At 39.8% G+C, this 144,179-nt stretch overlaps 1 protein-coding gene across 3 annotated transcripts; it reads left to right on the plus strand.

Moving 5' to 3' along the window:
• The first annotated feature begins 40,808 nt into the window (after positions 1-40,808).
• PPARGC1A (PPARG coactivator 1 alpha) lies at positions 40,809-105,005 on the plus strand. Of its 3 annotated transcripts, none has more exons than XM_026079896.1 (13): positions 40,809-40,856; positions 45,894-46,073; positions 75,883-76,077; positions 77,047-77,169; positions 78,054-78,258; positions 82,289-82,334; positions 82,443-82,516; positions 90,372-91,284; positions 91,851-91,955; positions 92,093-92,213; positions 101,415-101,536; positions 101,888-102,039; positions 104,902-105,005. In XM_026079896.1, the coding sequence occupies exons 1-13, from the start codon at positions 40,809-40,811 to the stop codon at positions 105,003-105,005; spliced, it is 2,388 nt and encodes a 795-aa protein (XP_025935681.1). The 3 variants fall into 3 exon arrangements, with proteins under 3 accessions (XP_025935681.1, XP_025935682.1, XP_025935683.1); XM_026079897.1 differs by lacking the exon at positions 40,809-40,856 and adding an exon at positions 45,655-45,665 and having other exon boundaries at positions 45,890-46,073; XM_026079898.1 differs by lacking the exon at positions 40,809-40,856 and adding an exon at positions 45,655-45,665 and having other exon boundaries at positions 45,890-46,073; positions 101,894-102,039.
• Positions 105,006-144,179: the final 39,174 nt, after the last annotated feature.

Genomic DNA, 144,179 nt, shown 5'->3' on the forward strand with positions numbered 1-144,179 from the left:
AAAGAATCCTGTTTTTCTTCCAGTAAGTCTGCCGAACAGATACTGCCAATATTGTACCATGTGGTACAGCAATTTTGTGTTTTGGACAAATCTCTGCAACAGACTGGTTAGGTATATTCTCATTAGAATTGCTGAGGTCTCTGCACAACTCCCTGTGCATCGAGATAAAAATACCTTTAGGTTTGCATTTCAATGGAAATATCAGCTATTTTTTAAGACATATTTTAAATATCCATGCAGGAATGAAAGTGTTGCAATAAAACATCGGAGAGAAAAGCATATTCTGTCTCTCCTTCTCTTTCTCTCTTTATTATAAATTAGTTTATTTGCTTCAGAGGGGAAAACCCAGCATGCTGGACTGTCTGTTAATTACAGGGATTGTGCTTAGACTGCTGCATTCAAGATTTAACTTTGAACCAGAAATATATGTATATTTTCACACGTTAGAAATATGTCACCACTCTTAGAATTATCATTATGGAATTCAAACTGAATCACCTTGATATTTTGATCCATTTTTAACAGTATATATGCAATTTCTGTTAAAACTCTTGAACTTTAGTAGGAATTGGCTAAATCCCTACATGAAGCAACTTAAAGGATTTCTGTTTTACTTGCACCAGTTTTTATATTATTATTAGAATAAAAACTGTTAACCTAGGACATGCTTTAAAATATCTCCCCTGAATATTAAAAACTGCTGAGTATAATTTAGTTTGATATTTTTATGCCATCATAAGTAATTTTTTATTCATTGTAAAAACATTTCTAGTTGTGTAAATCAGTTTTGTTTAGTATTCATTGCAGATAAGACATGTATCTCCAAAGGTTTTCAGATGTAAAAAATATAGCAATTCTTAATAGAAACATAAATGTTATCTAGTAGTTAAATACAATTAAAAAGTATCAGGAAAAAATCCTAACTTGGTTTTGTTTCCCATTTCCAATAATATATGACAAGCACAGCCTAATAAATTTAACAGTTTGAAGTTGATTTATGCTGAACCTTTGTGGTATTAACATTCTTGTTTTATAATTACAATCAAAAGGAGCATAACCTTTCCCTAATGTATGGAAAAGAGAGATGTGATATTTCAGGAAAAATCATGTCACCATTTTTACTTTTTTTCCCCCTCTCTTGTTAGCCATGCTCTCATTTCTTCAGTTAACACTGATACACAGTGACACATAGTGAAAGTAGCAAGACTGCAGCAAAACTATATGCTTCTGTCTCATTGTTGGGAACACAGGGTGTGTTCTTTTGGCGCATTACCTGAATATTGAAGTAGCATAAGGATGCGTGCAGACTTCTGGGGTCTCTATTAGTACAAAAATAACAAAACTTTCATAGCCCCTGCTTTAAAATACTGACACAGACAAATAAGGCTTGATCTTAAAATACCTTGTGCAGCATTGGTATCGTATCTTTTTTCGTTCTCCCAGACCATTTTCAACATGATAATTCTCATGATGAAAAATGAAGAATATTAACAAAAGGGTTTTTTACATTGCATTTTATTTGTGAAAACTACAAAATAAATCCTGTTGTTTTAAATTGGTTTTGATGTTAAATAAACATCAGATCTAAAAGTTTTTTTCTCTGGATCAGTGGTTTGCAGTTCCTTTAAATTCACATTAATATAGTTAGAAAGGTTGACACTTAAATCTCCAAGCAAGCTACCTACAGCTGTGCTATTTAAAGGGCAGATCCTCTTCTCTTCCTGCCTGGCTGCGAGCTGGGGAGACCTGCCCAAGTGGAGCTGCACAATGGAGCTGCTGTGTGGGATGAGGAAACAAAAGCTGGTCAGGAAGTAGTTTAGGGTTGTTATTCTGTCTCCTGCTTAAGCAAAAAAAAAAAAAAAAAAAAAAAAAAAAAAAAAAAAAAATCCTTTTTTAATAATCCCAGGTCCTGAAAATCAGAACGTGGGCAAGATATTCCTCTCAACAGCTAATGGGCTTTTTGCTTTTCCTTGGCAATACACTTACTTCCCATCCTAAAGTTATTGAAAAACTTCAGGTACCAAACAATGAAGGGAGGGGCTTTTAGAGGACAATGTTTTTCTCAAGGAAAATGTGAAAATTAGAGCTAAAAAGAGAGCTTTCTCGTCTGGTCAATAAGCCTATTTGTACAAAACAATCATTTTCCATCAGTGTGTATTTTTTGACTGACTTTAATGAAAACCATTGCTTCTCTAAGAGATGCCCATCTCAGTATTGGAGAGCACCTGCAGTTTCCAGTTGATGTTAAAAGAGATCTTTTCTTTATCTCACCTGGGTGCTAGATAAGGTCCTGGAAATGCATATTGATGCCTCACCCTCCTCTCCCACATCCGCTCTGGTTCAGGAGCCCCTGTGGCGATAGACTTTGTGCTGTACATGAGGGCTCAAATCCAGAAGAGCATTTAATTCAAGTGTGTGAATAATCCTATTGAAGTAATTTAAAGTAATCATATGCTTAAAGTTAAGTGTGTGCTTAAAAGCTTACTGGGGCATAGCCTACCCCTGCTCTGCCACAACAGAGTAAGATCTATGGCCAAGAGATCTGCTGCATCAAGGAAGGATTGCCTCCAATGTCTTTTGAACTTGAATTTGATCAGCATAATTATATACAGTAGCTACTGGTATTTCCTACTGCATTAGATACCCAAAATATTGAAAACAAGATTCTGAAGAAGTTAAAACATATAAAACGGGAAGGGCATATTAACTGAAAATTTCCAATATGACACAATTATTAAAAAAGTAATTATAGAAATTATTAATGGTAAAAACAGATATATTTTGTGTTTATACAAGCATATGCCTGGGACTAGCCTATTAGCAAAACTGCAGTACACAGGAACAGTGAAAATCCCTGTGCATTACTACACTGCTAGAGTGGAAAAATTAAACATGCTTTTTTCTCTGTCCACGTACAGTATGGTTTTTTGTTATAAACACCATCCTTTCTTTATTATAGTGTTGGTATGTTCCTTGGTTTTGATCTTGATTTTTGAGAAAACAAATGTCTTGGCTACATTCTAATAGATGATATTATCAAATACATAATGTATTTCACACTTAGCTGATAAATTGGCACAGATTTCCCTTGCTTTGCTACAGTGTTGATGATGCTTCAGAAGATGTAATATAAAGGGACTTTCTATCTTTTTATAATTTTTGATATGTAAGACCATTATCAAAACCTGTTTTTAAATGAATGTATGAGTGTTAGGAGCATACATGATAATACATCTCCATCCATCCATCTATCCATCTATCTATCTGTCTGTCCATCTATCTATCTCTCAATGCATCTGTTCCTTGTACTGCAAGAGAAATATACTGTCTTATACCACAGTTTATGAACTATAGTTTATATTTTTGAAATACTATTATTTGACTGTTTAATTCAGTTTTAACTGTCCATTCAATTTCAAAGTATAAATGAGTATCGGACATTCTGTCTACTGAATTTCTTATTGGGTGGATGTTGTGGTATATACTGAATATATTTATGGTTTAAAAGAATGATGATTCAGCAAACTTACTGCATAATAATCCTTACTTCATTGTTATACTGTAAGTGGTTAAAGCCAAGTGTACATGAATATATAATGTGTTCCTCCTGTTTTGTAGCTTAGTAATACATTATATTGGTGAGCTACAGAGACATTTATTCCAAAGGAAATGCAGAGAGATTTAGAAATGCCAATAACAATAATGCAATTACAGCTGCAAAACATCTTAGTTGACCAAACAAATCTTTTCTAAATGCACCTTCTTTAGCACATTTAATTAAGTATATATTCAGCATATTTAGTTTAGGACCCAATTAAGCACCAAAAGCATAGAGGTATAAAATACAGTCCTTGCCTTCCAGGCACTCCTGCTTAAATTCAGCAACAGTTGTGTTTGGAACTGTAATAGCGTCACAAAGACGAGAAAGACAATACAAGCGCAAGAGGCCATACTGCAAGCTGGCACTGGTATCTACAATAATTATAGCAATCATTCAGACATTCTAGCAGTCGATACAGCTGAACTTTATACAGGTTGCAGCTCTTAATTTATTAATGCAATATTTTTTCTTTACGAATTTCTCAAGTCAATCTCTTACATGTATGCAATTGGTCGTATTAGAGTCTTTTCAGCTTTATAGGAATAGATCTTAGTACAGTATTTACAGCCATCTTTTAGTCTCTGGTTTGTATATCAAGGTGTCAAGATGTCTCAGAGCCAAGCAGCAGAACACATGCAGTGAAAGTGACAGTGACATGAAGTTACATTGCTCCAAACAGTAAATCTTGATGCTGAGAAAGCATAAGAAATTGTCAATAAGGTCTAAACAGAAGGGCATTTTGACCTACAGCATAATACTAGATTAATGACTGGCTCATGCTAACTGTCCCTGTTTCCAGCAGCTGATAAAAAGCTCCTGCTGCTGTTTGTCGAGATCCTACCCTGTGCTACATGGCACTCTGTAGGAGAGAGCGAGGAGTAAAGCTGAGATGCCTACGAGGCAGCGGCGCAGGCCTGCTGCTTCTTGTTGCGATGGATCAGGGACACCATCCAGCTTCCCTTGCAGCTGGGAGCCGTGGGCCTGTGGTGATGTGGTTTGCCAGCTCCTAGGCAATGTTCATATGTTCCTACCAGTGCTCTCCCGGGCACATGCACACGTGCCAGGAAATCACTTGTCTCCTGCTATAAAGTGAAGTAGCGTTGCGTGCTCCTCACTTGGTGTCTCTCTGGCTGCTCCCACTCACGGGTCTGTGCTCCAGCAGAACGGCTCCGTGAACGTGGAGCTTTGCACAGCTTCGTCTGCCCCTGACGTAGCTGGGGCTATTAAAGCTATCGGCTTTCTCCTGCGGCCCTTGATCTGGTGTAAAATTTATATTGGGGTTATAGAAACTACGTGCCTTTGTGGTAGCACCTTCTGAAGTACCTTCTAGTGCTGGTGCTTGAGTTTGTGAGGGCGCATGAGGACTGCGCGTGGTGTAATGAACAGCAATGCAGCTCTGCCAGTCAGTTCTAGGACCATATCCTGCAATGATGTCCTAGATAAGTATCATAATTTATGTGTGTTTTCAGGATGGGCATATGGTACATTTCTCTGAGAGATTTTTTCATTGGTGACTGATGGTTCCTGTTATAGCAGCGTGTCCTTAAACTCCAGTGTAGGCTTGAGGTTTAGATTAGGCAAACAATGGAAAAAATGCTAAAAGGAGAAATCTCTGAATGTCTCATAAAGGATTTCTTGCCCTTGAAAAAATTGATAGGCTGTCATTTAACCCTGTGGCACCTCTTCAAGCTGTCCATCATACCCTGAACATTTGAAACTTGTGAAGTATGATATGGAGTAACAAAATGGTATCTGCTTATTTAAAATGGTGAGTACTAGATTAGTCTCTTGAAGCATGTTGATAACAGATGGAATAAAAGATCACATGGCACAGTTTAAATAGACTAAGGTTAACCCCAATGTCCTGGTCAGTGTCCCTTTGCTTGTTTAATGCCATTGCTAATTAACTGGCATGAGCGTTTGTAGCCTTATGCGGGCTCTTACTGAAAGCATGCTGGCTGTTGGCACACCTCGATGCAATCTCTATCTGTATGGCAGCGCTGTGCTCGGTTTAGTTTTGTTCTGTGCTGTGCACCCTTAGCAATGGGGGAGGTGGCGGAGACTGCTGCAAAAGCTGTCGTATTTACTTCATTTCCTATGGGTTTCTCTGTCTGCTTGTAAACGGGAGGTTCCCCTGGCTCACCAGAAAGTTAGTGAGCTGCCTTGCTTTCGGGCTGCATGCCCGCTTGCGTCTGCCAGCAGCAGAACTGGTCAGATCAAGCTGACTTGGGCACGCTGACAGGTAACAGCAGCTACCATGGAGGTGCTAGTTTTTCCCCAGTATGCCTGCACACTTTGTTCTTCATGCAGGTGTTTATTGTGGCTTGAAGGAAGAATCATGGTACAGGACCCTTCCTCTATTATGAAAGGGAGGATGGCATTTCTTGGGAAATGGTCTGGTGGTACTGAGAGTCTTAAAAATTTATTACAGTAATGCAGCAGTGGTTTAATTTCATTAAGTTACATAGGAAACTTTTCCCCCTGAAGTTACATTTAGGTTCGGGGTAAACAGATTTTTTTCCTTGAATCTTCTTACTATAGGAAAAATATACTGCGCAATATGGTATTCTAGCTTCCTGTCTTCTTTTGGCTCTATACTTGTATTTTTATATATTTCTATCTTTATTTTATGCCAGTAAGTGCCAAGTACATTTATGCTTCTATGCATCTAATGATAACAGCAACATCCTGTAATATGTCCTGTGTCTCTTCTGCTTATGCTATTTCCATGGCATGTTTGGTGATGAGACCCCATCAAGAATACTATGTACAATTCTGGTCATCCATATGCACAAAAGATAAATTCAATTTGGAACAGGTGCAGAGAGTGGCTAGCAAGAAGATCAGAGGAATGGAGAGCCTATCTTATGATGGGAGACTTACTTGGCTTGGGCAGCCTAGCAAAACAAAGGCAGAGAGGGGATATGATTGCCGGCTATAAATACATCAGAGGGATAAACACCACAGAGGGAAAGTACTATTTAAGCTGCAAGACAGGGTTGACACAAGAACAAATGGGTATAAACTAGCCACGAGTAAATGTAAGCTGAAAATTAGAAGAAATTCTGACCGTGGAAAGAGTGAGGTTCTGGAACAGCCTTCAGCTGAGAGGAGCAGAAGAAAAAAGTCTTACGGAGGAGAGTGATCAGTTTTCACAAGGGACTGCACCACATTGTAGCCTGTGACACCAGGGGCTGGGATTTGATGGCTGAGAAGATCATTTCCATTCCTGAGTCCCTGTAGTCTTATTTAGTGCAAGGTTTGTCTTGTATGATATGCTGGCAGGGCTCCTTTCCCCCTCTTCCATCTAAAAGGGGTAGATAGCAGGCTGTGACTTGCTTTTCTCTCTGAGCATCTTGCTGCTGAGATTAGAATCAGGACTTAAAAGAAGATCCAGGAATAAATAACACTGTGATCTTTCAGAGGACGTTTTATTTTCAGCTATATTTCCTTCCTCACATGTGCATGGTGCAATGAGATTTTGCTCCTTTGTACACCAATGTTAATTTTTCTGTCAGCTTTTTGGCATGCAAAATTAGGAAAGAAATTGTCCTAGCATTAAACTAGAGACCCAGGGACTGGGAAATACTCCTGCTCTCTACGTGTAACAGTACAAGGCTATTCTTCAACCTGAAGGGACTATAGAAGGCAACACATTATTTTGGCAATTGTTGCACTGAACGCTGCATCATCTGGCAAGAGGCTCAGCTTGATGTGGACAAAAAGTGAATTTCTCCTTTGTGCCTACATCCTTAGCTCCCTCATGATGAAAATAGAACCTGCTTTAATCTTCCTGAGGCTGACGGAAAGATATCTTGCAGACTGCAAGTCAGCAGTTGCCCACACAATTGTTTGGCAAAATCTATTTTTAAAAGTCCATAAATTCCACAACTAGACAAACTGGGATCTAACAAAAAAATATAGTCACTAATGTACTGTCCTTTTAAAGAAAAACGATACGTTCCCCTCTCCTCCTCCTCTCTAGGGGAAAACCTGCATATTTAAAACTGTAAATGCAAGGTGCCTCTGAAGAAAACCTAGCCACAGCAGGCCCGACTGGGCCGCTCGCCCGCTCGCTCGCTCGCTCGCTCGGCTGGAACGGTGCTGTGGTGCCGTGGGAGGCGCGAGGCGGCGTGCCGGGCGCGCGGCCCTGCCAGCACCAGCGCCGGCACCAGCGCCAGCGCCGGCGGGATCCCTGCGGCCACCCCTCTGCGCAGCACGCGCGCGAGCCGCTCAGCAAATGCGTCAGTAACGCTGCAAATGCAAACAGGAAATCAGGTTAAGTCTCTTTTTGGTTTTCTTCCCCCAGCGCCTACCCTTCTTTCCCCTGTTCACTGAAGTGAGCTCTATGGGAAGCCTTTGCTGACAGCAGAGTCAGCCCTGTAATTTTTTCCATTTATTAAAGTTACGGACTCAGAATGAGTTAAAATTGCCTGTCCCTACCCCTGTTCAAAAAATCTTAAAGATGTAAGAACACATTGTACACGAGTCACCTACACTAAGTACCCTTTAAAAATATAGCCCTGGGCTTTGATGTACAGGCTTGTATTATTTTTTCTATATTTTAAATCATTCATAAGTGGTGTTCAGGCTGACCTGCTGGTCTTTTATGCAGAAAATTGTACAGATTACCTGAAGTGAATCTGTAGTGCAGAAGTTTATTTAACTGTGTAGCTTTACATTTAAGCATTTCATATGTGAAAGGGTTATTTGTGCATGAATGAAACTGCACTCCAAACATAAATTGTTTATGTAAATACTCAAATCTTACTGTAAATCTTCAGTGAAGAAACCTCCTTTTTTGAATTAAACAACCCCCCCAAATTAAAACCAACAACCCCAAATGAGAAGTGATTATGACAGAATTATGGTTTTCAACTTGTATTATTGTATGTGCCTACATTTAGATTCCCAAAGGGACCAATTTACTAATATTAAGTATTCCTGCACTAAATGGGATATGGTAAAGAGAGAACTGCACATCTTAAAAAAAAAAAAAAACTTTAGAGTTGAATTTCAAATGACTAATAGTAGCGCTGGAGTTCCAAACGAGCGGGACTTTTTCCTAAACCTCTTATTAATTAGGAATTATCATAAGGCAAAATATCTGCATTAATTTGCCAAAGGCAGAATAAAGATTGGTGTATTGCAGTTCTCACAAACTTATTCTGGTGGTGCTGCAATGCACAAAACTTCTAATAAATTGGGAATAACTGATGAATTTGACAACAGGCAATTAACGCTAATCTGTCCCTTTGCAGGGGCACATTTTGTGCTGGAGTTCTAATAGTGAAATTACTAGCTCCTACTTTGCCTTCAGTCATACCGCATGCAGCATGCTGTAGTATATTGTAGAAATCTGTAAAATGCCTCCTCAAAAAAATGCCTGGGGATCACAAATGGCAAGAAGCTCCATTTGGGGATAATCCTGTAAATACCAGAGTAAGGCTGCTTGGCTACCTCTGCAGTTCCTGTTGTAACTCATTGTCTTCAGCAAGGAGAGGATGTTTTTGGAGTAGATTTTATTGTATCCTTGAGCAGCTTGTTCTTGTGAGCCTGAAATTTGGATGCATGTGATTCATTCACTAACGAAAAGAGCTAAACACTTACTGAAGCAAAGGGCAGTTTTTTATAAAGCTATTTTTTCCTGATTTTTCTTTATATGTAATTAAAATCATGTTAAACTGTACTAATAGAAAAAATATTTATAATTTCTTGTTGTTAAAATGGTGTCCGGTTAGCAGTCTCTCACTCTACTGCACACCCAGTGCATGTAATATAACATGGGACACATTCAGAGTGTTTGTAAAAGTCTCTGGGTGCAGAGCTGACACGTATCATGACAATAAATAGCTTAATGTGTCCATATGCATTGTGAGTGAGGATTTAATTTTTAAAAGTCCCTATTGTTCCTATTTTTAATTTCTGAGCTCTTTTATACTGGAAGAGGCCCAGGCACATGGAACACTATAACAATATCTAGGCTTTGAGTATTTGTAACTTGGATTTAATTTCTATTGCCAGTTTGTTCAGTTGGCAGAAGAAAAGGTATCCATACATAAGAATATCAGTTTCTTTCTCCCTCCCTCCCTCTCTCCCTTCCTTATTTCTTTTTCTCTTTCTTTCCTTCTCTCTTTCTTTCTTTTTCTTTATTTTTTCTTCTTTCTTTCTCTCTTTCTTTTTCTCTCTTTATCTCTTTCCCTTCCTTCCTTTTTCCTTTTCTCTCCTTTTCTCTCCTTTTCTACTTTCTTTCTTTCTCTCTATTCCAGCAGGGACATTGCGAATGGGGTAGAATTGTTTGAGGTATTGTTGAAGTATTTAGAAAATACTATTTAGTATTTAGAATTTACTATTGTCGAAGTATTTAGAAAAAAATTCATTACCAGGTCACATTTTTCTTTGTATACATGTAGATACAACTGCATAAAGATGTACAGCTCCGTGTGTATTAACCCATATGTGCTGAATGACAGAGCACGGTTGCTTCCTGACCAGTGAGACAGAGGATTACCATAAGAGAATGGCCTAATTGTTAGGAGAGGAGGTTAAGGAGCTGGTTTAGCATTATTTTCATCCTCTATTTTGAAGCTAGTTTTGCAACTAATCATAGTGCTTGCTTTTACTATTCCTTTCCTTACTCATTGATCTAGCTACATATATTTATGTTTATAAATATATATAAATTTTTATATCCATTTATTATTTTCCTATCATGGAACACCTCCACCAAAATGCCAAGCAACAGTAGTCCCCCCACATTTTACGGGAATGTCAGTATGGCCTGGTGAAATTTGTGTTTTGCTTTCATCTCATATTTGTTTCTGTAACTTTAGGTTCCACTGTAAAGCAGTTGCTTGTGTTGTTTTGTCTTGTATGTCTGATGTGAACATGATTCAAATCTTGCTCTGCTGCTATCAGCCAGTGGGCACTGGACTCCAAACCATTCTCCTGTGCTGGCCTAAATAGCTGAGCTGGGCCTGGAGGATCTTGGTATGCACAGTGGTAAGAGGAAATTGCCTGTAACAGGCACATGTAACAGGCTGAAAAAAGTGAAAAGTCTAGATGAGATTTCAGATGAAGTTGCTTGTTTTCTGGAATGCTTCCATGTTTATGAATATATACAAGTAAAGGTACAAGTTCTCATGTGCCTACATACGCACATGTCCTGTGGCATATATAGGTAATTTCCAGTGTGTTCAACACACAGTGGTATATCCACAGGTCTCAGCCGACGTCCTGTTGGATTCTGATGTGCAAAGTCCAGTGGTGAGCTCTGCACAGGGCCATACCAGTTTCTGTTGGGAAGCCAGAATTGGTCCATAGGAAGGAACCTACTTTAACCCCAAGTAGTCCTTAGAGCACAAGCTGCTTGGAGGAATATTCTAGGCAGGAGTTTTTCACTGAGGAAATACAAAGATTTTAAAGGTGTAGCGGCAGACATAGTCCATTAGATCTCCCCAGATGAGTAGTTCTCCTCACAGTGCACTGAAGTGACTGAGGGAGGAGAATGGAGATTTCTCGAGCAAATCAGAGTTTCTTTGCCAGCAATGAAGTCTCATATGGGAGCATCAGCTGCACTCCCAAACAAGACTGGAATCCTGTGGCTGCTGGAGAGAGAGCGCTAGTTCCAGCCTTAATATTGCTGAAACTCCCCACAGGGCTTTCCAACCAAGAATAAATCTGTTATTCCCTGACACAAACTGCTGAAGCTGGGTCTTCCCCATCTGCACAGTGCCCCTTTTTCCCCTGAACAGAAATAAGGCATCTCTTGCCTTTCAGAACAGCTATGGTTCAAAAAACAGCTGGTATTTTCCATTGGATTAGGTTCTGGATGTTTTGTATAGTCTTTTTACCATACTTTGTCCTACAGAATTGCTTAGGAGTTGGGGGACATTTCTTCCACCTGGACTTTGTATACATATAGTAGGGTCCAGGATTGTTTGTTGAGTTTTCCCCCGCAATGTTACTTCACATTTGTTAGCACTCTATCACTTGTACTGCATCTTAAAAATCACTGCAGTGCTCGCTGTGAAGGTGCCCCATAGAAGTTGATACTGCAATTTTTAAGGAGCAAAGATCATTACATTTTTAAATGTTCATTTAGGATTCTGATTTAAAGCCAGAAAAAACCAAGAGAATCCAAGTTAAAGGAGGAATAGTTCCATGCTAGAATAGCTGCAAACAGTAAATCATACATTTAGTTACATTTGATTGAGAGCATTTATTGCTCATGTGAGCAAAATGTCTAGCCCGAGCCACTGTACGGGTGGTACACAAGCATACCACCCGCAGCCATGCCAGGACACCCAAACCCCCTGATACCGCAGCACTCGCTGTCTTGAATAGGAATTGGAGGTCATGCCAGATTGTGTTGCAGTGCAGTGAAGTGGACTAGAAAGAGGCCACCCACCTCATTTGCACTTGTGACTTACAGTAATCGGTGTTTGAATGTCAGTCTGCGGTGATAAAAGGCTAATTTACTAACCCCCAGTGCTGTGTGCACCCCCTTTCTGCACATGTAGTGGAGATCATAAAGTCTGTAAAATTACCCACTGTACCGAAGCCTCCAATAGCCTGAGCCTTAATGTTATTTTTACATCATTTTTTTGTATTTAATCTTGTATGCTCCAGTTGAGCTACATTAATGGATTAGAATACAGTATGATCTTAAGAGAATTCCACTACAATAGATAGATAGTTGGATGGACGGACAGACAGATGCAAGTTTAAAGCACAAGAGGATTTGCATATTTAGTTCTGCTTTACAGCCTCCTTTAGAGAGTGGGATTAATGATCTGCTAAATTATCACAGTTGAGTCTTCAGCATTAGTGTGAATTCCTATCCTGCTAGAGCTAGTTTTACAACTTTTCCAGAGACATGTACAAATCTTACTGGGAGGAGGGGGATCTGGTTGCTGATAAAGCAGCTGGTGACTAAAGGAGAAAGGAGGAAGATCAGAAAACAGTCTCTTTCCTGGCAGGTCTAAGAGCCTTTCCATCATCCAGTGCATGCATTTACAACGTGAGAAGGAAGAGTGTTCTCCAAGGACTGTTTGCTTTTTGAGTACCCAAGATGCTATGTTAAGCAATTACTGAAAGCTGGCTTAGAGAAATGTCTTCCGAAAACATTTATTTGGAAAGGGAAAACAAGCTCTTTTAAGTATGTGAACTCAAGATGCCTAACACACCTTTTGGTCCCTGTTTATAAAATAGTGTGCTTGAGCAAGGTGTTCTGCAGTGGGCTCAGCTCTGGACCAGAGGATCTGGCACAAATGCCATTACTGACTAAGCCCACACCAGCCTCATAAACTTCCCTTTGATCTAGCCATTAAAGGAAAGAACATTACTTGGCGTATTTCTTGGTTACGCATATTGCATTCTTTGGTCCCATTAAATAATAATGAATAATAAATGGCATAGTTTGCAATGAAATTCTGCACAGCTCAGTAAGAGAAGAGGACTAACATACCTTCAGCCTCTCAAAGAGCGAGATGTGAGTGGATCCCAGAGCCCTGTCTAGGGTCAGAGGTCTTAAGAAATCAGGGAGCGGTTTCCAGCCATTCAAATATTATGTAATGCCAGTGTTGAAACATGTCAGTAGAATAGGAAAACCACTCAGACAGCAGTTAGGCAGGAAAAAAGGTGCTGGCTCCTAAGATGACACTAAATAGTCTCCTCACAGTATCCAGAGTATATACCAGAGCTAATTCTTCATAAGAACAATGCAGGAACTGAGACTGCCCAATTTTAGGAACCAAATATATGTTCCTAGATGTATCCCACCTAATTTAAGGACTTAAATTAGAAGCACAGTTGCTTTAGTTTCCCTCTGCAGTCAAAAGAAAGGCACAGACACTTCAATAAAGACATTCAAGTTTTAACTGAGCCCAGAAATGCCTATTTCTGTTCACTGACTCTAGGCAACCCAGCTTCTTAAAGTAAGTCCTAGTGTGTGCACCTCTTTCCTATTTTAATTTAGTATAATATCCAAAACAGGTATTAATATAGTGTCCAAGAGACCTACAGTTGCCAAGGAAGGAGTATCCTTCTGTTGTGCAATTTTTCTGTCTTTGCTGTGGATGCCTTGCTGAGTGATTGAGAGCCCGATGATCATTCTTGGCAAGCCAGGGCCTCATCCAGCTGCTCCTGAACGCAGAAGGCATATCCATGGTCTTCAGCAGGAGCTGGACTAGGTCTGGATGAGCAGCCTGTGCAGTCTGTCTGACCTGACTGCTGGCAAACAAGTCCCAAACACTTCCCCCCTTTTCCCCCTTTATTTGCATACCCTAATTTTACCAAACTTGATTGATGCCATGCTTTTTTGCTTAACTGGGTGCTAATATGGAGGAAACATTAGGTGCAGAATGCCAGTTTAAAATTAGATGGATTAACATTAGCCAGACACTAAGCAGTAAGATTCAAAATCCAAATTTCTTCCTCAGGGTGCAAAACTTACTGGTTTAAGAGGTACAGATGGGGTTCACTGCAGTTTATAAGGACAGAAGTAATTCAGGAAAAAGAACAAAATAAATTTCTTCATTATTTTTCCATTTTCTTTTAACTTCTCCATAATGCCATCTTTCTCTTTCAAATTGTTTGCCTTCGTTTCATTCCTTTTCACTTGTTTTCTTTGAATTCCCTTCTGTCACAATATTCCCTTTCTACATTTCCTTTTCTTGCTCTCTGTCCAAGATAATACTCTGCATTAGCCTTGCACCTTGCACAGTTCTTCTCATTTCTTATCCTGTCCAAATGTCCCCTTTCCTTCTCTGGAGAGTTGCTCCGCACAGCACTGCCAAGCTTGCAGCTGTCTGAAGTTTCCAGTATTGTCAAGTCGCACCTTGGTGGAGCCTGAATGAAGAGCCATAGGACACGAGCAACCTCAGACCCCTGGAACGCTGTCAGGACGACAAGATACCTGTCAAGAAGGATGTCTTCACATTTATTGTAGCTCTGCAATAGATCTTCCTTCAACTCTTGTTTCCTTCAACCTTTCCTTTCCTTTGTTTAAAAAGGGTATTTTTTACCATTTCCCTGATTTGCTCAACACCTTGTGCTTGGTATTATTAATTACTCATATTTATTTAGCATCCTGGAACCCCAGAACACCATCGTGCTGGAAACTTTACACCCGCAAACTGAAAAGACAGCTCCCCCTCCTAAAAAATGGAGTAGGAGACAACGGTGAGCTGCACAGGAGATTGCGTTAACTCCCCCTTAGCTGGCCTGGCCTGCAAGTACTGCCTGTGGGTTGTGGTTCATCAGATACAAAGGAGATTGCTCACTGATGCCTGGGACTGGCCATGGTGCATCTTATAGGCGGGTTCAGAATAGCCTATAGACATATAATTGGAAGTCTTGATTTTTCATCTGTTTTCCTGGGTTTTGGTGTTTCTCAGTTGCTCTACAACCAGTTCGGTCCTGTTTTCAGCTGGATTTCTTACACTAGTTTCTATGTTGCTCTTCTAATATTTTCTTTTCTTTCTTGACCACTGCAGTTTCTCTTTCCAGACCCCTTTTTGCTCTACTTAAGAACTTCACCATCTGTCTTGCAGCCCTTCTTTTTGGTATCTGTTTTCTCTTTCGTTCCTTGCTGCTCCCCCTGCCCTACCCATCGCACCCCAGCCCTGGTTCATGGCGTCTATCTGGTCCGTACCTCTCCCAGCGAGGGGACGAGGCACCGTCTGGGGTCTTTGCGCCTCCCCCTCTGGCTCCTTCGCTCTTCTGTTTTGCACAGCGGAGATCACACCCTCCCGCAGAGCTGGAGACGTGGGAGAGTCAGGAAACAGTGCCTGAAAAGGAGAAGTCACCCTGGGTGCCCCCTACCAGCCCAAGGGTTTCCCTCGCCATGGAGGCTGGCCGTGGAGCGAGGAGGGGGGCGGCCGGCGTGCCGTCCCGCCGGGGCCCCAGCGGCTCGCGCAGCCTTCCCTCCGCGGACGGGGGCGGGCGGCGTTGCGCACGGTAGGGGACAGCACCCGGTAACAGCAGCACACGCTGTGCTCGCGTGAAACTATCTAAGCCAAAGTTCAGGTGAAGGGCAGCAATATAGCCAGAAAGTCATGTGGCTCTCATGTTGGTTAGTATGTCACTTTGAACAGCTCTTATCTGATATTATTATGACTAACCCGGTGCTGACAGCATGGAACAGATTACAGGAGCCATGTGACGATTATTTAAGGCATCACTGAGTATAACATGCAGCTAATATTAACCCATTCTTTCCAGCCTACCTCTGTTTCTAAGTTACACCCACAGAAAGAACCCTAGTGAGGTGACATTTGGTAACAGCTTATGTTTATTTCCATATTTTAGATGAGCATATTTTTTAATCATTCAGCTGTTTTAATGTGGCCTTACAGTTTAAAGCAGATTTGCAGGCTACAATTGTTGCTTTTTGGCTTGCTTTTTGTTTTTCTTTTTTAAAAAAATTAAGGTACCAGTTGTGACAGGTGCACATATTTTGTATTTCTTGTAGCAGCACGTGCCAATAAAATTCAGAGGCCTTTTTGTTTGGTTATGGTTGATCTTTAAAGTTATTGAGAACTGCACTGAAGTCATAGCTGGCAAAATAGACTCCAGTGTTCTGCATAAATGTCAGCAGTGAGAAGGCGATACTTTCCAAGGGGCAGTGATCTGCACACTGAATGCGAATGCAAGGCAAACACGCATATTGTACCCTTTAAACAGACTGACACCTGCACAGGGCATTTCAAAAACAATGCCAAAAATGCAGTGTTATATAAAGCGCAATAGTGGCAGGGACTGCTAAACTATTTTGACAGATGTGTTAAATGTAGTGCACAATGGTATCGGAGAAAGTTTGAGCACCCAATGAATTGCGATGTTAATCATAAATAAATGTGATGTGCCAGATCCTGCTTTTGGACTTTTGCAGATTTTTGGGGGGAGTTGGAGCCATTACTTCTCTCATCCATTTGGGAACTTCAAAGGTGCGAAGGATTTAAATTGCACTCCTGGAAACGCCAGTCACATGAGTGACTGCTCATGTGAGGAACCTTCCCTGGCACTCCGCTGCCTGCCCCCCCGGGAAGGCGCTCCTCAGGGTAGCATTACATGAGCAAGCGCTGGAGTTAAAGGTGAAATGCTTGTAGGATAAGGGCCGCAGCTTGTTTCCCTAAAGCGTGCACGACTGTGCGGGGAGAAAGGAGGTGAGTGTCTGTATCTGGCAGGAATGGGCCCAGCACAGAGAATAAGCCGTGGATACCTTTAATCTTGCCCGTGTTGTGAGGCTTGAGAGTTGCTGCAGAATCAGTGTGAGGCTTTCCCTTCCCTCGGGCTGAGTGTGCTGCCTGCAAAGCATTTTTATCTCCTGCCAGCACAGTGAATGGCTGAGTTTGAGGCTAAATGCTGGGTATTTTATTGTGGGGATGGGAGGGAGGGAGAGCTTGCAAGAAGAAACAAGGGCCTTGAGAAAGTTTAGGCATCAGGATCAACTTTCTTGTACACACCTGGGAGACACTAGGGTGCAAAATCAACATTATCAGGTGTCTTAAAGCTTTTCCCTGGATGTTGAGGCCAGTGGAGGTTTTGCCACTGACCTTGCTGGGAAGCAGAAGAAATCCCAGAAGAAAGGTGTTATACGAAAGCGAGTTCTGTGCCCTTTCCCTGACCCTCTGTGCGCTACCACATTTCTCCTCTTCTTATATCTGCAAACCCTCAACCTCACAGACGAATGAAGAAGAAAGGTTGAGAAAGGAAGTCTGGAGCAGGAAACATGCAGTTAATATAAACCCTTCCCTCCATTTTGAACTTCTAGCCAAGCCTGTCTGAGATCGGAAGGATTAAGAACTACAAAATATGGTTGAGACTAATTACAAGTGAGACTCCAAGGGCTTAGAAGGTTTTGGAAAGGGGCTCAAAATTCCCTCAAAAGGGGCCCTGAGCCCTCTTTGTTTAAATTAAAAAAAAAAAAGAAAAAGGGAAACAAAAGAGAAACAAAAGAGAAATAAGAAAACCTTGACTCTAGAATGCCAACAACACATGCATAAGTGAGTATCCTGGAAAAACGCTTTCTTGCGAGATATGTATCACCTCCTGTTTGGGGGCCAGACTGTGTGACCACAAGAATGCCTGTGTTGTTGTGGGATTTTACTTCCTCTTTCAGCAAAATTGCAAAAGGTAGAGCCATAAGGATAGGAAACAAGATTTACTAGTGATAGTAATAATTGAGTGTGTGAGCTTTGGTCAGTACTTTAGCTCAGGTCCCGTGACTCGCTCAGTAACTCTAGTCAATTCACTCTGCATTTGTGTATCTTAGTGGCTCCATCTGTACAATATGAATGATAAATTGCTAACTCACAGATTTGTGATGAGCTCAGATCATTAATATTTTGCATTGCTGGGAGATCCTTGATTAGAAAGTGCACAGAAGGCTAAAACATTGCTTTCTTTTTTTCTTGAGCTGAATTACTCATGTTCTGAAAAAAATATTTTCTGCAGAGGCTTTATGAAATGTTTGTCCTAATGCTCATTTATTGTGAGTGGCACCAATGGAATGTGTTCTCGTGTGAAGCAGATGTATCTATTTAATAGTTTACTTTGATGGCTCCTTTAAGAGGTTTTATAATGTTTATATTTTACCATTGGGTTTGGAATTTTATGCTCCTTTAACAGGTGCATTACCTTGATCAGATGTTTTCATTTTAAACTATTGACTTATGAGCACATGGCCTGCAGGGATTGATGTGCAGCAAATTGATTCTTTTTAAAAGATTTATTCTCATATTCTCTTTTTATTTAGTGTAGGAGCTCACTGGTAAACACAAATGATTGATAATGACAGTTCACTAGTAAAAATGAAACTGTCCCGCAATTGGGGAAACTGTCCCTTTGCTTCCCCTAGTTTAAAAACATACCTGTAAAAAATCAGTAAGGATGAGGGAACACTTAGAAAAATCCAATCTAAAATAAGACGGACTTTAGTTTTCTGGGTTAACATTTAACAAAATAGCCTTTTAAACATTTCTTCTCTACTCACAGGCACTATTGTTTTTGTGCCCTTTTATCATTCAAAGAGTTCAAGCTATTTGAAAAGGATGTGTACAAAGATTACCTTAAAATGACTCATTGTAAAAGCTCCCTACCTGATGAATTTGTACTATCGGAACCAACATCCATTTTAACAGAACCCACTAAAAAAGCTCAATCTGTTCAGCATGTAAGATGGAATGCAGCAGCAGAGTCCTGAAATGAAAATAGCTTGTGTAATCAGTGGAATATAAATGGCAACAGCATCTTGTACTCCCTTTTATGATGGTGGAAAGAGCAGGAATTCAGTGGGCAGCCATATGACCAGGTCCTGCATGACTGAGAAGCTTACATTTTTGCACTGTGCTATAGCACAGAACCTCGTGTATCTAGGAGGAGGTAAATTGTTCCCGTGCCTTGTGACCAAAATCTGTGTCTGAAGGAAGAAGCAAAATAAAGGACCATTATTTTAGCAAAGGCATTAGAAATCTGTGCAACTGCTGGAAGCATTAATTAACAAAATATTTTCTCATAATGGCTAGTGTCCTTCTGAAAATAGAGTGGGGAAGCTGCTTGAAATAAAAACTGTAAATAGGTCTGGGTAGCTCACAGTTTTAAAGCACTGCCTATGCAAACAGAAGAGGCAAGGACATGGCATGAAGTTACTAAAGGTTTAATACAAGGATAGATTTAAAGTAAGTTTCTTCCACATGTGAGCCTCTCACATGAATACGTGATTCCTAAGTTGTTGCCAATATGGGTGGCATTCTTTGGAGTCTGGTTGGTGTCCAGTCTGTCTTGCTGCATGAAATGAGTTTGATGGGGTCAGGTCAATCCTCTCTGAATGATAATCCACACCATAAAGCTACTGTAAATGATTCAGCATGGGTTAGTATTATTTTCAGCCAGTGCCCAGGAGAGGCCAGGACTGAGCTAGCATTAAGAATGAATTGTACGTGCTTCCTACTCTTATATAACCAAGGGTTGAGGTCACAGAGAAGTACAACAGGAAAATGAGTATAGCCTCCTCCTGCGATGTAGAATACTTGTCTTCCATAAGCAAAGGTTATGAACCAGGTTGGAGGGAATGGACAAATGTATTTGGTTTTCAGAAGGCACCATAGAGCTTCCTAGAGTGACTGAGCCCTCATTCTGCAAATTGCCAGGACTTTTCAGACAGTTGCTGCATACCCTCTGCTTCCACAGTAACTAGGGACATTTCCCACATTTTAAGAAAGTAATTGGTATGTTGTGTTTGGGGCCTTTTGTTTCTAACTGGATAGAATTTGTTAACTTAAAGCCAACAATTCAGTTGCCAACAAGTTATTGCTGCAATTGGTGGCCAGTGTAATTTTTGCCAGGCTTACTGCTTAGTTCTTCTTTGAACTGCTCTTAAGGGATCTTTGCAACATTAATTTTAATAGACTTAAATATTTGTTTGGAGTGTGACCAAATTGCCATTTTCTTCTGTTGTCATCCTCAAAAGGATCTGAATGTTACTGACGTAGATACCCAGGTAATTTTTATGTGACCATGAAAGGCTACAATGAGACTGGGATGCAGGACCTCAGAAAGGGACAGACCAGAAGGAACAAGAGAAAATGGAGAAAGAACAGAAACTGTAATTCCTGCCTATCCAAAATTTTTTTTTAGCAGCTACATTTTGGCTTGACTGATGACTGTATGATTAAGGCATAAATGCATTTTCCCTTTATTGAGTAAGGAACCTGTGAATATTGTGGAGTTTTACTTAAATACAAAGAAAAATATAAAGCAGAGCCCTATGTGCTTCAGAGTTGGCTAGTGAGTCCAGCCGGGAATAGATGGAAACTGCCTAAAACTTTTTAATTGAAGAGTTTTCTTTCCTTTTAAGAGGAGAAAATCAGAGCGTTACAGACAATATTGCTGCCTCTGCTGAGGGCGCTAGTCCTCTGCCGGTACTGAGAACCCTCCTGCAAATGTGAGCTGGGTTCCTGGCAAATCGAGGCCAAATTCAACAGCTGGATTTGTGAGTGGTGCCCCCACACAAGGACTATTTGACTAGGAACTGCGATGAAGCAAAATCTGCTGAATTTTGTTGGTGTATTTTTAGAAGTTTTGAAACTTTGATCTTCTGTGTTCTTTTGAATGGACGATTTTCGTCTATATCTCTTGGTGGTAGTTGATTCCATGTGGAAGATACTTTTAACTGTCTCACATGCTGGAGCTTATACTATCAGCTATAATGTCATAATAGTGCAGGTCCCACACATGGCTCTCTGCCTCGTAGAAATGTCAGTATCTTTTTTTTTCCCCCTAATTCCTCACCAGTTACATTATTCTTCGAAGTATGAATGTGCTCCCTTACTTATACACTTTTCTCTCCTGTAGGCCTGTACAATCCTGTTATTTCAGAGGGGACTGTAATCTAAAAGAGTAGAAAAAGAAAGTGTTTTATTTCTGGTTTGGTGTCTATTCACTATTATATATAAAGAAATGCCATGAAGAATCCCTAGAAATGGAGTTCATTATGTTAATCCCATCTCTAAAAATGCTCCCGTGCTTAGGACCTTAGTTGTTAATAAAATGTCAAATAAAGGCAGGTATAGTGTGTTGTTCACACTTAGAAATGCCGCAGCTGTAGGATTGTGCTGTGTTTTCTACACAAGAGTTGAGAAGGAATTAATATCAGGTACAAACCCAAGTGTTAATACTGGAAACCAAAGCAAAAAAACTTACAAAAAGTTTTCTTCAGCATATTTTTAAATACTGATTGTCATTCTTCATAATTTGAAAGACTTCTGTTCACACCTCATAGTCAGTGTCCTCTAGTTTACCGAGGAAAGCTTTTACACTAGTTTGCTTTCTCAAGGGACAGTATCTTTCAAAGTGTTATTGCCAATGCATGGCCTAATAGTTTCAAAGGAGGAAACTAGGAGCTACAAGGAAAGAAAATTGGGACCTTTTGGCGCTATAACACAGTAACTGCCATTAACTTACTGTGATTGTGATAATATGGGGTCAGGTAAAATACCATAAAGCAAATTGCCTTTTTAATAGCTTGCTCCAAGAAAAGGAATTTTTCTTCAGCACTATTATGTGTTATGAAATTGTGGATTTTGTACTATAAAAGACTGGACGCTTCTTTAGCACAGCTTGGACCAATCTGGAGGGCTCCGTTCCTGTTGTGGCTCCAGGAAAGGAAGCCAAATGCATTTGTGTTACGACCCTCCCCAGCAGCAAGCTACAGGGAAAATGTTGCTGTCCTAGAGATGTGTTTTATAGGTGCAGTACAGAGATGGAATGACGGCAACATTTTTCACTCTCCTAAGTACTAAAGCAAGATTTAGCCAGAGTCCAGACATTGGGTAAGGATGGTAATGAGTGTGAGCAGGTAAACTACTCTTATGGCTCTCTGAAAAAACTATCAGGCTTTGTTTCTCAGCAGAAGTGGTTGTCCAAGCATTCTCCTGTTTTATTAGAGGATATCACAGTCTCTTCCGCTTTTCACACAGCTCTTACAGACTGCTAACCGCTGGTGTGCATGAATCCCCAGTCTGTGCTATGGACACAGGTCCTAGTGATTTTCAAGAAATACTAAAAACTTCAAAAGAAGGGCTGGCCATATGATGCTAGTAAAACTTCTAAGAACCGTGATTTAGTTTAGGACAGAATTAAGAGGGATGAGGAGAAGGGCAGGGTTGTCATGTCATGTAGGGAGCTCTAGCCTGATCCATGACCATAGCATTTTCATCTCCATGAAGTTTTCACACTGATTTCAATGACTGTGTAGCAGGGGGAAGAGACACACTACTATTATTATTCATTGCACGTGAGCTCCGGTGGCCTGCCCACTGTACCTGGCTGGCTCGAGGGCAGGCTGCTTTGGGGAGAAGCCTTTGGTGGGTGCCTTGTAAGGAAGTGGTGCACTCTGCTGTGCAGCTCCATCCATTGGAGTATTTTTGTTAGGTTTCATATAATTACAGTTGATGTCTCTCAGAAAAATGTTGCATATTATGTTTTCTGTTATGTTTTGACACCTTGTGATAGGGTTTCTTTCAGCAAATCACCATGTGCAAAATGTGGAAAGACTGCAGGTATAAAATTAATTTCACTTGTATTTAGCCAGGTGTGGATATTAGAAGACAACCAAAATCTGGCATGATAAATCCTCTTCCAGGAAAAGCTTGTTAGTATCTGCATTCTGGGTTTCTCTTGTCTTCCAGGCTCTTTTTTGTTGTTGTTTCACTGAACATGCTGGCTGCTGCCAGGTTCCTTATAGTGGTTCTCATTTTGTCTGCTGCTGGTTTGTGTGTGCTGACTCAGTACCTACAGTAATGTACACTCCTTCCTTCTTGCTTAACTTCTTTCCTGCCTTCCTCCCTCCTTCTCTCCTCCCCTCCCTCCTTCCCTCCCTCCTTCTCTTTCTGCAAAATGGGGGCAGACAACCTGAAAAGCAGTTTTAGCAGCTTGTGAAAAGGTTGCACCAGTTCTGCATCTAGTGATTTGCTGACAAATTAGTGCATCAAACCTCTTTTCTTCTATGAGAGAACATCTTTTTTTATGCGTAATAGCAACAGAGATGCTCTCTTTATTTACAGGTTTTGGATGTTACAGGTAGCTCCAACATAACCTTTAGAAAAGTCAGTTTTCACCTGGAAGATCTGGTTTTAGGCTAGGCAACCAGGGCTGTTGTTCAGGGCTCTGGTGCGGTCTGCTGGGTGAAGCTGGGCAGCAGTGCGAGACTTTTTTTAAGAGTAGGTATGAGGATGAAGAGGTGCTACTTCTGCACAGAGCCCTTGTGACTCTAATGACATCTCTACTTGGAAGAATCCCTTTTTTAAGGGTGAGAAATAGTTTAGTTTGTCTGTTTGGCCCTCTGTGATATGTTCCTACCTCATACTAATGCCAGTCATATGAAATTGTTCTAATTGTAAATGTGACAGCTCTGTAAATTTGTATTTTAAAATCCTGCTTTTTTCAGGTGGTATGTTGCGACTCCAAAACAGAAAAGTTAATAGTAGACTTAAAGAAGTTATAGGGCAGTGCTTTATGCACAAAACCACCTAGTCCATACCTGGATTTGAGCCAGAGAGTACATCTGCTATATATCTCAATGAGAAAAACGAAAGTACCCTATGCTGTAAGATTGGTATCAGCAGGATCCCTTGTTTCCAACCATGCACATTTGCTCTAAGTCATGAAATTAATTAATGGAGAAAATTTCTTGTAAAATAGAGCAGCAGTTCTGATTTACATGACTTCTGTGCATTTGCAAGTATTTTTCCCCCTATGGCTAGAGCTGCATTAACAGGTTTTGTTTCAATAAATGAACTAATGTGCGTGTATTAGGCAGACATCTCAGGGATCCAGTCTCTGCAACAACTTTGGCATTACCTCCTATTTATTTATTTGCATTGATCGAGATGCCCCCCTCTCTGTGCTGGCTCTCTCCCCCACAGCTTAGCTACTAAGCAACTTCTTCCGTCGCTGCAGTGAATCAGCACTTCTGGCAGCTCTTCCCTCCCGCGTCCGGGCTCCGGGAACGGCGCTGGCGCAGCATGGAGACTGCTCTGGAGCTCGTTCGCATCCGGAGAAGCAGGGTTCAGCCCTGCAGGCAGAAGCTTTCTCGCAGTTTTTTGAAATAGGAAAGAGCAGAGCGAAAAGTGGGGCTGACTTCTACCCATTTAGTCAGAGAAGTTTTTGCCTGACAGTGATCCAGGAGGTATTTGCAGCCTTGTGTGAACTACTGTGTTGGTATTCAGATAGTTTGTCAGAAGTGTAATAAATATACTAATAAATAAAAGAGATGTAACCTAGACATATTGCACTTAGAATGGATGGACCTTATGAGAGTCACAGGTCTTTGAAAAATTTGGAAAAATTTGAGAAACTCTCTGAAATAGCTGCAAAAAATAAACAAAAATCCCATAAACACATGAGCTCTCCCACCTCTCCAAGTTTGTTTGCAGGTTTGTTTGCAGGCATGTTACCTACAAAAGAAAGGAAAAAAAGAGGTTCTTCTCTTTATTTCATTACAAAGGAGATTTTTGAAACCAGAAGTTCAGTTAGCAGTTAAAATCTAGAGGATATCCAGTTTCCCTCTGTGCCTTTGAAAATCTTCTCCAGATTATGCATATCTTCTTTGCTGTGGCAATACAGAAGTGCAAGAGGGTGTTTGTAGACCCTTTGCTTGGAATGAATAATACTTGAAACCACAGCTAATCTCATTGAGCTATTCGGTGAAGAGGTGTTACTGATTAAAGCCTCGGGTGATACTGAATTAAAGCATGGCCCACAGGATAGGAGAAATCCTGCTCCCGCTGAAATCTGTGGTAAGACTGGGCTTAATAGGAGTGGAGAGGGGCAGGGTCAGGTTCTGTGCTTCACTTTGAATGTATTTTTATTACATAGTAAGGGAAATGAAAATAATTTGCTTCCAAAAAAGTAAGTTTTATAATAACCAGGACAGTAGTGATACGTAGCAGGATTCTGAGGTTCTGAACTACATTGTTGTTGTTGTCGTCGTTGTTTCATTGTTGAATGTTTTTTCCCTCTTGTATTCAAATCTGAACTCAAATCTCTACTCAAATCCTTTGTGTTTTCATATATATATAACAATGCAGGGTTCTTTAGGYATTGATTTCCTTAACTTTCTCTGACTTAAATAGTTAAATAACTGAAGCAAATGGAACCATCTAGTATTACCCCTCTTCATCAGATAATTGGTGCTTTGCAGGCCTAATATGCAATATGTTGATTAGTGCTTTTGTTACATTAAGGAGTTTATTTTTACCATACGCCAAATCTACTGTAGATTAGCCTACGGCATGCAGTTCATTAGATGCCTTGGGTGAGGTTTTCAAAGTGAACTCAACCTTGCCTCTACTTGAGAACTCAGTCTTGCAGAAGATCATGGGTATAATATGTGCATGTGATGTCTGTCACCCCGAGTGAAATGCTGGGGACCTCCAGAGTCCAAAACATGAGCTCCTAGTGGTGGATCTGGAGAGCCAAAGCTCCCCAGGCAGCTCTGAGCAGACTCCCTCCATCTGTAGGCCGTGCACAGAGAGTGCCCTACAGCAGGTGTTGATCAGTGGATCGTTGCACTTCTCCGGGGGCATTTGTATGTGTCTATTTTGTACCTTGTACGCCAAAGTGTTCTTGCATCTGCTGGGCAGTGAATTGCGTTAAGATGTGGATGCGAGTGTTGGCCCATGGAGAGATGTACGAATATAAATGGAGTCTATATTTTCAAAAGTGATCCATTGTCTTGGGGATTAATGAGAAACTTGATCATCCGGTTATTGTCTGAAACTGTATACCCTGTGAATACACCAAATATTCCACATCCAGTGGTACGGGTTTGTGTTTTTTAAGGTGTTGGTTGTGGAGAGGATTATCTTTTTTTCTATTTACTTTATTAAGCCAATTAGAAATGTTCAAGACTAGGAAGTGTTTTTACAGGTCTTATGATCCCATTAGTTAAACAATGGAGGGATAAATGAAGAAATGAAGCGGACTACAGAATAAGCTGTGTAAATAAAATACAATAACTAACTTTCAGTCTGGTAACGTCTTGCTGAGCAGTCTGATCACTGACTGCCCAGCCGATTTTGTTGATATGACCAACATAAATTCATCTTCACTATGATTTTATTGATGCTAATGCCAAAGAACCGGAGGAGCTCTGGGAAAGGAGAGTTAGATTCAATTCTGGTTCACGAATCATATACTGATTTGTCAGGTAAGGAACAAATTCTGCCCCAATTGCCACTAAAACCATGATAGGTTGTACTCTGTCTCAGGGCAGAATACGGTCTGAAATGAAATAGGTGAGGTCAAAATCTGTTTTCATTGATCACAGAGAAGGCAGTGAAGCTGTAGAGGCAAATGTGACAGCAAAATATTGTCAGCAAGGCCATTCCTTTTGCCAGTGATGCATCATGGCAGAAAGAAGGCTGTTTGATTTTTCAAGTTCCATGATGTGTTAGTAGGGTTGCTTTAAAAAAAAAAAAAAATCTTTCCATAAGTAAGCAAACTGAACTGAAAGTAAGACATAATGATTGACACTGAATCCCAAAATGCTGTTTATATAGAGTCCTTTTGCATGGGGGAGGAGAGGGGGAAACATTTGAGGGACATTTTCCTTTTGTTAGGGAAAGGATTTTTTTTTTTTTAACTTATATTTTCAGGATCTTGCAAAAGGAAGACAAGGAATGTGATTCCATGAATAATCTTCCTTTACTCCATTGTATATTCAGCAGCCCATTCCATAAAGATGACAATAATAAAAAGCAAGGGACTCAATATGAGAAACAACTTTCTGTTAGGGAGGATGGCTTTATAGAATAGATTCTGAAGCAGCAAAGAACAGAAAGTGGTTTCTGAGAAGTGTTGACCTCCTTTCGTGCCACTTACTGTGAATTAAAGCTGTGAGTGAGAACTAGTTTGGGCATGTGGTACAGCACTTACAGCAGCTGCTGCCAAGGAACAAGATTTGTGTTTCTAAGGAAATGCAACAAAAGAAAATGGTTTAAGAGGCAGTAGCTGTCAGTGTGTAAAAAAGTATCTATGTAGAGATAGGAAAGAAAGGCTGAACTGGGTTATTTTATACGCAGGTTAGCATATATGTGAATTCTAGTAATGTGAGATTCAAAATCAGACAACTGTAGAGTGTGCAGGGTTTGGCACACCTTACTCTGTTAGAGTTTCCAAAGTCAAGCTAGCTGAAATCAGCTGTGACCTGCTCTGTGCATGTGATTGACTGTTGTTTGTCATTCCTGTGGGCATTATTAGGAACAATGACCTACTATAGGAGAGATACATTTAAGGCAGGGAAACTGGGATTTTTTGGCTTCTTGGAGCTCCTTTCTTAGAAAACCAAAAGGCAAAAATCTTCAGCGCTTTTAAACCAAAGCTGCCAAACAGTATCACTTACCACTACCTTTTGGGTTATAAATATCCAGGACGTGACATCTACTCACTGATTTGTAGCAAAGATGTTATGAGAATTGTTCATGCACTGAAGTTTCATTAAGGGATGAAAACCATAGCAAAACACTGAGGAAAAAATATTGCTATATTTATACAGTGTCTTAACTCCTTTTTTTTCCCTCCTCTGTTGGAAAGGGAACCACCTGTCTCCTTTGCTGATGTCAGACCGCTCCCCTGAGACACAGAGCTATTGGAAAGCACATGATACTGTACATATTTACACCAAGCCCGTATCTGATTGAGATTGGGCTACGAGACCTGTGAGTTCACGAGTTTCTTCATCATACTCTCATGCATTAAACATGTGTTTGAACTCTGGCTTGAAAGCTGTGTGATCTTATGATAGACGTATTTATGTAATAGTTAAATGAATGATCATGTGCTCTCCAGCTCCTTTTCCATGCAAATGAAGAGGAAATTGAATATTATAATATTTCAGTGAGATGTCCTCAATAACAAATTACTGTTTAAAATAACCAATATTTGTATGTATATCAATTGCCTAGCAGTTATTTTTGTCTGCTATTTGCATGATATGGAAAAGACTTTTTCTAGCAAACGTTTTAAGCTACTTGGTACTGCTTTCCTTTTGGAATGATCACAAGGGTGCATATTTAGGGATGTATTTTCCATCTGTTTTTTTGAAGCTGGCAAAGCACATAATTTGGAATAGAAAAGAAGTCTTAAAGTACCCAAATTTGAACTAGTATGTGTTTGAGCTGTTCTAGGAATTCTTATTCTATCGCAGTTGGTAAAAATGAAGGACTATATTCTGCCCTTGCATGCAATATGCAGCCACGGCTCCAGGCAAATAGGAGCCGTATGTGAATGCCTGGGGGCATGATATGGGCCCTGGGAGTTTTCCTGTTCTTTTACAAGCCAGGACCTGAAATGATCAGCAGGGCTTGGTGAACCCCAACTGTTCAGAGCAGCCCTGGGGTGTGGAGACTTGGTTGAGGTGGGTCACCGCCTCAGGTCCTTTGTCAGAGTCCTGGGCTTATGCGTCTCTTCGTAAGGGCTTGAGTAAAGCCCCTGCTGGAGGGACCCGCTGAGTCTGCTGTGCCCTGCAGTGGTGGGCACAGGGCCGCCAGCACAGACGGGCTGCCTGAAAGGTCACGCTGACTTTTGTTGCAGCACATGGAGCGAAGGAGCTTCGTAAGCCAAAGTCAAGCTTTGCTGCAGCCATGTGTACCACACCGGGGGACTGAGCTTTCGCCCAGAACAGTGCCGGCGTAACCTTGCATCTTGCAGGAGTGGGGAATTTCACCCCGTGAGCTCTGGGTTCCCCCACGCTCCTTCTGCTCAGCCAGAATTATCTCCTTTACTCTTCAAGTCAGCTTGCTGTTTTGACGGGACTGCTCACTGCACGGGCTGAATGGGGGTGACAGAATCTGGCCCTATTGCTCTGCCTGTGGTGGGTCAACCTGAGATTTGGTGGAATGGTTCTTGTAGGTGGGGATTTGCAAAGCACCAAACTGCTCGGGGCACTAGTGCTCCTGAGACTCAGTGGGACTGCAAGCAGCTGAAAAAAAAGGCTCTGAGAAATGTGAACTGCCCCTGAACCTTGCTGTGAAACCTCCCTAACCAAGGGGAGTGCGGCAGGTTTTGAGACTTTGGGATGGTAACGTGCCTGAGGTCTCCAGTTGCCCTCATTAAGCCCCGGGAAAAGAACTGTGGTTTTTATTTGTCATGTTGTGGAATAGGAAGACCAAGCCGTGCCTGTTGAGCTGCCTAAGTCTCCTGAGCAGTTCAAGCATAATTTCTGGCCTGTGGAGATGCCCTTTCACTAAAAACTGCAATTTTTTGGCTGGGGGCTGATAAGTTCCAGTGGAAAAAAACAGCCAGTGGGGGTTGTGGCAGGCAGCATGGCTAGGTCACCGTGGGATCTAGCTTATCGCTAGTCCAGGCCCATCTCACCTCCGTACTGAGGGAGCCATCATTATCTCATGCTACAAGATCTCCCTCCTCCTGGTTCTGTAGGGTATGTGATGTATTTTCGGTAGATCTTGACCATATGTTACAGATTTTTGTTACGGAGATTGAAGAGTAAGGAAAAAATGGCCATCCCTGGCCTAGAAGCAGAGAAGTTACAGCTAGAAAGGAACTCTTGGGTCTACTCCATCCTCATGTGCTAGCGCAGGATTTTCTTGTGTACTAAACCCCTCAGTGTTGTAATATATGATTGATATTAATTAGGTTTCTGCAAAGTACTGCACTCCTCAACTTGAACTGAACCAGAAATAAATATATTGCCATATATTAACATTTTATTAGTTGAGAAGAAGAATAGGATGAAGGCACCTATGTGAAATCCAAAGTATGAGCTTCAGATTGAATTAATGCCAGCAGCGCCTTGAGATTAATTTGGTTACTATGGGTACAGAATAAGAAATAGTATACCATAATGTAACTATGTTTACTGATTCATTTTTGGCATTAAAAACTAAAACCACATTATATATGCAACAACAGTCTTTTCTTCCTTGGAAGAAGAAGGCGGGTACATTTTAGTAATTAAAGTGAATGTTGCCCTCTGAAAAGTGCCAGTACTCTACTAGAAGGAAAGCTGTTATTATTTTACAGGATCTGCACCATCACATGCAGCAGAGCTGCAATATACCAAAAGAACTGAAAAAAAAGAAAATACCACCACCCCAGGAAGCTTCCAGTCTTTTACAGCTTCTTGTTAAATATCTCTTGTAACACGATAACATTTGTTTCATGTACCATTCAACTGTATTGGTCAAATGTCAGTTTTCTAACCTCATGCTACTTCATATCTCATCAGTATGTAAGAGACAGGACAAGTTTTGCATCTTAAGATGTTGAAAGCTGGGTAATAATAAAATAATGCAGTGGAAATACCATATATTCAGAAAGCAATTATTTTAAGGGGTTTCAGTTTTGACATGGCTAGATTAAGTATGAAGCTTTTTGTTTCTTATACTTGCTGTCAAGAACGTTGTTAAATACTGATACCACCTCCTAAGAGAACAACTTTTAAATACCAAAATGAAAAGGATAAGCATTAAATATTTTGGTAGATATATTGTGCCATAATGTCTACTGCCTTGTTCTTAATACAAAGCACAGTAGGGCTTAATTAAAAAGTGATTGTACGATCTATCACAAACCTGCATTAGGGATATGGATGCCAAGAAAATTAAGTTGAATAGGTGGTGATAATGAAATCGATATTTTATTGAATAGTTTTTATTCCTATGCCTTTGTTTGCTATTCTTGCTTCTCTGTCAGCAGGTAAGATTTTCCATCCAAAATTCTTTGAAAGAACTCATTGCATGTGATCCTTCTTTGTTTCATTGTTTGATCAGCGTAAGTTATTTTGTTCATTTTTTGATAGAGTAAAATGTCTTGATCAACTTCTGACTCTGGTGTGGTAGAGTATGACAGTAAACAAAGAAAAGCAAGTCCTTTTGAGCTTGTTCTTGCTAGTTTTTCCAAGGAGTAGCTAGCTAACGACTGGTATGAGGGTGATCTTTTATTTCATGTAAGCAAAAGTCAGAGCCACTGAAAGCCTCCAGGGCAGTCCCACAGTCTGGTTTAGTACAGATTTCTCCTGTACCAGCTCATTGTGTGGCTTCAGAACCTGATAAACAAGAGTGTTGAGCAGTAACAAACATGAAAATATACTCACTGAAGCATAAGATCCAGTGAAGAATATATACAATGAAACTAAGCGTCTGTGAGGCCTGGGCCAAAATCACCCTGGTTATAACTTCATCAACTTAAATGCTATTGATTTTTTTTCAAGTACCACTGACCTCAAGTTGCTGGGATTGTACTTGGGTTGAATTTGACCTATACCGTTAAGGCCAGGCAGAATCACAATTTAGAAAATGCAATGCAAAGAAATAGTTACTGCATATTCAACCCTGTTGTAATTCTACACCAGTCAATGCGAGTTCAGTATACTGTTAGAAAGGCTCATCTTTAAATGGGTAGAAGTGTGTTGGCAAGCCCTGCAGCAAACAATAAGACAAAGGATCTTATTGTTCCCCTTCATATTTTAACAGAGTGGTATGTTGCAAAACAGATGCTTTTCTAAGCAAAACTCCTGGGTCAACCAGCACAGCTTTGTTTTCACATCCTCAGTTATTAGGTTCAGTTTTGCCAGTGTTTTGTGGTAAACTCAAGCAGCACTGCAAAGAGGGAAGGCTGCTTTTTGTGATCTGACTGCATGTCCTGCATGAACACGTCCTAATGAACACGTATCACGTATTGCATGGCAAACTGCAACTAGCAACTTCTCTTGTGCCACCATGCAATATGCAACATGTGCTAGAGGAGAAGACAAGCAGAGCACAAGGCTCTGAAAGCCATGAGAGGCACTGAAAGCTTGCGTTTCTGGTATGCAGCAGTATAGATTTTTGAAAGGTTAGATTCAGTCTATTTTTAGGTAGCCTTCACATTGGGACTGATCTAAAAATGAAGGTGATATAAAAATTGCACATGTCTCTCCTGAATTGTCAGAGATTTTTGACAAAATGCAAAAAAAGACTGTTCTTTGAATCAGATAGTTTTCTTTTTTTTTTTTTTTTTGAAGTAAAGCTATGCCTCTTATTTAGAAGAGGAGCCTTTATATTCTTGATTAAAATGCCAGTACCGTCTATTTCACTCTAAGATCAGCATTTTCAGATTTTAGCAAAGTTAAAGAAATATGACTTTTGCACTTATTGTTTGGGAAGATTTATTCACTTGTGTAAATGAATTTTAAAAAATTGTCAAGGCCTTTTCTCTCGTATAAAATAAATCTGAAGATAAATGATCTTTTCTGCTAACATCACCTATCATTAAAGTGGCTAAATGAAAATCAAAATGTGTTGCTATTTAGTGCCTGCTCTTCTTTTACGGGAGATGAAATTGAACATGTTTCCTGGGCAGGAATTGTCAGCTATGCTTCGATTTATAGCATTGTCCAGGATACAAATTCACAGCCGCCATGTGTTTCCCCTGCTCTGCCTTAAAGGTGGTGGCTCTGTCTGCCCAAAGTACCTGCCTCTGGTTCGCTGTGCACACTCCTATTCTGCCTTAATGAAAATCTGCAAACAATGTAATTTTGTATTGCATTGAGCTGAAGCACAAACATTTTTCCATGTCTTTGTAAACAGGACTGCATATGAGAATGAAACAGCTGGAGGTCTACCTCCAGCAAACCCCTGGGGATGTGTCACAGCCATTTCTCCGTTGTATGCAATCTTGGTTTAATAAATTGGTAATAATATTATGATGAAGTGCTCTTTGGTTTGGGTTTGCTGGGGATTTTTTTCCTAAGCAACTTGCAACATTAAATTAAAATAATCTTCCATTCAGACAGTTTCTTATTTTTACTTGGTTCTGCGTTCCTCAGAGAGGAAGGGTGAGCCTGTAACGGGCAAAAGTGAAAAGGTACCCTCTAGTGAAGTTGTATGTTAGTGGGAGTGCTACACAGTCCTTTTAATGCTTTTTGGTTAAATACATGGTCCTGGCTTGCCATTCTGCATGTGGAGTTCAATAGAGCAGAGCCAAAAAATAATGTTTAATTTCGTCAGGTTGTTGGGGAATTTTACGACGGTAGAGATCCATTAGGGACAAACATGAAAGTAGCAAACTTGTCTTATTTGTCAATTGACGTGTAGTAATGAAAATACAGTCATAGCTCTTTTGGGGAAAAGACTAGATATGCATCTTTGCTGGTACCCATTTATAAAATAGTTACACCAGTGCCCCAGGGCAAAGGATGTTTGGCAAATACTAAATTCCTCAGAAACAAAGATATTGAAAACGGCGATAACTGATGCCGTCTCAGTGCTTTATCCCTCTTCCATTCGCATGGGAAAGCTGGTGCAGCCTGAGCAGTATCAGAATAAAAAAGGAGGAAAGATATGGAGGAGTTTCTGCTCTGAACTATCTTGGTCCCATCTTCAGTAACAAGGCCTGGTCCAAAGCCCACCTAAATCCATTTAAAAATTCCCATTCCCTTTAGAAGCATTCAGAGCAGTCACTTATTCCAGCCACTTTAACATCGCTCTTTTGCTGAGTTCTTTTTGTACAGAGATCAGGCAAAAATTGGGGGGTAAAAAAAAAAAAAAAAAAAAAAGCAAGTAACTTAGACCAAACCTTGCTACGGCTAACATTTCTCCCATTCTGTCTCTGTACTGGTTTGTTTATCCCTGGGTCAAAGGTGGAAGTACTGACAAATTTCTGATCAAAGCATCACTTGGGGAGAGTCAACCTCCAAAGGTTACAACTGAATTTGGGACAGCTAGTGACCCCAAGCTAAATGTTCATCTTCCTTTATTTCTGCTATCTGAACTGGGGATGGAGGGAGGGTGACATCTTTTGCCATTTGTGCAACTTTTTTAGATTAATATTGCAGCTCCAAGAAAAATGAATAACTGGACTTTTGAGCACAGAGTGGAACCATGAAACCTGTAGGGATTTCTCTAGCACTAGTTACTAGTTTGCATATTGCAAGTTAACTGCAATTCATGAAGAGTTCTGGCTAAAAATAACTCCTGGGCTCGATTTTTGGCTGGCAGGAACTACTAGTTAAGAGGTCATGTGAAGCTGATCTTTCAGGAGCCTGGTCTGTGTGAGACTGCACTGGCCATTGCAGCGAGGTGACCCTTGGCTTATCCTTGACTGACTTGGGAAAGTGGGGTATCGTGCCTGAGATAGGAAATGTTTTCTGCGCTGCAGGACTCTGCGAGGCCACGCAGCATGCTGGCTGCTGAATGGACGGAGCTCCAGCACCTTTCCTACCACCTTCTCCATAGGAGCTTGGCTTCTTCAGCCGCCAGGCATAACCATATAAAGGGTTATTTGGTGCATAAGCAGGCTTAAAAAAATCTCCAGTTCTTTTGTGGGACATTTTCATTTGATTTTGTGTGCCTAAAATTGTAGCAGAGCGTATCTGTGGCCTGTGTTACTAGAATCAGATCAGATGACTACAATTCAGAATTATTTCCACATTATACTTTGTTTTAATACAAAAAAATGCCAAGAGCGAGGCCCAAGAAAAAAAGGCTGACTCAGTCACAGAGCTGTGTCTGAAGAAAGTCTTATTTGAAGATGAGAGATGTGTTAGTAAGGCTGTCTGTCATCTCTAGTTTATTAAAAAAAAATTGCTAGGAGGCACTAAAGCTGTCCACTGCCTTTCCCTCTGTTCCTTCACTCAAAGGTGCTTCATTCACATCGACTTTACCATAGCAGTTTTGTGTAAAACAAGATTTGATTTTAGAGTATTTAAAGGTTAGTGTTCTTTCCAATACTGTGCTGCAGAGTTGTGTGCACTCCACTGCAATCGTTTTCCCAGCCATTTTCGAGAATAGATAGAGTATGTTAGGAAAGCATGTGAATTTTTCCACCCCTTAGCTACAGTACTGTCTGAAGTGGAGCTAGCAGGTGAACATGCTGTGCTGCCCTATGGCAGTTAGGACACCACAGCTTCCCATGGAGCTGGATCTCAGTTCAATGGCTGAATGGCCCATGTGACAAACCAAGCCCAAAACTGAGTTTAACTGATGGTCAGAAAGCAGTCACAGAAGTGACTTTCCATGGAAGGGCCAGTGAGAACCAGCTATTTCTCATTGAGATAAATTTAGTGGTTGTTATAAASAAGCTTTCCTGGATATAGGCTTTATACCATTGGACAGACATTGAAGGCGTCACAGTCCCTGTCCAAAAAGAGTTCATAAACTAATGTAAATTTCTTAAGAGTACTTTAGATAGTATCTTTGGAACAGGCTTGGCTCCCAGCAAATTGCTTAAGGGTTGCATCAAGGAATCTTTTATGCACTGTAAGATACCAAGTCCATGCTGATTATTCCTGGGATTATCCTGGTCAGATCCCTCTCAGAAAAAGTCAGTACAGACTAGGTTGGTGTTAATGATAAACAAGTGGGGAGGCAAGAGCTCCAGGGAAATGGTGCATGGTGGATGGCAGTTGGGGTATCGAGAAGAATCCAGGCAGGCTTTTCCATGGCCCTACAGAGCTACAAACAGAAATTGTGTCCCCAAAGCTTTCACAAATTCTGCCTTTTGTAGCGAGGGCTGGACAAGACAATTGCCCATCCACAGGCGGACATGCGTGTGTGCGACTGGCGGGCTGGGGAATGGCAATGGAAAGGTACCACCTCTAAGTGCGGGGACATCCCCCTCTAGCTGCTGAAAATCAGCGCAAGCAGAGAACTTGCCAGAAGCCTGTTCCCTGCGTCTGCTCTGCTCAACATCAGACAGGAGCAGGATTTGTACTCTTCCCAGGGACTTGAAAGCACTGAAGGAAAAGGGGAAAAAAAAATAACTTTATGATTTCTGTTGTTCCAAGGAAATATCAGCGGTGAGGCGAGTGAAGGAGAGACAATCAAAATCTGCGACAGACTGTGATTTTGATGTGGTTGTGCATGAATAGAAGGCTCTGCCAGTGTGCAAAACAGGAATCTGTCTCCTTTGCTTGCCCAGGTGTCTGCACTCAAGCAACCACCAGAGCTTCCCTAGGAAACTGATGTGTTTACATGGCTCAGGTTCTCAAACATATAGGGGCAATAAATTTAAATGTAGATTCTCCTTTACAGATTAGTCTCTCTGTGAAACAGTAACACCAGAGTGAAAGACATTGTTCACGCTGCTTTTAACAGGCTTGACAAGCTGGATTTTCCTGCAAATCATAGAAAATGTGGGTCCTGGAGAACATATGCTCCAAATGTTGGGGGAAACAAGTGATAAATGGATTTTTATGTAGTCAGCAGGAGCGGCTTTGGCTTTTCTTGTTTTAGTAACGAGTAACTCAAATATGTTTGTGAAGAGGGAGATGTTCAGAGGTATGAAAAGATTTAGGAAGATTACTTTCAGGGGGGCATCTATATTCCTACTTTGCTTAGGCGCTCTTGCGAGGTCTTACAACAAACACTGAGTTATAAAGAGTAGTATGTGTGCAACCCTGGTTAATACCGATAATCAGCTAATCTTCACTTAATAGTGAATATTCAGCCAGGGCCATTCACATGTGAACAAGCAAACAAACTCCAGTGGCATTCAGGGGTGTTTATTTGAGCCCACAGTATGCGGAGGCAGATGTGGAAAAACTCTCCCTGAGGTCAGTAACGTAGGAAAGACTCAGTGCTGGGAGAAAGCTCTTTTGGACTGTCTAGTACGCAGCTGCTCCGACAGCAAACTGTGGCCCAGAGCTGAGCTACGAATAAATTTGGCCCAGACCTGCCTGAGTCTTTCAGAGGGCTGGTGCAGAGGACCATCATGGTTTGTCTGTGTAAAAAAATCTGAGTTCATAACTGCCCTAGCAGAATTGGAGAGGGCACGCTGTTTTTTTCCATTGTAAAATCATTTTACCAATGAACCATGAACTTGGTTAACCCTCTTAAAATACCCCAGCAGTTCAAGGAGTTTGGCTCACTGGCTTATGCTACTGAGTGCATATTCTGGTTAGGATGAACTGGGTAAATAAGGAAAAGAAGCTGAGAAGGTAGAAAAACAAACAAACAAGCAAATAGGATAGAAGCAGAACAGAGAGAATGGAGTGGAAAACAAATACAAAAGAACTGTGGGGAAAAAAAAGAATAAAGGTGAACAGAAGGAAGATTTCTAATAAAAAATTAATAGAGTATATATACTTTATATAAAACACCATTTTAGCATACCTTTGGAGTGCAGTTTTGCCTTTTATATATACCATTGGCTTATCTTCTGCTATAAGGCCATTCACACTTGGAGACTCAAGTGGAACGGGCTTAACTGATGTGAAAACTGGTGTGTAAACTTCAGCTTGTTGAGACTTCAACACTGTTCTTTTATTCAATTTTAATCATCCTTACTCCACTGGAAAAGAACCTAACTGCTGAACGTTAGCAAGCACTGTAGTTCAGAAGCTGGGAAAGACATTCTTTCTTTGGGGTTTCAGAATCAGGGGGCTCCAAAATCAATAGCTTCTTTGGGAAATTTGAGTTACAGGGAATAAAAACCTGACCATGAAAATGTGCGTGAGAGAACAGGAGAAAGAGATAGAATGAATGCTGAATTCAGAAAAAGTCAAGGACAGAGGGATTGAAGACTTTGGTCTTTGAGTTCTGCTCGTTGCTGTTGTTACTGCAGACAGCCATGCCTTCTAATCCTGTAAAAAAAAAGTATCAGGATTTGGGAATTTGTGCCCAAATGCTGTTGGAAGACTTGCCAGAACTTTCCTGAATTATGGTCTTTGAAGAAGAAAAGGCAAAATTTGGAAATTGCTGATAGTAGATACAGAATAACCTAAAAACAGAAAGCCTAATGATCAGAGATGTGGTCTGATGAAAGACATTTCAGTAGAACTAGATTGGGTCAAATGGACCTGCAGACTTTACCAACTGAGAGAGGGTTTTCTTCATATGCATTTATTATGGAACTAAATAATGTGTGCCTACTCAGGTATTGCCCCAGAAAAGATGTTTGTGCAATTTTTTCATGTTGTCAAAACACTAGGGAAGAGTATTGCTGAAGGTACCAGGAAATTTTTGGAAGACACGGTTTCTTTGGAGGACAGTAGTGTGGATACTGGTTGTATTCTCAGACACTTCATTGATGTGTGCTGAGGCTGCCTGGTGCCCAAGCTATAACACCACTGCAACTGCCTTCCTCTCTTCTCTCCTGTTACATGTACTACTCTCCAAAAAAAACACATTTAAAATATTTGAAAAGGATCCTGATGAGTAAATTTATACTTGACTTGAGTTGGACCATGCCATTAAAAAAGTTCTTGCTAAGAGATGGGGAACCCTTGCTTGAGCCTAGCTTGCCATCCCTTCCCAGTACCACTGGAAGTGCCAGCCAGCTTCAAGCCATAATGTGGACAGGCCTGTAGAAAAGCGCTAGAGGAATCTCAACTATTATTAGATATYGCTTGCACTGTCTGCAACATATTAAGAAAGTTCTCCAAACTCTAAGGCTTGTATGAAAGCACCACTAAGGTTACAGTTTATACTTATCAGTTAACTTGCTAATTTGAAGGAAAACCGGTGAAGCGGAAATGTAGAAAATAGAAACAACACAAGCAGGTCAAAATATCCAAAACAGCGATATAAAATGTTCCAGTGTAAATACATTTCTATAAAAGGTGTGAATGAAACTTCAGAGGAAACAAAAAAAAAAAAAGATGATGGATTCGGCACAGTCAATGAACACAATTATAAGTAGGTATTGAAGGAGAATATTCCACCAACCATGGATCCACAGATAATAATTAATAAGAAGAGACTCCACTGGAGGCAGGCAGGTGCCCAGCTTTATTTCACAGCTGACTGTGCGGATGCCAGAGGTACTGACCTTTGCCCCACATCTTAATAATTTACTGCAGTTTTATCATTAAATCAGCATATAATTGGAAAGGAAATTAGGTTTTTTTTTTCATTGTGCGAGCAAAGTAATACCGTTAATTTAATCATTTGTAGGAAAGGCCTTCTGTAGTCGTTTGGTATTTTGCTGTGTGTTTTTTTTTTTTTTTAATTAAGTAAAGTAAAAACAATGCCATTTTTGTCATCTGTGCTTGGTGAAAATGTGACAGTGTGATGTGATTTGCACCTTAAGCACAAGCAGGGAAAACTGTACATTTTATCAGAACTGGCAATAATAAATTACAAAGGAACACAAATAAGCTAAGAATGTATCTGAGAYTTACTACAGTTTCTGAAGTTTTTAATATCTGGGGGGAGAAAGGCTATTTCAGGAACTGCACTTCTTTTTATTTATTTTTTCTCTCAGCAAAATCGCATAATTGTACCCATTTAGCCTTTAGAATATTCAAGTTTGCAAATAACTTAACAACAGAAATGAATATTTCATGACAGGGAGAATGACCAATTATAGTTTCGCGACTGTGCCCGATAGCCCATCAGTGTGACTGATCTAGTGTTTACATTCTGCAAGACTTTTGAACCCAGCTAATTAAAAAAATACAACTTAAGAAAATAAACAGGCAGGTAGGGATAGTTAAACAAGACCTTTCCCCCCCCGTTGTGGGAAATGGTCTGCCGCTATGTTTGGTACCTGGAGTTTGTTAGGTATTCAGTGTGTAGTGTCCTCATAAACCAGTTGCACCTGCAGCAGCCCCTATTGTCTCCGCGAGGGAGCTGTAAAAGGCTTAAAAGAAGAAACACTTCTGTTAATAGCGTGTCCGTGCTTCCACAAGACAAGAGCTTTTTCTGTTTTCAGTGAGAAAATGCTCAGTCCAGGTCAGAGGGGCTGGTGCACAGCGCTTGTACAAAAATGCCCCCTAAGGCAGCACTGAGGCAATAGTACTTATAGGAAAATGCAGAAAGGAATCTAAACAGTTATGGGCAGGACTGTAGCAGTTGTATGTAATAACACTGGTTTCTAGGGTGAGTACACTGAGACACAGAAATGATTAAACAGCAGCTGAGAAATACTGTAATTTAGCTGGAAACAGAATCAGGCTGCTTCTTTGTAGTAGGTGAGATACCTATATGATTTTTTTTATTGATACTTTCTCCATTACTGGGAAATGCACTTTTTTTTTTATTTTTTTGCCGATGCATTTGCTTGTGGAAAAACTAGCTCTAGTTGCAGTTAGCACTCAGAAATTGTTAGCCTAGCATACACAAAATACTTTGCAAGGTGTAAAATCCGGTAGCGAAAAAATTATTATAATGCGTTGTAACTTTTACAGAACTCTGTGATAGTGCTTCCGAATGAAGCGGCGCCGGGGAGCTGCTGCTGGCTCCGGGTCCGCCTGGAAAGGTTAGAATGGGTCTGTTCAGAGCCCACATGCTCCAGCGYGGCTTGGAGTTACTTCACTTTTTTCTTTATAATAAATACAGCTTTGTCTGCTGTTTGTTTTGGAAAATAAAAAAGGAAGAAAGAAATTAAAAAAAGATTGTGAGGGATTGTAGTTATTATATAGCAGGGGCACAATTTAGGGGGTGTGGCACGGAAATCTGATTTTAATCACAGCATGGTGCTGAAGCCTCAAAGGTCTGAGTGGTTTTTAAAAAGATTTACTTCACTTAAGCCTAGGTCTGCCTCTGAGTGAYGTCACTAGTTTTAGCAGCAGCACAAGAAGGCTGGATGAGTGACAGCCCAGCCTACTTTTTAATAGCTTTGTCATGTGACTGGGAACAGTAGTAAGACAGGTGCCTTCAGTTCACTCTCAGTAAGGGGCTCGTTGCCTGCATGCGTGTGTGCTCCCTGCCCGGCTCTGGATTGTAGTTTGAAAGCTTCACCGCTGGCGTTCGGGAGCTGGATGGCGTGGGACATGTGCAACCAGGACTCTGTCTGGAGTGACATAGAGGTGAGCCGGGCGCCGCGAGCGGCGTGGGCATTGTCTCGCGCGCAGGCGCGCTGCAGGTCACTGGTGGCTTTTTGTTTCATTGGGTTTTTTTTTCTTTCTTTCTTTTTTGTGAGAAAAATGCTGAAATGTGCTAGGTGGAATACTTTGCAAACAAGTCTGAATCTTATCTTAACTCCAGTAAGTTTGCTATTTTAAGGTTGCTCTGYGATGCCTTGAGCAAATCAAAGCTTAGCTCCTGTCATCAGTATCTCCTGCAGTTGGAAACTATTTTCATGTGCCTCTGGCTCGCTTTCCCGTCATATGCAATATTTATGCTCTAAGATATTGATATGAATCAGTGTCTGAAGTCTTTCCAGTGGCGTTTAGTGGCCTGGTTGGAAAAATGCCATGTTTATTTAGAATAAGATTAACATTTATTTTTCCCCCAAAAAAGAAGTTAAAATTAAGTAATGATTTCATATTGTAATTGCTCGTTTCACTGTGCTCTGTTGAAGGCTTTTTCTTTGTTTATCAACTGTAGAAATCAAACACACACACAAGAATGAATGCCCTGTTGTTTTGTTTTAGATGCTTTTAAAAGAGATTTCTGGAAATAGATGTTTGCTTGCTTCTTGTTGTATTGGAAAAATTATCCAGCAGTTAATGTCCCATAGGGCAGGATTCTCAGTGATTCCAAGTAGTCCAACAAATAGTTAAATYCTACTGCATGACAGAGACAACAGGATGAACCAGGAGAATAGAGTTTATGCAGGACTGTGTGAACTGCTGCTGCTGCCGCTGCTTGTGTAAAAATAGATGGCAATACATCAAATCCACAGCTTCTGCTGGCTACAATTCATAAAGGGAAAAAGCAAGCAGTTCCCTGGTAATCTCTGGAGTATAAACTGAGGTCTGAGGATTTCTGCATGTTTGCATTCGGCAAAATGGAGCGTTACCTGAAAGTTCTGGCAACTTGTGAAGCGAGGCAAACTTTGCTTGGACCCCGTCAAGAGGAATCCGAAATCCAGACCTGCTCCCAGGAACTAACCCTCTGCCTGCGAGTTTGGAAGAAGTGCTCAAAATGCTCCCCTTAGGCAACGGGGGTGGGGGGAGAAGCGTTACATGTGATGCTTTTTAAGTAAGATGCTTGTGCTATGAGATACCCATCTAAAGCAAAAATGTTAGTGTTCTCAGGTATATTTTTCTATCTGGTGGAGCATGCATGCGGATTCTTAAGTCTTTTTGTCATGTTTTAAATATTTGCAGCTTGCCATTGTATCCACCGATTTCTGTTTGCGTATTGTAATTGCTCTTATCTTGTTTTGATTTCTTGGTAAAGTGGAATAGATATGGATAATTCATATGTCCTGTAGCTATTATGAGTCAAGGCTGTAAGTGGATGACTTTCTGGCTCCAAAGTCCTAATTGTTTCTGAGTAGCTGGAGTATCCTGTGGGTTGTTGTCTGGCTTGTAGCATGGGTCTCAGCTGCTGTAGCTTCATTTTTCCATCATGTATTATTCCTGATGCTGCTAGGAGCTGATTGAGGAACCAGCTTATATGGAAATACTGAAGATTTATTTTAATCACGAGAGTTCCTGCAGTAATTTCAAGCTAGTAACGGAACAGATAATTTATGTCAATGACTTTTTCATAGTGTGGAGAGAAAAAAAAAAAAAGGTTTGATCTTAATATTAATTGTGTGGTGGATGGATTAACTGTTGGTAGGATTTTACCAACTGGCTCCTGCATTGCACTTCCTGTAGCAATGTAGTAGTGTCTGCATGCTGTTTTGGCCCTAGGGATCACCTTTACTGATCGAAAATATTACAGGCAGCAGGTACTGTAGGCAGCTTTCATTTTTTGAATCATTAATGTTTGCTGTCAACTTAAAATGTATTATATTCTCTCTCACATAATGACAGGATGGCATGGTGGTTAATAAAGGCCTGCATCACTGTAGCTGATCAGCGTCCCCAGTGTTTCACAGTTTAATGAAGGTGATGTACAGTAAGGTTGCGAAGATTGATAGAGAGAATCCACATGACATACATTCTATCAAGTCTGTCATTCTTTCCTGGGTTCATCCCCTTGGCTGTTTGAAAACCTTGTTAAAAATAAAATGAAGATTATTTTTTCATTAATATAATTAATATGGCAGAAGTCCAGTTTTTTTTTTTAATTTACCTTCAAAGGCACAAAAACGTCCAAAAGGTTAATGGAGAATTATACTTAATTATAATGATTCATTATCATCAGTGCAGTTAAGCTAATTTATTGTTTGCGCCTGAACTAAGAGGAAAAAAAAAGTCTGTTGGAGTGAAATAACGCACAGTAATTAGCCTCTTGTGTTTAGTGACTGCTTTATCCTCCTAAATGTTATTATAAAATTAAGGCCGTAGTTATGGAATAACTATGATATCAAATAACAGTGGGAAGACAGTAAAATGCATTATAGCAATGCAGGTGCACCTGTTACAGATGTATAGGCAAACAGTAAATAGCAGCATGTCAGATGAGGACAGTTTTAGGACTTGGAGTGTTAAATCTGGCATCGTCAAAGGCCAAATATAAATTAATAACAGGAACACTTGCTACTAATGTGTCTCAGATTAGAAGCATAATGCCATATTCAGAACATGTCAACATTGGCAAGAACATATATACTTCATTTCAGCTATTACATTTTTAAGGGACATTGCAGTCATAGGCAAATAAAAGCTTCAATGATCAGGATTTTTTTTTTTTAATAAAATTGTTTATGTTGCTTCAAAAGCCCATTGTAGGATTTAAAAATGCATATTACCAAGAGTTAACACATTTATCTAGGAGGTTCACAGAGTGAAGCTATTTTTACAAACGAAAGCAGTAACAGATCAGCAGGATACTTTAGAAGTCTGCGGCATCAGTTATAAGCTACTGACCTCCACAACACAAACCTGAGAATGATGCTGAGAATCTACCTTTTCAGTCAAAAACTAGATTATCCTTTAATGAGATCAGAGATTTTGTGCAAGCATCAAAAAAGGTCATCTCTGCATTATAAGATTTCTGCTGGAAGGTTTATGTCTAGCACTAAAGAAGAGGGAACTCTTTAATTTTTTTCTTTGTGTTTTTTCTGTGACCGAAGTAATAATAAGTTGTGTGCAGTGAAAATTACTAAAGTGAGATTTTTGACTTCTTAAAGTTCTGCAACCCCTCAAATAATAGAAATAAAAGCAACTGATATTTCAGAGCCTCATTTTGCAACCTCTTTGTTCCCTTGCCCCTTGGCCTGTTACGTGATTATCTCGTAGTGTCCTGGTAGACGTGGAAGTTGTCTGGTAAATTATAGCTCACACCAGCTGCACTGAGTCTTTGTGCCAACAGATGAAATCTTTGCTCGCGACGGTGCTGCTGCATATAGCCTGTGCACTGCAGCTGTGCTGAGATTCCCAGCAACAAAAATCTCAATGAAATTCACCTTCAGCAGCTCTCTCTTATACTGCTGTAAAAGGCGGTCCTTTCAAGAGTGACATAACAAATATTGAGTAATTCACATCAGTGGACACTGTGTTATTGCCCTACAGACATATCTCTTTAGAAGGTGGCACTTTCTGGATTGACTTCAATCCAAATAGAAGTTGGGAAATCATTCAAACCACCCAATCAACTGACTGGAGTCGAGGAGTACCCGCTGCCTGAATGCGCTGTTGGCCATCCTTAACACAAAGCTAGAAATACTCAGTGTTGAAGCCCTTACACTCAGTTGACTTTAAGGCTTTTAACCATTCACTGCCTGGTGCCTTTGCAGCTTTAAAGAGAGGAGGTGTGTTTTGCAGTATACCAATATCAACGTAGCTATTCGCAGATGAGCTCCAGGAGTGTGTGGTACAGTGCAGAAGCAATTGCTTCATTGAGCAGCATTAGCGTATGGAACTCCATTATTTGCCAAGCTGTTACTGTGTTTTCCATAATTAAGAATTGGCTTTGTTGGATACTCTAACATTTCAATTGCCATGCTAAAGTGGACGTGTAGTATTATTTTTTTTTCTTGATTAGTAGACCAGTTAATACCCTGTCCAGCATCATACTAGTGTATAGAAGCATATGCATTCTGTGTTTATTTGTGTTTATCACTATTCTGTTCAAAAGTCACGGAGACAATGATTTTGCACAGCGAGGGCCAGTGTTTTGCAGGCCCTCTACCTGAGGGTTGCTGAATCAGCCATAGTATAGGACTTGCTGGGCTGCCTGGACAAAAAAAAGTCCAGTTTGATTCACTTGATGTGGCCACTGTCTGGAGAAAATTAGAAAGCTGGCTGGAAGCTTTTGGGCTGGGACAATATGCATACTTATTTCAAGTGGGTGAAAGGCTCCATAAACTAAATGTCTGTCACCCAAATGTGAATATAGGGATATTTCAGAATACACTTCAACTAACAGGACACTGTTGTGCAACTGGGTAGCCGTGATCTGTGCATCATCCAGTACATTGGAGAAATAGCACAGCAGCCTCTGCTAACCCATGCTTCAGTATGCCCATGTGGGAGCCACCACCGTGGCTGACTTCAGGGATTACGGTGGGGATCTGTAGAGCTGAAAGCGTGAATATTTACAGCTTGAGTTCACCCCCAGGGCTGAAGGCTGTAACAGTCTGTGCCTCTTAACCTGAATGCACCAGGAAACGCGTGAGAGACCTTGCCCAGAGGTATTCTTCTGTGACTTCTACCTGTACCAGCTCTCTCTGACACAAAAGAAGAGTAAGGCYGTGCCTTGCCCCTTGCTGTTGGATTTACTAAAGCTTTGGACACTAGTCTTATCAAGGAGTATAGGGAGAAGGAAAGTGGTTGCTTCCTGTAGAGAGATGTGGTAGAGGAGGCAGCATATGTCCTCCTATTTCCCCCTCCCCTTTGCATACCTTTGTAGAGCTAGCAATGATCTAATATTTGGGGGGAAGTCCAGAAAACAGAGTCAATTCTAGTGACCCTGTGCTATAGCTTAATTGAGGCTTAATTCTTATCACATGATATTAAGGTTAATTAATGAAACTATTTCTGTGTTATTCTTGTTTCCTGCAGTGTGCTGCTCTGGTTGGTGAAGACCAGCCTCTTTGCCCAGATCTCCCAGAACTTGACCTCTCCGAACTAGACGTGAACGACTTGGATGCAGACAGCTTTCTGGGGGGACTCAAGTGGTACAGTGACCAATCAGAAATTATTTCCAATCAGTACAGCAATGAATCATCCAGCATATTTGAGGTAAGGGAAGACTATGCAAGTACACATTTCAGAATGCTTTGCATTTTTTTTTTCTTTTTYAACCTGATGGATGACTCTTTTTTAAGAGCCAGCAAACATGGTAATGTGTGTTATGGCCTCTGACTGGTGGCTTTAGTCCTCATGATCAAAACCTGGCCAGTTATCTGGGGGGGGGGGGGGGGGCAGGGAAGCCTTGAAAGAATTAAATGGAACTTTTGATTTTTGAAAGGAAACGGCTGAAGGGTGCCTAGAGTACACTGCACTGTGGCGTAACAATGAGGAGTTGCACAATTATCCGCTACAAATCAAAACAAAATTTGAAGCTTGTTTGTTGTCTTCCACTTGCATTCCACAGAAAGGAGCAGAGGGCAACACCGTAGCTAACTGATGGATGGCTGAAGCTGGAGCCTTTTTAATAAAGACCATAGCAGAAGGTCCCACTTGGAGCATTATTGTGCAAGGCACCTTGCACACAAATTGAAAGGTCTTCATAGTTTAAGTATATGAGAGCAAATGTGCACACATAACAGAGAAGGCAGTGGTGGCTGTCAGTTGCGTTATAGCTCATGAGCTGGCCCATCGTTTGGGATGGCTCATAGCTCTCCTGGCAGAGAGCAGACTTAAAGTGAAAGTTGAAGGGTGGTAGGAGAGATTTAAATGTTTTCCTTAAAATACTGCCTTGCGGATCAGGGGGTACGAGAAGAGGGTTATCGTCTCTTTACCTCTGCCTCCAGACTTCTTTCTTTTGCAGTGTAAAACCTTCGTGATTCTCCACCCCATAGTTATGGGGCAGCCATGCCCCTCTTGAACCCTAACCTCCTTCCTGCCTTGATGATAGGAAATGCAGTAGATCATCCGCTGACTGGGAAATTGGACAATAAATTGATTAGCTGGCAGGAAGACCTTGTGCAACAGCAAGCTACTGCTGCTGCCTCTTGTGTTGCAGCAGCTCCGGGAAGTACGGCCGGCCCACCTGCTTGGGGAAGCCCCGAGTAAGCACTCTACACTTTAATAGCTGGAAAAGATTAACAGTTTAGTAAAATGCTTTTGAAGGTAAAATATAGCTTACCTGAGATGTCCTGAATGAAATTCTCCTTTTGTGCATACATCTGTAAACCAATGGTGTTTTTCCTGGTGCAGATGAAGTTACTCTGGATTTATACAAGTGTAACTGAGAGCAGAAACTGGCCTTCTGAATTTGATCTTTCTATCATTTACACCCAAGTAATTCGGCGTTAATTTTATTCAAATCAAAATGAAGTTATCCCTGCGAAATCCTGCACTTAAACCCTCTTTTTCATTAGTTTTATGATGTTCCGTGTCATGTTTTATGAAGTTTCAAAACTGAGTCCTGTTCTTGAATTTCAGTTGTAGCAAGTAGCACGAGTTACAGCTTGTCTGTGTATAATTTTTTGATGGTCAATAACAGGGAGGCACGGGAGGAGGTAACGTATTTGCAGCTAAGATCAGAATTAGCACTGTGTGTGTGAGGGAGCATTTTTGCTTTTGTCATAACCTAGGATATATATTTTTCTAATCCACTGAAAGCCAAATGCAGAGACATTTTTCCTTTGGAAGAACCAGGAAAAGATTTAGACTTTTAAAATGCAAGGTCCTGATAAATAATGTAATTAAGCATGTACCTGTCTTTAAGCACATAAATAGCTCCAGTAAAAACAGTGGAACTTGTCCACTGGCTTATTGCTTGTCCTCTGCTTTACTACCTTACTGCACTGGTGGCTAAAGCTGTCAAGTACAGAATTGTCTCATGCAGGTAGTGACAATCCTCCTATATTCCTTATGTAGGAATTGTCACTTTCTATATGAAACAATTCCAGTTATGAAAATCAAAGCATTTTGCAAACAGTGAGACCACAGTACATGTTTGTACTTACCCTGGTGAGACAGGGTGATGCRGCGGTGCTGGTCGTTACGTGTAATCTCACAGGCCCTTTTGGGTGTGTCTGAAGAGGAACCGCCCCAGTGTGAAGAAATAGGTGGTATTCAGCTGGAGGAATGCATCTAGGCAGCAACTAATGTGTCAGAAATAATTGTTTGGAGATGAAATACATTGCATCTTTCCTGGTGGGCAAATTCTGCTGTCATCTATGCAAATGCTTGGATTTTGCAGAGTTCACTGACTTCAATTACAGGGTGCGCTGCTGTCTCTGACAGCATAGTTTGGCCCATACATACCTATAGGGACAAATTGTTCTCTAATAGCATTTTGCAATACTGCAGTGCTAGAGCAAGACTATTTTCAGTTTCTCAGTCTGTTATATTTAAATTTTTTAGATTGCTTGGCCCAGAAAGAAGGGGTATAAAACAGTTATTTTCTCTTGCCATACATTAACCCTGTCCCCATTCTCCATTGTGCAGCTGGATGCATAGCACTATTTCTTGTCTCTGCCGCTCTGTAATGTGACGACTGGGGGTGCTCAAGAACAGAACAAGATGTGTTCTCTCTCCAGAGATTATCTCAGATGCTCTGAGAGGAACTATTTGTTTTAGCTGAGAGCATGGAAGTTTTTTGCAGTTTGCCATTTGGTAATCTCTGGATTTTTCCATATTGATCAGCATTGGCTTTTCTTTTTAGAGAAAATATATAGATATATCTTTTTTTTTTCTCTCTCTTATATCATCTTGGGCATGATATGCTTTGTATAACTTTTGTATAACTTAAGCTCCCAGCTGAGACCTAGTGATATGAAAAGAAGTGGAATGGAATGGCAAACAAAAGCTGGAAGAACAAGCAGTACAATGTTAATTGCAAAACCTAGCCTTGAATGAAGCACACTCACCTTTGAGTTGTTAATGCAATACATATGTTGTTGTCTATGTGAGGGGCCTACGTCCCAAAGGCGCTTTATAAAGTTGCTGGATGTCTCAAGCTGATGAATTTTTTAAAAAACGCTTGTATTTCAGAAAGTGAATTTTCAGGCTTTTTGAACTCACATTCCTGGAAGCTGCCTTGAGCTGAGCATCCACAAGCTTAACTTCCTTTGTAAAAGTAGCATTGTCTAATCCATGAGGTTTTTTTACATTATGAATAGTTATGGTAGTGACTAGGAGCCAAATAAAATGAAGGTCCAGTTAGACTAGCTACTATGTAACTGTTGAGTAAAGGTAGCTGCTCTCATGAGTTTACATGTGATGAGATACTGGATATCCTAGTACTGGAAAAAAAACCAGTATCTTGTAAGATGTACCAAACTCATCGCTGCATTAGCCTACTGGTAAGGCAGGGGAACTGATACTAGTCATCAGTCAAGCCCATACTGTTTGCCCCAATGTAGAGGCTGTTATTATCAACATGTGTACATGTGCATATTGCGAAATAGTTGATTTCTTTCTATTCACAGCCTGATAACCTCAGTTTTTCACCTTATTTTCTTTGCCTGGTTTCTGACTACTGGAAAGATACAATAAGGGAGCTCTTACCTTTAAGGGCACCATCTGTTGAAACAAGCTTGTGCAAGTAAATAGTTAACAAGTCACCCAAGACCAATTATTTAGATGGTTTACTGCATCACTCACTTGCATTATTTGCTTTTTGTAAAGAACTAGACTTTAAAAAGTTGTATTTGTTTCAAAAAATTTGATTTGGTCACTTCTAGAAAGCCAAAATGGTTAGTTCTCCATTCTCAAATCCAATGCTATGTGAAAACGTGAACAACTGTACAACTTGAGGTGACATGAATGGGAAGGCTTTTTGGTGATGAAAACTTTTGTCCCCTGAGGCAGCTTCAAATACACTGTACCCTATCATGTAAGGTTAGTCATATTTAAAATTATTAATGACCCATGCCTAGTGTTGTGGAGAGATTAAGTATCTACAGGGGATATCTCTCTTTGGCATTATTTACAAATAGCTCAATTGAAGTAAAGAGAAATTGCAGTCTATATATAGGCAAAAGCCTATTAAAGTATAATGAACTTGTGTAAAATCATAAAGAATTTCTAATACTTGGCAAAACATTTTTAACCTTTAAAAAGWCTTCAGAAAACCTGAATTGATTGCCCTTCCCTTCATTTATTTACACATTTCCATATTCCAGAGAGATCCTCAGCATATCTGATGGCTTTATTTTCAACTGTTTTGCATAGGTTTAGTCCAGGTTACTTTTCAAGAACGTGTTACGTGCTCTGTATTTGGAAAGCGTAAATAGGCTACTATGTTTTATTGTAAACTGCCAAAAAATGCTGTATTACAAGCAATGAGAATGAGGCAAGAGAAGGAGATTCGCAATGAAATACATACTCTCTTACCCCTGGCAGCAGGGAAATTCATGAAGATAAATGATTTCTTATTTAGTTGGAAGGTTTGCATCAGGAAGATGATGAGAGTGGAGGGGAGTTTTAAACATCACCAGGATAATTTGCACTGATTTAGATTATAAACTCTAATACTCTGTGGTGTTGCCAGTCTCTTTTACTGTTACAGGTTATTCATTCAAGGTTTGCAGCCAGACTGATTAATGAATTACCAGATCTTGCGTAAAATGATTTGGCCTGACTTTTAAACAACCACCAATGTTTTCTTTGCCAGTCTTGTGACTGGTGTTAATGGGTTTCCAGAGGACTGAGCCTATATAGATTTTCTGTACAGGCCTCTCATAGCATTTTTTCCACTTTTTAATTTTCTCCAAAACTAGTAGCCCAGGGCAGGCAGTTCAAGGAGATATAATCTCAGAGAAAAAAAGACATAGTAGTCAAATCCTTGATGGCTGATGCCCTTCAGTGCCAAATCAGCATGATTTATCATAGCCATCTATTCAGCACAACAGAGTCTAGAGGTGAGCTGCATGGTGTACCTCACACAATATGCATAACTAGAGCTCTGAACTTTGAAGGAAAGCCTCAGAGCTATTTGCAAAGTGCTGGTGCTTAGTGAATACTAAATTACATTTAGGAAATAGTCTACTGCTACCAGTTATACTTCATTTTTATTCTTGACACAGACACCTAAATCAGAGAACAGTAACATTTCAGAGATTATGGTAGCGGTTTGGGTATGTTCCAACACTATAATAGGATCAGAATTTTAAGGCCTTTTTTATTATTACCAATAGTCACTTAGTTTCTACTGCAGCGTATTTTGTAGGGAATTACAGCTTTTACTAAAAAGATTAAAATGCTATTATGCAAATGATTGCAGTATGTTATTATGTTTACAAATTAACATCCATGGCTCAACACACAGATTAACTAACTATTCCATCTATATTATTAAGGATTTAATAAAGTAACTGTTGATAAAAATGAGGAGCTTGGAACAGTTAATAGGAACTGACTGTGATTTAACATAGAACTTAAACATTGTGTTTAATGTTCTAGATGGTATAATGGCAGAATAAAGCTTATCAAAGTGCCTAAAAGAACTGAGATTGTGTGAACAGCATAGAAGCATGTCTGAGGCCTTAGAGAACATAAACTAAATAACTCTGGGCATGTGAGTGTAGAGTGGGCAACATATCAGTGAATCTGAAGGTAACACAGGGCCGTCTTACATCAAAACATAGTTTACTTCGCTAATAAGTAGTTTTTTGAAATTCAGATTAACACGCACTAAATGTTTTATGTTATAAGCACATGCAGGATACTTAGCAACTTGTGTTCCTCTAAAATGCATCCTGTGATGAAATTTTTCTATGGCAAATGGGATTTCACTGCAGAATGTCACTGTATGACAAAAAAGGGGAAGGCTGAGTTCAGACTGAGATGACTTTACAAACAGCGCTGCAAATTGCTATTCCTAGCAGTTCATAAGAGATCATAAAAGCAAACAGATAAGAGATACCGAGGTCCTAGAGAAATGAATGTACAGTATGTGGTTACAGGATAGATTTAGTAGGGAAACAGACAACATGGTAGGTTTAATAGAACAGTAAACATAAAAGGCAGAAGATGCAGATTTGGGATAGAAAACTTTATAAGAACAATAAAAGATAACAATGTATCATAAAAAACACTGGGAGAAAGACCCTCAGTTGCAATGGAAGAAAATAGCAGATTCTGTGCAAAAGTGCAAGAATTTTTATATTCCTAATAGTGCAATGTCAGGTCCTTTACTCAAGTAGGTAACCTTTTCAAATGTCTTGGGCCTGACTCTGATTTCTGCATCTACTGAATAAGGAGTCCAGTGCAATAACATTACATCTGCATGGAAGATGTATGTAAACTATAATCCATAACTAGCTATGTTGGCATTAAAAAATTCTCCAGCAGTAAGTGGAACTTATTTTGCTCAAAACAGCTGCTGTGTAATTGGGAAGGGTTTATGCAAATGTTCTATATCTAGTATAAGCAAGGTGCGCGGTTTCTTCATTTTCTTTCCCAGTTGGACAAACTACAAACTGTCTCAACTTGTCTCTGTTTTGATGCAAGAACCTTGCACATTGGCTGAAACCTTCAGGCAGAAAAGAACTCCCAAATAAACAAAAAAACAATTGCTTTGAGAGTTTATTGCTTGATGTATGAGGCCACCAAGACCATTCCCCAGGCGCATGATCTCCTTCACAGTCCCATTTAGTAGATATTTCACTACACTGCCTGCATTTTACCTGGAGCAGCTGTGTCTTAAAGTACTCACTTTGTCTCTACTCAGCTGAGTACCTGTCCCTTTTGCAAGAGGGAAGAATAACACTCACCAGGACAGTAGTAAGCTAATTAGATCATTAGACAAATGCCTTGGCCCATGTTAAAACAGGCCCTTAAGGACACTGTGTTCCCCCTGGCTACATATCTAAATACAAACTGGTGTCAGCTGCCATACAGACAAAAATGTAATAGCCTCCTTTCACAGAGGTCATCTTAAATCCACTTTGGTCACAGTCACACTCCACATCTGTTTTAGTGAGATGCAGCTTCTTAAGGTGGCATTTGGACTTCGTAAGCATGCAAACAACCAAGCTATAAATTGCTACTGCCGGAGTTATTTTGAATAAGTGTATACTGTTTCATATTTATAATGGTGAGGCTTCATAATATTCGCAGTGAATATATAACACAGATCAGTTCAACAAGCATGAAATTGCATGTTGTCAACTTGTCACATAAATAGAGCCATATTCTGGCTTACGATAATGTTGAACTAAATATTTTCTCCCTTGAATTGCAGAGAGGGTCGCAAAAAAGTGGGGCAGTGGCTCTGTCTTTTGTTAGAAAAACAGTCACTAAGTCATTGCTAGTGGGAAGTAAATACTTCTGATAAGATTTTTCTGTAATTTTTCCTACCCATTTGCTTAACAACAACAGAAAGTTTGCCTTCCTTAGACAAATGCTAATTTGGCTAAACTGTTAAATTTATTTCCCTTAATGGTTTTATTTCTAGTGTAACCTCTTTTTTGTTGTTGTTGCTATTTTTGTACTGTGCATCAGTACTAATTGCTACTAAATGCTCCATCTTAACCCTGGCATGCTCTTTTCCTGCTGCCCCATCCCACTTAACATTAGCTGAGGCCCATGCCATTAGAGAAGGATAAAATCATAGCAAGGCTTAATTTAGGATTATTTTTTGTTAGTACTGCTAACCTATTGTGTGTAGGTCAGGAGGAGGCAATTGCTGGGAGCAAAGTTGTGCAGGGAGAAAGTTTTTGTGTTGAATCATACATAACTTTTTTTTCCGTGAATGGAAAAAATACAAGGAACTCTGTGTGTGTGTGTGTGTGAAAACTTCACCTGTAGTTCTTTTTTTGTAATACATTAGTTAATATTCAGATGCACCAGAAATTTATAGCCACATGACTGTGTGTACACAAACACTCATCCATGGAGGATGGTTTTAGGTCTCGCTGGAAATCGGCCCCTCTGGAATGTGTTGTTAGCTGAATAGAATGAATTTTATGTTCTGACACAAAGGAGCAACAGCCTTACTTCATAGTGATTGAGAAATTAATTAGCATTTTGTGGTCATGATGAATCTGAAGGGCTGTGATTGGACTTTGCTTTTTACCACATGCAGTAATCACTGGGTTTTGTTTATGAAATCATAAACCCCAAACCTACTGAGATTTTGGTGTTGTCATGAAGTCTTAGCTGTGCGATGCATTGGAATATTACTTTCATTTCTTTGTACACATCTGTGCTTTTGTGTTTTGCTGCAACTAACACAACGGCGCGCTGGTCCGTAATGGGTCGTTCTAGTCACTAAGGCAATAAAAAGAACAGAGTATTTTTCTCTGAGGAACCACAGTGGCAACCATGGGCTCGTATTGTTACTTGACTTGTTGATTTATAACAGTTTTGAGTTGCCCGAACTGCTCATAGCCATCTAGTTTGTTGCATGAAGTTTTGGAGGACTTCCACAGGTCCGTAGCTTGTCCATTTTCATAGGTTTCTTGTTATTGGACTAGTGAAATATTAAAGCTGTCAGGTAAATGGAGATAGATATGCAACTACTTTATTAAAAGAAAAACTAAGTGTGTGCCTATTGACCAGGGGCCCTTATGGGGCTGGATGTGCCCAATAAGGTATTTGGCCCTCTGAGCACCCACAGAAGGAGCAGCGGGCTTTTATCTCTACCTATTTGGGGAACACTTTGCATTGTTGAAAACCTTTTCCAGTTTTTGACTTTGCTTCACTTACCCCCCCTCCCCCCACCAGGATTGGTGTGGTTTTTCCTAGCTGTATTGACTTTCCTGAAAAGCCCAGCAAGCACTCTTCTCACTAGTATGAAGATATCAGGCAAAATGCTACCAATTGTCACCACAATTGCATCTGGAGAAAAGTCAGAAAAACCTGCTTTTTTCTAAGGCATAAGAAAATATTGCACAGTCCTTAACACTGCAGAGGCATTCATCCACTTCCAGTGAAAGGGTGTCAAACCTCTTCTGCTTGTATGTGATGGCACTGTTGCCATCTCTTGACAGTTTCTTCACTGTTGGTCCCACTCTCGTATAGGAAGGGTCAGGTCAAATGTCTCTCTGGAGACCAAGTCTCCCATTTGCAGCAGGAAATCTCTCGGGTGGAGAGGATAACATTACAAAACAGTGGCTAACATTACAAAATATCTCTGCTGCCTCTGGCACAGTCTGGAGCATCACAGACCAATAACTCCTATCATGTCACTCTCACAGCACCTTATTATCTATGTTTTTCTGTAAATCCAATCTGAGACTGTCATTACCAGTTTCAGATAGGTGAACACCATCTGGGTGAAATAACCATGTGCCAGTGATGGGCTGGAGGGGGCTCTTGTTAGTTAATCATCCCTACCTTCCCTTTGATTAGTTAATTTGTCTGTTGAGCCATGGAGGAGCCCCCAAGAGCTCCCAGGAGCCCCTTGTTAAAATTCTGCCAACAAATGGATGGGAAGATAGGGATGATTTCACTCTTTTTGCTGGAGCTATGATATTGCTAAATCATCCGTAATGTATAACTTTCTATGCAATCTTTTTTTGTTACAATTCTGGCGGCACATTACTTCTTTGTGCATTTAGTTTTAACATCATCACTGGATACCTAACCCTCCTGAAAATCTCATCTCATGAATTAAGCGTAATTGCACTACTTTCATGTGGCCTTTTAGTAGCTACCATAGCATGTTCCTAGACTGTGATGCTGGGCCATACTCTTTTTCAGTTGTAAGATGCAGTCCTTGAACATTACCACAAGACAAGTAAATAAAAACCCTGTAGCAGGGAGATAGTCTCCTTATATGGACTAGTGGCCAGCCAGTCCCTTTTCTATGGTGTGCACCTTGAAGAGGTAGTGAGAGAAGAAAGGAAGTGATCCCTGGGGCTTGTGAGTAGAGATAAACTCAAGTTACTCTTCCTTTAGAGGCCTAGGAGCCATGCAGTATAACAGGGTGTCCCTTTTTCTTCTAGCCAGCTGTAGATAATTGCAGCCCACTGATATTGCCCAGCCCAAGCAATAAAGTTCTAACCTACAACACAGCTAGAAAATGCCGATTTGAAGTTACAATTGTGTCAACATGATTTGGGGCTACCAAATCTGGAGAGAAGCTGCTGTAACTAACACATCCCAACACATAGATTTGTTAATCTCCTGATTTAATGAGAAGAATAATTAAAAAAGAAAAAAGAAAAAGAAGAAGACTTGGCCTAGAAAGCTAAGAAATGCTGGCAGACTCTGCTGTTTTTGTAATTAGTCGGACTGGGCTTGTTAGCTCTGATTAAGTGCCAATAGAGCCAGATCAGGACCAGCTCCTGCAGGACCACAAGTATGTCTCTACATAGCACTGACCAGCACTCTGGGTGGATTTATTAGCTCTAGTTCAGTATTAGTGTTTCTTCTGTTCTGAGGTGGAGCAAATCCCTCCTGCAGGAACACAGAGAAAGTGATGGAGGTACATCGAAGTGAATCTGTAAGAGTCTGTTTGGATCCTACTAGGCTCTGAGCTCTGGCTACTGCTGACCATAATGTACCAAACAGGCTCCTGCAGAGTTGGTCAGTGTCTCTGAATAGTGTTTTCAGAACTGCATTGGGAAGGGTTATGTGGCCTTGTCCAGTACAGGCCTAAACGGTGTCCAAGAATTTGTGCTGTGCTACAGCTGCCCTGTAAGTTTCCCCAGAGTACTAAGGAGCAGGAATTACGGCAGGATCTCCACACCGAGTTAGTTCAAGTTCAGTATGGGCAGAACAAATAGGTCACAGAGGGCTAATTCTCTGCTAAACCATGAGACTCGCTTTACACTCTGCTCTGCCGCACTTGCAACTCCGAACACAGTTCAGGTACGCTTGAACTGCCTCTTTGTGGACCCTGTATGGAGCTGGAAGGGTTTATTAGTGGGAGCCCAGTACTGTGTGAAGGCAGTTGTTCTGTTTCTGGATCTCTCACAAGCTTAGACTTGTGAGACATAGATTTCTAGACCCAAAGCCTAAAAAAGTGAAAGAAGGAAAAAAGACCTATCCCTAAACTTCTACCTATAATGGTTCCCATTTCCTAATCCAGGTGAAACTTAGGTATAAAAATTTTTAAAGATCTGACATGCCTGTTGGGCCAAGACACAAAATTTTTAGGAAATGGCTTTTGTGTATACTGGGCTTTTCTGTCAATCCAACTTGAAACATCCAGGAATGTTGCCATCTCAAGACTGTTGTTCCAAGTTGTGCCATTCATGTAGCAAGAACTTGAAAACTGGACCTGTCCACATGATCTTGTATTATTCTTACATGATTATTGCCCTCCATCAGTATAATGTTAGCTATTTATCACAGCTTCTATCAATTTGCTTTTTTACCTGACCAAAACGCATAGGGATGAATAAAAATCCACTCATGCTTCATGTCCTTTCGTGCACCTGCTTTTGGGAGTGCAATGACAGATACCAGTTTTATTGTGTGCCAGTGTTACTGCTCTGTTTACAGCAGATTTAAGAGTTTACATTAGGCCACAGTGTTATCTTCCAGTTTTCCTAATTCTATCTCCTGGCAGTGCGAGCTGTGCAGTTAGGGTGGCTGCCCCTGTCCTAAAGGAATTTGTGTCAATTTGTGCAGGAACAAATCCTCCCTGTGCTAAACCGCTTTGCAGTATTTGCTCAAACTGAAATTTTGACAAAGACATTCTGTCCCCATCCACCAGAAGAGATTGCCTTTTTTTTTTTTTTTAGATGCACTTGGAGGTAGATGCGTTGGAAGCTGCCTGTACCTGGCTGATAACTGAGACTGAGCATCTATGTAGCATGATCCATGCCCTTTTCTAATTTGTCTTTGAATGACAAATGTGCCTTCACTGAGTCAGCAGAAGAGGAGATCCTACAGCAGAATTCCTTGCCCTTCTATCTCTTTTTACAGAGTGGCCAGATTTTCCCAATTCTCTCCCAAAATCAGTCTTTGAAAGAACTCTGATAAAGAACTCTCTGAAATGTATTGCCCAGAATTGCATTATATTCTCCAGTCAGTTCTGACCAAGACTCATCATCTACTATTATTTCTTTAGAATCCCTGACTAACCATACTGGCATGTTCCCACTTAAAAAAAAATGCAGTTCATTGTGAAAGTCAAGGTTACAGGGATTTGGAGATACTCCATGTTCGTTCCTCATCACTATTACTCCTAGAGAGTCAAAAGTTGAGTTTGGCTGACTTCAAAAACTGAAAGCAGATTTCATTATAAATTACTGCATTTCACACATGAACCATGCAGGAGTCAGCCCAGGTTCTCTTGAGAGGTTTTAAGATGAGAAATTGGTCAAATTTTGCATGGCTTCAGTTTTCATTGCAAGTTCTTTGCTCAGTTCTAAAATAATATCTTTTTTTAACTTTGCAATTGCTAAACAACAAACCAAACCCTCCTCATCAAAGAGGCCTTAGCAAAATAACTGGGGGGGGGGGGGAGAGAAGGAAGAATAATAGTGTCACATAATAGTACACTTGTCTTCAGTAGCAAAGGATTCAAAATTAATAGAATTGGAAAGAAAAGCTGCAAAATATTGCTGACTGCTATTTAAATGTTTGAATCCATCTGATTTGTTTGGGTGTGAAGAAAATGCATCTCCTACTGCCAAATTCGTGCTCACCAAAGCGCTAGGAGATGAGTCTACCTGCTATTTCTTGAATACTTGTATCTTTGGATAAATATGGGTGTCCTTTCTGGTCCAGAATGTTAGTCAACTAATGACAGATTAGGGCTGCTTCCCCTCCCCTTCCCCCCCCCCCTTGTGGAATCCAGTAAGTGTTTAGCATCAGGGCGTAATTGTACCAATAGGTATTAGACAAACCTGCTAATCCAGACTCCATAACTCTTGAGTATTTCTCCAAATAGCATTCTGTGATTTGTTTAGATTATGTCTTATCTCTAACCTTCTTGCTTCAATAAACACATAATATCTAATCTGTCTTCTTTCCTACCTTATACACAGGGACAATCATCGGGATTTAATCTGTTGCCAGCAGTAATGGCATGATTCCTCATACTAATTCCAATTCACTCTGCCTGATTTCCCACGAATACATTTGTGAAAGTATTTTATCCCTAATCCTGTGCCAAAGATATTTTCTTCTTCTGCCACTGCTGTCTGAGCTCCCACAGACTTCATAATGACCCTTCTAGGCTGTGGTGAATAAGAGTCTTACGTGTGACAGTCCACAAATAAGTGCCACATCTCACCCTGTTAATTCAGTTCAGAAGGCTCCTAACGACAGATCTCTCATCTTGAGCTATTAAAATTATACCCAGAAAGAGCAGAAGTGTAGTCTCCTCACTGGCCAAAGAAAAGAATGGAAAAAGTATACAGTAAAACGGGAGAAGCGATGCAACTTTTTTTTTTCCTCTCTCTCTTTTTCTGTCTGGAATGCGTTCTGACTTTTTGTGGTGTTGTCCCACAGGGCTCCTTGGGGACCGCACGTAACAGAGCTGCAGTCATGGTAGATCRACAAAGACATAGAGTGGTTGCTATTGCGAATACTTTTGTTTCCAAATACCATCCAAATTCCTAAGTAAAATATTTTCCCACTTGGTTTATAGCAATTTGGGAATCTTTGAGATGAAGCTCTGCTGAAGTGTCAGTTCATTTTCTCCTGTTTGCCTTTCCTTAAGACTAAACCTGTTTGTGTGACTTCAGGTAATGACTTACCCAATCTGCTTCGGATGTTTTCCATTTTTTATCTTCCCAAGTAAGTGATGTAAAGAGAACTTTGAAACACTCCACTTAAACAATATGTTTTGTGAACCCTTCATTCTTCCAAGATACTTGCTGAGTTGCTTTTCTATTATAGCTGTGTTTTGGGGGGTTGGCCTAGTTTAGTATGTTAAGCTATGCAGTCTCAATGCTTGCTTTCAAACTCGGTATTTGAACTCGGTTCCTTCCTATTTATCCAAACTTTTGCACTTTCTCTAGTCCATTAGTAACCTCTCTAATGTCCTCTACTTCACACAGACACCTCTATGGTTTTGTCATATGTGTGACGTGATACACTACCCTTGTGCTCTTCTTTCAGTTCACGACTGTCTCTTTATTAACTTTCTCTGAAAAACTCCATTCAGGAATGCCAGTAATAACTGAGCAAATACTGTTGGTACTTTTTTCATACAAAAAATGGCAGAACTACCAAGTTATAAGGATGCACAAAATGAACCTCCCATTAATTATGTTGCTGTGACCTCAACATTTTTTACAACCATTTTCAGTCATCTTCTGTCAGCTGGGCACTAGGCTCTAAGCGCTTTGGGACAGGCACTGCGTATACTGTTGGCTTTTGTGAAAGGTTTTTGCCTGCTTTGAAAGGGAGGATAGTGGTGCTGGTTAGAGCGCTGGCCTGCACTCTCCCGTACGCTGTCTCTGACCTGGAGAATTCGATTCATCTCTGTGCATCAAATCCCCTGCTATAAAACGAGGATTATAATGCTTCTTTCTTGATCTTGCCTATTATTTCCTTGTGCAGATACTTTCCCTAAGCATGTGCTTGGAAAACATTTAGTAAAATAGGGCTGTTGTCTGGGTGGTGCTTGAGTAATACTAAAACAGTAGAAATTTCAAATTGTAGGAGATAGATAGTAATGTTAATCATAATAATGAAGATGGAGTATTATTTTTGCTGTGTGACTGGGAAGGGAAGGCTGGGAAATAGATGGCTAAAATCACTGAGTGCATATTTTTGAAGACGGGGCTTGCTCAGCAGCCCAGAGACAACAGGGATGTTGTTTATTTGACAGAGAGGCTGTGATCTTAACTCCTGACTGAAAAAGAAAACTTGCTTCCCAAATGAAGACATATGGAGGGCTTTAATGGCGGTTGCAAGACATGTGGCTAGGTTACACCACTATGCTTTAGCATATAAAGGCACTGGGTGAGGGAATCTGTGAATTCCACCACTATTTAACAGTAAAAACATTTCTCACCCTTAAAAGAGAGTTGAAGAAAAATTGTGTCTAAGAGGACAGCCTCTGCCAGCTCCACAGCAGTCAAATGAGATGTCTGCCCAAGAAGGAAAGAATCTCTTGTTCAGATACATAGTCGGGTTTTAGCTTGACCTTGCCCTGCATTTGTCTCTCGAAATTGTCAAATTATATAAAAAGTGGCTCCTACTAAACATTGCAGAAAAACCAGTCTTGCTGGGAAAGAAAAAATACTGGAAAACATGCTAAAATATGTGCCTGCATCTGTTTCCATTTGGTACGGTTATTATGGCAATCATTCCAGTGTGAAGATTGTTGTAGTACCTGAAACTTCATGTGGAGGGTAGTGGACAGGAATTAGTATGTGGAGGTGCTTACTGCTTGAATGTTGTAAAGTTCCTGGTCTGTGCTCATACAGCAAGTGCCAGCGATACTGTTATATGCAGAAGTGCTCAGAGTTGAGGCAGCAACAACAACAAGGATATTATACTGCATGACTGATTTTTGTGATGATATTTTTCAGGCTGGCTGTAGTAGGAGTAAAATGTATATAAGGACTGGGAACATTTGTGCTTTGCTTTGGAATTTGTTTTAATATCTCTTCATGGTTTTCAGTGTAAGGAGTAGATGAAAAATTATCCTGTTTTAAGAGCACTTAGAGAGAGATGCTTGTAGTCTTTAAAAACAAAACAAAACAAAAAAACCCTCTTCTGTGCCAAAAGATGAGCTGCTTCCATTATAGACTGAAGGGTGTTGCAGTTCCACCCCAAAGAAAACATTGATAGTTCCACAGTTCATCTGGCAGGGTAACGTGTTAAACCATGGAGCCTTGGAGCCTTACTGATAGGTGYGAGTCCTCTTACAGTAACAAAAAATCTGTTAGTTCTCTTCTAAAATCCTGGCCAGTGAGCAAAAAATGTCTCATTCAGATATGCATTTTTGAGTTTCAGAATTAAATGTAATAAAGCAGATTTTTTTTATTCTCTTTTGATGAGACATGCAATGGGAGAGTGAGGAAGCAGTGTTAGAGTATCTTTTGATTTGCTATTTGCTATGTGTTAAACATTTATATTTCAAAGACATGTTTGAACCTATCCTGAGTGGCAAGTCCAACAGCTCATTAGATGTTAACAATAGCAACATTGCTTAATACAAAAGATTCACAGGCAAAGTACCCCTCAGGCTATATCGCTGAGAGAAAAAGTGGCAAATAGAATCAGAAACTAATTAAATAGTCAGCTAAAGCAAGCATAACTTTAAAAAGCTCTAAAACTACCAAAAATGGAAACATATTACAGTTTTCTGCATTCACAGTGCAGAACAAGTTTGGTAGTATTTAAGATAATTCTCTAGTGCCTGCTATTTTTAGTCCAAGGGTAAGCTTCTGTAAGAGCCTTTCAGTAATGCATCTCTTTAACCTAGCCTAACAAGCTAAGCCAATAAGCTGTCTGATTTCTGTCTTACATGAGGAAGAGAGAGAGCTAAAACAAACCATTTGTGGTGAAAATGTTCAGCCTATCTTGTCTTAAGAGCTTTCTTCATATAGATTTTTTTCAAACATTCCAATATTAAGTGTTGCTTGTCAGAGACCAAAATGTCAGGCTTTGCTGTTTTGAAACTGTAGAAGCACTGAAATAAAAGGAGGATTTTATAGACCAGTCTAATGGAAATAAGCGTTACTACATTACCGTTGGTGAAACTGAATCTTTGCAGTTCAGGCTGTTGTTATTGATGTGTCTGAGGAAAAAGGAATGTATTTCGTTTTTCTCGGGGAAAGAAAGGCAAACATAAAGGGTCTGATTTTCTTCTCGCTTGTGCTTAATCTCTACGGGTTTAAATCCGCTGGCTTCACTGGGGTTACTTTTGGTTTATAGCATCTTAAGCCACAGGAGAATCAAACTGAGAATCTGCACCGTGCTCGCAGTAGAGCCTCGCTGCACGCTCTGGGCCCCTTTGCTGCTGCAGCCGAAAGCAAGGCCATATGCAGTTGTAAAATACTAAGCTGCTCATTCCACACTCGTAGCTTGGAGTGTTTGAGGTGTGTAAAACTTGGCAATATTATGCACTTGCAGATAGCTCTTCATTCCTGGAAGTGCTGTGTGGGTGTTGTGTTGTTTTGTTTTTTTCCCCCTTTCTAGTTTATAAGATGAAGTGCAGCCATACTTACTGTCTTCTCCCTCCCTCTCTCTTTCTTTCTCTCTCTCTCTCTCTGCTTGTGTGTGTGTGTGTAATCCCTACATAAGTTTACAAAACAGAATTTCATTGCTCCCTAAACATGAGTAGTCCCACCTACTCCCTCACAGCAAGCCGTGCCACACTTGTTTGGAGTATCCTGTCCTCTGAAACACTTCGAAGCAGAGGTTGTGCTGCTATGGCTCACGTAGCAGCTCCAGCCTGCTGCCTCCAGAAGTGACACTTGAACAGATTTTCCCTTCCTGGGATGCTGCGTGCAAGTAAGGGCGGTTGCAACGCTGGGCTGTAACTGAAGTGTGGCCGCAGTGCTGGATTCGGGGACTCTTGATCTGAAGCGCAGCTATTTAGTGCTGGGCTATTTCCAGTCTGTGCCTGCCTTTCCCTCTTTCTTCCCTCTCCTTCTGGTAAAACAGGACACAATTTCTTGAGACAATTGGAAGCCATCTGAGCCAAGAAAATGTTTTAGTATTCAAATGGCTGCAATTTACTTTTTTTTTTTTTTTCTTCCCTGCAGGTTAGGCATATCCTTTGAGTTCTTGGTTGTGCCTCCAGCAGTTGCGTAGGTCCAGATTCTAACTCGTGTTAACTTTAGCGGGACAACTTTTAAATCGAAGAACCACCTGACATGAACCAATACAATCAGCGTATTTCCAGCAGTGACTAGGAGCACAGTGTCTACTACAGTGTAGGCTAGACATACCCAAGCTAGCTTTTACTCGTCTGCTTAGTTGTAGCAGCGTAGTGCTCAGCTGGAAAACTTGCTTGGTAAGTAGGATGAATTAGCCCTTGCTAGACTCCAAGCTGCGCTGGCGGGACTGCTGGTGGTCCCAGTGCTCGGTCGGGGCACGTATAGTATGCAGTTGCTGCTCTGAGCTTCAGCATCGATGTGCCCTAAGAACAGAGGACCACATCCCCAGCTAGCATAAATTTGCATAGCTCCACTAAAACCAGTGGAGAGGTCCTAATTTATGGCTCCTGAACATCTGGGCCCAAGTTCTTTTTCTTTTGGTTACTAGCAGGATTAAATAGAAGTACACAATATTATTTATTACAGATACTGTGGCAGCATCTCAAAGCGCAGTTGTAAATCAGGATGCCATTGTGAAAAGGGGCTGTGTAAGCACAGCAAAAAGACAGTCCCTGCCTCTAGGAACTTACAGCCCAATTAATATGATATTTAATGCATTGATAGCTATAGCTGGGCTTGAATGCCTGTTATGGGGCATTTTTAAAGAGGCAAAGCAAAAAAATGTCAAAGTTCATTTTCACCATTTCTAATGAAAACGAGGCTGGTTAACATCAGGGTCTCCCAGACCTATGAAAAAAGTAAAAATACAATCTTTTGTGTCCTTCATATTGAAGGCTGGTGACAAGAATATGCACTCTTAAAAAGCTAGTAGCAAATGAGCAATACATTCGATTTTGACTACGAAATAAATATAAGAAAGGCGACTGCTGTGGGAGTTGTAGCACACACCACAGCATGTGTGCACTACATAACTCTGCTACACTGGCTGAGCATAAATTAGCAAAGTAGTTCTACGTTTTAGTATGAACCATATTTATCAACAGTGTCTATGAAAACTAATGAATTCCAGGACACTTAGAAACTAGCCAGCAGTGGACTTGCTGTAGAGGAGACCTTGCAACAGATAGCTTTACTGTGATCTTTATATATTTTAAATGTTTTCTGTTTAAAAATCACCATCTCTAGTTTGTGATTCTATTYGCATACACAAAATAGCAGTGAAAGAACATTAAAGTCTTGGCACAAGGTGACAAATCAAGGAGATACATAGTTAAGGATATTATGAGACTTCTAAACTAATGCAAATGCTTAACTGGCTGAAAATTCATATGCACCTCTATTTTTAAAGGGTGTCCTCAGAGGTTGTAGGAGTTTACCAGGGTGCATTGTTCAATCGCTACTTTTTGAGGCAAGAGTTTATTTAAATGTTGACAAGCTTACATTTTGTTTTGATGTGACTGTAATGGTGAACTGAAAAGCCTGGAAAAAAGCATTTGTGGTTTATGCTGTACTGATTCCTATGCCTGTTAGCACCTTCCTTACTATGGTATCTCCACGTTTTGAACTGGTGCTTCATTATAAAGGAGCCTTTCATTGCTTTCAGACTAGCACACTTACAATACAGGTAACTAGGGTGTCCCACCAGGCCCAGCTAAGACCCTCCTTGAAGAGGTGAAGAAGGAAATAAAATATCATTATATACTAATAGTGTTCTCTTGGCCAAGTATCTCCTTAGATATGAGAATGCTACTAAGTTTATCTGAAGCTTTTTTAGCTTATTAAGAACATATTGCACATATGTAAAGATATTTTTCTCCTCTTCATGGGGATTTTCTGAGGCTTTTAGGGCCACTGTCTACTATCTAGTGGACAGCGAGAGTGTCCTTGTTTGCTTTATCTGGCTAAGCTCCCTCTCTCAGTGCTATGTGCTGGCCCTGTCATTTGACACTTCTGYTGGTACATACCGGGGGGCGTTGCACTCATTGATGTGACGCCTAAGGACACTGGTATGGCTACATGGGTAAAACATGTAGAGTGGATGCAACTTTAGCCTTATAAACAATATTTTGTGCTGTGTCTGAATAGACTCTCTTAAAGCCAGCTCAGAAGTATGTAAGAAACGAGACCATGTGGCAGCCATCCAGTTAGATCACTACAAAAATTTATGGGAAACCCAGATGTATTAATGATGTACTGATCCATTCATGCTGCAGGTCTAAGAAAAACCTGGAAATGTTTTTCTTTCTGTGAGACATGACTAGAGTCATTGTGTTTGCAGTACCTGTTCAACAGGCATGGTGGATAGGTTTGATGAAGCTGAACACACTGGTAAATTAAAACATCATAAAAAGCATTTAATGAATTTGATACTTTACAAATGCTAATTTCCTGGTCAAATTAAAATCCAATCTTCTAACAGTAGAAGCACCAGATCTAAGTGTCTGTCTTATTTTGTTACTTAAAATGGAACTTTTTTGTGTGTTTTTTTGTCCGCACAAAAAACAGTCTCCACATAATTGAATGAAATTAAAAAATATATTTAAACTCTTCTCTAGTGTACTGTATGTAATTTTACCCTGAAATTCATTTTTGTATAGAGTCATAAATCTCTAGAAAGAAGTAGGGATTATGATAGACGTCCTCACACATCCAATATAATTAAAACTAAAGCAAATGCAGCACTGAAATAGAAAATGAACAAAAGCAACAAGCTTGTGCCTCATAGTTTTCAGAGGAAGGATCTACCCTACCACTCAAGTGCATTTTTTGGGGTTGTCTGTCCTTATCAAGAGGAAAAAGTTACACCAATTTCATGTGTGAATTAATCACTGCAAAATATATGTGGCTCTTTTTTCCCTTAACATGCCATGATGCCTAACAAAGGTATATGCATGCTGAAAAATTTTGTGTGACTACATAGAGAGATTAGTGTAGGCATGTGCCTACACTAAGGTAGGTCAGGTAAATAAATCTGAGCAAAGAGCATTTGAGTATTTGGACTAAAATACTGCTGGCATCGTCAATGAAACTCTGTAACAGGGAGAGTCCCAAACATCATAACAGAATCACAGAATCACAGAATCGCTGAGGTTGGAAGGGACCTCTGGAGATCATCTAGTCCAACCCCCCTGCTCAAGCAGGGTCACCTAGAGCACGTTGCACAGGATCGCGTCCAGGCAGCTTTTGAATATCTCCAGAGAAGGAGACTCCACCACCTCTCTGGCAACCTGTTCCAGTGCTCTGTCACCCTCACAATGAAAAAGTTTTTCCTCATGTTCAGATGGAAGTGTCTGTGTTTCAGTTTGTGCCCGTTGCCTCGCGTCCTGTCGCTCGGCACCGCTGAAAAGAGTCTGGCTCCATCCTCTCGACACCCTCCCTTCAGATACTTGTACACRTTGATAAGATCTCCTCTCAGCCTTCTCTTCTCCAAGCTAAACAGGCCCAGCTCTCTCAGCCTTTCCTCATAAGAGAGATGCTCCAGTCCCCTAATCATCTTTGTAGCCCTTCGCTGGACTTGCTCCAGTAGTGCCACATCCCTCTTGTACTGGGGAGCCCAGAACTGGACGCAGTACTCCAGATGTGGCCTCACCAGGGCTGAGTAGAGGGGGAGAATCACCTCCCTCGACCTGCTGGCAACACTCTTCCTGATGCAGCCCAGGGTACCATTGGCCTTCTTGGCCACAAGGGCACATTGCTGCCTCATGCTTAACTTGGTGTCCACCAGCACTCCCAGGTCCTTCTGTGCAGAGCTGCTTTCCAGCAGGTCAACCCCCAACCTGTACTGGTGCCGGGGGTTATTCCTCCCCAGGTGCAGGACCCTGCACTTGCCTTTGTTGAACTTCATGAGGTTCCTCTCCGCCCACCTCTCCAGCCTGTCCAAGTCTCTTTGAATGGCAGCACAGCCCTCTGGCGTATCCACCACTCCTCCCAGTTTTGTATCATCAGCAGCAAACTTGCTGAGGGTGCACTCTGTGCCTTCATCCAGGTCATTGATGAAGAAGTTGAACAAGACTGGACCCAGTACTGACCCTTATAACCTTATACTGTAGCTCATATCCTTTCTTTCCCCTTCTTCCCTCTTTTTGCAATGCTCATTCCTTATTAGATCTTGCTTGAATTGGGACTTTTGGTCAGGATCCGTGACTCTGTCCCCCTGCTTTTTTTTTTTTTTGGTGCATAATAATAATTAAAAATCTCCATGTGGTTTGTTGATCGGAACCTTACCCAGTGAACGAATGATTGCCTGTAAATGGGGAAGGAAGCCTGTGTAATGGGCCCTGTGCCTTACTGCAGGGGAGGCTCTGAGCTGCAAGCGTAGGGGTTAGCTGCATAACCCCTCGTGCTCCCTCTGCCTAACCACCTCACCTCCCCATTGACAGCTCACCAGTTTCCTCATTAATGCTGGGAGCAAACAAGGTTCACCTTCCCTTTCGTCCCATGCTCAGCTTGCTGCACTCTACGTTTGTGGAGTACCGTTGATGCAGCCCCTCAGAGAAGAGGAAAACTCCCATCCGTTGTTTCCAAAATCTGTGATTCCTCATCTGACTTTTCTCCTCCTGTTGCACTATTGTCATTGTCCTTCTCTTGTTTTTCCCCATCTGAGATGTGGGTAGAGTTTTGTGCTTCAGCAGTCCTGAGCTCTGCTCAAATCTAGTAGACTGAGAGCTGCCGAAGACTTGCCAAGTCTCCTCTTCTCCGTGCAGCTAGTTCCCCATGTATGAACGAGGGCTGACAGAGGCATGTGGACCCCTCATAGCACGGCACTGTGTAAGGTAGCTCACGTCTTCATGCAGCAGGACAGCATTTCCACTGTGTGTCTCAGCATTAAAGAAATGTGAATAATGATAAGGGATTTGGTAGTGCTTTTACAGTGTCAGGTTCTGTACAAGTTAAAAAGCCCCTTTGGTGAGCTAAACTAGTGCAAAACATAGGTAATGCATTTATTTAGTAATCAGCAAATTAGCCTGTGTAGTCAGTAAATGTTGAGGCCCAAACTGCTGATAAGATGATTTGCTTTCAGGTGTTTTCTCAATATTGTGCTCAGCATCAAGTATAAATTGAATAGAGTGACCTTTTGATACTGAGTCAAATTGACTGCGTTTTCAAAGATTCTGTGGTTTCAATTACCATAAATTTTTGATATTGGGTCTACCACCAGTGCACTGATTCTAGCACAGCAATATCTTATCATTGGTCCCGTTAACACAGTCAACGGCACAATAGCTTGTTCTCAGATGATTTTTTTGTTTTGTCTTTCCCATAGAATCAAAGATTACTATCATAGAGGGGAGAGATGCAGTTTACACAAATGAAATCGAAATTGCTTGCAAAATGTGAATGAATTTTGGTCAGAAGATCTAAAACGTGTTACAGGTTGCTAGCTGGATCCTCAGTTTGTGAGATGAATAAGTCAATTAGTAGCTCTTCAGTTTATTAGAAACTTAATTGCCAGGCTGTAATGAAAACTTCTGAACTGCAACAACTCATTAGAAGCAATAAAACAAGTGACTTTGTGATAGAAGAATATTTAGTAGGCTCTTTTAAAATGACATCTTTAGTTTATAGTAAAAAGATTTTTTTTCACCTGAAAAGATGTTACATGGTGGCATTAATTCAGGTGATCAACAAAAGATCTTAAAGAAAACCCTATTTTAAAATGGCCTGTGTCATGGTTTTAAGTTGATCTGTGTTGTTTTAATAGCAGATACTTGACAGTACTTCTACAATGTCCAGTCAGTGTGTTTTAAACACCTTCCTGGTGAACTCGGGTGTTATCAATGTGCCAGGCCGCCTACCCGAACTGGAACACGTCTTGGGGTTTCCGTGCACAAACACTCTGCCAACCCACAGGGGCACATTAAGATTCCTGAGTGGATGTTCCCTGCAGCTGCATTACATACTCTTCAAATGTGTATGCCTTACTCATTTCTTTTGGCCACAGCAGCATGCTGCAATGTGAACTTTCTTCCAGAAAGAAACCAACCTGAGTATAGACACCAAAAATGAACTACTGCTGTCACTTCTGATTGACAGAGGGAGGATCGCAAATGCTGTGCCAGACAATGTTTAGTTCCTGCTGCTGGATGGGAGAGGAGGCTGCTTTGCCCATTAGCCTTGGGAATGGGATATCATCCACCTCAGGCTGTTACATCTCATGGCATCCTGGTTAAATCCTCGCTGTCCGCGGGCCTGTGGAGCTGGCCAAGGGCAGTAGAGGAGGCTGCTTGTTCCCTGCCTCCTGTTCTCGATTCCACTCGGGGACCAGGCACCAAAAGTTGAGCATTACAGTACTTACACTGTGTATAGTTACACTACTTAATGAATATAGTTTGGGGGGAGAGTGGGATGGTGAATAATGTGCAGAGACCTATTGTGTCAGATTAGCACAGAAACGTGGCTGGAGCAAGGCTGTTACATGAGTATTAGGATGTGGTATGTCCTACAGAGGAGGTGTGTGCATAGTTCATATGTTGGGCAATGGGACTGTCTAGTGCAGAGTGTGAGCTCCAGAACTGAGTGGTCTTTGCCTACAGGTGCATGTGAGCAAAGTGAGTGTAGCGCTCTCCTTCAAGAAGATCTCTTGTTTCCTTTGCATACCCTAAAGGCATTTGCACAGGGGTGGTGATAATTAATCCCCATATTTCTACTAGGTATAAAGGAACCTGGCTGTAATTTTCTCCTAGTGGGACTCTGTTTTGTTTTTAAAGATAATTGATAGCTCTGGACTTAAGCATTTCAATTATAGGAATGTCTCTTGGGGACCAGACTAACAGACCTTGGAAAAACGTTCTAATGCAAATGCATTGCGTGGATTTTTACTGTAAGGCAGTGCAGGAAGCTTAAGGATTTGCAAAGCAGTTAACGAGTAAAGTAAAATCAAAATACTTTTCAAAACATATAATGGCATGGGACTGATCGTGAGCAGGTAGAGTGGAACATGATGGTTCTCCCCTTGGACCGCTGATTCCCTTCTGGCACTGGGAGGATTACTGCTAGGTGTGGGCAGCTCTAAGATGAGCAAAGGAGCACTTGCCTTGGACAGCAGATTGTGGAGGCAGCAAAATCTCCCTGACTTCGCTGCCTATGCCAGAGCCATGGCAGGCTGGCTCCTTCTGCTTGAGGTGATGGAAGAGTTGGGGTGTGATTCTTCCCAGCAGCAGCCCCTGGCCTCAGCTCTTGTTTTTTCCTATCAAGAGTAGGAAGTCCAGCTCTGCATCCTGATTCTTTTCCTCCTCTTGCCTTTCTTGTGCTTTCACCTAGCCCATGGCTCTCTATCCTTGGGTGGCAAAGTTTGATTTATGGGGCCAGGTCAGAGATACCTTCTGCCTGGGGTTCCCTTCTGCCCCATACCCTGGCATATTTGCTGGCAGTAGGACCCGGGGGGGCGGAGAATCCTTTCAATGCCTGTGTGGCCCCATATGCAAAAACTGTACTCATTTCTCCCAGTGTTGTGCAGTTTAAGCGCAGTCTTTTTCCAAGATGTGTCATTGAGGAATTAAATCCTATTGGAAGTCCCAGATGTGCTCACAAGTCATTTTTGTCCTTTTGAAAATAGTGGCATAATGTATTAGTATTTTTGGATCACTGGGATGTTTTTGGCTGGAGGAAAATCTTTTATTTTCTTTGTTAATTATGCCGTGAATAGATCTTAGGCTACTGAAGAGAAATGAGTTGATATGTTGAAATGATGATCCCTTGTGACTTCAGGTATGCACCTGGCTGCTCTGAATTGCTTAGAGCTGGTCTGCTGGAGCTGTGACAGCTTATACCAGCTGCAGATTTGTTCCAAAGTTTCTTAGGCTTTTTGTGAAGATGTGGCAAGCTGCCACTACTCCCAGCTCACGGCTGTGGATTAATACTGCAGTTTAGGCCTTAATCTTTTAGTATGAATCAAGACAGGCCTCCACATCATTCAAATTATCAGTAAAGAAACTTTAGAGCATTGTCATCATTCATTAGCAGATTTCACTCCTTGAGATACTGTAAGCACAAGCTGTGCATGTAATGGTCACAAACAAGGCGGGGAGAATCAGCCAGAGGACAAATGTTGGAGATACTGTTAACATTTGGAAAAGATTTTCTAAATGATGGGCTAGACCCTTTTCCGGTGTGAATCAGTGTACTCCTGCTGACTGCAGGAGAGGCACAGTAGAGTCCTGGGTCAGGACATTTCCACACTGGCACTGAGGTTTTCAAGAAGGGATTAGTGGTGGTAATAATGGTTATTTTAAAATTTGAGGTGATTTTTTTAATGGAGGAAAACTCAATATTTAAGGAAAAATGACAACATTGCTTAATATATGCTCCCTAAAGGGATACCTCTGAAAGACAAGGTGGCCAAGTCTCCATTCCACCTCAGTCTTTGGCCCCTATAATGGGATTGCCAGCAAGTAACATGTATGATAGGCATAAAATGCTAACCACTAAATGATCCCAGCTGCATCAATAGGCAGAATAAGCAAAGGAGAAAGAATTATCAGGTGTAGGCGATTTAAATACCTTTGTGTGGGTAAATTATCAACTTATTTCTTACAGCTTTTCACTGGCCAAAGAGAGAATATCTCTGGAGACATTTTACTAAAGGCAGAAACCCAATTAGAATAAGATTGTTACACAACTAATAAAGTGTTTTCAGATGGTGAATTATTTTTAGTGCTGTAGAAATTTTAAAGCATTAGAGCAAAACATTTAAAAGCATAGAAGAGCACAGTTAGAAACTTTTCATGGTATTTAGCTTCCTAGATCACTCATTTTTGAGGATCAGTTGGTGTTCTGGCACTTTAGAGCATTAGCCAACTTTCCCTGTTGTGTTTTACCTACACAGTGCCACCAGTGCCACAGCTATAGATTTTTTTTTTTTTCCAGAGCTAATACCATTCTGGATATACTAGAAACTTTTGTTCTCAGGTGTGTGCAAGGCCAGCATATTCATATAGTGACAAACCCAGGTTCCTTGCCTCTGTCAGCCAGGTGGAAATTTGCAGGAGTCAAAAAAACTATAGCTTCAATTTCTTTGTATTAAACTAACAACCAAGGTTTTTAAGAAGTCCTTGTGATACAGTTGAGAAGTGATGCATAACTGCTTTTGCATTAAAAAGTTCCATTAATTAGGAAGATACTATTATGAAGTGTTTTCATAAGTTTAGTAATTGCATATATTTGCCATGTGGCTTTACATTTAAAATAATCCTCCATCCTTTCTTCTTACACGCTGTAGTCCATTTAGATGGTCTAAATACTTAACAGCTCCTTCTGAAGGAAGCAAATAATTTCAGTGTTACCCTGTTTGGCATTTAGGGGCACAACTGAGCAAATTTCTGAGTGCCTTCACTCAGGTGCTGAGCAGCCTTCGTTTCCACTGACTTCAGTGGAAATTAAAGGCCCTCAGTACCTTAAAAGTGGCATCTTCTGATTCACAGAATCTGTTAGATTAGCAGGTCGGATGTCAGTTTGGAAAACGAACTTCCTAAGTGAYGATGCTGAAATAGTGGAATACACTGCATTTGGCCATGGCATTGCTTCTTCCCAGTGCTGTCAGCACCAAGACTCAGACTGCGATAGCAAAGCTGAGAGTTGCTGCTTCAGTGATTATTACTCAGATGTTGATGTATCAGACCATCTCTCTCTCTCTCTTTGCATCTCCCCTCAGCCCTATTTCTGCTGTATGTAACAAGTGTGTTTCTTTTATATACAGTAATTTAGGACAATTAGGAGCAATCGCAGAGTTAAACCTTTAAAAGGTTATCTTGCAATATCATTTTCATGACTAATGTGTTCCTGCTGCCATGTCGTTTGTGAACAGACATGTGTTAGCCAGCTAGTGTGCTTCATCTGTGGTGACTTTGATTTATTTGCTCTGTAAATTGGGACTGAAGCAATAATGGAAAGTGACATTAATTGTTTAACAGAGTCCTCTTTGTGACATCCTTTGCTTTCTCTGGGGTGTTTGAATGTTGAAACTTGTACAAAACTAATTGAAATTGCTGTGATGAGGACCAGTGTCCACTCAACTTTCTGTTCTTGAATGTCAGTGCACTTGAATGTCTGTTTAAAGCATGAGAGCTAAGCAGCTAACAGCAAATATCAGGGTTTCTTCTGGCATGCTATTATTAAAGAAGGCGTTCCCAGTTAGAAATAGTAACACTTAGAGCTTTATTGTCAGCTTTATAAGCTGAAGTGTTCAGTGTGAAGGCAATGTGGGGCAGAGATGCACCGTACCAGCTAAACTTGCTGGAGACACTTCCCTTGCAGAGCTAGTGGCCAGGCAAGCAGGATCCCCCTGAAGTCACTCGAGGCGATTGACTTACCAGCAGCTTTTTCACCCCTAGTCTGACAAGCATGAAGATGTGCTATTCTTCCTATAGATTGCAATGCTTGCTTCTAAGGTGTTTTAAATACTGTTGAAGAAAGTTAGCGCTTCATTACCTTGTAGGAGACTTTTTCCGTGTAGTAATGTTTTTTTATACCTTACTAGACATGACACCAGACTTTTGCTTGTTTGTCTCAACAAGTGACTGGGTTTGGAGGGCAATGCCRTTCACAAAGTTGACTTCCCTCACTTTATTTCAATATATTCCACACTCATAGCAGAGTTAAGCAGCTGAATTATCACGGTGTGATGCATGTTTCTGTTTGATATGGTGGAAATTACTAGATCCATAGACTTGGATTCTTTTTTTTGGTGGTCAAGCCCATTTTGGCCTTTAAGTAAATGCTTTTTCTTTACATTAGCTTTGCAGGAATGTTTGTTTATTTCTTGAGGATGAGGCTATAAGCACCAGAACAGTGCCATAGCTTTATAACTAGAAGACAGTTTTTCCTGTAAGAACCTGTGAGGTGTGATTTGGCTGAGAAGCCTGACAGCAGGAATTATTTATGTGGTTTATGACAATCTCTCTTCAAAGTCTGGTAGATACAGTATTACTGAAAGCTACACTGAGGGGATACCAGGACTTGACTTTTTTTATTTTTCTTTTTTTTCCTGAGGTGTTACTAGCAATATTTTGATGTGGACTTCTATAACCTTCTATTTTTTCCAAGAGGAGAACGTTTATTTTTCTTACTGCTATATTCAACTGTGTGTTCCTTGCTAATTCACTTCTAAACTGTGAGCACTGAAATTAGCTGAAATCTCTTCACAGTGTGAACCTGGAGCGTGATGAGCCGCTGTGAAGTTGATGGAAAAACTCCCAGTTGATATCACTGGAATTTGGATCAGATTCCTGGAATCCGTGAAAGGCTTTTAATTTACTTTAATAACACAAGGATCAGCCTCAAAATCCTGGATAATTGATCTGTCATGATCAATTTCTGATCTTTCTGAAAAATAAATATAATGATTTTTACGCAATTCTATTGCTCAGAACTCTTAGTATTCTGAAAATCTGTACCTTCGTATACAGTAGGGACTGTATTTCATTAAAAAATTGGGAGGAATTTAAATTTACTCAATTTGACAAAAACAAGTCCTGTTTCTGAAATAAGATATCTAATATAAATTAACATTACAGCCGCATCTGATTAGGAATTAATCTATTTTTTATAATTGCAGTCTGAATTAGATAAACGCATACAATAGTTGTATTGAGCACTCAAGCTATGTAACTGGAAAGGACAACTTCAAAGGCAGCCTGCCTAATACATTTGTTTAAAAGAAATCCAGAGAGTCTGCCATTAACAAAATGAGCCTTGATTGCTAGTCTTATGCCAAAATGCTCAGAAATGAGAAGTTTTTATTTGCTTTTGGAGCAAGGTTTTCCAGAGGTATGAAAGAGAAACCCTTTCTCTGTTGCACTAAGCTACATACGTGGACAAGGTTTGCCTAATTTCTCTGGTAATACATTTTTGGTCTTCTGATTAGCTGTCTTATTCTGTGATTCTTGTAATTTTGTCAGGTCAATTAACTGGTATTCAGTGCTGAAGACAGACAGAAAGAGACAACCTGGGCCACGCTGGCTTCATTAGGTGTCAGCAGCTTAGGTGCATCCTGTAACTCAATCCCTATGTGATTATTTATCTATCATTGTTAACACTGGATTTAAAAAAAAGAGAAAATTGTGGAAGAAAGTAAATTGGAGAAATGCATTGCAAATGCAGAGAGATTTCTCTCTTGAATGCAAATATGGATAATTTTATTTCTCTAAATTATGCTTTATGAGACACCGTTGCAGGTTGCTGTTTCACAGGCTAGTTCAGCTACGTTTTGTCTTTTTTACATACAGAGTCATCATGTCATTCCTTTTGTCTTCTCATCTGCTTCCACTTTTTTTTTTTTTCTCCTCATACAGAAGATAGATGAAGAAAATGAGGCAAACTTGCTAGCAGTTCTCACAGAAACGCTGGACAGTATCCCTGTGGATGAGGATGGATTGCCTTCATTTGATGCGCTGACAGATGGAGATGTGACCAATGAAAATGATGCTAGCCCTTCCCCAATGCCCGACGGCACCCCTCCAACTCAGGAGGCAGAAGAGCCGTCTCTAGTAAGAACCCTTCCTACTGTTTAACAGGAATTGGATGTGCCTCTGGCTACCCGCTGCATGGGTATGATGTAGTCACAGTAAGGTCTGGGCTTTTCATTTAGACTGAAAAGGAAAATCAAGTAAAGAACTGAAACTTAAACGGGGGGTAGGGTGGGGGGGAACACAGAAAAGGTCATAGGATGACTAATGAGGGAATCTTTTAAAAAGTGTATTGAAGAGAGGGTTGTTGAGATTCTTGTGCTAATGACTGACACTTTCGCATATCATTCTGTTCAAATGAGTCATGGTAATGGTTTTTTAATTCACATTTCTTTTCTTGGGGCTTTTCGTATGTATGTTTAGACTTCACTTCTGCTAATCTGTAAAGAAATGCCCATTGAGTCTGGCGGATTGTGGGGCTAATTTTGTGCCTTTAACATTGATTTGACCAGTAAGCACCAGCTTAGTGCTAATCAGGGCAAAGCCAATCCTTGGGTGAGGATGTGGGTGAAACCTTTATATGTAYTTTGCTTTATAAAAACAGTTTGGGATGTGATTCTATTTCTTGTGAAGGCCTCTTAACCCTGACTTCTGCAGGAGCGATCAAATACATACGTCTTGACATTATATACATTATTCTGTTAAAGTTAACTTTTCCGTTTAGATCAGAGACCTACTCTGTCAAACAGGTCACTAAGAATTCCGTATTGCCTTGGATTCAGAAATCCAAGGCCTCTGTTATTTCTTCTTGCCCTGCAGTATACTGCAGTAAAGGGAGCAGAAATAGGCTGGCAAGCCTCAGAAAAAAATGAAATCTGTTTGCTCTGGGGATTTTTGAGCCCTTCTTTCTGTTTTAATATACTCTGCTTGCTGAGAGTTATATGGCAAATTTTAAGTAACTATGCAAAAAATGTAGATAAGTCATTTTAATCCATAAAGATGCATAACTTTTCTCTTTTCCTTCCACCTCCCTTTCCTTGATGTTTGTAGCTTAAGAAGCTCTTGCTGGCTCCAGCCAACACTCAGCTAAATTACAATGAATGCAGTGGTCTCAGCACACAAAACCATGCAAACACTAATCACAGGATCAGAACAAGCCCTGTGGTTGTTAAGGTACAAACTTAATCTTTGTAATAAGTTAAAAAAAAAAAAAAAAAGTGTAACAGGGTCTTTTATGCTTTCAGCAATCAAGTAAGCAGTAGATCTATATGTGCAGTATTAATCTGCCTGCTATCCTGCAACTGCTTCAAAAAACGTGAATGGATTAGAGACTGGGTTCCAGAAAATCACTTGAGCTCCTTTATGCTCTGAATATTTCATTTATGCTTTTTCTCTTGGCAGAGTTCAGTTGTAGTCCCACCGTCTGTTACTCTTGCCTACTTTATTGATACACAGAGTAGTAGGGGGTACAATAAAATTTGCTGATGGGCTGATGTTGTTTATGAGTGACACCAAGATGCAGGACTGCCATTTTACCAGCTGTCTGAGCTAAGAAAAATTACACTAGATTCTTAGCAAAAGATCTATATCGGCCATTAATTGGCTAGAATGCCGGCTATGACATAATTCTGTTAGCAGGCAGTATTAAACAATGTTTGTCTTGCCATTCACTGTAACTGAAAATGGAGCGTTTAGGGGTACTTAAGAGAGTTGTGAATACTGGGCTCAGGCAATCAGCAGCAAATTAAGGTTTAAACCAGCTTATTTTTTTGTTCACAGTAAAGGTGCTGTAGGGTCTTGTTAGTTACATGTTGCTGAGTAGGAACATTGAAATGTAGGAGAAATGAAATAAAAAGCTGCATAAATGTCATTTAAGAATTTTAAATGTAATTTTCTTTCCTTGTTCTGCAAACAATTATTCACAGCTCATAGATCTAGTACACTTAGACTGAACACTTCGTTGAAAATCTCATCTCTTCAAAAAACCTATATCCATTCTGATAAGGTTCAGTTCACTAATTTTAGCTATTTTTTTTTAATTATGCTTTGTTTTTAAGACTGAGAATTCATGGAGCAATAAAGCGAAGAGCATTTGTCAACAGCAAAAGCCGCAAAGGCGTCCCTGCTCTGAACTTCTCAAATATCTGACTACAAATGATGACCCTCCTCAGACCAAACCAGCAGAGAACAGGAACAGCAGCAAAGAGAAATGCACCTCCAAAAGGAAGCCCCATCTGCAGTCTCAGACAAATCATCTGCAAGGTAGGTGTGGGATCACAGAATGTAACTTTGGTACCGGCATTAATGGAGGGAAGCTGAAATACAGTGGCTGTGAATACACTCAATACCTCTTCTGTTTTTTGGATTAGTATTGTAAATCCAGAAGCTCTTCTGTATAGAGAGAATTTTAAAACGGGATAATGAAGTTAGAATTAGTTAGGTAGATTTAGCTTTGAAACAATTTTAATCCTGTTGCTCCCCCCTCAACCTCAGAAAAGGAACCTGGAAGTTTAATGAATGCTACGTGTTAATATAAATCAAGCTAGCTGGAGATATTTATTTGCAGAGTACTGTACCACTAAGAAATCATTATACACCTAAACAAGCTGGGCAGACCGGTTCATTAGCAAGCTTCTTTCTTTTTACCAGCGTAAAGCTGAAGGCATTGTTAACCTGCCACATAGTCCTTAAGAGACAATAAATAGTGCTCTCACTGCTACAGAATAAGCAGTAAATGTGTCATTCCTGTTAAAGCTGGAATGCCAGTTTGTAATTTTATTTGGTAAATACTCGAAAGTTTAGCTACCATCCTGATCTTTCTCTCTTTCTCTCTCTCTCTTTTTAGATTCTTTATGGCCAAAACTAAACACCTCTGTTGACTTTTAGTATCCTCCAATGCATAAAGAACAGGGCCATATTACAAGTAGCTTCTGTGGCAGAGATGCACAAACTTAAAGACCCTCTCCTGCTTTCCTCCCCCCTCTCCCCTGCCTGCTCTCCCAAGATAAAGAAAAGCTGTAAAAGCTTATGAGCCCAAAGGGAGCTTGCTTAAAGTTGCTGTTTCTCTAAAATACATCTGTGTATATACTGGCTTGGCTTGTAGGAGGCCACATACCTCTCTGTCACATAAGTGCAGATCCTGGATGACTCCACTAACTAGAAGTTATCCTGCTGCAACAGAGATCTGAATATGACCCAAAATGTGTTGTACCGATATTTTTAAGGCAGCAGTTCTAAACTTTGTACATTTTTGTTTCTCTTCCCCTTCCCCTCTCCCCCCACCTTGGCCTTTTCAGCCCTGGTTAAATCTAATTTTTCATTGTTGATTAGTAAGGTTAGGCAAACTTAACAAAATTGAATCTTCCCTTCCCACCATTAAATACCCTTCTCGCAGCTGCATGTTATGACCTCCTAAGTATAGTTTTCCCCATTACAGTTTCAAATTCTCTGAACAATGTTTCTTGTAAGAAAGAAATCCAACTGCCCCTAGAGCTTCTTTGATGCCAACTGCCACTCCTTCTGGATGGTTTCAGCAGACTGCTTCCGAGCAAAATCCAGACTGGGTTGTGCAGATGAAACCTGGGTCTCTTACTGCAACTGTCCTGAAACTAGGCATAGACCTGCCAGAAGTTACAGGGTGTTGTAACCCCTTTATTAGCACTAGGGTGCGATAAGGTATATCATATATAACATGGTATACTGATTAAATAAATTAAATTAAAAAAAATTAAGAAATAAATTAAATAAAGATATACTGATTAAAAAGTCTCCCTATTCAGACTAGAGCTGCATTTTCCCCTAGCTGAAGTAATTGTGTAGATTCAGTGCAAAGAAGAAAGGCAAGTTGGGCTGTAACAACAGGGCGGAAGGAGAGGTTAGGAAAATCACAAAGGGGCTTGTAGCTAACTTACCGGTGTTTAATAGATGACTGTGGTTTCAGTAGTATTGCAGGTGAACTCTTCTCGAGTTCCTACAGTTCAATTTGCAGGCTTCTGAAATGTTGTTTTTCATCAAATTTGTCTCATACCCCAACGTATGACTTCAGTATCGATACAGTACATGGAGAATATGTGTCTTTCAGGCTGAACAGTCAATTCATGCAAAATCTACCTTGCAAATGTAACCGGTATTCACAGACCTGTAGTCATTTGTTCATACATTTAATCAAAACTACAAAAAAAAGTGCTCCTTCTGTTTTAAAAAATAATCAGGGTCTGATATTTTCTTTCAAAGTTATGGGAAAGCTCACGAAGAATAAGTCAAATGATATTTTCCTTTAGGGTTACTGTTGCAAACATATTGCAAACCCACGGGAATGTCCACAAACCCATTCACGCAAAAGATCATCTGTGGTTTTGCATTGAAATTTGCCCATGAGGAAACTTAGTTCTTTTGAACCTGAATGTTTTCAATTTACAGGGACAAGCAACTCCATGTGAACCCTTTTAATATTAACACACACACACACACACACACACACACACACACACAATCTTGAAACTCTAATAAACATGTACCAGGAAAAATGGTATTGTCTTGGCTAAATATTTACATTATCAATAACTGTATGTGAGGATGAACCCTTGCAGAAATTCTGTTTGGTCAAGTCCTTGCTTAGCAGTAAAAAAATGCCTAATAGGTGTTTTGGTATATGAATTTCTCAGTGGGAGGTCTCACTGGTAACTGCCTAAAATCAATGCAGATCAGTGTCATATATATATATTGTGATCTGCTTCTCTAATGAAAGCTAGAATGAGACTTTTCAGAGGCTTAAACAGCTCTTACACATTCAACTTGCTCTGAAAGCCGAAACTGGGTAAGAGTATGTAGATTTTATCCTCTAAAACACAGTGGAAGCCTTCCCACAAAACTTTGCTCCTGAGCTTTACTGTGAGTTTGGAGTGGGGTGGGGGGCTGGGTTTTTGGTTTATTGGTTTTAAGCCAGTTTTATCTCTAGGTAGCCACCAGCAACTGTGGCAAACAATATGCCTAGAGGTATATATAGTACCCACAAAGATGTGTCARCTTGCATTCGGTCTTAGCATAACAGCTTTCTTAATACAGTGCTGGATCGGACAAATAACCCATTTAGATGAATTTCCTCTCTGAGAGCGACTTCTGAGGAAGGTGAACCTGAGGCGAACACCTGAGCTTCCACTTCTAACTTTCATACGGGGAGGAGGAGAAACAATATGCAGCCCTTGAGAATTGAGTTAATTTTTTAAAAATGGAATATTGTTTCAGGAATGCTCTAGAGCTTATGAAAGTAATCAATTTGCATACAAAATCCTTTAATGTCGATGGGATTTCCATGCCTGGAATGAATACGAAATATGCAGTAGTGACACTCTGGACAAAAGATCTGCAGTGCAGGAATGTTCAAGGGGAACATTTTGTCTTAAGTAATTAATTTGCAGAAGAGATCCCCTGCTGTTGTTCTTGGTACAGTACTCTGCATTTAAACATCAATTTAACTTTTGAAAACTAAAATTTGCAAGTAATAAAATCTCTTTAATTTTAAAACATTTTCCTGGCAATTTAAGGAATCTTAGTTGTTTTAAAATATGCTAGTTCTTGGTTTGCTTTGGGAAAATACACGTTTGCACTAATAAAAGGTACAAAGAGTTGTATTTTTATAGCTAAAGCTTTGGTTTTTGTGTATGTCAGGACTGTAGGGCTGAGAGCTTCAACCTCATTTTTAACCATCTGTGACTATGTCCATGGCTTCTCATAGTTTGCAGGATAATTTGCAGAAATTTGGACTATAGCTGGTTGGACTCTGGCCTCACAGAAGCAACCTATTCTCAGTGCTATATATAAAAGTGTATATTGTAGAAGTAAAATTAACTGAATATTCATAATGTTCTGTTACTTTGTAGTTATTCTGCTGCTCTTGTTTCCAAATAAAATGTGAACTGTAGTCTAAATTAAATCTAAGAGAAATAACATTTTCACAGCATATCCTGTAAATTTCTTCATTGATTTTTAACATGTACCACTCTACTTTTGAAAGGTTCTTGGCATTTGGGCTTTGTACCATATTTCAGAGGTACAGTAACTGATGTAAATCATTGTTGAAATTTAGGTGCCCTTTGGTGCCAGTAATGAGGAATCAGGATGAGTCTCCTCCATATTTATTTATTTAACATAAGCTGAGATGCATTTTGAACTATTGGACTGCAAGCCTAACTAACTAACATAGGATTCCAGCACCGAAATAAAAAGAAGTCTTTTTAGTATACATTACAGAATATTTAAGTATTTCATAATTGCTTTCTTTTTTTCCCTTTAGCCAAACCAACAAGTTTATCACTTCCATTGACACCTGAGTCACCAAAGTAAGTACTAAAAAGTGCAAACATTTATAAAAGGGAGGGGGCTTTAATACATTTTGTCTACAGCAACTCCATTTCAGCTTGTTTTTATAAATGTGCCCTGTCTTCCAGTGATCCCAAGGGTTCCCCATTTGAGAACAAGACTATTGAACAAACCTTAAGTGTGGAACTCTCTGGAACTGCAGGTGAGAAACGTGGAGTGCTGGCTCTTCCTTTTAGCATGGCTTGCTTGCGTGCCTGCCTCTTCTAACGTAACATGTATCCTGAGATGTTACAGAGGTCTCCAGCAGACTAATTTCAGTGCAGTTTAGCATTGACTTTTTATCCAGTTACCTGAGAGGGAAGATGGTTGAAAATATGACTCCATACTTACACAAGAGAGTATAATTTCTGGAAAAATATGAATGAAACCATTTGTCTGTTATACTTCCCCATTCCCCCATAGATTTGTGTACTGCTGAGCACTATCTTTCAAATACAGACCCCCACAGCACAATGTAATAGATGTTACAGATAGAAAAGTTATGTCATCTAGTCTGTCTCCAGGCCAGTGTAGGGCTGTACGTGATTGCACATTTTGGTGTTTTGTCAACTCTAGATTAAATTGTCACAACTAACAGCTTTCTTCTCTGCCATTGAAACACTATTCCATAGCTTAAAGGTATTTTTTTAATTGATACTCATTTTATATTCTCAATTTCTCTCTATTTCTTCCATTAGCACACTTTACACAACCTCAGATCTGTCTTCCTCCTTTCATCTCTCTGGCGCTCATACCTTTGAAAGATTTTTATCATGTGCTGTTTTAGGTGATGCGTCACCACATTACACTCATTTAATTCATCTGCTCATTCCATAAAAGTCATTTCCTTTAGWCTTCAGATCTGCTATTGCTTTCCTCCGAACTGTTTTGCTACTGTTTTCCTGAAGTGTCCAGGGCTGAACACAAGACTGCATATTCAGTTCAGCCCGAGCTATTGATAAGATTGTTTTCTTTCTCAGTTGCATAATATTGAAAAATAAGAGGTGTACTAGAAGTGTGTTTCAGCAGCATACCTAGGGGATGCGTGGATTACAAATTATGTATTCTGTAGCATTTGGTGGAACATTGCAAGCTAGATCTTCAGGTACTGTAAAGCAGCTTGGCTACCTTGAACTCAGTGGCAGATTTACACAAGAGTAGGTCCAAGCTTTAGGTTTGTTTATGCACTTTGGGCTGTTGCTTTCACCTACCAACAACCATCATTCCACTTTCTCGAAAGCTTCTTCATTAATTCAGCATGGAAACATACACGCCTCCCTCTTACCTGTCCTGAAAATCTGTAGTCTTAATCTTTCCCTTCATATCAAAAGGAAGCATCSTTCCAATGCACTTTGCTTTTGCAAAACCAGTACATACAGGGCAAAATTTGCTATATGCAGCAGGTTAATCCCATTCAGTGCCAACAGGTCTGAAGCACAGAGAAGCCTCTTTTATCATTACTGGAAGCACATCTGCACAAGTGTGCCTGTTTGTAAGCACACTAGTAGGTCAGTGCTTAATGCTACAGCTGAAAGGGGTAGATGAGGTGACTACAGCAGAATAGTACAAGAAACAGTTGAAAGCACTGAAGGAAGTAGTTTTTTCTCCCAGCCAGAAAGATAGCAGCCTGCTCTTCACATCAGCTGACTGGGCAGAAATTGGGAGTCGATACGACTCTTCCATAGTGCTGTAGGATCGCTCAGGAAGGGCAGCTGGAGTGGTTCTCCACTGTGTCAGCTGCACACAGAGGAAGAACCAAAACAACTTTGTAGCTGGTTTAGGCAATATAACCAGGAGAACTGGCAAATTAAATATGCRTCAGAAGCTGAGAAATAGTACAACTGGATGAATATGTGAACAGGAGCATTGTACTATGAAAATATGACATTTTTCCCTCTGGAAGTAAATCCAGTCTAGCTAGTTAACTAATGCTCATCAAAGCAAACAAGAGTTGGTGGAGCGTGTGCAGCCAGGGAGCTGGGGCCGTGTTCACAGGCAGCGCAGGCGGCGATGGCTGTCCCACTGCATGCTGGACTTGCTCTGCTCTTCAGAGTGCCTAGTGTGGAGATTTCAGGAGACRGCATGTCCTCCTTTAGTAGCTGTGTTAATCTCTGCCTTTACATACACACAGCTTTTATTTTTATGTACATATATATAAATCTGTAAAAAAGTGGGCTGTTGTACATGTCTTTATGTTTGAGCTCATTAATTTCTATTGCTGTAGCATCTTATGTCACAAGTCTACTTGTGCTGGAAACAAGCAAGCACATAACAGAAACAAGCCCTAGTACTGAAGAGCTTACAGTGTAAGCGGGTAAATCATGGCAGAACTGGGACCCACTTCAGTAATAAAAAAAGAAAAGAAAAAAAACACAGGAAAAAAACAGTGGCAGTAGTGATTAATAATACCTTGGAGTTCTTTAGTGAGACCCTGGCAACTCCAAATTATATCCAGATAACCGCATTGCTCATTGTCCTTATATAGGGCAGCTTGCACTGTACAAGCACTATTTATTAGAATTTAAATAGGAGTTGCCTTGATCTCACTGCCGAATTGAAAAGACCATTAGCAGTGCTGCTCGCACTATCGAAGCAAAAARTATTTTAATATAAATAGCAGCTCCCTTGATCTCTCTGCTGAAAACAACATTGGTTCCCTCACTGATGAATTAACCATAGAGTAGAAAAATAAATAAATAAAAGCATTTCCTACACAAGCCATCAATCTTCGTCACACGTACATTTTGGATTCACATACCTAAAGTCGAACTGAAACCATTCTCTTGCTACTGCTATATCTTGCTTTAGAATGGATTTGTTATTACTCATGAATGTAACTTTGTCCTCTCTAAAACTGTAAAAATATTTATTTGCTAAATAACAAGGGACAAAATCTTTAAAACTGGTTTTAAGGGAAACCACATCTAAGAATGTAAGAATTTCTCGAATACACTTTAAGTGGCCTATGATAGAAGAATAAGTCCATTGCTATCCAAAATCACAACTCCTGAAGCTCATTTGTAGTGCTGTTCTGAGAAACATGGGCCAGAACATCATGATATGGAGCCCTAGTTGATGCTAGTATAGTGGATGAAATTTCTGTGTAATAAGAGTCTTGTTCTGCCTAAGAGGTGATGACTCATGAGAGGTCCTTCTCCCTTTCTTTCCACAACTATCTGCATTGCAAACACTGTGCTAAGAGGCCATGGGCAGGAATGCTGTAAAGTCTTCCAGGGCATGGGACCTTTCTGTGTTACTGGAGGACCTCTATTCTGTTACCTGTCAGGCCAAGGCCGAGGAGGCAGCTGCAGAGGGGGTGACTAGGAGGATGTCTCACCCTCTGGAGGTGACCGTGTCTCTCTCTTTTGATGACAGAGAGCTCCAAAATGATTATGTTAGACTTTCTGCTGAACTTCTAAATGGCAAAAGTTGGAAGACATGGCTCCTAAATGTTTGAAATTCAGCTCCCTCTGTTTTCTCAGTGTCTTTTAAAACCTTCACTTGTAAATACTCAAAGCTATCATGTAAGTGCATGGATTAAGTGAGGTTACATGTTTAAGGCTCTACTGCCTTACAAGTAACAAATCAATAACTGGTAGAATAATTTAACCCTCCTATTGGTGGCTCAGTGAAAAGTCTTTCATTTGCACACAAATTTCTGTAATTTACTTGAACAAAAACACCATGCCAGTCGTCTTGTGTGCAAAATTTGATCTCTCCAAAAGGATGACAAAAAAAGTTATATGAATGCAATTAGCTTGAATAGTGATTTGGAATTCATGAGCATCTTTGAGGATTCTTAAACCCTACTGTTTGCCCACCTCTAGATCTGAGTTACCTCTTAGTTGTCAAAACAAATACTTAAATTCTATCATGTGAGAACTTGCTTGACCTCAGAATGATTTCTGATAAAATGAGTTGTGAGACAGAGAGATGTCCAGAGGGAATAAAATCTAGTAAATTATTAGATATTTTCAGGGGTCTGTATTTATTCTCTGCAGCACTGACAACAAGATTAAACTGACTACTCAACAAGCATGTATTTTTTTATTATATGATGGCTATTTAATTTTACTATATTTTCCTGGCTTCTGCAGTCCTGTGCCACACGCAAGAGCTTCTGATTCTTTTTTTTCTTTTTTAACTGATTTGGGCTATTATCTTGCATTCAGTGTTTTAAGTGGCCTTAAATAATGTTTTTCTGACAATCCATTTTCAAACTTAAAAGGTATTAAAGAATTCATTTTCAGTGCCTCCCATAAGCCCAGTGCACTTGTAGAAAGGTTCCGCAGCTGTGTTCCCCAAAAGATGCTAATTCTCAGCCTCTCCAAAGCACAACAAACCTCATCAAATATTTAAATGCTAACAGTAACAGTATGTTTTTTAGAAAGATTGCTGTCTGTATAAAACAGCATTGTAAATGAGTCCTAAAAAGTCAAGATGTCACATTTTCTGTAAATGCACTCCCCTAATTTCTGCTATCAACCTAACTGAGCTAAATGAGTTACTAAGGTTTTTTTAGTGCAGTTTTGGAATGTGTCAAAACTACTTCCACTCCCCCCAAGACTTTCTTGAAAAGAAGTTGCTAGATCAAGGTGGCAGAGTCGGCATACATGCAGACACCTTTTGTCGCACAGACGCGGGAAGGACAGTGCTGATTTGGCAGCAGCGTTCACAAATTGATATACGCTATTTTAAAGCCCAAGATCACTGAGTGAGTTCACAGTATAGACAGAGCAAGGCAAAGTGCAAACGTACCATTTACCAAAGCCATTCAATTAAAGAAAAGTCCCTACAAAGAAAATGGTTTTATAGCATGTCATGAAAAAATACTTGCCTTTTACTTTAAAAAGAAAAAAGACTATTTAAGGGGGATGATTGTAGAGTATGTGCCACTTCTAACAGATTTGCTGTGCAGAAGTACATAAGCGTGAGTGATGTAGAGGTACTTGTTTATTATAGAGCACATTTCAATGCAGTAATCATAAATATTGCTAAGGTTGTGCTCTGTTGAAATATGACCTACATACTCTTGATTGTTTGTGTTACGTGATTTGTCTGACACCCATTACATTCTGGGTAATGGCAGCCATTTGTTGCTGTGCACAGCAGGCTCTTTTGACAAAAGAAAATAGGCAGCAATAAAAAAGCTATAGTCTGAATTACATTCTGCACAGTGCTGCACTGCTGAGAGTTTGTGCAAGTGTGTTAACAATGCTCTGAACTGCCTCTTGTCAGCCTTCAGCCTGTAATGGCCATCTGTCCTTACATAAATCTGTCAAAACCTGCTAAGTTCAAGAGAGAGCACAGAACATACCTTGCACTGTCAATGCTAAATTTACACATTCGCGGAGAAATCAGCGTGTATGAAATGATCCAAAGCTTATAGAATATTTTAACACTATTGATTCAGCATCGTGGCATGAAGTTGAGATTACAGTGATTAGTGTAGCGAAAGGGATGCTGATGAGCGAGCATGCCACCAACTCTCTTTCTCAAAGTTTACATTTTGGAAGCTGATCACGGGCCATGCTGAAGGTGGGCTCCAAAGCAGTGACATAAACAAGATCTGATTCAAACCTTTGCACCTTTCCCCAGCCCCCTGTTTGAAGTTTGCTCAAAAGTTAAATGAACATTTTCCAACTTTTAGCTATTTATACTTGTTTCTGCACTTCCTGCTTCTGCTTAGAGCCAGGAAAAAAGCCAAAATGCCACGAGGTGGCCTTTTCTTAGGATGTCCCCAGCACAGCTTTGCCGGCAAAAGAAGTGCCAGTACATTGGCTCAGTTTGTACTTTTTTGGGGGAGGTGTTAGTTCCTCCCTCCCCAAGACTGCTGGACTCCTTGTGGGGCTTCTGGAAATCGTGCTGCTCTGTGTGCAGCTTCCTTTCTCCCCGGGCTGGTTTTAAAGAAGTAGGGATAGAAACAGTATTTTACTTTGAACGTTAGATTATATATGGGGTTTCTTTGCCTAAAATTCTCGAGTATGCAGGTATTTCAGACGTCTGTTGTGGAGTGTTTGTACTTTATAAGCATGCAACAAGGAGAGACTGGAATTAATATTCTCTCAGTTTGCTCTTTCTTTAAAAATACATACCAAAATTCAGTAACTAACCCCAGGGCTCCTCATGGGCTATATAATTTCATGAATAAAAATGCTGTTCTAAATTTTTAATTTAGAAAGTCATCCTGGCTTACTTAAATTTTTGTTGAATCTAAACCTGAATTTTCAACCCAGAAATGATTACTGCAGAATATTGAAGGGGCTTGTTCTTTTCATTTTAACAAAAACTTGTTTGCCAGTCAAAATTGTTTGTTATTCAGGAGGCGGTTAAGGTGTGAAATCCCTACTGCTGGCTCAAGTGAATTTTTGGGAAGTAAGAGAAAATTGAGGACACAAAGGAAATAGTTTTAACAATGACAACTTTGCACAATTTTTATATTCACATGTGGGTAGCTAGAATTTTAGGGTTCAGCATTTCTGCCTTGGTTTCCCTGACTTTAATGGCATTAGACAAAGTCTTTATGTAGTCATGGGTAGCTCATAACCCTTTTTTTCCAAATGTTCAGACAAAATCAAGCTTCTCTGTCACATCAAGTATTCATGTCTTGGTACTCCTATCTTCTTTTTTTCTGGGACAAATTCATTGCAGCTAATGCAATGGGACTCCCGGTCTCCATTTATGTTCCTTAGGGAGCACTGTGCATTGATGGACTCTTTTTCTTCTTTACAGCAAGACACTATAAAACATGTTCCATTTGCATTGATCTGCTGAGTTCCACTGTATGGTTAAAAATACAAAATAAAACTCTGTAGCCATATTTGAAATACACACTTCCTGAAAGTGCGTCTGCATCCTTTTTTCATTCTCACTAGCTAAGTCATGGAAAGCTCATTGCTTGGGCTAGAAAAGGAAACCTGGTCTAGCATTGGTCTCTGGAATGCTTAAGGATGGACTAGATAAACTAGAAGAACTCCCTTATCTCTGTTCCTAATTCAGGAAAATACTTACGTATTTGTTTATTTTTAAGCCTACATAGACATTCTTTTATAAAGTCTTAATAACAACTTTTATGAATTCGATAGATAACTTTGAGAGTTATTTTCTTCCCTTAGAAAAAAACGGGGAAGATGCTTCTTTGGTTCCCAGGTTTTACTAGAATGGGCTGTAGTCCTTCATGCAATTTCATCTTACAATAGTGGTGTAATCTGATATAGTTATGTGAAAAATCCTGGTAGTTACTGGTATCTTTAGTCTTTAGTTATCTGTTTCATTTCTATCATCAAGTGAATTTCAGTCTCCCTACTTCATGACTCTCKCTAATATTTAGTTCTAAATGTTCATTACAGTTGCAGTAGTCCTATTGTTTGCTTGGGTTTCAGTTGCAGAACCCCATTTCAGGCAAAATGTATTAGTTATGCTTACAATAATGTATTATCCATACATTAGCAATGGTTTACCAAGTTAATGAACTGTGGAGACAAAGAGTCATTGCAGTCAAGTTGTACAGTTGCTGTACTACTTTGCATTTAAGTTCTGTGTACTACAGAGGTTTCTTTGGTAACCTCATTTGTTTTTCTCAGACTTGCTTTTATTCAGGGTTTTGTCTGCTAATTTCTTTAGGTTTGTGACAGTCCAGTCTTTTGACTTTTGATTTTTATATAAAAATCCTTTTGATTTTTATCAAAAAAGTCTTTTGATCTTTATCTTTTGGTTTTTTTTCTATATCAAAAAGTACAGAGGAAGGAGGTGGATGTCATGAAGGAAGGGGAGGGGCAGAAAAAATGTTGAAGATTAAAGGCAATGCTTTAGTATTGGTGCCATCGTTGTTATCTGAACTTTGGTATCTCAAACCCTAAATACTCTTATTCCTAGTAATAGTATTGTTAAGTTAAAGTGTCATAGAATGGGTTCATGCTACTTTTATCTATTTTAAAGAAGCATGTATAGTTTCTTAATAAACATTATTTCTGTGCTTAAAAATGTTCTTTTCCTCCTTTTTTTTCCCCACCCCTTAGGCCTAACTCCACCGACGACCCCTCCTCATAAAGCCAACCAAGATAATCCTTTTAGGACTTCACCTAAGCCGAAGTCATCATGCAAGACTGTTATACTACCTTCAAAAAAGCCCCGCTATAGTGAGTCTTCCGGTTCTCAAGGAAATAACCCAACCAAGAAGGGTCCAGAACAATCTGAGCTGTATGCACAGCTTAGCAAGACTACAGTACTGTCCAGTGGACATGAGGAGAGAAAGACAAAACGGCCCAGTTTGCGGCTGTTTGGTGACCATGACTACTGTCAATCTGTGAATTCAAAATCGGAAATACACATTAAAATATCCCAGGAACTTCAGGACTCCAAACAACTAGAATTTAAGGATTCTTCACCTGGGTGGCAGTGTCAGATTTGTTCTTCTTTAGAACAAGACCAGTATTTCAAGAAAGAGACTTTACAGACAAGTAAGCAGGGTTCCCACTGTAGTAACAGAAAACAGCTCCAAGACCAGGAAATTCGGGCTGAACTGAATAAGCATTTTGGTCACCCCAGCCAAGCTGTTTTTGATGAAGAGGCAGATAAGACCAGTGAACTAAGGGACAATGATTATAGTGATGAACAATTCTCCAAACTACCTATGTTTATAAATTCAGGACTAGCAATGGATGGTCTCTTTGATGATAGCGAAGATGAAAATGATAAACTATGCTACCCTTGGGATGGGACACAAGCCTATTCATTATTTGATATATCGCCTTCTTGCTCTTCTTTTAACTCTCCATGCAGAGATTCAGTGTCTCCACCCAAATCCTTATTTTCTCAAAGATCCCAAAGGATACGCTCTAGATCAAGGTCCTTTCCTCAACGCAGGTCTTGTTCCCGTTCTCCATATTCCCAATCGAGATCAAGATCGCCCTGTAGTAGATCCTCTTCAAGGTACAGTACAGCAAATTCATGTCATCATCATAATTAATAAGAAGGAAAATCGTAAAAAGCATAAAGCAACTTAAAGCAAAGAAATAAAAAACAAGAAGTAATTTAATACAGCTCAACTCCTTATATTGCCCCTGAGCTGATTAACTCTGCAGGTTACAGGATTGCTACACAAACGCTTGTTTGCCATTTTCCTTCAAATTTGCCAAGTTTACACTTTCTGAGTGGAGCCAGTGAGAAGAGAGGCAGAGCAGTGGGTGAGAAACTTGCAGAGCTAACCTTTTCCACAATCTGCAAGCTGCCCTGTGCCAATCTAGCTGCAGCCCCTATCAGATGAAGTTGACAGTGGCTGACTCTGTGCTCTGCGTCAGCCTCAATAAGGAACATTTCAGAAGGGTAAAAAAAATTACTTGAGGCCCCTTAAATGAGCAGGAGATCGCAAACTGTCACTAGCAAGTCTCACTGGTAGCTTAGAAGAAATTGTAAGTTCAGGTAAGAGGTAGCTCGGGAGAAAATGGTGTCAATAGATTCAAAGCGAATGACAGAGGTAAATGTGTTTCTTCCTACAGATCTTGTTACTATTATGAGTCCAGCCACTGTAGACACCGAGCATACAGAAGTTCTCCCTTACATGCGAGATCGCGATCCAGATCACCGTATAGTCATAGACCCAGGTAGTACATTTTGTGTGCATTTGGCTTGCTTTTCAGTTGATTCTCAAGAGATGGTGAAGCATTCTAGAAGTTATATTATTAATTTTATATTAACAAATGCAGGTGCTTGATTTAATGACTAAGTTTATGTTTCCTAGATATGACAGCTATGAGGAATATCAGCATGAAAGGCTGAAGAGGGAAGAATACCGCAAAGAGTATGAAAAACGGGAATCTGAAAGGGCCAAACAAAGGGAGAGACAGAGGCAGAAAGCAATTGTAAGCACTGTGAAGATAACTTTCATTTTGAAATAGATTTCTGTTTCTTTATGTAGATAACCAAAGCTAAAACTGAGACTTCCTTTTCTTTCTTCTTTATAGTAGAACACACAAAATACAAAAATCTGCTCACATGTATTTCTTAGTATATCTAATTTTAGGCAAATATGTGTCTTTATAACAATTTGCATTTTGATTGTGCAATACTAATATTTTCAGGTTCTGCAAATTGCAACTCTCCAAGTTCATCACAGACAGCAAATACCAAGGACTTACTAGAAAATTGTTCAATCTCAGACAATAGAGAATTAAAAGTGGTCCTGTCTACCTACTTCTTATACAGGTCTATCGGTGAACCTGCATTTTATACTACATATCACCTATGAGACTGCCAGTAAACAGTGTCTAGTTTCCAAATTTCTGTTTCTTTAGTAAGCAATAGTAGAAGCCAGTCAGCTTATGTAAGTAGTCATCATACTTTTGTGGTAGCTGTAATTGTCCCTACAGAGGGTGCAAATAACAGAATTCATAGCTGGGACCCAAAGGATAGATATGAATTTAATTCTGTTTTTTTCTGTCTATAGCTTGGTTAATTTTTAAGTGAGTTTTAGTAAAACAGTCTGCAGACATGATGTGGTTTAAAAATGTGACTTAACACAGGTTCTTTTGTAATGAATATGGATTATTTATTTATTTTGGGCATCAACGTTCTGTGTGAAACAACCCAAACACACAAGGCAAAGGAAATGCCCCTGTGGGAATCATTAAACTCTCTTGCATGTTGCAGCAGTAGAACAGAGGAATGACTATTAGAGGGACAGATGGCTTTTGCCTTTTCTTAGTTCCCTGTTGGGAACTGCACGATGGTTTTGATAAATTGGTAGCTGCTGTAGGTCTGGGCTCACCTTGTAGTTGTCAAGCCTTTTTGGTGGCTTGTTGTAACATCTTCTGTTTAGTTTTCTGTGTTCCCGTTCTTTCCATTCTGTGCTGCTCTGACCATCCTCTTGCTCTGCATTAACTTGTGCAGACTATGATGCTTCATCTTCGTTTCCAGATTTTCCCTTAGTGCTTTATCCAAAGCTTACCAAAATGAATGGGTCTCTTCCCAACACCTTTAGTGGACTTCGTAGTAAAAGGTTATATGTCACACTCTTTGCAGCATTTCTCCTAATGCTTAAGCCTCCAGAGTTGAGAGTGCATAGAGATTGACAGAGACTGGTGTAGTCTAGTGGCAACAGTAAATTCTGGAAAAGAATAGACAAATTTAGATTCTGATTTTTGTCTCTCTTACTGTTGTCTTTAGTGACCTTGGTCAAATCATTTCACTTTTCTCTGCTTCAGGTGTGCTATCTACAAAATATGGATGAAACGTATATTTTGTAAAGCATGAGATTTAGGGCTATAACGTGCTGTATTGTGCTAATCTGAAACCCAGTGAAGGCAATGGAATGATTTTGCTTGACTATATATGCCTATATTTAAGTCACTGTTGCTGTTAATTTTAAAATATCTGGCTTCCATCTACTCAGCACTGAACACTAACTTTCAGTAATTGTAACTTATGATTTTTCTTAGATCTAATACAAATTAGAGACTCAAGTAGACCTCTGCCATGAGCGTATCTCACTACTTCTCAATTACTGTACCATACTTGTGTAAATCAACCTGAATCCTACTGAGAAGGTAGAAAATTTGATTTAGTTTAAATCAAAAAAATATTTGGAAATGAGCTGATCAAGAGAGGAGGAAAGAGGAACGAAAAGAAAATTGGAAAGATCTAGATACACTGAAATGTAACTTCCTCCATGTTAAGAATTTTAGACTATTCAAAACCAAGGCTGAATTTATTTTCTCTTGTAAGGTGAGCACTGGCAGGTAAATAAACTTCATTAACGAAGTTTATATTTATTGAATTATTATTATTATGGAATTTGTATTTATTTATTAATAATAAATAAATCAGAAGTAAAATGATCTAGTGGGATGGCAAATCATATCTTTATAAAATATCTATAAATGGAACATAGCAAAAGCTTAAAATCTAGGTACCTGTATATAAGCTGCATGAGATGTAGATGAAATCCTGTTAGCTCCTTTCTCCAAAGTTTATCAGCACTGTTACTTTAAAAATTGGAATTCAATTGTACCAGGTAATTCGCTAGGCAAATAAGTGGCCTTGGGGGACAGCAGAGAAAGGGAAGCCCTGAACCCCTGAAGTCAATGATAAAATGTGTATTAATTTCACTAAGGCACTGCTATTTTAGTCTAACTTTCTCTGTTCTCTTTCTTATTCCTTTTGGCTTATGGAGCTCTTTTGCAGCATTCTTTGCCTACTTGAGGAACTCAACTCACTACTCAGCCCCAAGAATCTCTTCTTCCCTCTCTTTCCTTGAACTCTTTTTACTGCTCTATAAATTTAGGTTTCTTTGCTTTCTGCATTGGGGACTTCTTTCCTTTCTCGCTAGCCTTATTCTCATCCTACAAGAATTGATTCATGAGTAACATACCTCCAAATACTGTTAAAAGAATGGCTTAGAAATTGAGTAAAACTAGTGGCTTGAGTGCTACATAGAACAGGTGGCTTTTCTTCATGAGAAGCACCACGCTAGGATCTCAGGAGTTAGTTGTAGAAAGGATGCATAGGGGAAAAGGAACAGAAATTGTGACTGAACTAACACCATCAGGTGTTGTTGGATCAACATCAACATCTAGAACTAGTCTGGATGTAACGACAGCAGTGTGACACCTAGAAAAAAGAAGTGGGAGAAAATTTCGCATACTTCAATCTGTCAAAACCATACGTGTAGCAATGCTCCCTGATTGTGAGGTGGCTTGTATTTTGGCAGATGTGAAGGCATATTGACCAAAAAGGCTTGTTTTAGAAGTCTGTGTTCATGCTATGTGACAATGGCATGTTTAAATGGCTACCTGTTCAGTCTTGCACGCAACACATTTGCTGCAGTAACTTTAGGTCAGCTAAAGGCCTGGGCTAGCATTTTCCAGCATGGATTTCTGAATTCATATCTAGACTTACAGCTGTGTAAAGGTGAAGCTTAACTTCAATAGGTATTGTAATATTCTTCTCTTCTTTCTCTTCTTTCTTCTYCCCCCCGCAAGCTGATGGAGATTCAGTGCCTTTTCTGTGGATTGGGGTCTCAATTTTGAGCAGTCACASTTCAAAAATGTGGGCTGAGTCCACAAGTCATTTTCCAATTAGATAGTACGAAAAATAATTTCATCATTCATTCGTTTGTTTAATTTAATGCTGCTGAATGTGATACCTTTGCTAACTGAACAAATTTTAGTATAGCTTAGTTTGATCTTGACTTTAGATATTTCACTGGGTCCAAATTTCATTTTGGAAKGGATCTTCACTGAATGTAATGCTGGTCTGCCTACCCAGCTACCCAGACTTAGCCAAGTCACTTAATAATGCTAACCAGGTCATAGTAGAGACGTTCATCATCAAACTTGAGGAAGAACTGCAGGAAGAGACAGTCTACTCAGGGCTTTGCAGAAACTGTCATCCAACCCACAACCCAGGCAGATCATAGTGATTTGCCAAGGAGACTGAGGACTGCTTGGTTCTTTTGATACACCTCAGGAAATCTGTGAGCTATGGAGGCTTTTCCTGCAGCAGATCATCAGACCGTGTGGCAAATACTTTCCAAGGGATGGGTTCAGAAATACAGTTAGCACATTTCGGTCCTGGAGTCTGACAACCAGGCAAAGAGGCTTGAGAGGAGTTAGCAGGTTAGCAGCAATTGTGGGAGAGGCACTGGAAGCAGTGAGTACTGTAGCCTGCCTGAAGAGCTGTGACAGCTCCACAGTGTACAGGCCTGCGAGCCCTGGGAGAAAGCTTTGCATCAACAGTAAGTGGTCAAGTGGTAGCAGAAAGACATTGGGTAAAGAGGGGGCTGGCCAGCGGATGGGTGGTAGTGTTCAGCAAGCCTGAGTCTAGCAGATCTACAAGTCTGGCGGGGCACACTCAGCACACTAGTGCTCCTGGAGCATTGAAGCCCTTAAATGTTTAAGCAGTTCTTGGTTCCCCATTAAAGGAAGCCCCTTCCAGGGCTGGAAGGTTAATCCATCCAATTAGCAGCCTAAAGTTTTTGAACCTGTGCTACTCTGCCGCTGTGGCTGCTACACTGACTTACTGTCACAGCCTCCGTGCAGCTTCATTTGCTGCTTGCTCAGGCTGTTGCCAGGAAGTATAACAAAATCCTCTTTTATACTGAAGAAGAAAATTACTATTAACATTATTACTTTTCATTTCTTAAGTGCTGACAGCCTACATGACACAAATATCAAGAGAGTCCCTGTCCCAGAGAGCATACAGGCATAAACAGATAAATGCACTGGGAGGCCACTACAGCGGAAGGAAACACACTGTTTCAAAGAAAATATATTGCTCTACCATAGGAAGGCAGGAGAAAGGTGGTTTTGTAAATGAGTGCTTGGCTTCTCTAAAGTCTAAAACCAGACTTAGCCTCTAATGGAGTAAATGCTTGCTGATGAAGGATCCAGTGTATGTTGTATATTTACTTTGGCTTTTTCTGTAGTTTCTCATTTTGCTGACCCTGATTCCAGGATTCCACCTTTGCTGTACTGGTTGCTGAGAAAAAGATTACCAAAATCTTGAGTTTTACTGGTCCATCACTGTTTTTCTAGCAGTCACCATGCAGTGTGTCTGAATTATTTCAGTCCTCAGTCTGCCACACAGGAACACTTGAAAATACTGTGGAATGTTTTTTCTCTCCTTTCCAGTCTTCATGAGCCTTCCTTTTTCCATTCATACTTGTCCAAAGGTCTTACATAGTCCAGAATTATTCTTTAATGCAGTATCTAAGGCAAGTTTTTTCTGTTATGTCAGAAGCTTATATTTTACTGGCTTTTCCAGTAATACATAGCATTTTTATTTTTTTTAATCTCTGCCCAACCATTCCCATTACATGTTCAAAATGATATTTTGCCTCTAGCTCTAAGGATAAATCTCTTTATTGCTTTGTACTGAAAGAGAAGGACAAGTCCTTTGGCATGGAAGGCAATGCAGGCATGGGGCTTGTACCTGGGCTGCCACCTGTGCTGGAGGAAACAGTGGAGCCTTTGACAAGCCCATGGGGTGACCGACAGACCTCAGCTTTAAAACGCTACTACCTGATTTCATCTCTCAGCTTCGCAGAGAGCATTATCTGGGTTTTGGAGAACTGAGTATGCACCACAAATGCACAGAAAAGAAGTGGCAAGGAAAACGGTGGGGAGAGCACCTCAGTTCCCACTGAGCCTGCTCAGCAGCACTCCACCGGGGCAAAGAAAACAACTGCTGGGTGAAGAAGCCTGGCACAAAAAAAAAACATTTGAAAACTAATACCTCTAATGATCTGCACTTTAGTTCATTGTGAAATTAAAGATGAAAAATGAGGAAGGGAAAAATAAAAAAGTTTTGAAGAAAGTGTATGCCAGACAAAAAGATTCTTAGCGTCAGTGAGTTTTGCAGCATGGGCAGTCCCTTTATTGACTCCTAGATTTGCAAGGTATATCCTGGTCTTGTTTTTCAAGTTTGTGCATGCTTTAGTATTTTAATTTGAGACTTAAAATACTCCTTTTCAGTCAGAGATTTCCTGCCACATGTGCCCATTCAGATGTCTTTAATGCAAGGTTAAAAGGGCTAAGATTGAGGGAAAAAAAGCTTTAGATAAACTGGAAGAAGACAGACATGTTGGGCCTGAGGGAGTTGGCAGGACAATTCTTTTTTTTTTTTTTTCTCTCCTTTATTTACCTGGAAAATGAATGAACCATACTCAACACTTACCATGCAAAATAAATCATCTGCACTTTTGGGAGGGAAGTATGAACACTGCTTTCTGGAGTTTCCTACAGGTTCCCTCTGCCTACATTAAATTGAAAACAAAAGCTTTTCCCTGCAGATCTCTASGTTCCCAAGTCATATATCATCTCTTCTAACAAGTGCAGTAAAAAACATACTTAATATGCACATATGGACTTATGCATGTAACTTACTATAAAATAAATCTTTAACATTTAGAGGTATGCTGTAATCTTGTTAAGCTTGTATCACTCCTRTTTATTAACAGGCAGGTATAAAAGGGAGGTGACTCTATGAATGCAAATACATTTACTCATAATTGCTTTTAAATAAACCAAAGTTAGCCAAGACAAAGACAATACTGTATGAATCCTGGGTTCTTCAAAACCTTATATCATCATGGCAGTTTACTTAAAAAAAAGTAGTTGAAAGAACATCTCCTCATGCCTGCACACTGGAGGACATATGGTACATTTCAGCTTTAAATTTCAATTTCCTTAATTTTGCAGGTTTAACTTACTCCCCTAGTGATAGTTTAACAGGCTTTTTTTTTAATTGTTCAGTTTTGTTTTATTACAGTTGTCTTAAAGGGATATTAGAGATATAAAGGTTATTAGAGGGATAGAAGAAGGAAAAATTGCAGAGGCATGCACAGAGACTTATGGAAGAGTGTGCAATAGTTATTTCCAACACACTATAATATAACAGTCTCCATGTCAGTGAGTGAAACATTATGTTTTTTCAGTTGAGATGTATTATCTCAGCTAAAGTATATTAGACAGTCTGCTATGTTATGTTCTGCTCCATCTGGTCAGTCATTTAGGTTCAATAGCAAGTATCAATGGAATTGTTTCTTATCAAGTGTTTCAATGCGGTTAAATCCTTGATTTGGTAAAACAGTCTGAAAAAGTAATTACTGTGCATATGCAGATTTTCCTGTTTTTGAAGTTTATGGCACCCAACCATAATGAAAAGTAAGCAGAATTAGAGTGGGGAAAATGGAAGAAATGCAGATTTCTGTTGCTTACTGTCTGCAGTCTTTATTTCACAGAAGCCCTACCCAAAACCCTCTGTCAGGAGGGTCAGGGCTCTGTGGAGGCAGAGCTAAAAATCAGCAGCTGTTTGGAGGCTAAGAAACAGCCCCTCCTCCATAAACTTATGGCTAACCGTGAGCACGTTCATCCTTTTAGCAGTGCTAGCTTCTTCAGACTAAGCTGATATTGCAGAGAACAAGGGCAGTTTTTAGCCCACACACCTTAGAGGGCGTGACATTTAAAAATGAGTGTCTGTCCTGGCAGGATGATAGAGGAGGACTAATTGAGTCACCTTGATTCCTTAAATATTCAATAGAGAAAATAGTTTAGATCATCTGAAGGAGGTGCTTACCTGATCCCACTGATTAAGCAGAGCATATACATACTTTGACAGAACAAATGGGACTTCATTGGGCTGATCACAGAGTTACACAGAACCCAGAGTGTTGCAGTGGTCCCTTTTTGTGCTGTGCCTCAGTGGTTAGGGCATTTGTTCAAGAAATGAATGTGTTGGAATCTTGGATTTCCATTTCTTGGGGCTTGGGGCTTTAATCCCAAATCGCTCATTTCTCAGTAGCTTAGATTAACTGGATCTGGTTCCTTGGAATTTATGGGGCCAGGAAAAGAATAATCAATAAAGAATTGACTCACTAATCTAGTGAGAAGGGGTTTCTGTTGGGAAGCAGATATCTTAATTTTGTCTTCCTGCTCCAGGAATTGTTTTAATTTTGTATCGAATAGTCTCTGGAAGCAGAGTGCCACAGAGTGAACAGGGAGTTCAGACCCCATGGACGAAGAAGAGTTCTGATGGTCCCCTCTATCTCCAGTGATTGCTCTTACAAACAAAAAAGAGTCATCAGGATCATTTTTGTTTCCACATGTATTTTGATGTGAGCTCAATATTATTGTCTTAGGTCTTACTATTGTCTGTGGTCCACGAATGACGAGTGCCTTGTGCCTCTTTGGGGATTCATAGGAAACATATACTTCCTGCTGTATTGGAATTGTGACACTATAAACTACCTGTCTCTTCAGGCAAGGGTGTTTCTGAGCAGCAATGAGAGTCTATATATAGATCCCTAGAGCCTTTTGGATTGCACAGTTGAGGTGCCATTAGCCTTTAGGCACCTTCAGGTTAAGATAGTCATGAATTCTCCGCAGCCAGCATAGCTCCTTTGGAACTCAGCACCTAAATTCTACACAAGTCTCAGGTGCCAAATTTGATGGTCTAAACTGACATTGCTCCACTAACTGACAAATTTACACCAGCTGAGAATTTGGTGGTGGTTCAATTTATGGGATGAATGTGGGGGGGGGTGGTGAGCAAGGGGCCAGCAGTACCAGTTCCTCAAGCCTGAGGCAACATGAGACAAAGGAAGGCTGGGCACCCAATCCACATACAGCTAGTGCTTCTTCACCCCTGTTACCTTAAGAACAGGTATATGAAGATCTCTTTCTACCTTTTGCCTTGCTTGCAACTCACCTCTGTCCTCAGAAAAGTGTTAATCCAAAAATTCATAAAGTGACTCTTGCAGGGTCTCTTAGTCTTTCTGTTGTTCTGCTGGACGTTTTCACTCGGAAGAGTATGATATGACCACGACGTGTTGATTTTAAAAGTACCTTTGAAGTTTTGCTCTAAATGTTGAAATAACATGCAAATGATCCCCTAACACCAGTAAAATCAGGGAATTTAGGCAATTTTTTTCCCTAAGTAATCAAAAGTCTAATGGTAACATAAAGAAGTATTTTATTCTCTTCCCTTGCTCCTAAAAATATTTATTTCAATAAAAATTTTCTTCTGGGTCCACACAAGTTTTCCTCTATTTTGAGATATGGATCGTGATGGAACTGTGGATTGCAAGATGGCTCAACTGAGTCTGAGTTTATAATGTTATAATTCAGTTATACAATTGTGTTACTTTATACTACTCCACAACTAAAATTGGGTCCTGGTTTTGCTCAGTGTTGTATAGATTGCAAGAGAGAGTGAGTTGCTGGTTCTGAAGAGTTTACAAGTAGTCAAAAAGTTGGAAGAAAATACAAAGAGATATGAAGGGAATTGTCAGTGGATGTATAGCAGAAAAGTGACAGAGCAAGCAGTGGAGCCTTTCAGGACCACAATACCTGACAAATGTGTCATCATTTAAATACCTTAAATTTTTCCAGTAGACAACCATTTTTACTTTTTAGCAGGATTCAGTAAGTCCTTTCCGTATGTGACTTACTATAATTATGCATCCTCAGCATATCTGTGTGCGTATGTGTATGCCTATACGTATAGGTTCATCTGTATTACACGTTTGGTAAAAATATCCCTTCCCTGTTGCTCCTTCTCTATAGGAAGAACGTCGTGTGATTTATGTGGGCAAAATCAGACCTGACACAACCCGGACAGAACTGAGGGACCGGTTTGAAGTTTTTGGTGAAATTGAGGAGTGCACAGTAAATTTACGGGATGATGGGTAAGAACTTCTGAGATTACTTCTTGTTGGGAGCTGCCATATGTAAAAAATTATGGCAGTAAGATTACTGGTATGGGAGTTACCAATGTAAGTGCTGTGACAGATGACATGCTGAGTTCAAAACTTTATTTATTTTCTTTCATCCTTATTTATTAATCTTGCTAGTTGAGATTTCCTGTCCAAGAAATAAGTATTTAGCTGCATGACAGGACAATCATGCTGATAAATGGATGCAGTACTTCTAGCATTTCCACTGCTGGATCTCCTGCAAGTTCTTGCTTTCAGGAAAGGGTTACACTAATCTGCATTAACTCTTTAGTTTTTGTTCACATCTCTGTTTTTCAATTACAGAGACAGCTATGGTTTCATCACCTACCGTTATACTTGTGATGCCTTTGCTGCTCTTGAAAATGGATACACTTTGCGCAGGTCAAATGAACCTGACTTTGAGCTGTACTTTTGTGGACGCAAGCAATTTTGCAAGTCTAACTATGCAGACCTAGGTTGGTATTTTGCTCTGTGCGAATTAAAGTACACAATTGGAACCTTATAACTCAGGAGAAATTAGGATTTGCTTGGTTTTGTTTGTTTTGGGGAGGGAGTTGCTTATAGTATTTAAATGATAGGTGCTCTTTTTTTTAAAGAAAGTGGTTTTTACTTTCTGTGAGACGTTCAAAAGCCCGGTAATCTGAACTCTAATCTGAATTGACTTTTTTTCAGATATTTGTCTGTGAAAATTCTTTGAAAGCCCATTTTTATCATTATCAAAGTCAGTGTCCCGTATTCAAGAATACCTTGCCATGTTGAAATGATAGCACCATAGAAACTTACAGCATGCTTTACTATTTGTTGTTATTTAATGACTGCTTGGTTCYAACACCTGATTTATTTTCATGAACCCCAAACAGAGAGCAAAGTAGGTGCCTCACAGAAAAAATTCACTTTGAGTCTTGACTGTAAATGTGTAGAACTTGCAAGAGGCATTTCTTAAATGTGATTTATAATTTCTCAGCTTTGAAAGCCAGAAGGGCTTGTGATGATCAACCAAATCTGACCCTTAGTCAGAGGCCACAGATCTCAGCTGGTGATTCCCACATCAAGCACAGGAATGTATGTATGAAAGCATCTCCTTCTCAGGGCCTTGCAGTCATGATGTGAGAGGCTCCTTCCAGTGGAGAGCTTAGCATGTCCCTTGGTGTTTGCACTTCCCCTGGCAGTCTCCAGTGTGCATACTGGCAATAACAACTGATCCAGGTCTTTCCTGTTTCTGGCTGAGGAGAAGTGTACAGTACTGTCCTACATTCTCGGTGAGGTTGCGATGCAGGCTGGCTGATGCAGAGCACACATACTCTTTGTCTGGTGCTTTCCCTTGCAAATATGTTTGGAGGTGTTCAAATTCTTACTGCAGGAATACTTATGATGTGTATGTACATAAAGAGACACTGCAGACTACTGAAATATCCTCTATAATAGTATAATAAATTATAAACTCACCTCTTATTTAATTATCTTTTAAAATGTAAAGTATTCATTATGTGTTAAACCTCTCCTGGTACCTGCATAAACCATCTAAAGGTATTGGGAGATAATGTTTTCTGAATAAAATAGCAAGGGACATTTTGCCATTGAATCTTTATTAATCAGATATTGTGTTACTTTTTTTTATAAATTAATGACCACAGTCATTAAAATCTCTGCATAACCCTGTAAGACAGTGCTAATGAAATCTTGTATGTGCTGCCCTTGGCTTTGTACAATGCAGGAAGTTAATATAAATATATTTTTTCTAACCAATTGATGTCTTTTCAGAATAAATGATAAAGATGATACACATTGTTCACAATGAATATGCTATAATTCATTTCAGTGGCTAAACAGATAATGTAAAGCTAAGAAAAGGCAATTGACTGCTGAAGAGACAGAGGATTGATGGTGAAAATATTAAAGGTAGCAAGGCATTTTTTTGAAATGTTGCCTGATAAAAACAGTAAAAACAGATTGAAGTCTTCAGTTGATTTGACTTATCTTTAGTAGTGGAAGCCAGGGGTGTCTCTGTATCTCAGAAAATCTGGGGTTTAAAATAAGTTGTCCAAAGGGAACCCTCTTGAACATTATTCATCACTGGGAGTATTCCCTGGAAGAGCTTTCTGTAGCGAGTGGGATTCCCAAAGTATCTCTGAGCAGAGTATTTTCAGTTTGTCGTGCTGACAGATTGAGCCTCTCTACTTCAGACTGCATTCTGTGTATTTTGCAGAGAATCTGATATAGCTACATAAGGAAATGGCAGGATGAACTTTAAAATTCATGAGCTAGTGCAAGGGCAGAGAGAATTAATCAGCCTTGGGTTGAGTACAGAAGAAAGAAAACACTTGAAAATGGTAGTCAGAACTTTAACACCTCTCCTGTGTGAGAGGATATTGTCTTAACAACTTGTAATGAACATTTAATTCACAGTGTGTCTTATAGTGGTAGATGAGGAGTTCTTCTTAATCTCGGAGCACCGTTTTCTTGCCATTTCTTGTGTTGGCACTTGCAGAAAGAAAGTGTGTCACAAGAACGAGGGAAAGTCAGCGTTAAGTAGGAATGACTCCAGAAGGAAATTCAGTGCTTGCAGCCATGTCAATAGTTGCTGTACTGCAACTATATGACCACAAATGCACAATTCTGCTGTAGGAACAGAACGATGTATATCTGAGCAACTATAAAATCTGGAGCAGATCTTATAGGTCACCCCTAAAACACACATTCCACAGGAACTGAACCATTATTGTTGCTATTACTTATCACATATGTTACAAGAAGCTTAGGATCCCACCTGAGATGGTTCATATGGCAGCATGGAGGCCCTGCCCTGAATTGCTCATACTCTAAACAGGTAAATTGAGAGAATAAGGGAAAAACAGAGATTCAGGGAGATGTAGTGACTTGCACAAGATTGCACAGTGGGTCAGCAAGAAATAGAAATGTGTCCTGTGTGCTGTCCAGCAGGCTACCCTGGCTTTCTTCAGGACCACCTGGTAAAGTATCTGTCAAGATTTCCTGGACTACAGAGAAACCTATAAGCCGTGCTCAGTCCTTGGAAAAGCCCTTTGAGCTTACCTGCTCTATATACATTCGGTTTATAACTCTTTCCTTGTGCTTATGGCAGGTACTGCTTTTGTTAAGTTCTGAGTCTTATCAGAAAGCTCTGTCCATACCTAAAACTTCTCTGATACCCATTCCTGGGCTTTTATCATCCCATAACCTGGAAACACAAGTGGATTAATTCTGTAGTGCTTTGTTGGTACTGTTGTACAAAGAAAGTAATAAAAGTACGAGCCAGCACCTCTTGGCTCCTTACTGAACTTGCATCTCTTTGGTTTCAGATTCAAACTCAGATGATTTTGATCCTGCTTCCACTAAAAGCAAGTATGACTCCATGGATTTTGATAGTTTACTTAAAGAGGCACAGCGGAGCCTGCGTAGGTAACGTGCATCACACCTGAGGAAAACGGAGGGATGGCGAATACCTCACGGACATCACGTCCTTCAATAACGGACGATTAAAAAGTCATATTTAGGAATTTCTCCTACTTTACACTCTCTGTTCAAAACCTTGGTTTACATGAACACAGCTGCTCGATGAGTGAAGAGGCAGAATGGATATCCAGTAAGCACACATGTGGCCATGGGTGTCAGCTTTGCTTTCCTGGGGTGATTGGTGGTGGGGATTTCTGTCGTTCATAGCAGGTTCGAGTGCAAACCACATGACATGGCAGCAGTTCCACAGAGATACACTTACAATGTAGAACTTCAAAATGTGTACATATCGCATTTTAACAAAAAACAAAAACAACAAAAAAAACACAAAAAAGCAAATTTGAGAACTACGGCTGCTGATACCTGGGAATCAGACACTGCTGGGKTTTTTTTCTTTTTAAAAGAAGCTTTTTCTCATGACACAGTGATCCTATGACAATCCAGGAGAAACCACAAGTCCTAGAAGCCTACAATCTGCTGYTTTTTGGTTTGGGGATTTTTCTTTTTTTTTCCCCCCCATTTTTTCCTGCAGAAGAGAAAATGAAAGGCTAAAGCTTCCCTTACATTTTGAAGTTTCATCTTTTAATTCTGACACCCATGTAAATGTCTACAATGTTGATCTTCCACAGCAAAATTTTCAAAGCCTTGTTAATGGTCAAATGTGCAGCTTGTTCAGCGATTTATTCTAATGAGCGGACGTGGTGTTACATTATTAATGAGAGTTGGATATAACTATCGGAGTGTGTGCACAGATAGTTTATTTGCTACATTCTCTAAAGTAGTTGAGTACTTACAAATGTTAAATGGAGTATTTTTATTTATGTACATACTATATGACAATGTTCTTTTTTGTTACAGCTATGCACTGTAAATGCAGCCTTCTTTTCAAAAACTGCTGAATTTTTCTTAATGAAGAATACTCAAATGTAATTATATAAGGTGAAACAATTATTGTACACTAACATATGTAGAAAGCTGAACTTATGCCTATATATATTTGATTGTAAAAAAAAAAAAAAAAAGAAAAGCGTGTGGGTGAGGGTGTGGGTGTGTATGTATGTGTGTGCGTGTTTCTGAGTGCAAAAATGCTTTACACACATTCATCCCTTCTTTGGTGAGCTTATATAAGAATTTTGTCAAGAATTATCCTAGCCCCAAAGGTATTAACCACTTCTGCAGTATTTTTCCACATTTTTCTCATTGCTTGGTTTTTTTTTGCAGTTTTATACACTGAATTTGTTAGGGGAATGAAATTTTCTCATCTAAATTTTTCTAGAAGATATCATAATTTTATGTAAAGTCTCTCAAATGGGTAATCATTAAGAAATGTTTTTATTTTATGTATCAACAGTAGTTTTGGAACTAGAGGTCAAAAATCTTTTTAAAATGCTATTTTGTTTTAATTTTTGTGATTTTAATTTGATAAAAATATGCTGAGGTACTAAGTACAGTATGATTTTTACAGTAATTCTGTGTCTAAACACTGTTCTTGAAGCCAGTAATATTTTCATTGGCAGAGTTTAATGATGGTATTTATATTTTTTACAGTTATGCATCCTGTATAAATACTGATCCTTCATTCCTTTGTTTACTAACGAGACATATTTATCAGTTACAATTATCCTATTTATTATAAATTATGAGATGACTTAAATAATAAAAAGGCCAGTGGAAATTTTATACCTAGGATACATGATGGTTGTCATTTTGGAGTAAGTGCTTCATTCGGAAATTCAGCTTTTGCAGAAGCGGTGGGKTTTTTTTTTCTTTTTTACTATGCACTAGCATGGCCTCAGATGTGCCCATGACATTGTTGCTGATGATATTGCTTCTGCTAAATTAAGTAGAAACTTCTGGGAAAAAAAATACACAATGGTAAACTACTACTATTCTGAGCATCAGGATTTCATATGAACTTGGAGTCTCTAGACTGAATCAGCAAAGTTTGGAATTTGCTTGCAAATGTATAGATTTGGTATTCTATTACTGTTTGGCATTCATGACTCCTCTTAAAGATAACTATTTAATCTCCCTTCCACTCCCAWTCTTAGAAAACCGATTCCACCCCATGCCAGTGCAGTTGATTTTGATGGCTGCATTCATTTTATCACCAGCATATTGTGTTCTGAGAGATTCCACTGTCTGTCCTGTTGGATGCTTGCTTGATTTTTTGGCTTCTTCTTTCTAAGTAGATAGATAGCAATAAAAAAAGAGAAGAACTTTTTCAGAGGTTCTCTGTTACAACTGTAACATTCTTTAATCTGCATAATTCTTGTTGTTGCTCTGTAGGTTAAAAATGCAGGTATTTTAAATTTGTGTGAATGCCAAACTAAAAGTTTACAATTTTCCTTTCTGGATTTTGAGTATCTTCTGTTGTAAAGAAAAATATTAAAAGCAATAAATTATTTTTAAGAAATCAATATTTAGTATATCATATTATGTGTTCAAGGACCAGATGCATTACCTATTTTGCCTTTAAATTTCTGTGACTAAATTTTAAATACATTCTCTTTTGCCCTAGATTGCTGACATGAATAAATTGGTGTGGGTTTGGGGGGGGGGGATTATTTATTTTTCCCCAAGCAGGCATAATGTCATGAGTCAAAAATTTTTTTTTCACTGGCCTAGCAAACATTCATATTTTGAAGATGGCTTTCCTCTGTGGATTTTCAAATTACATAAGAAATTAATGTAGAACTAGGATTGCTGAATAAAGCTGTTTGTATCCTTTGTAGACACTGTAGTAGGTAACCCATCAAAATATAAACTTGGTGTTTCCTTTTTTTTCTTCTTCCCCAAGAACATTTCAAACTAGCACATGTACCACATTGTCACTTGAGGCAAATTGCAGCATAGATCTGTATGTCTTTTAGATAAAGATTGTACTGTTGCTTTCATGCTGTGGTAAGTACCACACCTGCAACACAGGTAACAGAACTGGTACTTAGAAACTATGTTTTTTGTAGAGCCATAACAAAGTAATTCCTACATAATGTAAAATGATCCAAATCCAAACAGAGGGAGCCTAAAATTGAAGAAAAATATCTGTGCTAAACTACTTTGAACAATAGTTGGGCTGCCATCACCAATAGCAGCACTGAGGAAAGTTTGTGCCTCAAGGGTGTAATAGTTGGGTCAGCTGAAAAAAAACACATCTTCTTTTCATCCCTTTAGATGTAAGCTTACAGTAGGTAATGATTATGTGTCCTTTTTGATGGCTGTAATGAGAACTTCAATCACTGTAGTATAAGATCTGATCTATAAATGACCTAGAATAGCCATGTAATATAATGTGATGATTCTAAATTTGTACCTATGTGACAGACATTTTCAATAATGTGAACCACTGACCTGATGGAGCTACTGTAAAACTTGTACAGTAGGTGAGCATGTAAAGCTATTGGTTGGACTATGCTGAACAGGGAAAGCGAGCTATTAGTTAAGCCCGAGCTGGGCTATTTTCCACCTGCCAATTCTACATGTACTTTTGTGGTTTAATTCATTGTATGAAAATTCCTGTGATTTTTTTTTTTATGTGCAGTACACATCAGCCTCACTGAGCAAATAAAGGGAAACGAATGTTTCAAATCCACTTCTGTTTCTCTTTTTTATCACAAGTCACAGGTTTTTTTCCCCTTAACTGGGCACGTACTGGGTTTTCTGTTACTCTTCTTGACGGTCATAGTTGGTTTCAAACAGCAGTCCAGATCATGTCCGTGTTACTGCTCTTTGGGCAAGGGACAGAACCAGTAGCTTTAAGTAAAGAAATCTAATAGTAGAGAAGTGCTGCCTGCCTATCTGCTATGAGTAGCCTAGGCTGTAGAAGGGCCAACAGAAACCTTGTGGGAAAACTGAAAAAATGCTTATGCTCAGTGGAGTTTTTAGAGTTACTGGCTCGAGTAATGAGAGGGTGGGGGATATAAGGGCTTTACTATATGGCCGTGTTTGGATTGTGCAGATAATAGAGACTGATAAGTCTGAAATGATTGGTATCTTCCATCCTCAGGATTGGTATCCTTCATCCTCAGGACAAATACCTGTACTTAGGAAAAAGTGCCATCCTGGTAGATATTTACCAGCATCTCTGTCTCAGCAGACAGGCAAGGAGGCTCGGACAGGTAGGTGGGTCAACTATCATGAATTTTTGAATCCTCCTTGGAAAACACAGGGTGTAGCATGTTGGCCTGCCACACCGGCATCGCCATTGTGCAGGTAACAGCTACCTGAAGAAGTACAAAGGATCTGGCAAATGATGTTTACAGCCCTTTCATTTTGAAGGCACGTAAAAGGGGAAGGAATTGGCTTTGTTTGGTTTGCACAGGGAAGAAAGGTTTGCTCACACATAGCCAATGGACCTTTGTAGGCCTGCCCTGTTGCATCAACAGCCTTCTATGGCAGTTAGCGATACAACACTTTGTAACTGAACTGACCCTGCTGTAATCTGCCCACAAGTCCTCTCATCTTGCCACTGTGCTGCAGAAGACAATTGAGGCATGCTGAGAGGAACAGCCTAGGACAGCCTACAGTGGGCAGCCTGGTTGTGGTCTTCAGGGAGAGTGGATGCTCATGTCTCTAGGCTTCAGGACCACTAAATTCACTTAAACTGCCTGTCTCAATACTATTAGCCTCTGCCTCATCCCTGTTCCTAATATTGCTGTTTATTCTTTACTCTGTAATCGTATTTCTTAACTTGCAAAGTGTGCCATGAAAATGCCAACTGTGGTATTTATAAACTTTCACTTCAGACCCTCATTTGACCTGAGTAACCTGTTGTTAGCCTGCGGCACGAGGTGCAGTCTCCTGCTGTTTGAGTGGATAAAGCAAGAGTGAGCGCAGCCCAGCAGGGTCAGCTGGCTGCGCTGCTTGGAGGGGGCTGCCCCTGAGCAGCTGCATGGGGCAGTCCCTGAAGCGTATGCGTGGGTGATGCGTCTACCCCGAAGGATGTGCAGGTGCCTGTCACCTCTGCTCAGCGAGTCCAGCTCTCCTCTCTCCGCTTGCCCAAAGTGCAGAAGTCACCTGTGCGTGGCTGTGCTCTTGTGCTTCCCCACCACGGAGCTGTGGGAAAGGTGCCCGCAGGGAGAGCCGGCAGCCTGGCGCTGCAGGAGCAGCTCCCCATTGCCTTACCAGAAGCTGGTGCCTCAGGACTGACTTCAGATGCTCTCCTCTGGCTGTGCTCTTCCTTGCAGTGATTTTTGCTGCTCCCCGAAATGTCTCTCACTGTTCCTTCCCATCCCATTCCTTCATCTCCCTCATGCTCTCTTAAAGACCTCTTCCTCCAAAGAGTACAGAAGGAATAAAAATCTTACCTATCTGTGCAAGATTTGCTAACTCATGTTAGAGGAAGCTGTGATGTTTAGCGTCTGCATTTTTACCATTAACAAATCCTAAACATTGCGCTTGGTGCTCGCGATGCTTTTAGAATGAAATTCTTTACTTTGTGGGATTTGCATTGTTGACTCACTGTTCCTGATCAAATTAATGCTTAAAATTTTGTGGGCCAAATCCATCACTGATGTACTTCATTGATGTTGCTGCAGTTACACAAGGCATGAATTCAGCCCAATATCTCTCCAGTTACTAGGCTTTTTAATTCAATTTGTTTATTCATTTCATAGTTTTGCAAAGCACTCTGATGCTTGCAAAAAGCACTCTATTACATTTTCAGTAAAGTTTTTTTTTCTCCCTCATCCCCTCATTTTAGATTATTAAGGTTTATTGCATAAAATCAGGACCTCATTTATTACGAAATCATCCCTTCCATTGTCTACTCTCCTGGGCTAACGTTTTTTCCCAAAGTGAATGCTGCAAGCTGAGCACCTGAAATCAAATTCAGGCACCTCAATGAGTGGCCTGATTTTCAAAAATGCTGAGCATCTTGCAGCTCGCATCATTGACTTCAATTAGACCTGCTGGCTCTCAGCACTTTTAAAATCAAGCCACATATTTAGAGCCCCAGTTCAGTACAGCGTTTAYGTTTGTGCTTAAGTCCATCCTGATTCAGCAAAGCACTTAAGCATGAGTGTTTTTAGATCCATTGAAGTCAAGTGCTCCTCCACTGCTTTGAATAAAAATAGACTCCTGGAATGGGGCCCACGAATCTAAATACAGACACTGAAGCCTAATTTTAGGCCTCCGTTTGGAAAATTTGGCCTTGCCTACTACCTTTAACCCAATAATGTTTCCAGAAAACACAAAAACACCCATCAGGCCTTTATGAAGGTTTTTTGTTTTTTAGTGAAGAAAAATGGAGCAGCAAGAAATACCAGCTGTGGACAAAATTCTTCCTTGAAGAGAATATTTGAAAATTTTAAATACAACTCTAACAAGCTTACTTGCTTCATCAATACTATTTCAATTGCAATTCTAGATATCTCATTTAAGATTTATGTACATTTATTCTATTGTCCTTCACCATTAATTACTGAACCGCTGTATTAAACTTAACATATAAAACTTCCCCTGCTTTTTTGCAAATCACACTCTCAACATTGATATTCCATATTCACCAGCAAACTAAACTATAAATCAATTTTCTCTACTTTATCAAACAGCGGAAAGTAATAAAGAAGGTCACAAATAGTACAGTAGTTCCTTGGAGGTTTGTAACATCATAATTTAAAGCTCAGAAAGATTGAATCAAAAGTTGAATGAATCCCTAAGGGAAAAGATTCTATATAGATTCTATGGATAGACATAAGGCAACCTATCTTCATTGGGAACTGGTATATTTGTTAATATGTTGGGACAAAGGAAACTAGTCTGCTCAACAAAGAAGAAAATGAAATCCTCAGCGAGAGGAAGTGAAAATATCCTTTGCACTTCCTGTTGCTCTGCTCTCCTTTTACCGTTGTGGTGAAAAAAAGACAAAACAAACTAATCTTTTGATGCACAGCATGCTCTTTTGAATGTATTTAGTATCTATATCCCCACCTTATCTGTTCTGAGTAAATTATGAAAATTGTATTTAAATGCATTAAATATATTATATACATATATCCATATGTATACTACATATATAAATTGTAGACGTTGCACTCAATAAGTGTATAAATTCCTGGATTGATGCTTTTTAGTTCAAACAACCTCAACCCAAAATCTTAGCAGTGTATGAACCCAAAGCAAAGTGAATGGTTGTTTTTTTCGGTGACAAATTTTGGTGAAGCTACAAACATTTCTTCCAAAGAGGGAAGCATATTCTTCAAAGAATGTTTAGCTTTTAAGTGTCCCTTGAATTATTGCAGCTTCCTTTCCACATAGTTCTGAAATCATATTTTACAAAGACATCTGTGATTCTCTTTAAAACAAAATCTGTAACTTTAATGACATGACTGGACCTGATGAATTAAGCTCTCCTTCCAAATTCAAATGGAATTAATGGGGGGAAAAAAAAGACTCCTGACTCCTGTGGAAAGAAAAACAATTAAAAATAAATTTCGCTAATGTCTTTGCTTGGAATAATTCTCCACGCAATGATTGTAAATGGTGAGCTCTTAAATGAAATGTAGCTTTTTGGAAGGCATGMATGGCGAAGTACAGTATGACGGAAGTGCTTGGGCTTGCATACCGACTATTTTCTTGCATACTGACTGTTTTCTTACTGTATTGGCGAGTAGAGAGGAACTGAACTGCACTGTGATAAAGGCAGCTGAACAGAAAACAGCATAAAATTCCAGTCTCTTCAAATTCAGTGACTGAATTCCAATCCTCTTCAGCCTTTTGCGTTAACCCCAGTCTGTGTAAATACTGGACAGTGATCAAATGTAAATGATTGCCTGAGCCTTATTTGTGTCATGATAGATCACTGGCCAGATGTAATGTAAATGAAAGCAAAAATAAGTATGAAGAAAACCATGGCCTAAAGAGCGTAATATGTAAACTATTATTAGGACTCTTAATTGAATAAAATATTTGCTACAATTTATTTTTGACAACATGCATTCCATTCTCTATTAAATTAGTGCTTGATAAAGTAATAAAATTATTACAGTCATAAAGTTACTGTGCCATACCTTCAAGGCAAAGCATTCGAGAGATCTTCTCGTTGTCCTCGGATTACTGACTTTGGCATTATGAAAAATGCRTATTGGTGCCTTATACTAATTCTTTCCTACTGCATTTGCAACTCAGGCCTATGCTTATTCATGCACTGTGTTGGCAGTAAATTAAAAAAAAAAACAAAAAAAACCCACCAGCCACAACACTTGAAAACTGATGGAGTGTTTTCTTTTTTAACCATTTATTGGAACAACACCATGGGTAACTTTAGTTTTCTATTATATGAATAATGTATTGTAGTAGCTAGGCATGCCCTCAGTTATACACTCCTGCCAGCAAGTAGTGGAGTGGTGAGTGCTATTGCTGAATAATGATTAATTACTCGTCCTTCTGAAGGAGCCTAGTTTTGTAAACTGGTCACACAGCATGTTACGTGGATTGTGTCTGCTACACAAAAGGTTACTTGCAATCACATAATGAGACATAATGATGCACATCACAACAATTCTTTGGTACAAATCTGCACACAATGGAATTTAAATAGAAACCCATTTATTTACTTATCCTGTTTGCTAGAGGGTACGAAACTTCACTGCATTGCTGCAGTGCTAGCATTGCTTCTTCTGCAATGCTGACATTTTGCATGAAAATACTGTAACTAACAGCTTCTTTAGGAACCTGGGGCAGCATCTTCACGGCGTTGCCTCATGACAAACTGCTAGCACACATTGGGAGGGACTTGGCTGGCACAGCGTGGTGGCCAGGTGGGTGGGATGCTTTGCTGACGTGTGCCCAAGCTCTTGATGGTAAGCAATTCCTTACTGCCCGATGAGGAGTTCACACATAACGCTGAACACACCTGCATACGCGCTCTCCTCTCTGACCTAGGAAGAGTGAACAGGGAATCTAACTTTTACCATATATTGTACTTCATTGTATAGACAAAGGAAGAAGGACTTTCAGAAGTACAGCTCTAAAACCTAGAGTCACCATTTCCTTGATCCTTAGGGGAAAAGATCTAACTGCTGTTGGCTGCTGCTCTTTGGAAAACAAGTGCTCGGTCAGGGCTTTCCCAGCTTTTCTACCTCACATGCCACAGCCGGCAGTGTCGGTGACAGAGCAGCGGTGCCTAGTCCTGCGTGTTCTCAGCAAGAGGCATTTGATGGTACAGGCAGTGTTTGGTTACTACTGTGAAGTAGCTTGTGCAGGTTACTAGTGTGAAGCAGCTACTAAGGCCCCGCTGGCCAAACTCTTTGAACCTCTGAACTCCAAAAGTTTGGGAGCCACAAGGCATGCCTCACACAGCTTGGAGAGATGCGGGGACTGGCTGGCCAGTGATGGGCCTTCCCCTCCTCCAGGGGCGCGGGAAGGGCTGGGCGTGCAGCGGTGTCCCACAACAACCCGGCCAGGTTGGCTGTCGCAGCCCACACTGTCTCCTTCCCCTTTACAGGGACCTGGATTACACAGAAGCCCCAGAAAACACTGTGATGATCTGGGCACGTAAGATAATTTCAGCACAGAAGCTGCATCTGAACAGTTTATAAGATCTCTGTGTGGTTTGTGAACCACATTTTGGACACTCCTGCACTACGGTTACGTGTCTCAGTGCTTGGGAACTCCCTGGTAGCTGGTATTCACGTGATTCCTTTTGGCCTTTGTTGTCTCTTAGCTCAAAGGACAACATTTTATGATGTAATTAATACATCAGCGTGACTAGGGTGGAAGATCAGACACCCTGTAAAAGTTTATTTTCCTATAAAGGAGATGGACTTTGCATATGTGATATGAATTGCTTGCCTCTCTATGTATGTGACAATAAATAAAGTGCCTCCTGTAAACAGATCATCGACAGTCTCTAATGTTATTGCATGGTTATGCGGAGCTATAGAAAGGCTGTTGGGGGTAAGAACAGCTAATGGCACTGTGCTCCTACCAGTGCAGCAACTATTGCTCCTGACATTCCTTGCAGCCCCCAGTTTTGCCCACTAGTAATGTCACGGCTTCGGCCACCGCTTTGCCCTGCAGTACATGACAGTTATGCGAGCCCCACTGGCTTGCTATGCGCCCTTTCAGCGAGTGACAGGCAACCATGAGATGCCTTCGTGGGCCGCAGGAAGCCTGGCAGAGCTGGGGCAGGAGCCGTGCCTGTGCCCCAGCCCCCCGGGGGGACGGGAGGGATGGGACGGCAGCGCTGTAGAGGCATTCTGCTTAGTGTAACAGCGGTAATATATTTAGTGAACAGCTGGCATAATTCTGCAGCTAACAAATATAATTTTTCTTCCACAAATAGTTTCATGAGCAGTAGATCATACGAAGCCTGATTTACTGCAGCACTCTCCTGTGCAGAGCCTCTGATTTGTAATAATCTTGCTGAGGCGGCTTTGCAGCCTTTCCCTCCACAAAGGCAGTAACAGATAGTGTCTATGTCGCTGTCTGTCTCTGGCTCTTCCCCCACACACTTGGCTACCTATTTTCATGAAATAAAATGGAGCATGTTAGAATGCAATATACTGAAGGCTTTTACCCCTCTATTAAATTTAGCTGAAGCTGACCAACATGATCAAAAGTTACTGGGGAATGGGAATGCAGAAGACAGACGGACARCATGGCCGAAACAATGCAGACAGGCTGCATAAAGGGTGTAAGTCTCATGTCCTCAGGAAATGAGGCAATAAAACAGTGGGATCCTGCATTTTGGTGGCTGAATAGTTTTAGTATTATTTCCTAGCATCACAAACTTTGCTCATCTAACTAGTAAGGTATCAGTATATGCAGATTCAAACATTTGCATATTTATAGCTGGGCAACTGTAGTGAGATTTTTGTGGAAACCTTAATGAAAATGGACAGGGAATGGGCAGGAACATGCATTGGGCATGAAGTCTCATAGCTCCAGAGCTGCACAGAGAGGCTTATCAGATGTATCGCAATCCCACCAACTCCTGCTTTTCAACTCCTGCTTTTGCTATAACTAAGCTGATGACGTTGTATCAAAGCCTATACGTAATTGAAGAACCTATGTGTTCATTTAACAATGGAAAGGGCATAGTAATAATAGGCTACTCCCACAGTGAGCCTCCTAGGATGTTTCTTCCTAGTAGAAGAAGCTTTGCCAGATACCTATTTATGCTTTTACACTGAATCTTGTGGCGCTGGTCTTGCTCCGCAATTTTGGGGCTGATGAGACCAGATGAGGTTAACATATAGCTGCTGACTGCTAGTTTATTCCCATCTTGCTTAGAAATACAAGGCTCACTATATGTCTGGGAAGCAAGGAATACAGTTAGGCTAGACAAATGGAATAGGAACAAACAACGAAGTGAATCCTGTACTGTCATATACATTTTTTATTCACATTGCACATAAATCTCATCCAAGCTCAAGGGAGAACTTTAGCATCCCCTTAAACTCCCATTTATTCTCTATCCATCTCATTCTTTGCACTATTAAGAAACAGATTTATTTTCTGAAAACTACTCTTAATCATTGTGCAAATAGCATTGGAACATTTATACTCAAAGTAATAAATAGATGATTCACATCTTAATACGAGACTGCAGATTATTCTGACCTATTCGTGTTATTTTGAATCTAACACACAGACACCATTTTCACTCTCTGATARAAATGTTAATCATGCAATTTCATTATTCTTATTTAGATTTATTTTTTTTTCTGTGCCACAACATACTTGGAACTGCTCTACAAGATGTGAAATGCAGACATTCAGTGTTCCAAAATGCTAAAGAGAGACAAAAAGAAAATTTTGTTCAGCCAGAGAAGGTAATAATCTGAAGATCCGTGCAAAAGCCAGAGTAACAGAGAACGCGGAAATGTTTTTGTTATTATGCTGGTTAGTGGTGAATTCCTAGAAGAATCAGTCATTTCTTTGCTTTTGATGATAATGAGAATAAGGTAAAGAAGGAGGTATGGCCAGTTCCAGAGTTTATGTCCTTTGCTACAGAACTAATATTGTCGATTCAAGTACCTCTCAAAACGGGAAAGTGGATTGTCAAGTCTCGTTATAGTGGCTTTTCTTGGATGAGTAGGAAATGTTTTCTCTTTCTCCTGGTTATGTCCTGCCTTTTTTACTTTATACTGCTAAGGGCAGTATCTGGCCCTTGGAACTATTTATTTGTTGCATGCAAAGAGAAACATCACACAATCTTTTCATTGCCCAGTTGTACTCTCACAAGTTCAGGTAATGCCAAGGAAAGTATTCCTTTGGCCAAAGTGAAAGTCATACGGATCTTCAGTTGCTTTATCAGTGTCATTAGACTTGTTTAAGATTCAACCTTTTACGGTTTGTTTAATCTTCAGTAAACTATTCATGTGCCAAAATATTCACACACCTACATATATACCAGATAAGCATGTATATGTAACCCCCTCCTCTGGGGTTTGTCATTCAGAAGCTCATCTTGTACAACAAAACATAAGTACTAATAACAGTTTTCTCTCCAAACGAGGCTATCAGTAGGCTGTACCTACATCCTTACGTGTCAAAAGAATTACTTCCCATCGGCCAGAGAGAAACTTGGATCCACTGGTGTTCTGGCTGGTGTCACCAGACTGCACCTTGCTGCCTGGATTACCACCACAAATGGAGTCGCAGAGATTGCTGTGTACTCAGAACAGTTTGTGGGCATTCACATCATTGTGTACAAAAGGTTTAGGAGATGTGCAGTTCTTGCTTAAGCCATGGTAATTTGAGCATTTCTAAGTATCCATCTCAAGCCTGTTCTCTATATTTTTGCAGAGCTTTGGTAACTGAATTCAGGGCTGCTAAATAAGAAATAGTTATTTCTTAAACTGGCATTCATAAACAGATTTGCGTGCTATACAAGTTGTTGCTTGTGGGAAAACTCAGCTCCTCTGAGCTTACCCCAGTAAATCCACAAACAGTTAAACAATGAAAGCAGAAGTACCTGTTTTACACTCATTTTGAACTGGCATTTATTGAAATCACTCTACAGGTGCCCGGTGTCCCCAAGACTGCAGGCTCCAGAGCGCTTTCACACCACGTCAGTTCCTCTGCTCAGACACAGGTGTGGGAACCAGGATGGGGATCCAAAGGCACCCAGTTCTTGGCACTGTGCAGGTTCAATCATGCAACGCTGCAGCCTGAAGGAAGTTGTCATTTCCTGAAATCTGGGAAGGTGGATCAGCCAGTCCAAGATATGTTAACTGACAATAAGTATTGCTGACTACTGAACTCATGTGAACAATCCCTCCTCCAGTTTTACAGGGTCGTATTTGGCACCTGAACAGGGGTTTGCTTTTTCCTTTTTTTTTTTCCTGTTTCCATATGCTGGTTCTGTGATTAAATTCATACTTGGCTGCAGTATTTTAAATGTCATTCCCAATCCCTGGTCATAAACCAGACAACTGGCTCTTTCAACACATTCACTTCACAGTGATGACACTGAAAGGATTTTTTCCAGCTCTTAGGTTTTTTTTTTTAAAGAATGCATTTGTTTGTTTGCTTATTTATTACAGCCCACTTCTTTGGTCCTTATCACTATCATCACTAAAACAAAATGGTTTATGCTATAAGCCACAACACCAGGTGGCTTCTCAGTGCAGCATTCCCAGATCATCTCAAAGCCCTGCAGCTTTACAGGAAACTATGGGAGCTCTTTGGCTTCTGCAGGCATGCTCAGGGTGGCACCCATGCCAATAGTTACTCTAAAGTCTGAGCTTTGTAGTGTGCCTTATGTAGGCTGAGAATTAAATAATCCTTCTCTATTTTTGAGTGTTACTATCATGGCTTTTCATGGGTAAGTAGTAAATGTCTTTTTTATTTCTTTCGATTATATCTGACTTTGTATTTACAACATATGGCACTATCCTATTATTTAAGAAAAATCTATCTACCTATCTCATTTAATAAATGTTTCTATTCAGATCTGTAAAGGGAAATAATTGCCCAGTGCTACTGAATGTCTGTTATTGAGGGAAAAAATTTTTTTTAAGATTCTGAGATACCCCTGCTGCACCCTTCACTGGCTTTACAATCTCTTCCTTGTGTTTTTATCACTTCAGCAGTGCACTAGCTTTCCTTTAGCTTTTGATGAAATCACCTCCTTGATGAAATCACTGGAACAAGAGGCTCTGAGAAAGTGCTTTATCTGAGATCCCGAAGACAAGTTTGTTCCAAAGATGTTCATGCTTTACATTCTTCATATTTAGAATTGTCTGCTGATAGTAAAAAGTCTTTGCAAATGCTTATATTGTTCCTCCAGTCTTTTGGTTACTTTGCTGGAAAGATGTTCCTTTGTGAACTAAGCGCTCTTTGAGGATAAAATGTTCATCAGAAGTCTTCAGTATCACATTATCATCATTTTCATCATGCTACTTTCAAAGGAGATAGATAACATATATTTGTTTTACCTATTTTCCTAGGGCATATGTAACAAAAGTCTTTCTCTGTCTCCTTGTTGAACTTCATAGCAATCATGTAATGGGGCAGAGTAGAGTCTCCAGCCAGCCCTTTCAACTGGATATCTGAAATTAAAAACCGCCAGTGGATTAATTTTTGGCATCCTTTTGCAGTCATACATTGCTTGCTTTCCTTCTCTTAGTACCTCCCTTATTATGCAGTTTTCACTTCTGACAATATGTAGATAAAAAGCAGATATACAAATAGAGGCAATTAACAAAGTAGTTAAAAATAAAACTACTGTTGTCTAGTGGTACATATATATGTGTGTACATGTATGTATATACACACAAACACACACACACACATATACACACATGTACACATGTACACATGTATGTCCACTGTAAATATTCCCAACTCAGACAAGGAGAACAAAGGCTGGAAGGGACTGCAAAATATCTTTCACAGGAATAATCCCGGCTGACCCGTGAGGATGGTCTGCTATATATAGATTGCTACTGGCATTATGCTGTTGGAGAAACAGGACTACTTTGCCAAAAAATGAATCCAGTTAGTCATAAAACTACAACTAAGTTGTTTCAGGGTTTATCTAAAAAAGCCCAGCTGGTATGGTGTAAAATGAAAGATAAAATGCTAATTTGGGTGGAAATTGTTTTTCAGTAATGCTAATTTGCACCAAACATCCTGATTTACATTGGCAAATAAGGGCCAAGTATTAGACCAAGGAACATAATCTAAACTTGAGTTCAGTTAGGGGGGAGGCCAGGCTGTCTGAAACACAGCTGACTAAAAACATGATTTTCAACTTCTTTTGACTTTCAATCTCTACACATTTTCCACTGGAGGTGCAGACACCTATATCCTTAAACCTAGCCCAGTACAAATACACTTACTTTTCTTAATTATCTGTCATGGGTTCCTTGAGAGGTCCCCAGACAACAGGCTGAAAATCTCTACAATGTTCTCCTTGCTCGTTTCTCTCTCATTTTTACTTTGCTTTTGCTATTTCTCTCCTAACAAAGATGTCTTTGGTTGTTGTCCTAAGATCCTCTTATTCACCCTAATATTGGTTTAGCTTTGCCAGTTTGCTCCACCGAGCTTACATTTCTCTTTTGGGCCATCCCATAAAGCAGTCTGTCAGTTGTGGCAATGCAGTTATTTCTACTGAAGAATAGGCAGAAGATTTTTGATCAAACTTAGTCACTAAGGATCAGACTCCTAGCTTTATTTTGTGCCTTAAGCATGAAATGATAGCACTGATGGATAAAAATTTCCAGTGAGCTTCTGCATGGGGGGGGGGGTGCATCTGTGCTGTCAGATATGTGCCAGTGTCCCCAGAGAAAACCCCCGTGCTGGGGGGACCCGAGGGCTGTGCTCCACCGCAGCCCTGGCAACTTCCGCGCGGTCCCAGCATTAGTGCAGCCCGACTTCTCTCAGTCTCCTAGTAGGAACCGACAGGTAAAGGCAGCCCATCAGCTGATTTCTTGAATCTCTTTCTTCTCAGCGAAAAAAAATGGAAACTTTCAGAAAAAAAATAGCCTTTTTCCTCAGTTGTTTTTGAATGTTTCGTACAGCAAAACTAGAAATCCGGAGGAGGGAAATTGAAAATCAGCTATTACCCAAATGAAACATTTTTCTTTAATGAATGAAAAGTGAAATGATCTTTAGAGCAATATGTAAAGTTATGTTACTGCTATTTCAGTTGTTTGTCAAAATGCTGCCTATAACTAATATCTATTTGAAATGAAGTTACTTAAGTCAGTTTCTAGAATTAAGCAACTATAATTCCCATATATCAAATTTATGGGTTTTAGGAGTTCATTATATATATACTTGATGCAATCCTTATTTTCTAAGCTTATTTTCTAGAAATCTGAGTTTATCTTGTATCATTTATTCTTATACATTATACCTTTATAACATTACATCATTGTTGTCATTACGCCTTTATAATGCGTCATATTAACATACTACGTGAAAACCTAGGGGATACAGAACTTTGAATTATGTTAACACTACTGGTGCCTTCTATATCAAAATATATTTTCTTTCTCATTTGAGAGAATGAACAGACATACACTTCCATAGATTTGGCTTTATCTTACCTAGCCTTAGCTACAAGAATTAGTTACTTAATCGAGTCCAGATATCTGGACTCAGTCTCAGTCGATGGACTTCTCTACCCATTTCTCTACCCCCTTATCCCATGTAGCTTGAAGAGTAGTTTAGGATGGCATGATTGCCACTTCAGGTGTCAATTTCTCTTCGTTAACTATGCAGGAAAGCTATGCTAGCTATGCTAGTTCAGAGACCTAACTTTTGGATGGATAAAATCAGATGCAATGAGGCCTGTCCTTGGGGGTAGCACAGCTCAGTCCCTAACAGTAGGTATATTTGTCATTACCTGAAGTGAAGAATGTATGCTCATTTGTTTCATAAATGGGCCTGAGAGTCCTCTATGTGCTAAATAAATTATATGCAATAGCTTGGTCATTCTTAGAGAAATAAATGCAGTTTAGTATTGATAAGCAGTGAACCAGTGAAAATATTACCATTTCTCCTCAAATTTCCTACCACCTTTCCAGTAGCTCAGAGAGGAATGCCCTCTCTTCTTCCTCATGCCTCCAGCATTCGGCAATCCAAGCACAATGTGAGTGCTTTGGCCAAAGTATGGCTGGATTACCACAGCAAAATATCTTGTGATCTAAAGAGTTCAAAATACATAAGCCCAGTCTCAAGTCCTCTGTTCAGTTCAGTATCTAGCACACGCTCTAGTTTTTGCACTGCATTTTGCTGTGGTGCAGATTTGTGAATGAAAGCTAAATAAAATAAAAAGAACTCACTAAAATTCCAGGCACCCCTTTGCAGTCACATAGAGGTACAAAAAACCCATGCAATTTTTTTCCTCATTCGTCTGTCACAGAGCAGAATTAATATACATGATGATTTACCATCTCTGAAGAGACATGCCCTTTTTATTTTTAATCCTAAGCGAAAAAACTTCAAAGCGCAAATCCTTAAAAAGAAAAATCATTTCTGGCTATAGCAAAATAAAAGTCAGACTTTCAAAAGAAAAGCAGATGTTTCCTTAAATTAATAACGCAAACACTTCCTACCATTGTCACATGTCTTAATAGCCCATAAATCACAAACCTTTTGTAATGCACATATTATTCTACCCTACTGTTGTACTTACCACTCAGATCAAGGCTTAAGTATAATACAGAATGAACCATTAAGCTTTTCTAACCTTGTGGTGCTCTACTGTTCTTGCTTATTGAATAGTAATAAAATTAGTCAAAGGGAACTGAAGGTTATACTAGTAACTATATCAAAGAAAAGCAGTTGTTTGCAGTCTGTTTCTTGTTTAGGATATGTGTCCTTTTTCCACTGGCAAGCATACACTCTACTATAACCCAAAGACCCGAAGGCTGTTTGCCTTATTTTTTTCACACATGCCTGTGCAGTAGCATGGATTCTTTAAAGTGGGCTTTAGTTTGCCCCTGGCCTTTTTGGCATTCTTTCAAAACGTGTTCCTGCAATAGTAACAGCTTAAACTAGTTACTAAGAATGAAGCATGTTTCAGCACTTAAGCTAATCGAACTGTTACAAACTAAATATGATTCCAAATTGTTTCTGTATTCCAAACCACTTCATGCATGCAGATAAAATGAAAAAATTACTAAATCGTTTTGAAATGTGCAAATCAGGCATACAATACTGACATTTAGATCTGTGACCTGATCACAATGTAGTAAGTACCTTTAAAAACTTTGCAGATTTTAAAGCTGTCATATGAAACCCTTGAACCACTGCTTGATGTGATATTCAATAAGTGGAAGTCAGACTGCAATCAAATTGTGGAACTGTCTGCATCAGGGTTTTACTACCAATTTACCCAGAAAATAATCTTTCCCTGATTCATTTCACGGGCCAAGTAAGAAAGGAGGAATGACTTAATGTATAAAACACTATGCTTTATTCTTTGGGACTTTGGTTTGAGTTCAATTTGTGGTCCTAACTAAAATGAGCAGCTCAATCCCCAATGAACAGCAGTCCATATCTTTGAACTACCACACACAATTAGGCACAATTGGCTGTCTCTGCTTAGGAGAAGTTGAAGACTGATTTAGCATGGAGACTAAATCACTTCTCTCAGCCGTAAAGTGGGATGGCCCTTTCTGGGACTTTGTGACAAAAAACCCTCCAACATATTGTTTCTTTATTTCAGCATTTCTCTAGTACAAGAAAAATAAGGGATGGGAAAAGCCTCATTCTCTTATAATAAAAGCCAGATGGCAGCCCTAATTTGCAGCTATTCTCTTTTATTAAGAAGCTAGCAACTACCATAACTGGCAGAGCATTGGCGAAAAATACTGGTACAGGGAACAAATGGACCGCTGCTAAAAAGAGAAGGAAAAAAAGATGATGAAAAGAAATGATGTTGGAAGCTGGCAAAAGCTTTCCTCTCAGAACCCGGGAGCAGGAGAAACGTTTGCTGGTTAATACATCTGTCTAGTTACATGTCATACATGGCCACAGCATTGAAGGCTTTAGCTGTCCTGGGATTTAAACATGTCACTACTGGGATAAGCTGGACTTGTACAAACAGAGGAGTGTAAACTGTTTTGCCAGTGGTGTGAGTACCTTAGTGGTGAAGCTCTAGCAGAGAGATTTGAGAATATCAGGGTTTGCAGTGCACCAGGGGGAGGAGAGGGTAATAGCTGGATGGGCTGCGCGAGCCAGCCGCAGCGAGGGCGAAGGCAGCCACAGAGCCGCTAAGCAGGGGATTATAGGGAAGCCAAAGGAAAAAATGAGCCTACATCAGTGTGGTGTAAAGATAGAATTAATTTAAGTCACTGGATCTATTTCGCAATACACCAGCAGAGGATATTGGCTAGTAGTGTGGAAAAGAGAGATTTAGCATCCCTACCTAGAGCCTTCCTAAAACGTAAGGAGCAGAGTATGTCTCTAATATATTATTAGGTATAAACAGGCTCTGTCAAGGAGTCTGCTAGTGTGACGCTCCACTTTGAGAAGCAGGTCACAGTAGCTTGGCAGCCGGCAGCACTGGCGCGGCTGCGTGGCTCTCTGCACCCCAGTTGGTTCAATCAGGGTTAGCTGCGGAGCCCCAGCCGGTTCGGGCATCCCCACACAGCACCTCGCTGCCGCATACCAACAAGGGGCACAGCGGGCAGCCCAAGAGAGCTATTCCACCTTGCACTGCAAACTTTTGTCCAACTTTGTGTACTAACGTGAGACCTCAGAGGGAGTGCACAAGCTATTATTTTTTAACTTTTTTTTAGTTTTTCTCAGGGATTCCATTAATTTTCGTTATGAACTATACTCGCCTCTTTCATCTTAGGAAGTAGAGACTGCAACTGGATGTACACAGCAGGTCTCCTTTTTTAACTGCTGGAAATAAGTTAATAAATGCAGTCACAATACAGGGTTCCATTCTCATTCCTTATTGATACCAACCATACTCTAACAATGAATTTCAAAGTGCTGCTGATGTAAACTCTACCTGAAGCCTGTTTGATCTCAGATAAGCATCTTCATCCCATTCTTCATTTCAAGAAAAGAAAATCTTACTGCACAGCAACATATTCATCTGCTTTGGGTTCAGTTCAAGATAAGCCATGCTTTGCAGAAAACCTAATTAATATCAATCACAAGCAAAACAGAAATTGGAAGGAAATGTGCTTTTATTTCTTGATAAACAGATCATCTATGATATGGACACAAATGGACATACCAATTTGCTTTATTATGGAAGTACCAGAAAAGAAATAGTCCCTGTAGAGAGGATGTTTTTAAAGAATGAAGGGGTAGTTGCACTCTCACTTACAGTGATGCAAATAATGACATAACTTTATTGTGTTAAACAGCATTCCTATGGTGTAAGTCAGACCAGAATTGGGTCCTGCAATGGAACGGAATGGAGTTTTCTGGAATTTAAAAGAGTACTTACTCCCAACACTCAAAATAGTAATTACTAATGATAGATTATATATGTGTTTTTAATAGTTCTTATAATGTATTATTTCATGATTTTCCTGCCAAAAGGAAAGTCATAGCTTATGAACTAAGAGACCTTGTGGGCTTAGAATAGAACCTTTAGGGATAAATATTCATATATGGCAAAATTCATGCAAAATCAGAGTTGCTAGCTTCTGTCACAAGCCCACTCCACATAATAGTTCTTTGGATCACCTTTGAAGAATTTTGCTTTTGATCAGCATACTTTTCCACCCTTGGATTTTAGTCTCTGGACTGGCTATATAGCATTGACTACATCATAGCACTTCCAAATAGGATAGGACTTGCTTTAGATCTGCTTCACAAATTTCTCTCACAAAGCAGAGTTCTGCTCTTATGAGTGACCTTGGCCGTTTTGGAAAAGAGAGGCTCTCTAATATTTAGAGAAGTCCCTTCTTTGGCCATCCAGTCACTTTTGAAACCCTTGATGTTAACATTTTAAGTGCCAGTGTGGTATATACCAAATTCTGGAAGAAATACAAGTGTCAGATTGTTTAGCTTTATTAAGCTAAATGGATTCAGAACTTATGTGTATATATATCATTCCATTTGGTACCAAGTGAACATAAGAAAGGAGATGCTCAATTTTATTGTTTCCTTTGAGCTTCCCAGTACTTCCTCTTTTCTTCTAGTGTGCGCTCAATTACCTTCATATGATACAACTTTTTTTAGCTGTAACAATGTTAGGCTTTGCCAGCACAGAAACAACCAATGGACTGATCTCTTAAACAAAATTTTCCAAAAGAAAGGTACAAGCACTGAATCATTGGGATGGCTGGTATGCAATAGCTCTGGATGTATTCCATTCTCCTCCCTCCTTTCCCCCTTAACACTCATTGCTATGATGTATGTGCCCGTATCACTTAATATATTCAAGATGATGTCTCTTCACAACCCCTCCTTTCCTGCCTTTAGTGATATGTTGTACTTGTCTTTGAGAACAGTTTTCTTTTGGCATCTCATAGAGTTATTTGAGAAGTTTCTGGTGCAATGAGTCATTTTAAGGATAGAGAAATCCACTCCCCCCACTGAAAGGACTGATCCTTTCAATGCAATAGGAAGAAGTAAGAGGAAATTAAAGAGTCTGAAGAACTGCCTTTACCAGTTTTGAAGATTTAAACAAGGAGAAAGGAAAGCATTGGCTAAAGATGAAGCTCCAGATCTTGAGTTAATTCCTGATTTGGCAAGTAAGCCAAATAACACTTGGAGCAGTGTTATTTAGCCAGCGGTCCGTAAATGGCTGGTGGTCTATACAAGTCATTCTTATCAGTGATTGTTGGCAGGTATTGTTAGCAGACTGCCAGCCAGTCCTTAGGTGTTTCTGAAAATGCATATCCAATGGGAAAAAAAAAAAAAAAGATTCAGAGACACTGCAGTGGTTAATCTTGCTTTCTCCTCACTCTTCACTCATTTCTTAGTCTTCATCTGTGCTGATGCTATGACACGACTTACCCAATCTAGCTTTAACTGTAGAGCCTCTCTAGCAGTCTATTTTCAGTCTGGTTGCATCGGTGCCAGCTTACTGCCAAAATATGTGCCAAGATTCTCTATTTGCTTTCTTGAACCCTTGCACAAGTATTTTCTGCTGAAGCTTCCCTAGCTGAAAGTTAGCTCAGATATGTCTGTGTGGTATGTCTGTGGTAATAAACCTTAGCTACAGCATGGACATACTTCACAGAATGCATGTGGGTATTGTATTAAGCTGTAAATAATATGAGAAATATGCAGACAGATGGATTTATGTGTTTTTTTTTTTTAAGTAACAGTGGCTTTGAGGCATAGTGTATGTATCTGTCAAAATAATATACACAGCTCTACAATTAACTATTTACAAGGGATTAAAGTTTAGCTCCTAATAAGATCTTCTCTCTGATGCTTTCGCATTTGCTACCTAATACAATGAGAGAAGTCTGTACAAATTATGAAAAGAATATAGGAATTTATGCAGATCCGAAATATTCTGTTCAAAGGTGGGTATCTGGGATAGAAAAAAAACAGTTCAGACAAAAGCGTTTCTTGCACTTTGTAAGAAGCAAAATAGAATCAAATCTTATTGAAGTTCAGGAATGATTTAGACATGTCTTTTTTCAACTGGGTTTCCATAAAGCAAGAGAACCAGAACCCTGTACTAGTTTAGTTCACATTTCTTCTGGCATTTCAGATGAGACCAAAAAAAAAAAAAAAAAAAGTGAGATATCTAAGGAAAAAGTCTGTTTGAAAGGTTTTGATTATTTAAAAGCTATGAGAAATTGTGTAAAATTTATGGGTAAATATTGCCTGTTTGCTAATTTTTTTGATTTGTCTCTCCTTCATTTTGAAAATTTCTTCTCCCTTGGCCTCCTCTTTGCAGCGTATGATTCTCTGAATGAGGGAGAGCAGAGACTACATGACTGCTCCTCTTCTGCTGTGTTTCTGTTAGCTGTTGCTTATTTTATAATTCGGAACCACATCAGCATATGACAATCGTCATTCTGTGCATATCCACTAAATAACTGGGATTTTGGACACAATAATGACTTTATTAAAAATCAAATGAAAGCAGACAAATGACATTTAAAATTAGAAAGATTGGGGGGGGGAAATAAAGATTAAAGAAATGCAAAAAGCTGCAGAAGATCATGGGTTTCAGGATGATATATCCTTTTGGGTGAAATTATAGAGATGCTGTATCCTCAAAGACAGAATAGGTTAGAAGCTGACAAAACTTAAACAGGGAATAATAAGGACAGGGTCAGAAAACTAATTCCTATTTAAACAGAACTCAGGAAAGTGGTAATGGGACCAAGTATTGGTACTGCTGTACAAATTCTAGAAGTCTAAAAAAAAAGTTAGAGAACAGGAATATCTGGGTTTAAACAAGGATATGCCATATTAGAATCTGAGTGGGCGAAAGATGATCAGCCGGAGCATGTAATACCAGCACACAAATTGAAGAGGAAGTAGTGGTGCTACATGTAATAGTATTCTCAGAGTTAAATTATATGAATAATTTAGCATATCAACAAATAATACAGATTCTGTATGGACTGTAATCATATACCAATATAGAGAAAATACAGTATTAGGACTGTTGCCACCAGCTGCCCATTCAGGTTGGTTCTAATGCCTCACTGTGACAAACAGTAAGATCAAGGAGGCTATTATGATAGATTTCAGCTGTAAAATAGGATGTCACAGACACAATATGATGCCAAGGTTAAGTTTTTTGATGCAATGAATGATTGTTTAATGGAGCAGACAGCCAGGAGTCCCAGAGAAGAAAAGCAGCTCTTTACTACCAGAGGATCTGATTCAAAATGTTACTATCCAAGAGCCAGTGTAACAGTGTCCATAGTGTGCCTGTATTCAGAAACCTTGCATGAATAACAAAATCCAAGCCCAAAATATTTCAGAAAGTGAAAATGCAGATTTTTCTTGCTCAGCCTTTTACTACTTTAGCTGTGAATGTAGCAGAAGGAGCTCTTCTTGTAGCCTTTGATGTCCCTTGCAAGTGTCAACTCTAGGGGAGCTTCAGCTTCCTGCCGTGATCCTTACACACACAGGGCTTTCATACGTCTTTCCATAGACTGAGAAACAAAGAGAAATAAGAAAGAAGGGGTGGTCACAAGTGAATCTGTTGCAAAGTGGCAAGACGGCTAGGGCCTACGGTGTTCAGGATCTACATAAAAGATCTAGAAAATGATCTTGAATTTGCTGAGGATGCTAAGTTATTCAGCTTAGCGAAGACCACAACAACTGCAGACTGCTGTCAAAGGATTCTACAAAGCCAAGTTACTGAGCCATAAAATGGCAGATATATTTGAAGCTGATAAACGCAATTTGACATGTGTTTGGAAAAAAGATCTAGACATTATATTCACCATGTTAGCTCAATGATCTGTACTGATCAAGCAAACAAGATGAATGGTAGGAAGCACTAGGAACAAGACAGCAGCAGCAAACTTCATTATATCGTTGTTTAAACCTATTGTGACCCTATCTTCAATATTACATACAGTTCTATCTCTTCAGTCTCAGAAAGTACATAGTAGCATTAAAAGGCAGGAAAGAGGAAGGATGATCAAATGACCAGCTTCTGTATGAAAAATGACTAAATAGACAAGAACTCTTCAGCCTGGAAAAGAGTTGACTGAGGTGCAGATATGATGGACATGATGAAAATATGAACAGAATAAGAAGGCAGATAGATAGAAAATTATTATTCACTGACTCATAATACAAGAACTAGAGGACATCAAAAGGAGTTGCAAGATGACTCAAACACAAAAAGAGGAGGAATTTCAGCATGCTATGAATAGTTAAACTGTGGACTTCATTGTCACAAGAGTTCAGTGCAGTAGATGCCAAATGTCGTGTGTCTTCAAAAAGCAACCTGACAAACTCATGGAAAAAAAATCTTGAAGAGTTATTAACACAGGGATACTCAGGACAAATCCAAGCTGCAGCATGCTGAAAAGGTGGAAGACTTTGCCAAGGGAAATAGCAGTATTTAGCTATTGAAATAGCTAACACTGGAAACAGCAGGACGGTGCTGTTTCCATCTACCTCACCCTCTTCTGACACTCCTCACTAGACATTACTAGATATTATATAGAGGATGTACGCATGCACATACAAAGAGTACAATCAGCTGTATGTTTGTGTGTGAAGTTCTTATTCAATAGAATAGGAACAATGCTCAATCTTCCTAATTTTCCCGGTCACCCCAGTAAAGCATAAAAGTAACCTCCACTGATTTTACAAGCTGAAAGAGGCTTACTGAGTCACTGGGATAAAGAAAGATATGTTCTTAATGGCCACTAGTCCGTCCATCTTGAAATCAGCCCAGGAGTGCCAAACATGTGGCTGGGGAGAAACAGAAATAAAAAATAGAGGGAAATTAGTTTTCAGTTGCTCATTTAGAATTGCTAGTTTCAATCAATGACAATTTTAAGGCATTAAGCACATTCCAGAGTAACTTGTCAAAAAAAAAAAAACAACCATGCAGTTGCTGACATTCTCAGAGGTTTTTTAATAAGATCAGAGTCAGTGATGGGAAATAAGCAGGAAGATGAATAGGATGTCAAAATTAAATTGAGTTCCAGAAGAGTTATCTTAAGTTCCCAGAAAAATAGAAGCTCATGAAACTTTGTCTCAAACTAAATGGGAAATGCATGTTTTAGCTTAGAAAAGTACTGGGAAGGCTGATGACTGTCTTTAGAGGTATTAACAACCCATGCTATTTTAGCAGCTTGAAAAACACCTTCGTCCTTTGAATGCTGGAACAGAGAAGGTTCTACTTATTTTAAATCCTAATGATTTCTGCTGCACCAAGCTCTTTCATTTTTATAGAGGAAACCCAGATTAATTGTTTCAACCATCTGACTATCCATTACAATCAGAGGATATACTTCTTGTTAAAGTTTCAGAATTGTTGAATAAAATGCCATTTTAACAACCCATATGTCCTTGTTTTTGTTTTGTTAAATGTGGTAGCACTTCGTCTTCTAGAGCATAAATACACTATTGGCCAGGCTGTCATTAATCATCATTGTTGTCAATGAACAAAAATCCAGTGAGACAAAACAACTGAGTGCCTAGGACTGCAGAACATTTCAGGTTTCTGAATGACCATTCTGATTAATAATGCTACATTCGTTTGGGAATCTGCCTGTGCACCATTTATGAATTCTGCTCAGGTCTGAGGTCTCTCTATACATTTACACCATTGCTTAAGATACTCCGTCTCCCTACTCCTTGGGCTAAGGAGACAGAATACTGAGTCTGAATAGGAGAGTTAATAAAAACTGTTAGCTCTTTTCCAACAAAAATCATACAGTGGCTTCACAGGAAAACACGTTTTCTCCAGCTTGACTGTGGATGAATACCTGGAGTGTTAAGGACTGTAAAATCCTTGAAAAACAAAAAGACCAAGAAATGTATAAATGCTAGGCTAAGTAAAGAAAAACTTGGTAAGCAGCTAGTCACAAGCAAATAGACTTTGCACTGGAGTTACAGACTGCCAGGCTAACAGGACAATTGAGGAAAGGAACATAGAGAAAATACATGATTTCAAGGACYCACCTTCAGCTGGGGTAGTGCAGTCCAGCAGGAGAGACCTAGAACTCAAAATGTCAGTCCTCTGGGAGAGAGGATAGAGAAGCAGATGCTTCATGTTTTACATGATCTGTACCTGTGTACATCTGTACATCTCTTGGTCTGAGTGAAATAAATAAAGAGCACTTGGTAATTCCTGTCTTTTTGCTTCAAATAGCTTGAAGACATTAGACTACCAGTGAGATTACCCTTAAAAATGTAGGTCTGAGAAAGGATACTTTCAAGCTTTTTAGAAGTTCTCTTTTTGGAAGAGCCTGTCTCCTATTTACAGGTAAAGCAACAAACATAAAATGTTGTACCTAACAAGAGTACTGAGTGGCTTAAACTCAGAAATGATGGCCGGACACAGCCCAAGGATAAAGGAGAGCTAAAATGTCCAGGGACACACCTTGTAGATACAGCACAGCAGGTTGGTGGAATCCCATGAAGTGACTGGATTGGGTTCATAAATGGTTGAAATCATTTATTAACAAAGTTCACAACATGAACACTGGGTCTTTTGTGTGTCTTTGGCCATATTCCAACTAGTGGCTTAACTGCACTGTTGCTATAAATACCTAAAAGAATGGTTTTATAGTTATATTTTTCCATATCAAATTAGTGTTGCTTTCTCACAGAGAAGTTGGGGTTTTGGTTTAGGTTCTGCTCTTAGCTGAACACCAGCATTTTATGTCTCTCTAATCTGCAATAGAGTCTCTTAACTAAATGTCATTTCACACCTTCTTGGTTCTCCAATAAGGTGTTCTCTCCTTACTACTCTCTAAAAAGCACTGTTGTAGGGACTTAGAGCATCATTAGCTTCTAATGCTTAAACATGGAAAATGATATATAAGAACTAAGCTTTATTATTCTTAATGTTTTCATATGCTTACAGGGAACTAAAAGTCCATAAGAGACAGAAATAAAAGTGGAAATACAGTAACATTTTACTAATATAGGAGTGGCTGTGAGAGAATGAGTGTAATGTCTCTGAGCACACTCAGGGAATGCCCATGCAGATGGAGACTGACTTACCTGAAATCAGAAACCACTGAGCACCTGCATGAGCTAGTTGGACATCTGATAAAATGCTGGACTTCCTCACTGTGCATTCTTATACCTCTTAACTTGAATCCCAAGGACATGAGATTGGCTGTCAGAGAAGGCAAAAGATGAACTCAGACATATCAGGACATATGCATGACGGTTTTGTGTGTGTGTGTGTGTGTGTGTGCGTGTGTGTGTGTGTGCAAACTCATGCAATGGTTGAGAGCCCTGGTTCATCATGCCACATGATGAGGGATCAATGGCATGGTAAGACTGTCGGTGAGACACACACACAACTGGTAAGGCACCTTTGAACATGAAATCTTGTTAGGTAGCTCACAATACAACATCCATTGATTCCATATCCATTAGTGATCATACTGGTCCATGACTTCTGCTCCACTGGGCTCAGGGGCACATCTCTATTCTTCTTTTTTCTCCTGGAATGGGCTGCTAGTCTTCTCCTCCAGACTGAAAGCAATGACACGGTGACACCCTTGAGAAATATATATATTTACATGATTCCCTGAATCAGAGCCATAGGCATCAGACTGCTGTACCTAGTATTTACTCTGGGTCTGATGGAAGAAAGTATTAAAATTACTGATAAGTTTTCTATGCTAACGGGTTTTAAAGAAAAGTCAGATATTCTGGGGGACTGTGCAAGAAGTTTACTTACTTCAGTAATTTAAAATCTAATGACTTTCATGGTTAATCCTGTTTCCTTTGCAGCTGCTTTATCTTGTTTGATAATGATGTAAGCTTGGATGTAAGTAAGTGTGAAGGGCATAAGTTTATACCTGGAAAATCACTGAGGCCCTCTATTTGATCATGCAGACCTCTGTCTCACAAAGACCTAAAACCTTGCCAGGGACTATGTGCTACATTTATTCCAGTGACAATATCCATTTCTTTCCTGATGCGTTCATTGAAAATGAAAACTGCCTGCTTCCTCATCTTAGAAATACATAATTTCCTGTATATTTCTCCCTCCTACTTATTTCAATCCCTTCTTCTAATCTCGCTCAGCATTATATGTATCAGCACTTGTGACAATTCAAGGAAGTGAATTTAGAATGGTTTGCCTCACTGAAGGCCTGACTCTGTCGCTGTTGACATCAAGGGCAAAATCCTGAATGATTTCATTATTATATAGAATCTGCTATAAATAACTGAGAATTCAGAGAATGGGAATGGCCAAGCTTGCTAAACTGTCAGTCTGACACTGTCAGAAGAAATGGTCCAAAATATCTGAATACAAATTTGAAAGTCCCATGAGGAATAGAAAACCATGGAGAAAATTGAAGTCCTTGAACTCCAGTTATATACTGATTTTTCACAAAGTGTTTTCAGTGAAACATTGGTGAATAAAATGTTTCTCTATATTTCTGTATTCTCTTCAGCTCATGAATGTCAAGGGCAGTTTGTGTTTCTTTCTGAGAATGAGATGTCCTCAGAAGTAGCTGAGCCATATGACACAACCATGACTCATTTCTTGACTCAACAGAGTTCAGAAAAAAATAATGGGGATGAACAGATAAAGCTAGGGCACAAAATATATCACCATTTCAGTCAGTTTGTTTGCTCTCTAAATGAAGTGGGCAAAATTCTGAATCTCAGAGAAAAAAGTACATTACGGTAACAACTTGCGTAAACACTGAAAAAATCAAAATTTCTGTGTAAAGCTGTAAATTAAAGGAAAAAAAGCATCATTTTTCACYCACTTAATAACCTGCATATAAATGAATAGAATTCCATTTTTTGTATTGTATTGCTTCTCTACTGAATTAAGTCTTTGTCCCATTTAAAAGCCCCATCTTGTTCTGTCAGCCTCCGAAGCAGCTATTCAGGAGCCAACCAACACAACAGAATTTCTCTACACTGAATGTTCTTTTTCATTTCTGCATTGTATCCTAGTCTTTTCTTATAATGGTGCTGTTAGCAGAACTATAGACAAGCTTATGTCAATATTTCTATGCCAAACCCTGTTTTATCAGTAGATGTTTGTAACAGGACCGTTCTAATTTGTATAATCGGGATGAAGTTAAATACAATTATTCTCCATCCTGACACTAATTTCTGCTGGAAATATGCTTTTTTTTTTCTCAGCGATTTTTAAAAGAGGGACAACCAAAAGCTAAAAAAGTGCTGAGGGTGCAGAACTGCATGTTGCTTGCTATTCCTCCTCAGGTAGAAGGAGGTAAGAAAGAGCATATGATACTATGGAGATATTTAACACTGGAGGCCAGGCAATTCCTTGTCATGGCTATAGGAATTTTTTTGACTTTGTTGTACAAAGTAAGAGACTATCTGTAGCTGGAGATGCATTTTATCTTCCATTTCAATAATTTTGTATGTAATTTATATTTTGCGTAGGAGACCGTTTTGGTCTTTGCTTTTTTTTTTTTTCCCCTCCTCTCGTAAGTATAAAGAATATAAATGACAGTTTTGTCTACGCCATGTCTATTTTCAGTCCAAGTGCTTGCTATTGACCATAGCTATGAGTATGAAGAGAAAAGATAAGCTTGTAGAAAATATGGTCTCATTTACATACTATTTTTAGTAAAGACCAATTCTTTCATCTTTATAATGACTTTGCTTCTTGCACAAGGTGAGCTAAAAATAGAATTTGTTTCTCCCTTGATAGTTTATGGCAATGAACCGTACTGCAGCTGTCCAGCTTTCAGATCTGCCGAATACTGAAGTCCAGAACTTGTGACCTTTGCAGACCTTACAGGCTAAATGTCTCTTTTAAAATAACACCAAAAATTCAACCAATGGCCAAAAGATTGTTTGAATTCTACCTAATATTGTGGTATATTTTCATAGAACCAGACATTTCTTTCAATGATAAAATTAATAGTCTAAGGCTCAACAATCCATAGTAGATCAATAACGCAGTTTTAGCTTACAGTGATGCCTGCGGACGTAATTGTAACAGTTTGGTGCTATGGAAGGGCTCTCCCTCATCCTCTTAAATTTCCTTTTTCCTATTCTGTTCCCACCTGTGCTTGTCCTGCCCTCTTCCTTGCACTAGTTCAGATGTCTCTGGCCCTTCCCATGAGCTGATTCATCCCCTAACTAAATAGACAGCGATCCACAGTTTTGCTGACTTAGTTTTCTTGTGAGCCAGTGAGCTAAGTCAGTTCAGATGAGCTGTAAAGGTAAATTGTGGGAAAACACAACCAGGGGCAGAGAGACAGAAGTAAGTGTGTGTGTGTGTGTGTGTGTGTGTGTGTGTGTGTGAGTTGTGAGATTATCTCACCCTACTTCAATGAGCTGCATGCTGTGTAAGTTACAATGCAGCAAAAGTGCAACTATTGCCATTTCCCCTAGACGCTAGGCCAGAATTCAGGTTCAATGATCTTTAAGTAACAAGTACTTGAAATATTTGCTTGCACAACATTATCATTCAAGCTCCCAGTCTGCTTGCGAAAGTGACTTGCTGGAACTCTCTCTCAGGAGACCACAGGGGCAACAGGATTATCACTGCACGGTGCAACCTGGGTGATACTGCTGGTGTTGCTCGTGGACTGTGGTGCCGTTTAGCATCACATGCTATGATCATTTGTAGACAGCTTGTTATAAAAAAATGAAATAGCTGTTCAAATTCATGAGCTGGATGAGCGCATTAGACCTGCCAGACTAAAGTTTCACATCTTTTTTTCAGTGGGCAGAAGAGGAGGGGGTTTATGCATGAAATTTCACCCCTGGATAAATGCACACCAGGTGAAATTTGCATTTATTCATATTTTTTATCTGAATTTTGCACTAAAAATCCCCAAATGAATATGAATATCGGCCTCTGTTCACAGCCTTGCTCTTTATGCTTTCCCAAGGTAGTAAATTTGACTCCTACTAATGGCAGGTGAAACTGCTCTTCATGGAATAAAASAAACTGCTTAAAATCTTTAACTCTTTTCTTGATGGATTGGTGCAGTCATTTGTGAATGCATATGTTTAAAGTTTCATTTACATTTTTAATTAATTATTCCAAGTGATTTTTCAGTATATGCTGTTGCTTACCACAAGCAAATAAAGCCCTCACTTTGGCAGGCTGGTCGGGATGTACTCTTCTAGTCTCATCCCATTCCCCTGCCAATGCCAGCCACCCTTCTCTGCACCTGTTGTTATATGATTTCATTTTCTTGGCCGTGGATGTCCAAAATGGTACCCAGCTTTCTGGATGACAGTTTCCCAGAATTATGTGAATAATATTTTTATAATGAACGGAAGCATAGAAACATAAGAAATAGGACTGTAAGTCTTGAAAGCTTTTCTGAGTATATTTCCCTGGACATGCCATAGGATCACCTTTTTAGATGTTAGTTCTAAAGAACATGTCAGTGTTAGCTCATAAGGGCATATGTTCAGCACACTGAATCAGACTTTTTCTTCCCTTTTTTGTCTTTCTTATCTCCAAGAGGCAACTCAGAGTTTATTCATGAATTAATGCAGTAGAACCTTGCTCTATCCTAGTTTGTGATTGCAGGTGGTTTATTCCACCCAGGAACCACTGTTCTGGCTCTGCGTTCATATTTCTCCATAAGAATATCATGTTTTGTCCCTTCCTAAGAAGACTGATTAAAAGTGCTGAGTGAAGTGCACTTAGTGTGGCTAAAGGTCCTTACTGTATAATATGTGCTCGACAGTACAAAATGCTACCAAAATATCAAACGGAAATAATAACATATTTAATGCCCTACTTTTTACACTGAAGTGTTTGTTTATTTTTACATTTGTCACTATTTCTAGTTATGTCACACAATCTTTTTTTATGCTTAATGTCTCAGTAAATATGATTTTCTTTAAAGGAGTTATGTTCCTCTGTTTTAAGTTAACATTCGGAGCTATATTGCATTAAATGTTCATTGCCGCTTGGCAATTCCAATCAATCAAGCACTGACTCTGTGTTCTGCTGTTGTACTTTCTACCAGTGGAAAAGTTTAAGTACCAGTTATTTCGGGTTGGAAAACTGAGAATGTAAACTCTGCAAACAGAAAATTGATTGACATGGTGGCATGCTCTGTAATCTAAGAGTTTTTCCCAGGAAAAAAATACTAATCATAAAATCACAAAATACATACACCTTTATAGAAGCTGCATGCCTAATCACTAAGTGCCTGACTTCTGTGTAGAGCYGAAATCCCTTTGTTAAGGAACTGAATTCCTTGTTCTGCTCGAGCACATTGAGCAGCGCCAACTGGTAGGAAATGACATGTGGCATGTGTCTGAAACTGGCCCCCATTCCTCCTTTGGTATCGAGTGTTTTATTCCTGGCTACAGGCAAGTGCCTTCCTCCACTCAGTATCATAAACCTAGAATCCTCTCCTGGCAACAGTCTTTTGTAACTATTTCTTCAAAGAATTGATCCCAGCTCTCTCTTTTCTTTTAACATACAGGCAGGGAGAGGTGGTTCCCTCAATTTCTATTAGTGATCAGAGCACTCACTGAGGAAGTAAGACACCCCGGCTCAATACTTTCTGCAGCCTGAAATGGTTCAAACACACGTCTCTCTAATTAGTGGGGAATCTGCAAAGAAGCCTCTTGAAACCATTCCAGAGCTTCAATGTTCAGCTGAAAGAGCGATAGTGCACTTATCAAAGACAATGCAGATTGAGCCCCCCTCAGGCACTGTGGCACAGGAATCCCCCATCCTGAGTGAATGCTCTAACCAGTAGACTATTTTGCAAAAAGGACTTGCTGTACAGAGGTGGAATGTAGCTGGTGCTTTGAATTGCAGTGGAGCGTTAGGAGAGAGGTAAGCATTCATTTCCCCAGGACAGGCACTTAGGAGCTTATGTGGGAAAATAAATGCCAAGAGAGCATTTGGATGAAGTAGGGATATGCCTGATAAATCTTGGCCCTTCAATAGCCGTTGGTGGGTTTAGAATCCCTAACTTAGGTAAGATGTTGTTGGACTGGATCTTCTCACACAGCAGTGAGCATAAAGCTTGGATGGTCAGAAAAAATGACAAAATACATTTAAATGAAAAACTTAAATGAAAATGTTTTTAATTCATTGCCCCCTCTTCTCCTTCTTTCCTTTTTATGCCCTCTTATGAATTTGAACTCTTTCTTCAAATTTCTCTCTGGAGGGCTCCTCTGTCTCACTCCTTAGGTTCCTCAGATTTAGAGAGAAATATAAAGACTATTTTTACTTCTACACTGGGATTAATAGAACTCTGCCAGGCTAGTTGCAGGGTAAATCAGCACAATTCCCCTCTATGCAGAATGCCAACAGTCTGTCATGAGCATACTTAAGCCCCATCATTAAATGCAGCTTGCAGTACATGCTGTGTGCTACTAGTAGTTATCTAGGTGAGAATGATGACCAAACAGCTAAGACCCCCTTCCAAACTTCCTGTGACCATATCCCCAAACTGAGAGAAGATCTGCCTTTGCTAATTGTAAATGTTATATTATTTGGATGGACTCTTTAAACACTGCCATTTTTGGCATTTAAAAATAAAAGGATAAACAAAAACACATCTGGTCTGCAAATGTGCCTGCCATGTTTGAGCTTGATGCAATTTCAAATTAGTTGTTAAACATTGAAAATCAGGGTTCATAAGGGAAATGCCTACTCAGCTGATTGTAGTGCAACTGGTGCAGCTATAATAGACGCCAGACACTCCTGGAATAGCATATAACTGTGTATGGCTACAGAGGCATAGATGAGAAAGAAAAGCCAGATGGTGTACTTAACTGCACTTAAAATCTGATTGTGTGTGTCAATAATGAATGCCCAAATCGGATTCTTCCATAAAAAACAAATATATGTGCATACTAGTAGAACAAATGCAACCCTATAGAAAAAAAGAAGTGAGGATTCCCTCACTGTAATGATGGTTATTACCATTAGCAGTTAATTTGTATTTGCTATAAGTTTCTAAAGTCTTAAACATTAAATACCTTACAACACGGTAGCAAAATCAACTAAATCATAGGGATAATTCTTTCAAATAGAAAACTACTATTTATGGCCAGTTTTCTTAAAAATTGAAATGGCTGCTGTTGCTCAGATTACTTGAAAAGGTTGCTACAGTCTTAAAATATCCACCCTTCCTTGGACATCAGGATGAAATTCTGGCAGGGTCAACTGAGTCCTTCGTCATTTCAAGGTAGATTAAGTTGTTTATTATAGGTGAAAGTTAGGCCTTGTTATTGATGGAAGTTATTGATGGAAGCTTTACTATCAACAACAGCATCATAGCTATGAATAGATATTTCATGTAAGACTTGAAAAGTAAAGTATTTCTGCTGTGTATGGAAATTAAGGTTCCCACAGTCTGTCCTTAACGGAGAGATTCTGAACCCCTTACACTGAATGTATTCACTGTTAGCAGCCCCATAGATTTCATCAGAAAAGTTTGTGGAGTAAGATGCTAACCAGTCTGAGTCAGGTTATCAAAAGCGGGCTGTAAATAAGGGCCAAATCCTGTCAAGCTTAATCATATTAATCAGATTAATCTCAATACCTTATCTGTAGTATGTTCAGGTGGCACAGTACAAAGCTCTATAATGATACTAGCCCAGATATATTGGCTAAGGCCAAGTTAATAAGCCCTTCCTCTCTTGGTGTTTCCTCTTTGCATGGAGTGCCATGCAGAGGTACCTTCCTAATGCTCCTATTTCTGCAACTAGCAGAGTTTCCTCTAACTGGAGTCATAGGAGCTTATGTTGCAATGACTTTCACAGAGTTCAGGCTCTCAAATCTCAAAAGTACTTTTGAAAATTGTATACAATATTTATTACCCCTTCAACCTGTAGCAGAAGAGAATCAGACTGCCTTTTATTACAGTTTCATGACCCTTCATCTAGTGTGAAATACTATTTTTAATTGCTCGTATTTTTGCCAAACCTTGAGAATTGCCTTGTATGGCCTAAAATGAGTCCCATTGGGTGTGAGCATTATGACATTATCTAATTACATTATCGCATTTGAAGTTTGTTCTAAACTATTTGTGCTTCAGTCTGTGCACAGGACAGAAGGAATTTAGCTCAAAAGCAAATATTCAATTTCAGTTCTCTTCCCATTGCTCAATATGTCCCCCATGCCTTATTTACTGCACAGTATCCGAACCCTGCTATGAAGATAATTACTATATCCCTTCCAGGTTTTTCTATGGTGCTTGTTGCTATAGTATCTGAACATTTTACAAACTTTAATGAATTTGTGTGCGTAATACCCTTCTAAGTTGAGGAGTAGCATTCTTCCATTTTGCAGATGCTGAAATGAGACACAGAAAATAAAAAAAATCTGCTAATATGTCAGCTTTGAGATGATGAGTCTGAATTTTCAGTGTGCTACTTTGTATATTCAAAAGGCAGATCCCATTGCACAGCACTTCTTGTACACCAGAGATGTCAAGTCAGTCACCCAGAAAATCAGGAGTGCACAAATAGTGCAAACAAAAGACTTAAGTCACTTGCCCAATATCTGTGGCAGTGACATAAATCCAGCCTTCCAGACCACTATTCAGTTGTCTTAACTCAAGACTGTCTTTTTCTTCCTGAAATCCTTGCCCAAGCAACCAGATTTTATAGCAAGTGAGGCACAGGTCCTATAGGCATCATTCTTCTTCACAACACTATAAGGTAGGTCAGAATCCTTCTCCCAGCATAACAGAAGGAAACACTGCCAGAAATCCTGTAGGTCAGCTGGTGACAGGAGTATTGAAGGAGAATTCAGTGAGGGCAAGGCTGTGGCAGCGATGGTTAATTAATTCTTTGCTCTGGTGCTCACTGTAGAAGGACTCGAGGCAGCTCCAAACCCTTCCTTTGACAGGACTCAGCAAGGGATTGTCTGAAACCAAAGAAACTGTGGAAGAAGTTTTAGAATAAAGGGACAGAATAAACACCAAGAAACCACTGGGACTGTATGGTATTCACTTGAGTCTCAGAGAACTGAAGGATGAAATAGGTGAATTATTAATAGCAGTGTGTAACCTGTCTCTTAAAATTTCTCTCATTCTTGAAGAAGAGAGAGTGGCAAATATGACACCAATTTTTAAAGAGGTTCCTGGGGAGCGTCGTGGGAACTCCAAGTCTGTGAGCCTGATGTCTGCACCTGGCAAATTAGTAGAAGCCACGATAAAAAGATAGAATTAGTGGAAATCTGGATAAACATGACTTGTCTGGAAAATAAAAAATAGTTTCTATAGAGGCTAGCCCTGCCCTTCAAACACAATGGAAGTGTTGAGGGGGACAACAAGCACGTTATTAAGGGTAATCCAGTTGATATAATTTGGAAAGTACAACAAACAGCAAGGTGACAAACCTGGCTGATCTGAGGCAGCCAGGACTTAGGCTAGCTGTGAAGAATTGCAAAATGTCATTATGAGAATGGGAAGTAAAATGGCAGGTAAAATTCAATACAGATAAATATAAAGTGGTGCAGATGGGAAAAAATAATCCTAAATATATATATTAAATAATGGTCTCTGACCTGGGTACCACCACTCAGGAGTGAGACCTTGGGCCTTATCACAGAGAGTTCCAGAAAAACATGAGCTATGTTCTCAGCAGCTATCAAAAAAAGAAGCTGGATTTTAGGAATCATTAAGAAAGGCATGGAAAGCCAAACAAGAAAACATCATTACAGCTCTGTAGCTGTGGTTGAACCACACCTTGCATATTGTGCATTATTCTTGTCCCCTTATCTCCAAAGTGTGTGTTAGAACAGGAAAAGACATCAATAAGAGAAACAAGAGTGGTCAAAATGATATAACAGTTTCTGACGAAGAATAGTCCAATAGAGTGGAATTCTTCAGCCTGGAAAAGCAATGACCTGAGTGCAGAAGGAATACAGGTCTTTGAAATCATGAATGCCATAGAGATGGTGTGACAAGGAATTGACTGTTCACTGCCAGTACAGGAATCAGTGGGCCATCAAACTAACATAGTCAGAACCAGGTTCAGAGTAAATAAAATGATGTCTCTTCATCTCAGGCAATAGACCTGCAAAGCTCCTCAAAGCCAAAGGATGTCTGTTGTGTGTAAGAAGCTTACCAGAATTCGAGAGGAGTCTGGAGAAACACTTGGAAGAGAGCTGCACTGTGGGTAACGAAATGGACAAACTGCAACAAACTCGGGAATTTCCTTGAAAATTCTCTGAAAATTGTCAGAGCTGAGAGACTGCTAGAGGAAACACTGRATGTGCTTGCCCCGCTCGACATCCTGCCTCGTTGTCTACCTCTGGCCACTGCCAGAGAAAAGATGCTGGGCTGACTGATCACAGTTTCTCAGGACTTCTACAAAATATGCTTGCAAAATAAATGCCTTGTTATGTTTTGAAAATGAACTGAAATTGAAAAATGAAACCCACACATTTAAAGATGTTGAGAGAAAGTTTTCATTTTTTCTGTTTGAGTCAAACACAATGAAAGCTGAGGGTCTGTTTAAGAGTGCTACCAGACTTGAGAAATGCTCATGTCCTCATTGCACATAGGATGTTGCAGGAATAGACAAAGAGTAATCCAAAGCTGAGTTTCAAGTCCAGGGAGAAAGTAGACATCAATCAGTAGCTCTAAGTAAATTGGACCTGGCACCTTAAGTGCCTTAAATGTTAGAAGTTAAATCTTAAATGGTATCCTGATTCTTAAAGGAAGGTAGTAAATTATTTGCTGAACAAATGGGTGACATAATCAAAATGAGTAACATTGATGAATTCTGAATAAACTGCAGAATCTGAGTGCAAGAAGGTAGAAGATGAGGCAGGAGTGGATTGCCAATTTCCAGGTAAACCACACAAACTGTGTGAGAGGCACGGTTGTAAAGAAGAGAGCCACTTTGTGACAGTCTTAGTTAAGTGTAATAAGTAAGATCACAATTCTCGGACAACTCACCTTACATAAATTTTGCTGTTATCACCAGTGTATGTCACAAAAAACATGAACCAGAACATCAACTAAATAAAACAAAACAATCCTTGCCTCTAAAATTGAGAAGAAATTGGATACCTTTTTCCTTAAAAAAAAACCTCTCATTATTATCTTCAGAGTGTTTTTCTGATAGTGAAATGAGCGATAAGATGGTTCTAGACGAAAAGGAAAGCCTTTTAATTTACTAAGGAAAAACCCCAGAAGGCTGCTATGACTGGCATTACTAAAACTTACTCTTCTGTAATTGACTTGTGTCCAATCTAACTTATTTTCTGAGCATTAGTGTTGGTCATGATGGTGAAACAAAATTAGTCACTCCAAGAAATATCAAGGAGCTGATTTTTTCAGAAAATAAAATGAATGGCCGGGAGGTAGAGATCCCACCACTGGAAACAAATATGAATTTAGCTTATACAAAGAGTAAGCCAATATTGATGTTTTAAGGTCACTTTTGAGATTGACTTCACAGTGCCCCATAGGAGTCACACCCTCCTTTTCTAACAATTCACTCCGTGCTTATTTGCAATGTGGAGACCAAATAAGAATTGTTCAACTCATTGGCCCTTCTGGGCTTGTCCCTTCTTCTTGCACTAAAAAAGAGAGGTGGAAAAGAACTCAATGATCTGTTGTTGGGAGCAGAGAACTTTGGGACAGGTGGTTACAGACATCCTATT

Source organism: Apteryx rowi, unplaced genomic scaffold, assembly GCF_003343035.1.
Source record: "Apteryx rowi isolate R43461 unplaced genomic scaffold, aptRow1 scaffold_502, whole genome shotgun sequence".
Classification (NCBI taxonomy): domain Eukaryota; kingdom Metazoa; phylum Chordata; class Aves; order Apterygiformes; family Apterygidae; genus Apteryx; species Apteryx rowi.

What these genes read in the sequence shown, in the direction of transcription:
- PPARGC1A (XM_026079896.1), top strand. Translation starts at nt 40,809, where the DNA reads ATGGCGTGGGACATGTGCAACCAGGACTCTGTCTGGAGTGACATAGAG. An exon ending in CTGTCTGGAGTGACATAGAG is followed by an intron (nt 40,857 to 45,893) that starts GTGAGCCGGGCG and finishes TGTTTCCTGCAG; the next exon opens with TGTGCTGCTCTGGTTGGTGA. An exon ending in CCGTATAGTCATAGACCCAG is followed by an intron (nt 91,956 to 92,092) that starts GTAGTACATTTT and finishes TATGTTTCCTAG; the next exon opens with ATATGACAGCTATGAGGAAT.